General features: G+C 36.7%; 3 protein-coding genes and 1 long non-coding RNA gene across 8 annotated transcripts in view; 2 read left to right on the top strand and 2 right to left on the bottom strand.

Annotated features, from left to right (window-relative positions):
- The window catches only part of LOC116728851 (protein YIPF5-like), a gene marked incomplete at its 3' end in the record, with an annotated part of 30,026 nt that extends 14,759 nt beyond the window's left edge, over positions 1–15,267 (bottom strand). The window contains exons 1-3 of the mRNA XM_032577167.1: positions 15,156–15,267; positions 13,390–13,506; positions 12,998–13,170 (exon numbers count right to left, since the gene is read on the bottom strand). Of these exons, the coding sequence (XP_032433058.1) occupies positions 12,998–13,170; positions 13,390–13,499 (283 nt within the window). The remainder of the gene's footprint in view (positions 1–12,997; positions 13,171–13,389; positions 13,507–15,155) is intronic.
- On the top strand, positions 448–5,873 carry LOC116728270 (uncharacterized). 4 transcript variants are annotated; one of them, XM_032576220.1, is made up of 3 exons: positions 448–5,046; positions 5,163–5,245; positions 5,529–5,873. In XM_032576220.1, the coding sequence occupies exon 1, from the start codon at positions 483–485 to the stop codon at positions 4,020–4,022; it is 3,540 nt and encodes a 1,179-aa protein (XP_032432111.1). In that variant the 5' UTR covers positions 448–482; the 3' UTR covers positions 4,023–5,046; positions 5,163–5,245; positions 5,529–5,873. The 4 variants fall into 4 exon arrangements, with proteins under 4 accessions (XP_032432111.1, XP_032432109.1, XP_032432112.1 ...); XM_032576218.1 differs by having other exon boundaries at positions 5,509–5,873; XM_032576221.1 differs by having other exon boundaries at positions 448–5,071.
- Positions 15,268–29,735: 14,468 nt separating the features above from the next.
- Positions 29,736–114,130, top strand: kctd16b (potassium channel tetramerization domain containing 16b). 2 transcript variants are annotated; one of them, XR_004341020.1, is made up of 3 exons: positions 29,736–31,677; positions 56,974–57,088; positions 112,887–112,979. XR_004341020.1 is itself a non-coding variant. In XM_032577036.1 (2 exons), exons 1-2 carry the CDS (start codon positions 30,849–30,851, stop codon positions 113,348–113,350), a joined length of 1,293 nt encoding a protein of 430 aa, XP_032432927.1. In that variant the 5' UTR covers positions 29,741–30,848; the 3' UTR covers positions 113,351–114,130. The 2 variants fall into 2 exon arrangements, 1 of the variants encoding a protein (XP_032432927.1); XM_032577036.1 differs by lacking the exon at positions 56,974–57,088 and having other exon boundaries at positions 29,741–31,677; positions 112,887–114,130.
- On the bottom strand, positions 99,194–100,264 carry LOC116728744 (uncharacterized). Its single transcript, XR_004341021.1, has 3 exons — positions 100,093–100,264; positions 99,290–99,337; positions 99,194–99,223 (listed from the first exon to the last, which is right to left on the bottom strand). It is a non-coding gene; the product is annotated as an uncharacterized LOC116728744 (long non-coding RNA).
- Positions 114,131–144,179: the final 30,049 nt, after the last annotated feature.

The following is a 144,179-nucleotide window of genomic DNA, read 5'->3' as shown; positions in this document are numbered from 1 at the left end:
ATTGGGAGAAAGGGTTACGTGATTTGCACGCCATGGTGAGGCAACTTGGAAAGCCCACTTTCTTTTGCACGTTCTCTGCTGCTGAAATGAGATGGCCAGAAGTCATTGAGGCCATCAAAGGTCAACATGGCGAGCAGGTAGATTTTTCTGAGCTTGACTGGAATGCAAAATGTGACATTCTTAGAAGCAACCCTGTAACCGTCATGCGCATGTTTGAAAAGAGAGTGGATGCACTGTTTAGAGACCTGATTCTTTCCCCTGCACAGCCCCTTGGAGCAGTGGACGATTACTTTTATCGTGTAGAATTTCAGGCAAGGGGTTCACCACACATACATGCTGTGATATGGATTAAGGATGCACCTGAAATGGAAGACCCCTCATGTTGCGGTGAAGTCATAAAGTTCATCGATCATCACATATCCTGTCAGTTGCCTGATGAAACCAGAGATCCAGAGCTTCACTAAATAGTCACAGAGGTTCAAATGCACAGCAAAAAGCACTCAAAATCATGCAAAAAAGGTAATGTTGAATGCAGATTTGGATTCCCCAAACTAGCAATGGACCGCACCAGAATCACCGTCCCAGTAATTGACTTTGATTTGGAAATTGATGATGAAACACCAAAGCAAAGTAAGCCAAAAGGTAGGAGAAATTCCAAAAAATCGAGATCACCATTTGTCTCAAACCTACAAAGAGAGGCTAAGAAGAAACTGAAAACAATTAGAGATTTACTTAAAGATGAGAAATCATCTTTCAGGGATTTGTCAGAGTTACTCCAGGCTTGTAATATGACCAAAGTAGAGTACAATGGCCATGTTGATGCTCTCACTTCTGGAATGGTGGTAATGATGAAACGGGATCCTAAAGATAGCTGGGTCAATGGGTACAACCCCGATCTCCTTCGTGCATGGAATGCTAACATGGACATTCAGTATGTGCTTGATGAGTACACCTGCATTGAGTACATGATGTCCTACATAGCCAAGCCAGAGCATGAAATGGCGCAGTTCCTCAAGTCTGTTGTTGATGATTTAAAGACGGCCAATGTTAGCCAACGCGATGAGATGAAAAAGATCATGCAGGCTTATTCAAAACAGAGAGAGGTTAGTGCTCAAGAATCCGTTGCGCGCACTTGTAGCCTACCTCTCAAAAAGTCCTCTCGTAGTGTACTTTTTCTTCAAACAGATGAAGACGGTATAAAAATGAGTCTTCCGATGAGTAAACTCGTAAACATGTCCCCAGATGAAGAGAATGTGTGGATGAAAGGATTGCCGGAAAAATATCTCAACAGACCAGACACATTAGAATTCGAACACATGTGCCTGGCAGAATTTGCATCAGAATACCGGGTTCTATATGGTAGGCAAATTGAAGGGCCAAATGCAATTGCCCTCCTTAATGATGCAGGATACATCCAGAAAAGAACTATCGGCAAACCTGCAGTTATTAGATTTACTCGTTTCTCTGAGAAAAAAACACCCGAAAAGTTTTACAGACGGCTTCTGAAGTTGTATTTTCCTCACAGACGAGATGAGGACCTAAAAAATGAGGAATGCACAACCTACGAAGGCTTTTACAACAACGGTTTTCGTGGTAGATATCGGGTTAAACAGTATGTGGATTTCAATTGCAAAAGGTATGAAGGGCAAGGTAAGAAAATTGATAAGATTATGGAAGATCTGAATAAGCAAGGACCGGTTCGTAATGCGTGGAACACTTTTGCACCCGAGGTTGAGGTAGACAGTTTAGAATGCGCTGCTGAGCGACCACCATTGCAAGAAGATGAAGAGCAAGACCCTATTCCAGATTATGAAATTGATGTCAGCACTGTAGACATGCCAAAAATTGAAGCTCCTAAACTGAGCCCTGATTTCATCAGACAAATGTACAGGAGTTTAAATGAGACTCAAGCGTCCGTGTTTTACGCCATTCGCGATTGGTGTCTGAAGCGCGTCTGGGGTGAGAAACCAGAACCATTCTTTTATTTCTTGACGGGAGGAGCTGGCTGTGGTAAATCTCATGTCATCAAATGTGTTTACCAGGAGGCAACCAAGCTCTTGCGCCAGCTTCCGAGAATTCTCGATATTGGTGACATGTCCAAGCCTACTGTGCTCCTCACAGCTTTTACTGGTACTGCAGCGTACAACATATCAGGGAAGACTTTACATTCCATCTTGAAGCTACCCAAAAGTTTAAAACCACCATACAAGGGACTTGGAAATTCATTGGATGAAGTGAGGGCAGTTCTTTCTAATGTAGAAATCTTAATCATCGATGAAATCTCCATGGTCTCCAAAGACCTACTTGCATATGTTCACTGGAGATTTCAACAAATCAAGGGGAACAACAGGTTCATGGGTGGGGTCTCTGTTTTGGCTGTGGGGGACTTCTTCCAACTTCCTCCTCTTGGACGATCAAAACCGCTTTGTGTCGCCGAGGATGGCGTGCTTGATATCTGGAATGAGAATTTCCAGATGATCAGCCTGACAGAAATCATGCGGCAGAAAGATGACCGAGCGTTTGCAGAGCTCCTGAACAGGATTCGAGTTAAAGGTAAAGCCGATTCGCTTAGTAAGGATGACAAGACTCTTTTGATCCAAGCTGTTACTGACTCAAAAGAGTGTCCAATGGATGTTCTGCACATTTTTGCAACAAACAAACAGGTGGACACCCATAATGCAGCAGTTGTGACCTCTTTAGGTGCAGTAACAGTTGACATCGAGGCAGAGGACTACAAAAGGGTTACAAAGACAGGAAACATGATTAATCTGGGCTGTTGCATAGCGGGCAACAAACGAGACTTGTCTAACAAGATACAGGCTGGTTTGGGTTTTAGGGTAATGATTATAAGAAACTTGGATGTAGAGGATGGTCTTGTTAATGGAACATTTGGGACCATTGCGGATATTGTCACCAGTACGAAAGATGGAAAGAATAGTGTAAAGTTAATTGGACTCAAACTGGACAATCCCCTCGCTGGACACACAAAAAAGATTCAGGGTAAACCAGACAGCTTTGTTTACATTGAGAGATTTGAGGAACAGAGTAGCGTAAAGGGAGTGGTACGACGGCAATTTCCAATCAGGTTAGCCTTTGGGTGTACGGCACACAAAGTCCAAGGGATGACCATGAAGTCTGCGGTTATTTCTTTGAAGCGTATTTTTGAACCGGGAATGGCATATGTGGCACTCAGTCGCACAACTTCCCTGGAAGGACTTAAAATCATTGATTTTGATGAAAGTAAGATCTACGCTGACAAAAACATCAGAGCAGCTATGGAATCAATGAGATCAGCATCGTTTTTGCATATCAGACCACTCTTGCATTTTCAGTCTGGTCATCAAGGTGCAACATTAACAATTGTCCACCACAATGTCGAAGGTCTTGTCTGTCACTCTGAGGACATGAAACAACATCATGAACTTATGCTGGCAGATGTCTTATGCCTAACGGAGACTCATTTATTTGGATCTTCTGTTCCAGCTTCTTGCCAAATGGAGGGCTATTCTTTCTTTTCACGGAACAGACATGTCTCCTACTCAAACAGAGTCGACATTGCTACCAAAGAGGGTGGGGGAGTAGCGACTTACTGCCGGAGTCTTCTCCAACCGCAGGAACGTAGATTCTTCAACCAGGTTACAGATATTGAATTCAACGTTGTGAAAGTGGAAACCCCAATCAGAGCACTGATTGCGACAGTTTACAGGCCACCAAGTTATGATCTTGGAACATTTTTAAGAAATCTGCAGAACCTCTTGGATGGCCTGAATTCAATGGATATTCGGCCCGTTGTCATATTAGGAGACTTCAATGAGGACCTTATTCCTCCTGGGAAAAAAGCCATCAATGAGTTGTTTAGAGCAAAAGGCTTTATGCAACTCATCTCTGATGCAACCACAGAAAAACGTACCCTCCTTGATCACATTTACATCTCCAATCCAGAATACTGTATCCAATCAGGTGTCTTGCAGGCTTACTACAGCTACCACAATCCTATATACTGTGTGTTAGCTTCAGTATAAACTGCATCTACAGTGGCTTCCAAAAATAGTTATGTTCCTTGAAATTTTCCTAATCATAAGGGGTATTTTTCTTGATCTTTTATATTAAATTCCGATGAAATATATTTGTGGTTGTAATGTAACAATATGGAACAGTTCAAGGAGTATGATTACTTTGTAAGCACTGTAAATCTTAATCCTGAATTCATGACAGGATATTATTTTTGGAGAACATGTAAAGATCTTGCATCATTTTATGTGACTGTGGGTTTTTTTGTATATGCAGCAATCAGAAAGCAGTGTGGGTTGTTTTTCTCTATCATTGTTGCAGAGGGTTTGATATATATTTATTCATTGTACACATTTGTGAATTATAGTGTAGCTTGTGGATTTTGTTGTAGGAATAAAAATATTCTTGTACAGTTTGCAAATCTTTTCAATACTTATTTAGTTCCGTAGAAAGGAGGCTTCATAACCAGGGTTTGTATGTGCCCATGAAACTTTGTTTGAGGTTTGGGAATACGAAAGTGGCTGATCTTGAAACACTTATCGGTTCTCTGTCAGAGTAGTTGCTGGAAATATTGGACCAGGAAGCGGTAGATTAAACAATCAGTTACTAAACGTATATTCTGTTCTATTTTGAAATAAAAATTATTTCAAATTGGTCTTCAATCTGGCCCTGAGCATTTTCCTCATTTTTCTAATGCAGTTAGAGTAACTGTTACCCTTCGAATAACTTAATTTTTTGCAAAACTCTTTTTTTATTCTTCACAATTTGCGTCATTCAATTAAAGCTCTCCTTGTTTCATCTCTCCCCAATCATACTGCACTTTTTACTGCTGCAGCCCCCTAGGGGTTACTTCACTAGAAGGACAAAAGTTCAACTCACTTTTGTCCTGTTGGACTCCCTCCACATACTGAGAATTTGTGTTGTTTTGATGGAATTAACCTCTTTCCTCCCAGTTTTAGTCTGTTTTTGCAGGTTGTTCCACACAAACAATCCTTGGAGGCTGCCAAGAAGAGAGAGAGGAAACGAGACCTGGAGGTTTGGCGCATGAGAGTTAGCAAATGTATCTAAATTGTAGCAACCTTAAAAGCAGTTACATTTTTGTTGTTGTTGATAATAGATGTCTATTGATGGAATGACTTGTTTATTTTTAGTGCAGGACAACCCTTGCCTAGCTCATGGACTTGGTCCCACACCCAATCTGAGGAGAAGATGGAGTTCCTGTTTCTTTAGATAGGTAGATAACAAATTAAAGCTAATTTTGTTTATTTTAATTTGAAATTGATGATGTTGTATATGTAAGTTTGATAGGAGGAATCCAGTGGATATATGCCCTTTTTTCTTAGGTCACATTGGTGTTTATATCTATCTTAATCATTCTTAAACCTTAGTTTAAACAAAGTTTAATTTTTAGTTTATTCATTCATAAATCACATAAATGTTTAAAAATGTCATATATATTAATTTGGTTTTTGTCTGTTTTTTGTTTTTTTAATACAGTCTGTGATGTGTCACACCAGATTGGATGCCTAAGAAGAAGTTGGGAAAAATCAAAAAGCTTTGGAGAAGCGATTCTTTTTTGTTGTTGTTATTCTTTATAGTTGTAAATAGTTTTTGATGTATGTATATATTTAAGATGGTTTCATTTATTGTATAGAGACTGCAATATGTTACATTAGATTAATTTAAAATATGTTTTCATGTATGTATATAGTTATAAAGGTTTCACATTTATAACAAGTGGATCATCGTGGCAAAGCCATAATGTTTCACTTGTGACAGTAAATCTGTCGGGCCTCACCTTGACACTCAGGAAACAACCCTGAGTGCCACACGGCCGGACAGGACACATGTAAAATAAAAAAGATAGCAATTTCTTTTTATTGCAGAGACATTAGATTCTTAAATTTATGGTATTCTTTAAATGTTGTAATTTTGGTTCATTGTAAACTTTACCTGTAAAAAGTTTGTAGAAATCTTTAACATAAGGTCAATATATATTTTTAAACTGTAATATGTTGTGTGTGTGCGTTATTGAAATTTTTTATTTGTCACGATCAGTAGGTAAATGCTAATGAACTGCCTTCCTGCAGTTTATGAGCATTGAACTGTTAGTGAACAGTTCAATGCAAGGTTCATTAGCGTTACCATTTTAGCTTCAATAAGCTATTAGCTATTTATTTTACTTTTTAGCAATGTTTAGTATACTGAATGGAGTAAATCAATTATAGAAAATATCCTAGTGATTTCCCACATGCTGATGAAAGCAATGACGCTAACATTAGCGTTTCTGCTAATTTTACCTGATATACTTACTTTATAATACTGAATGGTGCACGTCCACCTTACTTAACGTTCTTGTGATTCTCCACATGCTACTGATTACGTTGCAGCGTTCTTTAGCATCGATGCTAATTTCTAGCATGACAACGCCGGGCCCAAACCGACGGCCACGCCTTGGCAGGCCCCGGCTAAATTTCTTCAGAAATTTTCTAGTTATACTTCTTTATTTTTCTTCCGTAACCGTTAATGCGGCTCATACCGCTGGGTGCACACCTACAAATGAGGTATCAAAACGTGCAGAAAATTCACGCCATTGGAGCTATTACTTGTGGTGGGATTTGGGGTAAACGTGGCGACATAATTCGCAAAAAACTACGAAAAAAACCCCATTATAACTCAATGGGAAAAATCCTAGAAATACCCTATTTTTGAGGATTTGCTGTGTCGTCACAAATTCACCTAGAAATGCCATTCAAATTTCATTTTGTAGATACGTCTGTGATCTCTTCGAAAGTGAAGACGGCTCGTCGATACCAGTTATGGTTTGTCCACAATTTGCCTCTAAGCGACCCAAAGTTTCTCATTTTTGCTCAAATTAGAGTGACAGCCGACCTCGGATCAGATCTGGGCACAACATTTCTTTCTCTCATCACTGTAAATGCTCTGAGTGAGGTACAGATATGAATCTCGGGACTATCGCAGAAGACACATTGAACTGTCATACGCTCGAAACGCTTTTCGAATATGTATTACGGTTCCCGAACAAGAAGGATTTGTTTCCAATGCTTTTTTGTCAGTAAAACGTGTTTGCTCAAACACACAATTGTGTGTTTGAGCATGTATGACTCACAGCTCACACCTGCTGAGACCATTATTTGCCATAGCAACGGATCTCAAGAGGCTATTGGCTGCTGATGTGGACTACAAATACGCATCATTGTAGTTCTATCTATCCTCAGTTGAAACAGATCAGGACTGAGAACTGGCCTTTAGAACTACCTGCTGCTATTGGCTGTATATAACTGATTTAACTCAGTAACTGTTACACATGGGATTAGTTTGGAACTTTAAAATTAAGCATATTGAAAATTTCAAAATAAAAGCCCTGAATATTTTTACATGACGTAATTGCTCTTTTTGGCTTTATTTGACTTTTGCATTCAAAGCACTGTTACACATGGGATTACTTTGGAACTTTAAAATGGAGCATAATAATAATTTCAAAATAAAAGCCTTGAATATTTTTACATCATGTAATTGCTCTTTTTGGCCGTATATGACTTTTTCATCCAAAGCAATGTTACACATGGGATTAGTTCGGAACTTTAAAATGGAGCATAATAATAATTTCAAAATAAAAGCCTTCAATGTTGTTACATCAGGTAATTGCTGTTTTTGGCTTTATGTGACTTTTTCATCCAAAGCACTGTTACACATGGTATTAGTTCGGAACTTTAAAATGGAGCATAATAATAATTTCAAAATAAAAGCCTTGAATATTTTTACATCATGCAATTGCTGTTTTTGGCTTTGTATGACTTTTTCATCCAAAGCAATGTTACACATGGGATTAGTTCGGGACTTTAAAATGGAGCATAATAATAATTTCAAAATAAAAGCCTTGTTTAGTTCGGAACTTTAAAATGGAGCATAATAATAATTTCAAAATAAAAGCCTTGAATATTTTTACATCATGCAATTGCTGTTTTTGGCTTTGTATGACTTTTTCATCCAAAGCAATGTTACACATGGGATTAGTTCGGAACTTTAAAATGGAGCATAATAATAATTTCAAAATAAAAGCCTTGAATGTTGTTACATCAGGTAATTGCTGTTTTTGGCTTTATGTGACTTTTTCATCCAAAGCACTGTTACACATGGTATTAGTTCGGAACTTTAAAATGGAGCATAATAATAATTTCAAAATAAAAGCCTTGAATATTTTTACATCATGCAATTGCTGTTTTTGGCTTTGTATGACTTTTTCATCCAAAGCACTGTTACACATGGGATTAGTTCGGAACTTTAAAATTAAGCATAATAATAATTTCAAAATAAAAGCCTTGAATATTTTTACATCAGGTAATTGCTCTTTTTGGCTTTGTATGACTTTTTCATCCAAAGCACTGTTACACATGGGATTCGTTCGGAACTTTAAAATGGAGCACAATAATAATTTCAAAATAAAAGCCTTGAATATTTTTACATCATGCAATTGCTGTTTTTGGCTTTGTGTGACTTTTTCATCCAAAGCACTGTTACACATGGGATTAGTTCGGAACTTTAAAATGGAGCATAATAATAATTTCAAAATAAAAGCCTTGAATATTTTTACATCATGTAATTGCTCTTTTTGGCCGTATATGACTTTTTCATCCAAAGCAATGTTACACATGGGATTCGTTCGGAACTTTAAAATGGAGCATAATAATAATTTCAAAATAAAAGCCTTCAATGTTGTTACATCAGGTAATTGCTGTTTTTGGCTTTATGTGACTTTTTCATCCAAAGCACTGTTACACATGGTATTAGTTCGGAACTTTAAAATGGAGCATAATAATAATTTCAAAATAAAAGCCTTGAATATTTTTACATCATGCAATTGCTGTTTTTGGCTTTGTATGACTTTTTCATCCAAAGCAATGTTACACATGGGATTAGTTCGGAACTTTAAAATGGAGCATAATAATAATTTCAAAATAAAAGCCTTGAATGTTGTTACATCAGGTAATTGCTGTTTTTGGCTTTATGTGACTTTTTTATCCAAAGCACTGTTACACAATGGAATAGTTTGGCCCTCTGAAATGAAGCATACTGAAAATTTCAAAATAAAAGCCTTGAATATTTTTACATCATGTAATTGCTCTTTTTGGCCGTATATGACTTTTTCATCCAAAGCACTGTTACACATGGGATTAGTTCGGAACTTTGAAATGGAGCATAATAATAATTTCAAAATAAAAGCCTTGAATATTTTTACATCAGGTAATTGCTCTTTTTGGCTTTATTTGACTTTTTCATCCAAAGCACTGTTACACGTGGTAATAGTTTGGCCCTTTTGAAATGAAGCATACTGAAAATTCCAAAATAAAAGCCTTGAATATTTTTACATCAGCTACTTGTGTTTTGAGCATTATATAACTATTTTAACCCAAGGACTATTACGCATGGGATTAGTTTGGCCCTTTGAAATGAAGCATACTGAAACTTCCAAAATAAAAGCCTTGACAACATTTTAAATCGTACCGAATGGTGCACGTCCGCCTCGCTTAACGTTCTTGCGGTTCTCCGCGTGCCACTGGTCACGTTGCGGCGTTCTTTGGCGTCGACGTCGATTTGTGGCGTGACGACGCCGGGCCCGAACCCCACGGGCGCGCCTCGGCAGGCCCCGTCTAAATTTCTTCCGAAATTTTCTAGTTCTTCTTTATTTTTCTTCCGTAACCGTTAATGCGGCTCATACCGCTTGGTGCACACCTACAAATGAGGTATCAAAACCTGCAGAAAATTCACGCCATTCCAGCTATTACTTCTGGTGGGATTTGGGCTTAACGTGGCGACATAATTCGCAAAAAACTACGAAAAAAACCCCATTATAAGTCAATGGGAAAAATCCTAGAAATACCCTATTTTTGAGGATTTTCTGTGTCGTCACAAATTCACCTAGAAATGCCATTCAAATTTCATTTTGTAGATACGTCTGTGATCTCTTCGAAAGTGAAGACGGCTCGTCGATACCAGTTACGGTTTGTCCACAATTTGCCTCTAAGTGACCCAAAGTTTCTCATTTTTCCTAAAGTTAGAGTGCGTCTCTGGCTGCTTAGAGTGAGAGATGAAGACAACTTTTTCCACCCAAATCATTTTTGAAATCGCCATCACGGCCACAAATATCGCACGATTAGTATCAAAATCGGTCCTGACATTGATACGCCTGTCTGCTCCGGTAAAATGTTTTCGAAATTTATCTAGACCGTACGGTTTTCTGTCACGGTGCTTCAGAGCAAAGTCATGCGACAGGATTTTCTGAGGCTGTCTCAGGCTCTCTCCCATGTATTTGAATAGAATTTCAGATCTGGGCACAACATTTCTTTCTCTCATCGCTGTAAATGTTCTGAGTGAGGTACAGATATGAATCTCGGGACTATCGCAGAAGACACATAGCCCTCTCATACGCTCGAAACGCTTTTCGAATATGTATTACGGTTCCCGAACAAGAAGGATTTGTTTCCAATGCTTTTTTGTCAGTAAAACGTGTTTGCTCAAACACACAATTGTGTGTTTGAGAGCTCAGAGCTCAGAGCTCACACCCTGCTGAGACCATTATTTGCCATAGCAACGGATCTCAAGAGGCTATTGGCTGCTGGTTTGGACTACGAATACGCATCGCTGTAGTTCTATCTATCCTCAGTTGAAACAGATCAGGACTGAACTGGCCTTTAGAACTACCTGCTGCTATGGGCTGTATATAACTGATTTAACTCAGTAACTGTTACACATGGGATTAGTTTTGAACTTTAAAATGAAGCTTAACAAAAATTTCACAATAAAAGCCTTGAATATTTTTACATCATGTAATTGCTCTTTTTGGCTTTATTTGACTTTTTCATCCAAAGCACTGTTACACATGGTATTAGTTTGGCCCTTTGAAATGAAGCTTAACAAAAATTTCAAAATAAAAGCCTTGAATATTTTTACATCAGGAAATTGCTCTTTTGAGCTTTATATAACTGATTTAACCCAGCAATTGTTACACATGTGATTAGTGTGGCAATTTAAAATTAAGCTTGATGAAAATTTCAAAATAAAAGCCTTGAATATTTTTACATCAGGTAATTGCTGTTTTTGGCTTTATGTGACTTTTTCATCCAAAGCACTGTTACACGTGGTATTAGTTTGGCCCTCTGAAATGAAGCATACTGAACATTTCAAAATAAAAGCCTTGAATATTTTTACATCAACTACTTGCTTTTTCAGCATTATATAACTGATTTAACCCAATGACTATTACACATGGGATTAAAATAGACTGTTTTGCATGAGCAGCAGATAGATCCTCTATTGCACATGTGTCAAACTCAAGGCCCGCGGGCCACATGTGGCCGGCTACGTCATTTTATGTCGCCCTCTCCCCCCTACCACCGTTTTACAGCCCCATTGATTGACTTAAAATAGGTTTTGAGCACGAATTGACTACAACCTACATATCCCATAATGCCTTCCGATTCTTACCAACCAACATTACGGCTTCTCGCCACTAGAGTGCAGCAGAGTCACCTCAAGCTGATTATTAATTTTCCCAGCGAATAAAACTGAAAGATCGACAAGCTAACAAGCTAAAGAGCGAAGTCCCGTGATGTTTCAATCGAGGACTTTTACCGTCTACTGCCCCCTGATTTGATGCCACAGCTTCGACTCCATGCAGCTCGTGTTTTGTCCACGTTTGGAAGCACCTATCTGTGCGAACAGATGTTTTCAATAATGACTTTAAACAAGACCAAGCACAGATCGCGCATTACTGACGAAAACCTAGACGCCGTTTTGCGGATTGCCACAGAATAGAACTAAAACCAGACATCGACGAACCGACCAGGGGAAAACGGTGCCAGACATCCGGCCAGAAAACATTGGTAAGCACGAACAAACTACATTTAAATAGAATGGATGTAAAACCAAAACGCAGTATACTGGAATATGCATATAGTTTATTGATTTTGCTTGTGTTTTGTTTATTTACAGAACACAACGCAATTTTTAAACTGAGCAGTAATTTTACATCCATGCAAACTCAAATGTAATATTTAAAACTTGAATACATAAAATCAGTTATTTAACAATATGAGGTGTTGTTTAAAAATAAAAAAGATAGCAATTTCTTTTTATTGCAGAGACATTAGATTCTTAAATTTATGGTATTCTTTAAATGTTGTAATTTTGGTTCATTGTAAACTTTACCTGTAAAAAGTTTGTAGAAATCTTTAACATAAGGTCAATATATATTTTTAAACTGTAATATGTTGTGTGTGTGCGTTATTGAAAATTTATATTTGTGACAATCATTAGGTAAATGCTAATGAACTGCCTTCCTGCAGTTTATGAGCATTGAACTGTTACTAAACAGTTCAATGCAAGGTTCATTAGCGTTAGCATTTTAGCTGCAATAAGCTATTAGGTATTTATTTTACTTTTTAGCAATGTTTAGTATACTGAATGGAGTAAATCAATTACAGAAAATATCCTAGTGATTTCCCACATACTGATGAAAGCAATGACGCTAACATTAGCGTTTCTGCTGATTTTAGCTGATATACTTACTTTATAATACTGAATGGTGCACGTCCGCCTCGCTTAACGTTCTTGCGGTTCTCCGCGTGCCACTGATTACGTTGCGGCGTCCTTTGGCGTCGACGCCAATTTGTGGCGTGACGACGCCGGGCCCAAGCCCGACGGGCGCGCCTTGGCAGGCCCCGGCTAAATTTCTTCAGAAATTTTGTTTTTCTAGTTCTGACTTTTTAATGCAACATATTTGGAAATAGCTCCTCAGTTGTGGTTTTTTGTTCTGAATAACAAAGCACACCAATCCTAGCAATTTTGGGCTTAGAATTCAATTGGTGCTTTTGTTCCAAGTTTTTAAAAATGAATCAAAAGGGAATTCCAAAAAATAATATTTTATTTTTTACTTTCAGCTATGGTCAGACTGTGGCCCACTTACCTTCTAACAGTGGCGGCTCATCATCAAAGCTGTTACTGTACATGGACTGTGATGCATTTGGGGTGTAGGTCTGTGTGGGCTGGAAGATCTGTCCTGTATACGGCTGCTGGGGTTGCATCATTCCTGGGGATGGGTAGCCCATCGGCTGCGAATAATCATACTGACCATACGGCCTGCGGACAATTTATTAACAATACATAGAAGCTTGTGAAGGAAATTATCAAAAAGGAGGAAGTTTGTGATCTTTAATTAGAGCTTAAAAACAAATAAAGGACTAAGTGAATGCCGTAGACATGAGTTAGACTGTTCAGGTAAGTTTCAACCTTAATGAGACTTCAGAAAGCCAGAAATATCACAACTGAAGAAAAAAGGAAGAAATTTGTTTCTCTTACTTGTTGTAAGGGTTTTCAGAGTTGCTGTAGCCATATCCGCCCTGGTTTTGGTCATCTACGCTGTAGCTCGACTGGTAGAAGTCAGTGTTGAAGTTATCAAATCCCGACATTCTTACTCTGCTAATACCAAAGAGATACAAATGGTTTTATTTACATTTAATATTGTGACACTATAATACTACACCTGTAATTGTTTGTTACAGGTCAACAATACATTATCCTGGGATTATTTGAGAGTGAGGTTTATTAAACCTGTCATTTTAAACACATTTCATGCAAAACACTATTATACATTCAACACAATCACACTAGTGGGTGAGCCAGCAAAATTAGTAGGGCAGCCAATGGCGCCTGTCCTTGGTGGACACCTGCATTTCACACCTTCACATTTTTGTAAATCTAAAATGAAGCTGTATCTGCCAGGAGGATGATTTGTACTCAGTTTCAAAATTTTGTTATAAGCTACTTATAGTCTACTACTGAGAAAAGGTGGTTATATGTATCCAATAAATTGTATTCACGCAGCAGGGAAGGTCAGAGTTATGTTGTTATTTTATCAGGTCTGTAACCTGTCAATTTATGTAAAAGTCAAAAGGATAAAAAAAAATTAATATGAACAAAATAAATAAAAATTTTGTTTAACAAGGAGGTATAAATAATGGGTGACAATGAGACATCTATATATCTATATTCAGTTCTCCCTAATACATGAAAATAATCAAATAAAACAGAGAAATGAAATACAGTGATATGGAATTGGTTGAGTATATAGGAATGAAATTATTTATGTGTGTTAAACAGCATAACAAATTAGGGAAGGGATTAATTGACCCAGGGACAAAAAAGATATGGGACAATATCATTAATAAAGTAAAAATAAAAAAGTACGCCATTCATTGGTAAACACCACACCTATAATTACGTTGGTTGTCTCTTCATTTTACAGGTCAGATTGTTATTTTCTGAGCTCCCTAATGTTTTACATAATCTAATGTTGCCATTAGTAACATAGTCACTGTCACTATATTAGTCTCTATTGAAATTATTTCATTTCTAAGATTTACAGTACCATTTTGGTCATGCAAGCTTAATGGTTTAATCTAATTTATTTTACTCCACAATCAAAGCTAAGCGTTAAAAACGCCTGTAAATTTTCAGCAGACTGAAAGGTTTATAAGCAGGTACCGAGATTAACTTTTGCTATTGTGTTCTAAAAATAGGAACTTGTACACGACTGAAATACTTAGCAACCTTTTAATTTTATATCAATAAAGACACAAGACAAAATACACACAAAAGTCTAAATAGGATTTGTTTTCAAAGTAAAGAAATAATGACAGCTTCTTTTAACAAAGAACGGATAAATGCATGTTTACGTGTATTTTGGTAACAACTACGTTGATTAGCTTAATTGAACAAACCGTTAGCACTCCCAAAATGCTAACGCTTCTTTAAGCAGAATGAAAAACACACCTAACACACGCTCTTTCACAACACAGTACACAACAATATTCAGTTAAGTACACAGAATATCAGACGACTTCAAAATGAAAGGAAAACATTAGAAAAACTGCAAATATAGCCTTTCATCTTTAGCAGCTAACCTTCCCGTTTACTCTGTGGCTAGTTTGTTAGCTTCTGCTAACTCTAACAGATGCTGAACCATTTGTTAGAATCCGTACACGTAAAGCCAAAGTCAGCTTACGTTTCCTATTTAATTAAACAGACGTATTGATGATATTAACAGTAATAAAGAAGATTATTACCTGTGATGTCAGCTGGACAACACTTAGTTGAGCCCTGCCAACTCCACTGTGGTTGCTACGTGTCAGGAGAAAGACGGAAAGCCGTTAGGGACATAGCATATAACTCGCTGAAGAAAAAGAGTTGCCTCCTGTTGGCATATTTTGGTATTTCGACTGTGTTAAAAGTCAGGATGAGACTAAAGTATACAGCCTTGGGTTTTGTTAGTATGTGAATGCATACTAACAGACACAATAAGGATTGTGGAATACGGCGAATGGATACATAGGCTAATATCCAGCAACAAACTATCCAACTGGGTTTATCATGAAACTAATGATAGATTTGTGAGAAAGCACCCCATGCCCACTATTAAGGATGATGGAAGATCTACGATGGTTTGAGATTGTTTGTTCTTCTAAGGCAGTGAGAGAATAGTTAGAGTGAATTTTGTCATTTTTGAAATGGCAGGAGGTTTTGTACGAAATTGATGTGAATTATATATAAAAAATAAATAAATAAAATGGATTACATTTAGCAAGATAATGAGCCAACACGTATACATAAATTATTCCAGACGCAATTTTTGCAAACAACAGTGGTCACTCTGTAACCTTGTGAAATGTCATAGAAGTCCTATCCTATTGTCAAAATTAGATTTTACACAAAGCATTGAAAACAACGCTGGTGATATTAGGGAAACAGTATTTTTTTTAAATGTGATTTTCCCTAATGCATATTAAAAGTTAGACTTTAAGTCTTTTTTTACAGCTGTATTAAGCTACTTTGAAAAAACATTAATTTATTAGGTGTCCTTTTTAACTGGGTCCAATAAATGTGGCCATCATTCTGCAGGATCTTGACTGAAGATGAAAGTTTGCTGCAACTGACTAAAAATATATTGCATTAAATTTTAGATTCAAACACCATCAATAACTAAAAGATCAGAGAAAAACCTTTCCTTTGAAAAAGGGTAATATTTTTTATAGTATAATGAAATACTCTAAAACAAGACTGTATAAATACATCCCATAAAATATGTGCTTTAATAAATAAATAAATAAATTAAAAAACAGCTTCTGCTTTGTCCCCTATGACACCACATCAGCTGATTGATATATAGCTAGAGAAACCACAGGTCTAACAACTGTAAATAAATACACAGGGTAGATGATAACAAAGATAACGCAAGAGGACATGTACTGGGCTCCTGGAAAGAACAAAGGTACTCTCTTTCAACAGGATGCAGGGGAGAAGATCAATCACCCGGCATGAGCAGGAGAACTGCACCACTTCCATAATGCAGGCGGATACTGGCTCTTTGATGATGTGCATTATGCAAAATAATGGGGCTCATGACCTATGCTGAGAGGAAGGTGGGACAGCAGGAAATGAGAATAACAGATGTCATTTTGAACTGTGAGTTAGGAAATAGGCAAACGTGAGCAAAAATAAGGACTCATTTCATTGCTTTTGAAGGGCAAGGGAATAAAGAGAGAGAAGTAAAAGAGAAAAAACAGATTAATTTAGGTGACAGTTCACATTAGCAGCAGACCTTCAAAATATCTGTAACACCCACTGACTGGATCTCTTACCCAGAACTTATTAAATTTAAATATTTCCTGTCTCAGAGGTGAAACAGCCACCCTCTCAGCCATCATGACAGAAAAATACATTAGACATAAATTAATTTCAACGGTGTGGAAGGGAAATAAATTATACAGCATTTGCTCTGTCCTGGCCTCAAGACACAGAGAATTTCTTTCAAAATGACGAGTGAAAAAATAACACATTCAGAAAGAGTACCCACTTTCCATCTGAGACATATTGAGTTTGTTCAAAATGAGTATTCATTTTCTGTTTAGGGGAAATGATACACAGCACTCAGCTTTTTTAAAAGTTGGACGATCAAAAACTATTTGGCTGGTTTCTGAATAGTCTTGGGAAAAAGAAATACGTTTATGCAATGATTAACAACCGTATTGCTTTAAAGAAAAAAGTATTTTTTTGCACATTTCTACTGTTATTAAAAAAGTTGTAAGTTGTTTTGGAAAAACAATCAAATTAAAAAAACCATCATTATGCCATGGTGAGGTTAACACATCAACATGTGCAAGTAAAACTGTAATACCAGCACTTTTTGAATGGTTTAATAATGGTTTCCGTTTCAGACTGTTTGGTTTTAACCTTGATGAATCTATTTTAGAGATTCTTCTACATAAGAACTGATTTAATTATATCAATTAGTTTTATAACAATGCTTCTGAAAATTCAATTGTTAAATTTATTTGAACTAATTCAATGTTTTATCTACAGCAAGATTAATTATGACTTTAACTGATTCTTCTCATTTCTACAGAGCATAACCAATCTATCTATGCACTTTCTGCTCTATTTCTCTATCACTCATAAAGACACCTGAAGTACCCAATTCATCTAGACAGTGAAAAACTCCAGTAACTCCTGAAAAATGAAGTTGTGGTCCATTTTTCCACAGCCAGGAAGAAAACCACACTCTTCATGACTCCAAAGTTTGATCATTGATCAGAACCATCATTTAAATGCCCTGCAGAAGGTACATCAGTACCAAAAAATGAAAGTCTTCTGTAAAACTCTCAGCTGGATCAACAAATGGATCCTTTAACAAAATTGCTTTGACACATGAAACAAAAATACTTAACTGAAAGAGTCTGTGACTTATCAGGAGTTAAAATGGGTCATTTTTCATTCATTGCTTTCCATCATATTTAGACTCTTAATCACTCTGGTTTATGAAGAACATGTATTTCTACCTAATCCCCTTAATTAAAGAAAATTAAAAAGTGCCAGAAAGGGTAATTGAATTTAGGGCAGTGTATTGCCATATACTGTCATAATTGCCTTCTTTAATATAGCCTCTGCTGTAATCCTGCTTTCGCTGTCTGGGTGAATGAGAGGATTAAAAGCAGTGAATTTCGTCTGATGAAGCAAACCCTCGTTGACAGCCACCTACTGTCTCCTCCATCAGGATTTCTCACACTGCCCCCACAAACATTAAGGAGACAGGAAAATCAAAATTCCTGCCCTGTTGTAAAATACAGAAAGTGACAGGTAACTTAATAAAATAAATAAGAGTGGACTTTATGTAAGTGATACTTGTAGGTTTGCTTATAGCTGAATTAATTGGGGACATATTTTTAAAACCTTTATCAGATTTACCTCTCTGATAAATTGTCATCGAATTCATTTTCCACCCTTCATACTGTACACATCACAAATTAGAAGATGTCTGATATGGATAAAACTTTTTAAATGATTTACTAATAAATTTGTGTGCACCCTTGTCTACATTGCAAGTATGGGAAGAATCTCTTTTTAAATTCTGATATTTCTTTGCTACTTTGTGTTTTTGTCTTTTTTATAATGTCTGAATGGTGACTTGGTAGGAATACTTTTGCTGTGTCTCCTGATATAAGTCTATTCTATTCTATTCTATTCTATTCTGTTGAAGTCTCATTTATCAAAAGCAGATTTGAATGGCTTACCAAAGCTCTGAAAATAACGCTAATTTTTTATGGCAACTTGAGATACCCATTCATTGAAGTAGTCAATAAGGTAATATGACTCCGATATCTATAAACTGATAGCATACAGTTTATATCTGACCAATACATAATCTTCTCCTTTCCACACATAGTGATCGATATGGTGACCAGCTTTTTAAAAGCCTTTTTCTTTTGTGTAAATGTTCCACATAAGCTATTTCAGTAAACCGCAATTGCAAATATATTGCAATGTTGTCTACTATGTATTGCTTCTGTAGTGACTCTTATTTGTCACTACAGAAGCACGTAGTGACAAATGTGTCACACGGATTAAAACAGCCACTCAGCTGTGTGAACTCAGAGAAGTGTTTTCTTCTATTAATTATCCAACGGTCTTCTCATTTGGAAGAGAATCCCATTTATTTTATCTTAAAATTATCTTAAGTTGAACTGATTGTCTTTGCACAAATGCTGATGTTGTGAGACATCTAAAAGATGATCAAAGGTCAAATCTTTCTGTCATGGTGTGGCAAACGATAAAAACCGTCCAGTCATCCACTTGCCATTACTATAAATAAAATGCAAACTATGAAAAATAATTATAACACAAAGAAATGGCTACTGCAGTTCTGAAGCTGTATTTAGTAGGTTTTTATTTTTCAAGGTTCATGTAGTTAGTCTCTGACATTAGTAATCATTTTAGAGCTGTTGGACAGTTGTGATAGAAATGAAGGAAAATAAGCAGTCGGCATCTTGATAATTCCTATAAGAGAAAAAATCTTAATACAAAAAAGCATACCACAAACAAAACATAGCACACTAATACATGAGACTAAATATTTTCTGGTGAGATGCTGATACACAATTTCTCAGTTTGTGACTCAGCTACACAGACAACACAGTTCAATTGCAATATTTGTCAGTTGATCTTAAACTGTCACTAAAAAAACAAAACAAACTCACTCAACTTCTTGCAGATGGACTGTTCTGGATTTTGTAATGCTTTGGTTCTGACTTGTTTCTGTTTGGCATCAGGGACAGCTGTAGCCAACCCACCAGTGTCCCACATGTCAAAACAGATTTAGAAACTTCTAAAATAAGTCTCTTATCACAAAAAGTTACACCACTCTCCTTTTCCCCATTCTTCCTGGGCTGCTGGCAGGTTTCATTGTATTGTTTCTTTAATTTTTTCACCAAGTGACTAAAGAGATTCCATTTTTTGTGTCACACGGATTAAAATTTCAGCAAAAGTTTGTCAAGCTTTGTCAAGTCCAACATTACTCAATTGAGGCAAAAATAGGCCTCAGTGATGAGACTCACAACATCAATTTATTTGACTGCTAACAGAGCACTGTCAGGATCTGCGGCTTCGGCAGTTCCTCGACTTTCCTTCTAGGTGGCGTTCGAGAGCTCGCTGGCGTATGAGCACACCCCCCACAGGTGTGTTTCGGCACACCTGCGGATCATCAGCGGGAGCATATTAGAAGCGGGTTCCCGGCACTTCGTCGCCAGAGTGTTGTCGCCATTGTGGTACATCTGGTTCTGTGATCTCTATAGATATCCAGTCTGTTTCGCCGCTTACCTGTCCTATTCTGTGATCCCCAGGCTCCCGTGGTCTGGACACCCCGCGCAAAGTAAGAGGTTTGCAGTTCCGTCCGCTGAGCTCCCTGGTGAGTTACGCCCACCAACCAGCCGTTCGACCGCACCTGCCCGCTCCTGATCTGACGCTCCTAAACTACACACCCGTTGCCCTTGTAAATAAACCTTTAACCTGATCTCCTGAGAGTGGTTTTGCATGTGGGTTCGGAGAGTCCAAAATAACATGACAAGCACAGTGCCTTAAAAAGGTATTTGTCTTTTTGAGATTTCTTCTTTACTTGTATTTGAATGTTTCAGACATTCAATCAAACTTTACTATCAGAAAAAGACAAGGAAAGTAAATAAAAAAAGAAGTTTTCAAATTATAATTTCAATTAATAAAGATAAAAAGCTCTCCAAACCAACCTGGCCTATGAAAAAAGTAATTGCCCCTTTGAATTATCTTTGACTAACCACATCTTTTAAATTCCTTTTTATTATCCTCACCCAAGTGTGATTACTGTGTAAATGTAGAATAAAGAAATCACATAAACAGTTCCTGACTGGCTAACTAAGGAGAAATACTTCAAAAGCAGCACATCATGCTCTGATCTTAAATAAATAAAGAACTAATTAGAAATAAATGTATTCATCTGCCAAGGTTACAAAATCATTTCTCATGCTTTGAGAGTTAATTCTCAGCAAAATAAATTATTCACAAATAAGTGGAACAGTGGTGAACCTTTCCCTGAGTAGCCAGGAAAGGTTAATGTAATGTGCTAAAGGCAGACTATAGGAAAGAGTAAAAGCTTCTTAAAGAGACAGAAGCCTGAAATTGTGAAGTCAAATTTCATTTAAGTTATGTTTGGTAATATATACTGTATACAGCATTTTTGTAGCAACTCAAGTAGCTCCTTGATTATGCTACAAAATGGCACTTTGTGTCTAGAAAATTCATAGCACCATCACTTTAAAATTTGAAATATCTTTTCAAATATTTTTACAATGCATAGTAATAAATGTGAAGGGTGATGCATATTTATAGAACATAAATGGAGGGTTCTACTTCTGACACGCACACACACACACACACACGCCCACCTAAAATCTAAACAGCGTCATGTTTGTTTTTGCATTCAGTTGCATCTGCCAACATCTGCAAAATGTGTACTTCCTGTCAACTGCCGTTCTTGGTGTGCAGTAATTTCCCAATGGATGCTCAGCTTTCCTGAGGAAATCAGTGATGGCAGGAGCGAACAGAGACCTACTGCATGTTCAGTTTTACATCGTCTACTCACCAACTGTCACATTCTCTTTCTCACACTGCTAGATGCCGCATACTCAGAGGGAGACAACTACAGTGAAAATTAAAAGTCATACCCTTTATAAAAGGTCAAGTTTCCGGGTTGTAAAACATCAAGCCAAGAAAAATACTTTCAAGACTGTTTCCACAATTAAGATGCAATTTGTCCTATTCAAATCCATTGTCTTTGTGGGATTTTCTTAATATTTGTATCTTTTAGCTATAGGATACAAATATAGGGTGCAACATGGTTGCAAAGGATAAAAACGCTCTCATTGTAACTATCAGCTGCTATTAGCTACAGAAAAAGCTATGGTGTAATATACAATTATATATACAAAGCAGATTGCTGGATGGCATTCTGATCAGAACAGAGATTAATTGAAGAACAGCTCTAGAAAAAAAAAGATGGAACAACAAGAGTGATGCAGCAGAGAGAGGACTTGGCAGCAGGTGGATCTGACAAGGAGTAACTACAATTGGCAAGCCCAGAAATGCTGGGGAGGTGATTAGTGAAACCAGTAGTAGGTCACTCTAATCAGCAGAATGCAATGAAGCTACAAGGGGAGCAAACTCTCAATGAAAGTGACTGATGACAGAAGTTTGGAGGCAATACAAGGAAACATAACTGATAAATGTGGAATAACAACTCCAACTTAACACAAATGACCAGACCTAACACAGAGGTAAATATCAAAACACATGCATAACTCAAAATAAATACCTGGCATATGGAACAGACAAAACCAAACTCAAAGTCAACTGAATCACGGTATACATACACAATAACATATTGTTACTGTCTTAAGAGTCTGACAGTAATGCCTTCGGAGCTGCAGATTCTGTTCTGAATGTGAGAACAATATGCTGAATTCTCTCATAATTCATGGGCAGATGGCAAAGATACAAGCCCTGTATTTGAAAGAATGGATTCAGGCCTGGCTAAACTCTCCCATGACCTTGTGGAAAAATGTGTTATGGTCTAAAGCAGCAAAACAGAGCATTTGGCATCAATTCCAAAGGGTGAATTTGGCACAAAAAGTACACTTCACATTACCAAAAGAACACCGTACCCACAGGGAAACATGGCGTCAATTCATCACAATCCAATGTATCTGGAGATCTTTGGAAAGAGAGAGCAGGCAAATAGTCAGACTTAGACTCCTACTGTGAATGCTGAGATTGAATCAAAAGGTAGTTTAACAGCACATTAGATTGAGGTTGTGCAAACTCATGCAACCAGCTCAGTTCTGTTTTTATTTTTCACATATTTCTCTCAAACAAATTTGTGTGTGTTGAGTTGAGGCAGAATAAAGTTTGGAAACTATTTATAATGGTTTCATTTCTTACATCACAAATACTTAATGTTTTAACAGGAATGTGTAAACCTTTAAACCTCTGTAGTTTTTCACCAGTTATTTTTTTCTTACTCTGCATTGTAAATATGCCTGGAAGTCTTAAAGCAGATAGATTAATGCAATATATTTAGTTACGCACAACCCTCAAAAATATAGTATACTGAACATCTTTTCAGAATTTGCCAAATAGATTTTACTGGTATTAGATGGAAAGTAAAATTGGATGCTATGCCTTTAAAATGGCTTTGCAGTTTAAAATACTTCTAGAGATTTGGTTCCATCAAGTGATTTGTCACACTGAGGACCTGCGAAACTATTCTTTAATCCCAAGAGTCTGTGAGAACTCCACAGGAAAACCTGGCAAGAAAGAGATATGTTGTGCTGTGACAAGGACACACTCCTACACACGGACAGAAACTACACACTGCAGGAAAGCTGACTGTGAAAGTAAACGAGCACGGCTATCTGCTCCTTTGCAGAGTTCCCTTGTGAACCGTAAGCCGAGGCCGAGGGGCCGAGGGAGAGTGGATGCTTAGCAACATCTAGTCTACATAGTTCTCCATGTCAACAGGGTGAGCATCCCTTTAGGCTCCATGATCTCTGCTTAGGGCTGCCCCACAGAGGAATGGCGCTACAAATGCAAATACTTTGAGAAATAGAAGTCCACTGACCACAAAGAAAGTTTATTTGTCAAGCTCTTGGAACAATAAGGGTTGGACATGGGGGATGAGGAGGAAGTTAAAAAAAACTTTAATAAATCAATGATATCTCTATTTAAATGAATAACATTTTAAAATGTAATTTTAGCATCGTAGCTAAAAATTGGTTTAAAGTATGTTTCTACCAGTTTTGCACCTTAGAGGCAATATTTTTGGTTTTACATGATATCTCAAATTAAGTCCAATTAGATGTTTTGTATCTGAATATCAGTCATCAGGTCTTGCCACATTGCTGTCTAGATGAGTTCTGGCCTTTGACTGGACCAGAACTCATCTTCAGAGTTACACTGACCTCTAGTCTGCTTCTCTGATAAGTCCCCTCTTTGCCTGGCTAGTCAGTTCGAGTTAATGGGCAGATTTAGGTTAAATTACCTAAAGTTGGACTATATTTGCTCATCTGGCATGCTTTTCTTAATGTAAAATATTTTTATTATCTTTCCACTTCACTTTTACTCAGTAGATTCTCTTGATTTGTCACATTAAATTCCAGTAAGTTACATGGAACTGTTGCTGTCGTGACAAAAAGGCACAGGATATATCATTCCTGAATCATTCAGAATCTGAGTATGTTGAACTTGGAATGGTTCCGGTTCCATTCTGGGTGTTATGTACATCTCATCGCAGCTCATCTGCGACTCTGCATAAAACAATGAATCAGGACTGGCACACAGTCTGAATCATTGGATGCTTCCTTTTTTTTACACGAAGAAATGAATAATAATTTCTTCCTTCTCTCCAGAGCTATCACATCCTGCCATCCTTTCACAACACCCACAACTTCATTGTGGCCAACTGCTCTCCGAGTGCCACATGGTGCAAACTGAATCAATCTCCCACTATTGTAAGGCTGAAGCAAGATGTTGCCTTTAAGTTTGACATCCACAATCATAATTTTGTTTTCTTTTGTATATAGCAGGCATAGATAATGCCTTCCATTAGAAACATTGATACTTGGTCAAAACCTGTTGTGCAAAAATTCTAAAGGTCAACACATTACTTCTCAGAACATTTTTAGGCAATGGGTATTTTGTCTTTTGGTCACATAGACTAATATTAATCAGTCAACCATTAATTGGTTAAATTCTCCTTAAGATCAAGGTAAAGTATAATTTTGTGCATTTATGGATCAACAATAAAGCATATTTGGCATTTTCTGTGTAAGTGAAAGTCACAATTTGCTGCAAAAAAACCCATGCATCTAGTAGATGGACCAACAGTCAGTATAAAACCTTCACAATAAAAGAGTACTTAAAGTTGGAATTGCTTAGATGTAAATATAATTAGAATTTCTTTGGAACACATACAAAATCATGTTTACATTCTTCATCCAGTCTGACTGAACCTGACCTATTAAAGCCAGGTGTAACAGCAACAAGACATGTTTTTTCAAGGTATGAAGTAATAAGGCTATACATACTTGCTAGACTTTTAAGATTTTTATTTGTGTCAATCTTTTATTTTAAAAAGGCCTGATATTGACTGCATTGGTTGTTTGACCACATTTTATTGGCTGGTGTAACAAATTATGTCACAGCATTATAATCAAGTATGCAAACATCTTTGCATTGCATTCATATGAACTACAACTATGAATCCAAAGTAGAATTGAAATCACTGTTTAGTCCCACGCTCGCCTGCAGATTGGGTCAGTTAGTGAGGTAACAGCTGCTGCAGCCAAGAAAAGAGTTCAGATTTTCAACTTTTCTGCTCCAAGTGTTGTGTTTGAGCAGAAAAGCTTTCCGCTTATCGTGCCTCTGGTCAACCTGCTCTGCTCTGGCTGCCAAAACTGCTGTAATGTTCAGTGGACCTACGGTTAAATAAACTTGTCTCCTGGGAGAACAGTGTAAAGAAAACTGCAGAGGCTTGTGTACAAACTGGATAAAGAGAGGTCTAAAGAGCAATGTGTAGTAGAGCCACAAGAAATCTAACTGAAATTTCTTCTTGAACAAATAAAAATACTGAGACAAGGTCACTTAATTGCTCTGTTGTAAACATTACACAGCTAAGAAAACAGAGGAATTTGTTTTAATTTGACAGCATCTTGGGCCAATTTAGGCTCTTCTCTCTGGAAGAACATGTTTGTCCTTTTAACTATTAAATCTTCATGTGGATATTTGTTGATTATTTTGTGCATCTAAAATTGTTTTATCGGTTCTCTTAGATGTGATCAGCTAAAAATAGTTTATTTGATGAAGAAAAAGAAATCTGGGGCACTTGGGTTTGTTACTGATTCCCACGACGACTTCATGGAGTTTACGTTTGAAGATCAATGCTGCATGGAGCAAACATGCCATAATGAGGTTTGTTCACGTATCGCTACCAGGCTGAAAAGCCTGGTGAATTTGAACAGCAGTCACCTCCCCTCACTGCTGCTTTATGATCCAAATAGATATATATATATATATATATATATTTTTTTTTTTTTTTGGCAGTAATAAATAAATAAATATAGAATCGTGGCTGAAAATAGTTTTCCTTTTTTAAAAGGAATGGCAATGTTTCATTTTTTAGCAGCACTCTGGTCATGGTTGCAGGTGCAGCAGGGAGGGAAGACATGTTTCCTCAGACGTAGGTTCCTCCTTTTCTTTTTTGTAATTCAAATTATTTATCCAGCTGCATTTTTTTCAACATAGTGCGTTTGTATCAGTATTCAAGCCATTTATCCCAAGTTACACGCATAAAGAATCAATCAAAGGAAAGCAAGACCTCTCAATGAACAATTAAAAAAAGATGGCTGATAAGAGAGAGAAAAATGTTTAAATATCACTAGTAGATAACAACAGCAAAGTCTGGGGCTGGGACATTAAAGTAATTTTTTTTTTTTAACAATAATTTTTTGTTTAATGTATCCGTACCCATCTTTAGCAGAAGAGCTAATAACTGTGAATTATGAGAGTGATATATCTTTCTACTTTCTTTTAGAAATTGTTCTAAATGACTTTTTCACAAATATTATGACATTTATTTTGTACAACTAAATAAAAATATCTTGACTTTGATCACTGCAGTTTGCAGAGGTTGTTTGGATCTTTGAACTTATGAAGACACCTCTTGACCTCTGCTCTCTTCAGGTGACCCCTCAGATTTGGACTTTAGCAAGGCTGTTCCAAAACTTTTGTATTATGTACTTATGCATACAACAGCTTTTATGTTTGTAAAAGTTTGCAGAATTGAACAACTCCAACTATAAATAGTTCTTTTTGTAATCAACATGTACTGCTCTTGGTTTCTTTAATAATGGCGTTCTTAGTGTTTCCCAATTACACTACCTAAAAAATTTGCATAATGCCTTTCTAATGGTTAATGCAGTGCCTCTTAGGCGACAAAGGAGAGCTGGTATAGTTTGTTTTGCACTTTTAGCTTTTCCTGAATGAGAGCAGACTTTCAGGAGCGGTATGGACAAACAACTTATCTACCATCAAGCTTTTAACTCATAGACTGTTTAAAACTAAAATCATTTCCATTCTCAGGCACTGCAAATGTTCGGACCTGAAAAATGAATGAATAAATAAATAATGATCCCTTTCTGAGAGCACAGGGAGTCACTGTAGTAAATACCCCCCCCCCTCTTCGAGTGAAGGGGATTTATGCATTGAATGTCCGCTTGCTGTACTTGTAGATTTCTCATCGCCTGGCATCATTCAGTGAGCGGCGGTAATGAGAGATGGAAGTGCGAGAAGTATGCTGTTTATTTCAACCATCTGTGACTGGACTGAAAATTCCCTTTAATAGATTTTTTTGTGCATTGCACAGAAAGAAAGCGACTGTGCTCGCAAGCAGATCTGTGTCAAGGAAGAGACACAGATCTGCTTGATTTAGTTGTAAGAGCAATAAGTCGATTTCTTTTTCAAGTGAAAAATTAAAAATATCTCTGAGCTGGTGGTGGCCCTCATGGAAAAATAATAAATTATGAATGTCACTGCTGTGCTTGGGGACTGAATATTTTATCATACATTTTGTAGGAGCGAATGCAAAACTGATTAAACGAATTTTGAGATGTAAAAAAAAATGTCAGAGGGAAACTATAGTGGGTGTGAAAGCCTGTGAATGAGGTTTTACCAAGAAGCTTTGAGATACAGCGCAATGAAAGAGGTTTTCATATCCTTTGGACTTTTCCACATTTCTTCCCATCACAATCACAAACGTCCATTATTTGTTTGGGACTTCATGAGATAGATCAACTCAAAGTAGAATATAACTGTAAAGTAAAAGAAAATCCATAATTGTTTTTATATATAAAAAAATAAACAATATAGAATTTCCTTTCATTTCTCAATGATGTGCTACTTTGTGTTGGTCTGTCACATAAAATGATTTTTTTTGTCATTCAAAAATGAGAAAAAGTTAAAGGGGTAGAAATACAAATACAGAAATACAAGGCAGTATTTTCAATATTTCACTATGTTTGTATGTTTGTATAATTTATCATGCATCAAACAGTAATGCTCTGGTTGTCTTTGTGGTTGTCATTTTATATTATAAGATATTTTGGAAGAGAGACAGAGGAAACAGGTTTAACTCCTAGCAGATGGTCAATCATCTGCTCTTTAAATAGTAGCACAGCAGGGAGCCTGTAATGTGCATATATATTTAAGATGAAGCTGCCAATGTGGCCTAATTCTGAGTGACTGCTCAGGTCCCACATGGCACACCTCTCCTGCCTCTGTGTGTCATTTTCATTTTAATGTGTTTTCTAATGTTTGATCTTGATCACTTGTTGCATTGTCTTCAAAACTTTTCCATTTTTCCCCATCTTATTAATTGATTTGGGGAGATAAATAGTAAATTATATCATATTTAATGATGAATGAGTATACATTCTTTTGGGTTTTGTTACCTGACAGCTATGCTGAAAATAGATTTAAAATATAATTAATTGACCATGCTGTGTTGATGGATGTAAGCTGACATCTTGTTTTTCTTGGTATATAATTGTACTTCCTGAACAAATGATTACAGATTGAACTTGTGTTAATGCTACTGTAAAAAAACACTCAAATTAGACTTTAAGAAATGCAGCAAAATAAATCATTTTAATGTTGCATGTCACACCATTAAAGTTGCAATATGCAAGAATATTAATAGGACTGATCTTAGAGTCCAATGAAATCTAATCTGATAATTCTACTGCACATCATTTAAATTCAGCATTTATTACCGTAGCATTTAATCTATTTTTGTCGAATCTACATAAACATGTTTTCATTAAATGATGAGTTAATATTGTTCAGAACAGTCAGTTAAAAGCCATTTTGAAAACCATGTATACTTTTCCTTCCAGTTCATAATTATATATCAGTGGTCACTGGTCTGTCTACTGTCTCACAAGATACCTTTAAAAATATTTTAAAGTTCATGGTTGTTACCTGAGAAAATGTGAAAAGATTTAAGGGTTGTTTTTATTTTTTTCTACACACTGATAAATAAATTCAAAACAGTACTTATATTTATATCTTGCTTTGCAGAGTGTCTGTAAATTCTGCAAGAATGTGTTTTGTTTTCACTTCAATGCCTGTTTGCGTATATATGTCTTTTGGTGTGAGGGTTATATGTGCAGATAAAGAAAAAAATACATATATAGAAACTTTTTTGAAAATTAATAGTTTGAATATCTGAACAGTTTAAGTGTTTATTTTATTTGAATTTCATCCAACCAGAAAAGGAACCTAGAATCTCTATTACAAGGGCACTCTGTCAATTACCGCTAAAATAGAGCAAGCCATTAGATTCACACACAATAAACATTGAAGGTCACCAAAAACATATTCACAAATACAAACAAAACTTAAATTAGTCCAATTACATATGACAATTACATATGACAACATATGTAATTGGACTAATCAAACAAAATTATCAGCCAAAGTATTGTTTATAATTTTGATGAAGTTTATCTTTCACGCATCAAGAACACTTTCTGTCAACTAAACAGCTGTAACGGTGTGGGGTCCCTCCACAGTCTGGGAAGGAGAAAACAGAAGAGGGCGCTGTTGGGCGTTTTTTGAACCGAGGAGAGAAACCCCACACGTTGTTCCCGCTCAGTTACACTGAGAATCGCTCATCTGGGCTGTAAATATTTTATCTCTAGGAAAATAAATATCCAAATACATTTCTGGAAAAGGCAAATCTGGTAATATTTAAATTGGGAAATCCATATTTGATTTATTGAAAGAAGCTTATAGCAAATCGAATCAAGCTGCAGACCATATTTATGTAGAAGTAAAGGCACAAAGATGGATGCAGTACTGGCTGTGAAATCCCGAAAACTTTAAATTTGACACATAAACAAGTTTGCTCATTTTATTGCAACGGCACGGCCTTCATGCATTATACATGTAGGAATACAAGTGTGATAAATATCGAAGAAAATGCACAATTGTGTTTTTTTTTTGTTGTTTTTTTTTTTTACAGAACGTGCATGTGTGTTAGTATGACTGTGTGAACTAGAGGAAGAGGAGGGGGGACAGCACAGCAGAGGAGAGAAAAGAAGACACCACCCAACTCTGTCGGGAAGGGGAGGTGGTGCGCGCAGAGGAGGCTGAGGAGGAGAGCAGCACCACGGACAGCTCCCTGTAGCAGCGGCAGCGGCGGCGGCGCGGACTTTCTGCTCTGAAAGAAAAAAAAAAGAACACTTGGATTTTGATTTTTATACAATTTAAGAAGAGCAAAGAACATCTATTTTTATGACTGTAAAGACTGAACACAGAATCAGCAGCGAAGTTTCTCATCACTCCAAGGCGTTTTCTCTCCCCCCTGTTTGGACTACATCCTAAAAATAAGTTGATCTACTTTCTTCGTATGGAAAGCTTTTTTCTTTGTTTGGAAATACTACCAGGAACAAAAAAAATACGCATGCAAGGCAAGTTTTCTTCACTCAATGCATTAAGGTTTCTTTCAGCGTACATATAATGCTGTTTTCCCCAGAGGCAGTCTACTGCCTACAGCCACTAATGTGAGCCTCTAATTCAGTTTTCCACTCTCGCAGCACTGATTCTTTTCTTCCTCCACCAAAGTCACCCACGAGGCGAGCTGCATGCCCAGCAACGGATAAATAAACATACACTAGTGGGTTCTAATGTTACCGAATTAATGTCGATGGAGGGAAAACGTAAAAGGGGATGGTTCTGAGATGAAGTTGGAGACTCTGTCACCAAATACAGGAGGACGCACCTTTTGACAGCCTTTATTTCTATTTTTTCATTATATTGAAAGCTCCTGCAGGGAGACGAGAAGAATGGCGCTGAGTGGAAACTGCAGAACTATTCCCAAAGACCTGCAGGCTTCAGTTCAGAACAGTTTCCCAGATGTTGTTGAGTTAAACGTAGGAGGGCAGGTTTATTACACCCGCCACTCAACTTTGGTGGGGACCCCGAATTCGTTGCTCGGTAAGCTGTTCTCCTCCAAAAAAGACGCATCTAACGATTTGGCGAGAGACCCCAAGGGCCGGTACTTCATCGATAGGGACGGGTTTTTATTCCGATATGTTCTGGACTACCTCCGGGACAAGCAAGTCGTCCTCCCGGACCACTTCCCCGAGAAAGGGAGGCTCCGGAAAGAGGCAGAATACTTCCAGCTGCCCGACCTGGTGAAGCTTTTGACCCCAGAGGACATCAAGCACAGTCCGGACGACTTCTTTCACAGCGACCACGAAGATGGCTCTCAGGGTAGCGACCACCGACAGTGCCCTCCGCCCTCTCTGGTCCCCGCGGACAGGAAGAGCGGTTTCATCACGGTGGGATACCGGGGGTCGTGCACAATGGGCCGGGAGAGCCAGAGCGACGCCAAGTTCAGGAGAGTACCTCGGATACTGATCTGCGGCAGGGTGGCTCTGGCTAAAGAGGTGTTCGGGGAGACTCTAAACGAGAGCCGGGATCCGGACAGGACCCCGGAGCGATACACCTCCCGGTTTTATCTCAAGTTCAAGCATCTGGAGAGAGCGTTTGATATGTTGTCGGAGTGCGGTTTCCAGATGGTGGCCTGCAACTCCTCAGTCACAGCCTCGTTTGTCAACCAGCACACAGAGGACAAGATTTGGTCCAGCTACACTGAATACGTCTTCTACCGTAAGTGTGAAAATCTTTGTTATCGTGTTCTGCAGAGGGCAGTGGCGGTGCACGGTTGGATGGTGTCCTGGGACTTTGTGGGGGTGGTACTCCCAGTTACGTCCAGAACCAGACCGCTCAAGTCTTAACTAAACTGCTTCTTAATCAACCGGTCAGACAGAAACTTGTGAAACTCACGGTTTCACTCAATGGCAAATACACAAATAGTTATTTTATAGTTTCTAGTATACCTTTATAGCATTTTATGAAACTTTTTTTAGGGTTTAAAATGAATAATGGATTCATCATTCAGGAAACATTCACAGTTTGATAGTGAATCAAACTGTTAAATGTATCTGATTAATAATTTCTTTTCCATGTACTGTCTGGGGTCCAACTTCATGTTCACTGTGACTGGGAATTATTCACTCCCAAAATGACAAAGTTCTAACTGGATGCTTCTCCCCTACCATACTTACCATACTGCCTTTATGACACAACTGCTATAACCAAAAGAGTCAGAAAAATAAATGTCAATTTGTTTTCTATAACCAGTTAATTTTTACAGTTTCACTATAGTTTGGTACTGATGCCAAAGAACTCAAAGAGAAACCTCGACTCGACAGGAAGACCATGAAAACCCCATACAGGAAGGTCTTGAGAAGGGTGAACCAAGACCCTCTTGCTGCAAAGCAAGAGTGCAAACTGTACCACTGTTCATCCAGTAGCAGTATTTGCTTACTGTAATAAAACACATTTAATGTTAGCTGTTGGGACTCAATTGGAAGTACGGACTTCATGTAACCCTTGGCCAGCTCGACAAAATGACCACTAGGAGGCGCACCTGATTTGCCTGGAGACTTTATAAAAACATCTAAAAAATCTGATTGGTAGAGAGCAGCTTTTTTGTATCAGAGTGCTAAAACTCATACATTCGGTCTAATTTCCTTTGACACAATGCAAAACATTTTTAATCAGAGCTTGCTGATTTTATGAGAGATTTGGGTAAATAAATGCCTCACGTTTATCTCTCTGGAACCGCAGGGTACGTCTTCTAGGCTGCAGGCATGCACAAAATATTTCCACGCTTGGTTGGAATCTGAAGGGTTTTTTTGAACCGTGTGGAACAAAACCAATTAGAGATCACCTCTCATAATTGGGGTTAAGTCAAGGCGTTGTTATCACTCAGTGGAAGCAACAAACACTTAACTGACAAGCTAATTTGTGTTTTAATCTCACTGTGCTCAAACCTATTACAGCATGTTGCAGCATTTGGCTGGATCTCCTGCAAGAGTTTATATTTCAGAAGATTTAACCAGATTTTAATCATTTCCCCTCAGCACTGAGGAAGCTGTCAGAGCAACGATCTGTCATGGGGTCTGCCATTTCTCATCACGGTGCAATTTGCTTCTCCACCTCCTCTCTCTTTCAACCAGCCAGCACTTTCTTTCAACTTCTTGCACTTCCTTCTGGCTTTGCTATTGCTATCCTTCCAATTCTCCATCTGTGCGGCTCGCTAGCTGCTATTTAGGATTCCTGAGGGGGAGGGTGTAGGAAAGAGCTCATCATGTGTTTTATAGTGGCTGTTGTAAGATTTTATGAAGCCACAAAATGATCCATATTCTTTCAGATAACAGTGCATGAGTTATCTCAAATCTGTGCCTGAATTCTTTGCACAATTACCAAAAACAAAGACAAAGTTTTCTCTTTAACCCAAAGAACTTTTAGCACTGAGCAGGCTTGAGAGGACACAAAAGAAAAAGAGAAAAGAATAAATAAAATAATGCTGCAGTGCTGAAAATGACATAAAAAAAATTGGATGGTGTCATGCAATGGGCAAGTGCGTGATTATTTTATCCTGAAGATAATTAAATGCTGAAAATATTTTCTCTCTTTTTCAAATCACTTAAAAAACACCTTGCACTGAACACGCATCCACGCATCCACAAGTGCAGCTTTTGGCATAGCCTGGCGGTATTACTCACATCTTGACACATTCAATAACATACTTTCATTTTTTATCAGTATTGTACGTAACAACACAACACACAGTTGTACATTAGTAAAGTAGAAGGAAATGAATACGAACATTGACATTTTCTTATCAAATGTCTTAATGCCCTCAATAACCTGCAGTGTTCCTGGATCTTCATGATGCTATTTGTGGACTCATGTTCTCAAATAAAGCTTTGAGGCCTTCATAGGAGCGTCGTATTTAAACAGAGTTCACATTACATGCCATGTGTCATTTTCATTCTATTTCTCAATTATGCACAACTTTGCATTGGTTGGTGGAATAAAATCCTAATAAAATATGTTAAAGTTTATTTTCTTAATGTGACAAATGCAATCTTTCACATCTCAGTCCTCAGTGTGTGGTGAATTTGTCCGGTGTCAAAATTAATAAATATATTTTTCTCATTTATTGTGATGTAGAATTTATTGCAAACAGTATTAATCCTTGATTTTTTTCTGAATTCAAGGAAGAAAAAAAGCTTTTGAAAATGTCTTCATATTTACATAATAGCATTAGGAATTGAAAGTAACACATCTCTTCAGGCATATTGTTATCCCTCATCTTCTTGTAACAGATTTCGGTCGTTTTCTTCTATAAAATTGATCCATGCATTCTGTATCAAGGATAAGTTAGAACAATAGTCTCATACTAAGCGAGTGAAGAATAGCCTTTTTGTTGTGCCGTGTATTTCTACTGTAAGATCTTATATTAGTGATTCTCCTGAGCTTAAAGTCCCTCCTTCCTGTGGGAGAAACCTCACTTGATTATCTTATCACACCCACTAATATGTAAATGTTGGTTACAATCTGGTAATAAATTAGTTCCTGCAATGGTTAAATAATTCAAAGAAAATTCATGAAACTCAGACTTAAGTGAACCGAGGATCTCAGAGTCTCAATTATATTGAGGGAGACAATTTTTCTGTCTGTTTCTGCCTCAGTCCATTTGCTTCCTTTGGGAAAGAGCCAGAGCAAACATTTTTCTGATTTGAGTGTGTACTCAAGGAAGAAAATGTTTCCTTTTTCGAGTCACAGGAGGTCACTCGCAGTTTCAGTTAAACAGTATCAGACAGCTTGCTAAGCTGCCATCATCAATACACAGAGTGAGAATCTGTTGGAAGTGGGAAATATAAATCCTAGAGTTTTTCAAGATCAATATTAAAAGTGCACCGAAGTTATTTTAGCTGTGGTTATCTAATGGCTTACATTAAAAATATCAAAAATATTTTTAAAGTATTTTTTGGGTTGACTTTAGCCTGGTAAAAACCAACAACTTGTTCTAAGCTTTGCTTCATGCAGAGGATCTGGACACTCAGCTAATGAGAAATGATTGCTTCCTGAAATGGTGGACTCTGTTGAAGTTTTCAATTTTACCCAATCACTAATGTTTGGTTGCAACTTATGTAATGCTTAATGAAGCTTACCGGAAATTGCGTGGACTGTAAACGACTCCAGGGGGAGTAGCGACATCTTTGCCAGCAGTAAAATGTCTCCTTGTCCTCTGACTTTAATTGCTCAATACTTGGAAGTGTGGCCAACACACACTGAATGGCTTTGTTTACTTTCTCAACTGCTATTGCTAAGCTTCATTTTAAAAATGGATGAATGCCTGAATGTAGTGAAGTGCTTTGTGGTCTGACAAGAAAGTCAGCCATAATGGTGAAAGTTCATTATGTTAGTTTTGAAAGCTGGGCAGTATAAGGTACACCTGTGCACTAATCATGATGTCAGATCAGCGTCTTGATGTGGCACACCTGTGAGGTGGGATGGATTATCTCAGCAAAGCAGAAGTGCTCACTATCAAACATTTAGACAGATTTGTGGACAACATTTGAAAGAAATGGTAATATTGTTTATCTGGAATGAATTTTAGATCTTTGAGTCCATCTCATGAAACATGGGAGCAAAAACAAAAGTGTTGCGTTTATATTTTTGTTGAGTGTAGTAGTTACCACTGGTTTGTAAATTCTCCTCATGCATCCGTAGGTTCTCTGTGGGCACTCAAGCTTTCTCCCACAGTAAAAGAAGACATGCATTATTCTGGCACGGTAAATTGCCTTTAGGTGCCCTTAGGTGGTAGGTGTATACCAGCCTTCTCTCACAACCCTGAAAGTATCCAGAAAGTATGGACAATGGTTGGATGGATAGTGCTTTGTAAAAACTTTTGACTTACAATATTCTAAAAAAAAAAAACAAGGAAAAAAAAACAAACATACAAACCCAGAGACGAGTATGGTAACCCACAGATGTGAGAAGGAAGCATTTTTCCTTTTTCTAATAAAAACCAGATTGCATTTAGCACTTGTGAAAACTGAAATTAAAGAATGTTTTGCATTCAGGTTTGAATATTCACAGCTTAAAAGTATTATCAAATCCTTCAGATGGCTGACAATAAAAACAAGTGAATAGGCAATTTTCTTGCAATGTCATGCGACAAAACTAAGAAAATGTGGTAGTTTATGAAACATTTCAAAACATGTTGCAAAGTGCCTCATAAAAATACAATTAGCTCATTTTTCATTTTCTTAATCGTAGGTTTAATGTCTACCTATTTTGATTTGATTTTCTTTCAGTTAATTGTAATGTGTATTTATTTATTTATCTATCTAGTAAAGAGAATGCTGACTGTCAAACTTCTAAGTCCCAGTTTTGATATTATCACATGTTGACACAGCTACCAGCTGCTAAGGAAGCACATGAGAATAATTTAGTGGGCTGGATTCAGGATAACTGAGCTCTGCATTAATGGCCTCCATGAAACACAATGACAATGACTCTTGGCTCTCGTAACTCCCAAACGTAGCTCTAACAAGGTAAATCAAGTAGTGGTGAGAGCTGCTAACAGGAGAAGCAAACACAGCTTGTTAATGCAATACCTGGCAGTATATCTGTGGGCTGCTGTTGCATCTTCTTGCTTACTGACAAAAGTAACAGCTTCTGGATTTTGCCAACAGTTGCTCATTAGGAGCAACTCACTTGGAGCTGAGGGTCTTTACTTCAATGCAAACTGTACACACAATAAGATGCACACTCATCAAGAATGCAGGGCACACAACAGCAACCAAGTAGTTATGTGAAAGCATACATGCTCCCTGAGAAGCATGCAGGGAGCTTGTTTAATGCTGTAGTCACCCAGTGAATTAAATGCATCATCTGACAGACTCTTGTTTATTTGACTAGCTCTTCTCTACCCCACCCCATCCTCTGTTTTCGTCCTCTTCCTTCTCTTTTCCCCTTGTCTTCTCCTTTCATGTATTGTCATTTTGCTCCAGTCAATCACAGCTGTCTTTTCTCTCTCCTCTTGGTTCCCACCTTCCCCTCTCTCCACTCTTCATTTCGCTGCGCTGCAGGGACAGCGAGCACAGTGGCGGCACCAGTTGCCTTTACATGCCTGACTGCACCGTCACGCCTCCTGTCTCACTTCTTATTCATATCTCTGTCTGTCTGCCCACCGCCACCAATTTTGCATCAACCGTCAAATTCGGCTGTCTCATTTCAGGTTTGTGTGATATCAGGTTTGATTTTTATATTTTGACCAGGCTTTACTCAACTGTGTGTTTTTAAAATTAAAATACAATTGTTGAGAGGTCTTCCAATTGACTTCTACACAATGAAGCAAATTTCTCAGCTCAGAGTAGAAGAATCTGACTACCCGGTACAGTTCTGCCCTTAACCTTATCGATCAGCTACGGGATAAATTGCGGCATCAGCTCCGATCTAGATCTTCCTAATTTCACCTCAGACATGCTGATGCTGCTGAATACCCTCACCGCTGGACTCTTTTCAGAACAGAGGAATCTAGTTTATATTATAATTGCTGTGTTTTTATTACATCTGTATCAAAAAAATGGTTTCTATGATCCATGTTCATATAGATGTGCTTATATTATTATCTATAAAGCCTCAACATGCCATCTACTGTTATTTTAAACAGTAACTGATTAGTACTGATACCCACTTGACAGCTGAGTAGCTTTAAGCAAATAAGATTAGACAATTAAGTCAGAAGTTTACATACATGTATAATGTTCATTAATTTTTATTTAATTCTGAGCTTTTTTAAACTGTATTGTGAACTTATTCACAATTTTTGTATTGTATTTTTTGTATTGTGAAAAACAATTTTGATTTGACTAATAATTGGTGGAAGGTCACTCAGTATGTTGGACATGAACCATAGCTATCAACAAGCGTCTGGGATAATTCTGACCGGACCAGTCTTCTGATCAGAAATAGAAGAGCTCATTTTAATTAGATGGTTTCCTGGCACTGACTCGGCTTTTAAGCCACGTCCATACATTTTCATTAGGGCTGAGGGCAGAGTCATTCCCGAAGCCTAATGTCAGCCTCCAATATCCATTCTAGTTTTGACTAGACTAGTTTTGATGTGGGTTTCACTGGAATACACAGTTGTGTCCAGGTTTCCCTCATCTTACTCAAAATACCAGATGAAAATAAATTGGTCACAATGATCAAAAGAACACTTCAACACCACTGGAATTACACACACACTTCACTGCAAGAAACCAGTTTAAGTGAGCTTCCCCAATTCTGAAATCATTGGACAAATACTCAGACAGCACAGTGTTGATGACTATAAAAAATGTTTGATTACTTTCCAGCTTAGCAAGAGACAATCATCCGAATGTTATTGTTTAACCAGCATGAATAATTCTGATCCCATGTGAAATAGACAGATAACCCACAATTCATTCATGTGTTTGAAATGTGTTTAGATTGTTTGTTGTAATGTCAGTTCACTGCTAAAAGCAAATGGTTTGAATACAACAATAAAAGCTCCAAATGTATATTTATATTCCTATAATGGATGGAACAGCTCTTAGAGAGAAGCAAGACCTCTGTGTTTGAAATAGCTTTGATTGACGACAATGTGATCTAAAGATAAACAATACATTCTTTAGCACTAAACACAAACTCATTTGTCTTTTGCTGACTAAATAGTGGAGATGCTAGTTCATCAAAGCAATAACACTTTTTGTTTTGATGCTGAAATTATTGTTGAATGAATAGGGCAAGCTGCCCAAGTAAAAACTGTTAAGACATGGACGCTGATCTCAGTCAATATGGTTACCGGCAGTTTATAACGTAGTTCTGCCCTTATAATAATTATGCAACACAAAGACAAAACTGTTTTGGTCATTTCTACAGCATGGATATTAAAAACAAACTTTTCTTCTCTAAACATTTTTATAAAAACTTTTTAAATTATATCAGATCAGATCTTAAACTTGATTTCCTGAGGCACCCTGGACTAATTACTTAAAAACTATGCAGCTTATCATTTCTTGCTAATGGTGATTAATTTGAAATATAAGAGATATTTTTGAATTACTCTCTAAAAGCATCCACAACACTTTGATGAGATTACTTACTTAACATGACAGATCTGTAAGGAAGATAAATGCAGAGTACGCTCTCTTTACGCTGTGAAAATGGGGTGTTTTTTCTAACTTTGTCTGCAAAAAACTATCAAGTGAAATCTGTGTCCTTGAATTTAGTGTTCAGTCTACTGCTGCTCAAAGCTAATCAAAGCTATAGTAAAAATAAATGTCTGGAGTTTTATTTGTAAAAAATGTTTAAAACTGTGTATCATCTGCCTTCCATTTCACAATTATGTTTATAAAATCTCAATAAAAGACCTTAAAGTTTGTGGTTGGAGCGTAATAAGATTCGGACAGATTCAAAAGTTACAAACACCTTTATATGACTCTGTATCTTTTATCCTGGTTGTTTGTGTTCAGTAACTGACATTTAATTTCCAGGTTCACCGAAAGAACTCTAAAATTGCCCACTTGAAAGATTCAATTTTTTCATGCCAAAAGCCTCTGCCTCTTAGGTCAGTTTCAACTTGTTATTCAATACCCAGATTCACTCCACTGACTGCAGATATCAGCCTCTTTCTTTCTTTCTATGTTTTTTTTTTTTTTTTTTTTTCTTATTCAAATTCTTGATCATGTCTGGGGGCGTAAAAGGCTAAATGTATTTACCAATTTGTTGCATGTCTGCAGTGAATGATAATTAATCATCTCTGTTGACAGCACTTTATTGAATCCACTTGAGGGTCTAACAGCGAAGCTCTCAACAGAATCATTTAAAGACAAACATGAAATAGTGGATATGGCATCATGGAAACATTCTTAAAATTTGGTATGTAAATGGAAAAATCTATTTTTCTGGCTTAGGATGTATTTTTCCCAGCTTTAGCTTTAACACAACAAAATGCCATCAGGTGAAATGAGTGTCATCACAAAGGGGGCTTTCATGTATGCCACTGTGCGCCACTCTGCACCATTAGCTTGTTACACACAGATGAGTAACTCCTCGTGGGGCAAATGCGTTTTGGCAGGTGGAAGCGGTTATGGGCTAGTGCTTACTTTAATGCATGACCCAACCTGCACTACTTGAAGCATTCGCACACCCGTTGAGCCATCAGCAAAACACACCTGGACTCCACCAGCTGCAGACATGCATTTATACTCGCACACAGCCGGCAAACCTCACTCATCAGCAACTTAAGCTGCATGGTGTTCATCCTTGCGAGATTCTCCCAGACCTGTCAGTGATGACATTAGGTGCAAGAGCTCCATTCTGCAAGCATGTGGAAAGCGATTAGTAGAGGCCAAGACAAGCCTTCACAGCGCAGTGGAGAGTCTTGATCGGAACAGCTGCTGAAACAGCCTCAGCAAGAGAGAGGATCAGCCTACACCTCAAATCTGCAATGGTTGGACTGGGAAAGAATAAAGACGGGAGGAAAACACGGTTTGATCTTTAGCAAAGATAGCCGTTATTATGTGGTTTGACTGCCCTGGAGCTTTGTCTAATACACTGAGCTGGCTCAAGATCATGCCAGGCCCAAAGCAGAATTTAATTTGGGGGCCCACTTCCAGTTAAGCTCATCCCCCTCCTGGCACCAACACCCCAAAGTCAGCAATTAAATTGACCATGTTTCACAGTCTTTCTTGGCTTCAAGATAAGCAATATTATGTCCTTCATGAAATTAATAGCCATAAATAAAATGTGAAAATGTGCTTATTTCTCTAACTTGCTCATTTGCTCTGGCAGTCATATTTCGTGTGCAGCTTTTCAATCCAAACTCAGCAGTTTGGAAGGAGGCGCAAAGTTTATTTGCATTTGCTTATAAAGAGATTGCATACAAGTTGGATGAGATGCGAGTCAAGCAGCAGAAATGAGTAACGTAGCAGAATTAAATTACATAGCTCATCTAGATTTTCAATTGAACAGAATTTTTATTTTATTTTGTCTTTAAAATATTTAGAAATCTTCAGAATAGGTTGTTATAATCTGAATCTGTTGTAGTCTGTGTGAGAAGTGGCTCTGCTGACATTAAGGACCCTAAGCAGTGATTTAGTTTGGTTTATGACTTGGGCTGGCTCTGCCAACACCATCATTGTTACACCTGTCTGATGACTTATTTTGTCTAGTGTAGTAAGACTGCATGTGTGAAGCAGATGGTAGCACCCTGGTTGTTAATGTCAGACTGTTAAATTTTACTTTATATCCCTTAAAAAACAGCTTGAGATTCTTTCAAGTTTCCCATTAGGCTCTTATTATTTTGTTGGCTTGAGGCATCCCAAATAGGCTTACAAATGTAAGGGTTGAAAAACAGCCTTTCATACTCCACACAGTCAAATCTGATATTATATTCTTATCATTAGTTTACAGAAACATAAAATGTCAGCATTTTATTATAATAACTGTGCTGCAGCAATAATGGGTAAGAGAAGAAGGTGAAAAGACAAATGATCTGTAAAAAATAGCAGAGGAAGCAAAGAAATATTGAGGATTAGAAGAAAAGTGAATTCAATATTTACTTTCCAAATCGAGTTTACTTGAACCTTAATGTTATAAAGAGTACCCAAGAGTTTAGAATGACGAATGTCACCTGATTGGAACAATGTTTTATACTTATTTCTTTGTGAGACACCACAGAGAGACATGGGACCCAGGTTGCAATAAAGAGACAACAGCTGAGACAAAAGAACAGAAAAAGTGGGTCAGACATGGAGAAATTACAGACTTTCTTGTTTGTCTCGCCTCCCCTTGACCTTCTCCTATGCAGGCTTACCGTAGCTACGTAACGTAGACTCCTATAATCCCATCCCCTGGAGACTCTGCAGGACTACAGAGCTCTGACAGAAAGAGACCGAGCCAGGAAGAAATGAAAAGGAAAACAAAGTGAGCAAAACACAAAAAAACAAGTTTCCCACAGTCCTGTAGGACAGCCTCCCCTCTCTGCCATCTATCAGTCCATTTTCTCCTCCTCTGTGACTCTTGACTTTCTGTTCTCTCCCAGTTGGTGCTCACAGCTGATACAATGCTGATGCTCTTCCCCTGTTGTGTTGGAATAAGTGTTCCACAGTGCGATGAGGTGTGGAGCGTTGCTATAATGACAGAAGCTGCGGCTGGAGAGACTCTTCACAGGCCCAGCTCAGCGGCTGGCTGCTGCAATGCATCAATGCTTTAATGGCCCTGTACTTTCGCATGTCCTGATTGGCTGGAAATGCAATAGACACAATTTGAATGGCTCACAGAAGTTCCGCTGGATTTGAAGTTGCCTTGCTTAATTACAGCAGCATCTGTTTTCTTTGTGGGATTGCAGTTCTCCTGCCATTTGCATCTGCGTCCACAGTGAGCAGATATAGATAACAAACAAGGTTCAATAAATTCTCTTTAATTTGTTATTATGTAACATGGCTCTGTGAGAGTGGGTTTAAGTTTAAAATGTGTCACTGAGAAGGTCACTTGAAAAATGTTATTGTTTAAAACTGGGAAATATGAGACAAATTGAAAGTTTTCTTACATGAATAGAAATGCTCTTCTTAGATCCTCGTTGGTGTTGATCAACTGTAGACCAAAATAATAGAAAAAACATCTATGTGAAATGGAAATCAGTAAAACTTGTCTGGTTCTAGTCTCTGGCTGATTGACCGTTGCATCTCTAGCAACAGTATTACTTTAAGGCTTTCTGGGCTTCCAGCTTGTGAATGGTGAAAGATATTATTGCATATTTGAGCTCTTTTCTTTTTCTTCTAAACTGTCTCTGTAAACCTAATTCATAGCAACCATGGCTCCTTATAATTACATGGCTCTCCTCATGCATATCTAACTCCCAAGCCTAAATCCCCAGTGTGCCTTAGACAGTGGAGTTTCACTGTCCTGCACGGAAAATTTCACCCAGGCTTTTTCCCCAAGCATGCTGAGTTCACTGGCTTAGACAAGCAAAGAGATACAGGATAAGAAGAAGAGGAGAATGAGCATGGGACTTCTGACTCAGTGGGTAACTGACCTGGCCAATTTAAAAACGCTCCAGATTTAGGAAAAATAAAGCAGGAATGAAGACGGAGGGGTGAATGATTATCAGAATGAGATGAGGTAAAAAATGGACGCAGAAGCAGACAAGAAGGAGGGGTATATAGAACTTTTCGTAGATGAATATGGTGGTATTAGATATGTTTTATGTTTAATTAGGTTACACATGATTATGTGGAAGTAAAAAAATGAGAATAAATTATATGGCCTGGAAGGAACATATCATATCAGTGAATAATTTTAAGCACTTTCTGAATGAAATGTAAAGGGATAGGAGGAGATGGTTGGGCATTACTAGGAGGAAGCATAGAAAAACAAATCCACAGTGACCAGGTTACAGTTCATGCAACATGCACATTTTCAAACAAAACAGTTAAGGTGCATTTGTCTCTTTTACAGAAACAAAACCTGTTATACTTCAAGTTTATTCTATTCTGTCATGAAACCGACTTTGCTAAAAGTGTGTGTCCTGGCAAAGACATTTAAGGAACTTTTTCTTATAAATTATCTATTGACTAAACATGATTATGTTCTCACTACAACTTAGGAAGAGTCTCACCAAGAATGGTGTAAAAAAGTCCATGCAAGAAGGCATTTATTCTACCTTTTTTACCCAGGCTTTATTCAAGCCTGGGTAAAACATAAATAAATAAAAATATAGAAAAATACTGCAGTTTGAGGTTTTTTTAAACCAAATCTGTTGTTTCACAAAAGCCTTTTCAAACTAAAAATGTTTTAAAGTTCAATCAAAAAAAAGAAGAAAAGTTTATTAAGGGTTTTAGTTTCCATGATGAATCGCCACTTAATGAATAAAATGTGATGTCAAATGAACATTTGAAGCTCAAAATAACTGTGGCAGTCGGTGGCAAGCTGATTTTTTAGTTACTGACCTTTTTTAAATTGAGTGTAATAATACATAGTAAAGGGGAGTAACAAAGATCATAACTGGACCCACGAGTTTTTTTAAATTAACACCCAAACCTGCTGATCTGATCACCTGCTGGATGGAAAATCTGGGGCAGCTCAGCCTTTTTTTTATTATTTCTGATACACTCTGCCCCTGGCATATTAATATATAGAACTATTCCCTGTACAGTGGTACCATTTTATTGGCCGGATATACTGAATCTTGAGATGTTTCTACCATGATTCTGCTTATCTTTGCTCTTTGATGTTGGGGAAATGCCAGCAGTAAGTCAAAATTTCTCTGCATCAAACTTTACCTGCAAAATTAATAACATTTAATTATGCAATTTTAATGTGGACTACAGTGATTTTGTTAACATTACATGTAAAGATTTGTCTGAAGGAGCCATCATCAACTTCTTGTTTTACCCTTTTCATTCAGGTCTCATGCTGTTTCACAATCTGCTGACAAACTTCTCTCCCCTCGAGCAAATTATTTCAGGGCATCGTGTTAAACAGCTTGGGGTGAGCAAAAGCTGTTTTCTGCTGCTAAGCTGGTTTTATTTTTTGAATAAATTAAGTTTTTGATCTTGTCCCCTTAACATTGGGATCAAAGACTAATTTCACATGATGGGGTGTTTATATCAGTGTGAAAGCTTTTAGCAAACATTTTCCTCACCATGACTTTGTGGGTGCTGTGGTGAAACTATCTCATCAATGACCTCTTATTTAAAGTCACTTTTCAGGTTGAGCCAATTGAATTTGAAAATCAATGCTAATGGCAGATTTTGGATTTTTTTTTTTTGCAAAACCCTTTGAAACCATATCCTTTTCCTTCCACGTGAGTGTCTGCTCTGCATTCTAATGTGACAAAGGTTCAACAGGTTTTCCTGATGCTTGCAAAGCCCTGCAGGTCCAACTTATCTTCTCATATACTTGCATTTTTTCCCCATAATTTCCAAAGATAAGTGTCTGATTAAACAGATACTAATTCCTCAGAGACAGGTCCTTAAAACATCAGAGCAAAACTTCACAGTTTGATTGTTTTCGGATCATTTCTTGCTTCTTTGTGCCTCATTAGAGTCACACGTTGTCACTTTCCCAGCAGAGGTCCACAGCTTGATGGAGCATATGGTCATACTGCTTTAATTCCATTCCACAGTGTCTTGTAGCTTCCTAGGGCAGAATGTCAGTGGCATTTCATTTGGAAGCGGCAGTGAAGTCTTAATGTCCATTAAGAAAGCCAGTGGCACTAATGCAGAAACTCCAGGGAAATTAACTCAGACAGAAATTACAATAGTAGCTTGTGATACATGCCCACTGCGTCCTTTTTGGTTCTGAAAGCAGAATATTGAGTCTGATGAAGGAAATAACATTTGTTTCAAATCTATTTCTATCATTACTGTGAGAAAACATGCAATATGTTCATACAAAAAGAGGAAAATGCTAACCTAATAAACAGTGGCAGTTTCCAACATGTGTTCTATAACTCTTTGTCCAGGGTGGCATTGTGTCACTGCTAAAAAAAGCTAAAATGTAATTTGAAGAAACTTTCTATTGCTTGTTAGCATGTCTAAGCTAAAAAAAGGGGCATGAAAGGTGGGGATATAGGTACTCTCTGGTGTTGCAAGTAGCAGAACTGATTGTAATTGGCTCAAAACATGAGTGACAAAAAACAGAAGGTGAACGTCTCCGCCACCCGGACTGAAACCCAACACACAGGATGCAATAGTGATGGTTGTAATGATGGTAAATTTGAAACATTTTTCAACTTTATTCTGTAACATTACAGGCTCACATGTGCAGGTGTGGGTGTATGAGCTCAAAAATTTCCCATGCACAAATTTTGGAGGTTGCTTGACTTAAGGAAGGCAAGGAATTGACACCTTAATGCACATGAGAAATTAATTAAGAGAGAGCGACGGCACCTCCAGTGTGTCTATTGGTTACATCCAAACTGGAAGTGAAAGTTGGTATCTGAGTCAAGTTTCTACATCAATTATTAATTGTTTAATTGTTAAATTGTTTAATTGTTTTTTAAAAGCCTCTGGACTGAATTTGAAAATGAATGTATAATTAGAACCGTATCACTGGAAAGTAACTATTCATAGCACCATTTTAGATTTATTTATATCTCTATTTTTCTTTTTGCTAAAAACAAAAGGAGAAATATTTTGGTGCTGTTTAGGGTTCAGGATAACTTAGACCGAGAGAAGCAGGAAAACCACATTATAAACATATGCTGAATGATTCTGCATTTATCACAGATTGTTCAAAAACACTGGTTGGTTTATGAAATGTACAAAAAAATTAGCAGTTTTCACAAAAAAAGTTAAACTGTCAATTATTACCACTTAAAAGTTTACTGCCTGTAAATTGCATAAATTAAGGATTAATATTAAGAGCTCTGCAGTATTAAAACAGCAATTCACTTATAAGGTGACAATACTTTAAAGTTATGAGACAGGAGAAGTCATAACTCTAAATTTTAATTCTGTGTCTCATTAGTAATCCCTCCGAGTCATCTTAGTCTACTCAGCTGCTTGCAAGAACATTCTATTATTGCTTCTTCAACCCTAAGTAACTGTGAAGCACACTGTTCATTAAAAATACTCTCATATATGATGGGCTTATGTTCACACCATGCATGCATAACCAAATGTACACATAGAGGTTGCCTTACACAAACAGCTCACAGATGAAAAATGGTTCTCATTAGAGGGATGATTATAATCCACACTGCTCACTTGAACACACTTCACTGTTCGGTTGTGTCCCCTCTGTTGATTTATGCGAAGCAAGGTTGATTTTGATTAATGCCCCAGGATTCATTACAAAAGACACAAAATGTTACCCACACAATGACCCATATTGAGCTGGGCCAGAAGCGCCCCTGATGGCCTACAATGTCGGCTTCAGTATGTTTCCTTGGCTTTCATCTCAAGCGGCTTTAAAGACAAAGCTGGATTTACAAATCAAAGCTCTCACCTGAACCAGTGAGTTCAGTTCTCTGGTCTCTAGAAAGCTTTGAATGCACCTGGCTGAAGTATACATGTTCCGTAGTCTAAGGCCCAACTTAGGAGTGCAGAGTGGAGTTTTAGTGGAATTTGATTATTAAATAAGTCGAGAGCAACCACACTCTATATAATTGCAAAAATTTCACAAAAATCCAAAGATAAATGAGACAGAAGACTTTCAAATAGATTTGAACACTTTTCATGCAGTTTGTAGTTTGACATATTAACTCACTTTAGACATGACATTAAACAAAATGTTGTGACAAAGATTATCTACACCCTAAGTGCAGTAACCTATAGATTAGTCAGTCAACCAATCAACTAATCACAGCCAAAGTTAAACAAAATGCTTTCATGTGAAGAAAGAGCCAATCTTTGTAAAATATACAGCCATACATGACAGGGTCAATCATTTTCAGGTACACAGAATTGATTGACCCCAAGTGGCAAAATCATTTGTAGCTGCATTTGTCAGAAAATAAAGCCACTTTTTCCAGTCCTGTAAGCCATTTTAAACATTTAACTTGGAAAACATCAAGTGGATGAGATGAAATCATTTTGGTAGAATCATTGCAATGTTGCCATGAATAGCGCTACATTACACTACTGGTTCGATCAAAGAAAGCTATTATTTAACTGTTTTTATTGGTTTCTTTTAATAAATGGGCCACTCCAAAGATAACTCATAAAAAACTCACTCACTTTAGTTGTGGCTTTGCTTGGTTAACGTTTGGTGGATTTTTAGAGTTTAAGATTTTCTTTATTTTAACAATACCAAAACAATCAAACAAAAGATTTCAGTATCACACCAAGCCTGTGCCGCTGTTTATTATTCACGCTGAAATAAATTATTGAGTGATGCTCACAGAGGACTGCATCATCTGTGGCAGCCCAAAAGATGCCATGGCTGTTGGCGAAAATAATGGGTTGCAAAGTTTGACCCAATGCATCCATACCACTTCTGCGATGATCCCCAAAGCATCCACAATATTATTTGCAGAGTGTGGATAATGATTCGCCAGCTGTGACCATGTGTGATTATGGTCTCCTGTTTGTAAATTTGTTTTGCAGGACAACAGCGAGTTTATCAGGGTGTAAACATCTGATAACACAAATGCACAAATGCACACAGGTACACACTCGCACACATTATACAGATAAGATCAGACTGCAGTCCAGCTTAGAGACACATTGTTTACTGCAAGATTAACCTGGCTGAAGCTTTAGAGGGATTAGTAAACAGCACGTGTCCTCCTAAATCAACACACCAGCACAGACCAACAGTCGATTCTGTAAACTCCAGCCATACCATAGATTGAAAGTCTAGATCTGATCTCTGGAGCGTGGTAATGCTCATTTGGCCGTGAACATACTCGGGTCTGCTGGGGTGGGAAACAGGCAAATGGAGCAAAGCATTTACGCACATCCATCGGATCAGAAACTTGTTTAGCGAATTAAAATCATTACTGGCTGACATTTAGATACAGTGATCCCCTGTAATCACTAAAAATCTCTCATCACTGGTAAAATGGTGGGATTAGAGCCGTAATGTAACTGTGACAGAGAATAATGACTCCTCCTCAATGAAGAGCAAATCTCATTCAACCTGGTTCACTCTTTGTGCTTTTTGTGTGCTCCTGTGAGCGCTGGATCGGTGGCCTTTTCAGATTTAATTCTGATGTTTTCATGCAACACCCAAGAAAAAACAGCCCTCTCAGAAATCGCTCTTCCCCCAGTTCCTCCTCGTAACTTCACCCAGCCTCGCCTCTCAGTCACGCTTGGTTACACTAATGGCCCAGCTTTGTTTTTATTTCTTCAGCAGACAATTTTACAATTGGAGAGATGTGCCAGATTGCACAAACAAACAATGTGAAAAAAATTGGTTTAAAATAGACAAAGCAAAAGCAAGTGGGGGTTAGTCAACCAAAGACTCAATAAATATTCAAGATGTTTCTCAGATGCAGATTCCTTCATAAATAAAATCAATTTAGAATACAAATCCTTTGGTCCTCTAGATGACTAAAGGTTATTTAATTTTTATTTTGTGTTTGTACTACTATTGTGTTGTTATTATTATTGTTAGCTACCTTAAAGAATCTTAATAATGAAGAGTCCAATATTAAGTAAGTTTAACATTATCTTACATATTTATGTAGCAGAAGAGGTCAAAGAACATTAGATCAGAAATAAAGGAGTAATGGTAAGAGTGAACAAGATAAACAATTTGCTTCCCTAAAATGTAATGCGTGAATATTCCTGTACAAAATTATTATTATTTTTTGCAGTCAGATATTCTGATATTACTTTAAATTAAGCTTTTATTTGTACCTTTGCTGCTTTTTAAAAACATTTCCATTTGATACCTGACCATATTCAGAGAATGGTTTCTGAGTCTGAACACTGAATGAACCATGTGCAGTTTGCTTTTACCATCCTTAAAGCCGACAAACAGCTCTACAAAAATATCACCATATACCCAGATTGAGTCATAGCACACTGATAGTTTTTTTGGGCTGAAATGTATAAGTGGGCGTTGAATAAAAAAATTGCCAAAAGCAATTTTTTGTTTCCATTTGTTTGTTTTTTTTTTCTTTCAGGGTCACGCCTTTCTGTTCTGTATCTGCTGCTTTAAGCATTTGATTCTCAGCCAGATGAGCCGATCAGATAGTTTCCTCTGGAGCGTTTGAAGCACAAAAGCATTATAATAAGAGCCCAAGCCTTTGTTTTCCATGAAAAATACCTGGCTGGTGGTTTACTGAGTCAGACATTACATTTCAAGGAGCAAAGCTTATAACATGCTAGATTTTTTATTGCCGTTTCTCTTACTGGGTTTACAGTGCTGAGATTTTCTGGTAATATAGTTAGATCTCTTAACAATCCTTTTCTACCTTCCCGTTTCCTGTCACTGTGTCCTTGACTGTCAGCTGAAATTAGTTTGTGTCTTTACTGCTCACTCTTTTATCTCTTCCTGACTTTCCTTCTCTCTCAATTTTTGCCTCACTTGACCATTCTTTGTCCTGCAAGAGTCTGGTTTAGCTGTTATTTGGCAATAGTTTTTTGTGAGGGCGTTTGATTTCGAAGCTTTGTATTCATCTAAGTTTCTCTTTTCTTTTCTTTCCAAATGCCCCAGGACTAAATCAGTCACAGTCAAAGTATTTTCATTCTTTTCTTTTGTTTTCCAGTCACCTTCTCGCTCACTGTCGAGGTACACTCTGGCACAAAGGAGGCATTTTTTGGCCATCTGCCACTTCGAAATTAAAGCTATTGGATCTAATCAACAAAATGTGGTCATCTAAGAACATTCTGGACAAAACATGTCAAATAATACAAACTAATAATAATGTTAAAGTCTAAAAATACTTAATTACAGCATAAATAGCTAAAACCTATAAGTTTTAGTTGGTTGTCAGCATTTTAAACTTATAATTAGAGATAAAAAGTAATTTCAGATCTTATAATGCTAAGTAAGTCTCCTTATAATAAGGTAAAAAATAAAAAAAGAGAAAAGATCCAAATTAATATTGCTCCCTTAATGGTAATTTCTTTAGAGCCTGTCTGACCTTCAGTTACTGCCTGCTGCTTCTCGCACAGCACCTCCAACAACTTCCTGATCACTACCAAGTTTCAAATAGTTTAGATTTTCTTGCAGGATTGAACAAGATAATCCAAGAAATTAATTAAATAAAAAAACTGATTTATCTATGTAGTCCAGCTAAAACAAACCTCTATTCTTGATGCCCTTTTGTCAAACTCAAATCCTCTAGCGATTTTCTGGCAGATTCTGTGGTGTTTCCAGGCCAGATGAAACATTTAATCCTTTCATCATGTTTGGAGTCCGCCTCGGGGTCTTCTATTAGGTTTACGTGCTCAGAATACCTTGATAGCTATGGCATTCTTGTAATGCAAAAGACCAGTAAATCTTCTTTGGGCTTCTTATCTTGGTCAGAAATCAATCTGTCTTAGAAAGGCAAAACTAGACACCCAGTAAAATATACAGGCTTGTCATTGCAATCATACCGGGTACTCTTCATGACTGAGTCCCTTTACAAAATCATGCAACACAGAAGGATGAATTACATCAATGACTTTAAGTTGTATGAGCAGGTTAATGTCAATGTTTTACAGGTAGATTGAAGAGCTTGAAGTTCACAATGTTCAAACCTGCCATAATGTACAAACTATCAAATTACAATGCAACACTCTCACAAGATGTAATTTAGAATTAACTTTATATAGTCTTCATCAAAACCACGATGTTAGTGCTAACAAGAAAGTTTGATGAATTTACAGACCAATGTCTATTAAGGTGATATTTTCACTTGAGTTTTTGTTGTGAATCTAATGTAAAAAATAAACTGAAATTTACAGTAGATGGGTTTTTGACTCCAGGGTGAAGCTTGGATATGGTGTCCAATTTTCTTGCACTGGCATGTAGTGTAGTAACTGACTATGTGCTTTTTGACGATGGGGTTGAATTTGTTTCATAGGAATGATGAAAAGTTTGTCTGAAAGAACACACTTTCAGACAAAGTCAGTACAAAGTTTCAAATAGTTTAGAAACTTATTTTAAATGTTTAAAATAACATTTCTCGTCTTATGTTTATTATTGGCTGAATTGACCTTTTAACTTACTATTGTGTATTGATAATAATAAGTTTCTGATTTCAGAAATATGTGAACAAAACACACATATAAAAAGGTGCAGTATAACTTTGCTTTGTCCTCCTCTGGATATGCTTGTATTGGCATAACAAGGGCAAAGACATGATTTATACAAGAAGATCTAACTCTCTACATTTCATTTTTATTCTTCTTTCCTTTAGTTTAAAATGTCAGTTGTTTTCAAGTATTTATATTTCTATGCATCCTTGTATGTAAATCGATAAAAGAATAAATATGTGACGGACTGAAATACTGTAAAAGCTGAAAACAGAAAACAGTCTTGATAAAAATGATTGTAAACCAAAGATACATTTTGTGTATAAGAAGCAATGTAGACACAACTTATCAATTCTCTCCTTTTCAATTTGCATTTCCAGTTCACTCTATCCATCTTCCTAATCTGATAAGCTTCCCACTAGTTGCCTAAAAAAAAAGATTTCTGCAGCATGATTCAACCAAACCCATGTTTCACAGCATAGACAGCATGTTCACAGTGATGTGCAACGTTATCTTTCCACAACACGAATTTGCACTCCCTTTAGGTAACAAAGGTTCAGTTTTGCTCCTATCTGACAAGAACAGCTTATTTCCTGGTTTAAGATTCCCCACAACTTTATTCTAAATCTGTCTGGTGTATCTGGTGTGTTTCTTGACTTTCATAATGCTATTTGTTCACTAATATTCTCCAACAAACTTATGAGGCTTTCACACATAGATGGTCTCTATATGATAATCAGGTGTCATTTATGGGAGCTCAAATTTATTTAGAATCAGTAGAATAACTTGGGATGAATGCAAATGCATGCCAAACGTTTCTTACTTATATTTGTAAATACATTAAAACCATATATCTATCTGTGCATCTATTTCACAGTTATGCAAAACGTTCTGTTAGTCTATCCATTAAAATTCTTCTATAATACATCCCGGCTTGTTTTATTTTTATTTTTGCGAGTCATTATGAAATGCATTTTTTGTTCATTTGGATTTTGAGCATCTGAATTGCTCCTCTTGCGTGACTGTCTCATTTGCGCTTTTCCAAATGCTATTTAAATGCTTTTAATGTATCTCTTCATTTTATGTCACATTAAGTGAAAGCAGACTGCTTCGGTCATGTTTTGCTCTTTCTACATTTGTTCCTTATGTAGTATTCTGAGCGCATCTGTTGATCATTGCAATCATGTGGGAGTTCATTTGTATTTGATGAAAATGTCATAAGTATCAATTAAAGGATGACTAATTCTAAATTTTAAAGTAATAAATTTGAATACACTTCCCTACTACACATGCACTCTAAGGAAAGTCAGGAATCCACTGGTGTAGTAAAAAAAGTGAGGGATGTCATATCAGTGGGTGGGATGCTAATATGAATGGATGCTTCTCATATATTTCATGCAGCTACCAGTCAGCTGAAGTGATGACTTTGTGCATTCACATTGAACGGAGGACTTCTTGTGATCAACTTTGTTAGGGTGTGATGAATGTGAGCCACAACGACTTCATTTTGGGGAGTCTAGGTGCGCCTAGACGTGATGAGTTGGTTTCTGAATTTAGTTGAGAGCAGCTCTCTGACTGATGGAGTGGCTGCAGGTTCTCATGTAGGTAGAGGATTGGTTTCAGCTCTCTGTATTCCAGACAGTTTCATAATGTTGGTGAACATTCCTTCTCAGATGTCTTGGAGTTTTTATGACCTTGATGATCCAAATATTAAAATCATAAAAAACTATCATGTCGGAATTGAATTATGCTGCTGTACCCGTCTGTAAATATGATAATTCATACTGAACAAAATTTTAGGAAGGGAAAGGTTTTTTTTTTTTTTCTTTTAGGTTTATGACTTGGGTTAGTTAAAAAACCATTACTTGGACACTGCTTGTACGAATGTGTGACACCTGACTTTTCTCACATTTTGCTTCTTCAGACAGGAAAGTCCAAACATCCTCCACAATAAGAGTGCAGTGCAGCACACAGTTGGTGCTGGTATAGCAGAACTGTCTGACTGAAAGATTAGGCTGAGGAGAGGCGACCTTTGTTTCCAAACCAGACTGTGGCACAGGAAGCGAGGTGGAGGGAGGGTGGAACCAAAATTTTGCAATCATTTCTCTTTTTAATTTGTTAATTTAAAAAGTACAGCACATGATTCCTTCATCAATACTTCATATTTGTCAGGAAGTAGTTCACTTTATTTTTACACAATAACCTGTTTATTCACATATGCTGTGACACATGCATTTAATCAGAACTTTTCCCACATTTTAGTTACAGTCATCTAATGTTTTATGTATGTTAGTATCATTCAGTTACCAAATTACATTGACCCCCAAGCTGTTGAAACTACGTGATAGGATAGATGATGTGACTGACATGTTTACCTAAAGTTGCTCAGAATGGCATTTGTTTAGATAATATAAATTCATGTGTTTGCTCCATGGTATCTTATCCTGTTTCTGCTGAGATAATGTTTTTTTCTGGATTGCTTCTCATATGGCCTCTTGGGAGTAAACAATCTTCTGCTGTTTGCATCTAAACAACTCCATTAGGACAATTACTATTTAGTTTCAGTATTTCTCAAAGGCACCTCAACTGTGGCAGGAAGAATTACACATCCACTCCTACCCCTTCATTTGCTTTTATAGCTGACAGCAAAGTAAGGCTATAATCTTTGTCTGACTAGGACGTTTCTCAGGTGCATCCCATGCATTTTCTGCACCATAAATTGTAAGGTCATGTCTGATAGAATAGGGGGTCTGATCCGTTATTATCAAGTGATATTTCTACTCAGTGGGCTGACTTTCAGCACTGCTTCACTTGCTCCTGGATCATCAGATAAAGCAGCGGTCTGACAGGGAAGATATTGGTTGGCAGAGCCTTCAGAGGCTCCCCTCAGTTCGTGATGGCAGCAGTAATGGTGTGCATGTTCTTAAAAATCCATCAAACAGCGCAACGCCACACTTAAAGATTGCTAAAACACAAATAGAATGAAATTCACATGAAACAGACACAAAATGCACAGTTTTTGACACACAGCACAACCTTTAAATCAATGTAGTACACCACTGGGAAGGTTCTTCATACTCTACACTTTGTATTTTTATCCAATACTGGTCACCTATGTCTCCAGTATGAGACATATAAGCTGCTGTGTTTCATGGAATAGTTTCAGGATGTTTATCTGACAACAGATGTAATTGGATTTGTTCAGGTAAACCTAAAAGGGGAACTAAGGATTATTTCCCTGTAAGCATAAAAAATGTGGATAGTCATCATTTAGAGAGTTCAGACTGTAATGTTTAAGAGTTAAACATTGATAAAGTTGATGTTTGAATCTTTTTGATAAGGCAAATTCAAAGAGCAAGTTTGTTCCTGATTGACTTTAACTTCAGTAAATATAAAGCAGTTAAATTATTAATTAATTAGATTTTTATTTTTAAATGCATTCACAACTTAATGATTTTGAAATTTAATTTTGAAATATGTAGATAGTAAATTGACACATTGGATAAAATTATATGTAGTTATTATTATCATTATTATGAAAAACTGTCTGGTTTGTAGCAGTGAAGGGAAACATGGACAATTTTTGGTAAATGGTAAGAAGGCTGGCATAACCTTTCTGAACTTTTTCTCCAATCTTTTTTGAAAGCATCAGGTTTATATAAGAAAGGGAAGCTCTTTAATGTTTAAACCGACTGCTTTATCTAACACACCATCCACTGCTCATGAAGGCATCTTTGAAATCTAAAGTTTATTTTGTGACACTTAGATGATGCACCACATGATTCAAAATCTGGCGGGCCATCATGGAAAGACAAGATGAAAGAGAAATCGTTTAATCTTACTGAAACAAGTCTTCAATTTATGGCTGTGCAAGAAAAATACAAAGAAAACGGTTTGGTGCTGAACCTTTCAGAGAGACGCTGCTTTGAGGTCTGCCTGAAAATGATTTTTCACAGTAATTTCCAGGGTTGAGGTCTTTGAGGTTTTGATTGTTTGGGCTGAAACGTACTTGGCGCCTTTTTGTATATTACAATTCTGGTGCTGGCGGCTTCAGGACATGTCTGATTCCAAATTTAATTCACTATTGAATTCCATTTCTATGTGTCTCAGTGTGCTCTGGGGACTTCTAGCTTCATAGCATGCAGTGAAAAATAAAATATTCACTGAGGTGCCATCCTTATTTCATAAATGTTCATCTTGGATCTCAGGAAATAAGGTCCAAGGTGGCTTAGACAGTTAGTTATCACACTGCAAAAGAAGGAGTTATGAGATTAGTTTTTCTAAATACCATGTATTTATCTCTGATGATAAACAGTGGCAGTTTCAGCATCTGCTTAGTGTTTTGTCTTTGCATCATGACAGCTTAATGCAATACTTCCATCTTTGCTGAGGGTGTGTTTTATTCACATTATCAGAAATACTGCCTTGTTTAAAATAAAACAGCATAAAACCAACTGCTCTACTTTAAACCCTCAAGTTTACAAATTGTCCAATAAAAACTGTGAAACTGTATTAAAATGTTTTAGACATACACTGAAAATAAACTGCAGGTGTTTACACCTTAAACCTTTGGTCATTTTGTCTCATTTCAGCCACAAACTTAATGCATTTAAACTTAATTTTATGTACCATCCCACTTTACTCTGTTGGACCTCATTTAAAAAATGGTCCAGTTCATAAACAATATTACTAAATCATAAAATTCATGCACAAATGAAACTTTAACTTGCTGGTTGGTCTGGTGAACACAGTACAGATGCTTGCCTGTGGTCCACCACTTCCCCAGCTGTTCTGTAAATCTTTTTTGTCGGTACATTTCACAGAAGAGACTTTTGAAGCTGACAAACACCAATAAAAACGGCTTCTTGACAGATGAGATAAGAATAGGCAACATCTGCTACAGACATCAAAGTGTTGCAAAATCAAAGTGGGTGCAGGTTCGTAGCTGTCCAATTCCTAGGCTTAGACTGATGTTAATGTGTTAAAAAAAATCTACTGCAGGAGTTTAACAGCTGGGTTTCCAGCTGGGAGTTTATAAATCATGTGTCGGTAGAGGTGCTGTTTTTTTAGACGATGACTTTAAACCATTTAAACAACAGCAGAGATAATGAGTAGTTCTCTCACAAACTGCACTTATTGTTGGCTAAATAATAATAATTTTTTTAAAGAAACAGAAAATATCAGTGTTAAGATTGACATAATGGTTGGTATTTTTCAGTTCCGCAAAACGTTTCAGCAAACAGTCTAAATGCACCGTTTATGTCATTCCAGGATGCTCATCATTTATTAGTTCAGGAAAGACTGCACTGTTTCCATTAATAAATTACAGTGTTTTGACCTGCAGTTTTGTTTGATCAAATCTCTGCAGGGAAGGTTGCTCTGTAAGGGAAGTTAGAAGAAAAGGAAGATATTGAACAAGGAGAGGATATTGAATTGAAGCATCCAATAGAAGAAGTGCAACTTTATCCAAGAAGGCTAAAGCAGTAAGTCTAAATAGATACATTTTATGACTGACTATGTATTTTCTATATTTCTTTAAAAGAGAATAAGTAAACAATTATTGTAGAAGATTTTCACAAATTTAAAAACTGTTCTTAACTTAACTGTATTAAAAACTAAATCAAAACAATGTATATCACCATCTGTTGTAAGCAGTAATAAAAATAAACAATCACATAATAAAACCAGTGTTGTATAGTAACGAAGTAAAAATACTTCACTACTTTACTTAAGTATATTGTGGAGTACTTCATACTTTCCTGGAGTATGAAAATGTTTGATGACTTTCACTTTTACTTCACTATTTTTCCGAACTTAATTGCGTACTTTTACTCCGATACATTTTCAATGTGTGGTTTAGTTACTCGTTACAAAAAAGCGAGAGAGAGAAACAAAGTGTTTTGACCCCACCTACTGATTAGCAAGTAGCAAGCAGGCTACCGAACAAAGTCGTAGCCTGCTTGCCTGGGCTTGTTCATCACCTCCAATAGGATACACCTGTTTCGCTTCTCCCATTGTTGGGGAAATTAGAAATCAGAACACGTTATGCCGGGTGGGTGGGAGGGAGGGTCGTACAGAGAACAGTGCTGCCCGCACTGACGCGGCTCAGGGATTACGTGACACGCAGCGCCGTGCCCTATAATGCACTGTAAGCTATGTAATGTGTTTTGAGGCAATTGACCAAAATCCCGGACAATTCTTAAATTCCCCCCGGACATCTTTTTAGGTCTGAAAAGTAGGACATGTCCGGGAAAAAGAGGACGTCTGGTCACCCTAGTTCAATGGGGGACAGAAGCCATAGCGATGGCAATTTAGACTAAATGTAACGAATATAGGAAAGGCATGCAAGTTCAAAACCACAAACCATTAACATGTGCTACTCTTTAAAACTGGAACAATTTATTAGCAGGTTTCATTCTGCCTGCACTTGGTTGGGTACATTATTTTATGTTTATTTGACAAGTTTACCAAAATATCAGACATGTCATTCAAATTTGCCTTGTTTTACTTTTTACTTGTACTTTTCATTACATTACTTGAGTACATCCATTTTTACAGTAATTTCCATACTTAAGTACAAGAAGTTTCAGATACTTTAAGACTTTTACTCAAGTAACATTTCAGTCAGTGACTTCGACTTTTACCAAAGTCGTATTTTGGAGAGGTACTTGTACTTTTACTTGACTCTGAGATTTCAGTACTTTATACAACACTGAATAAAACCATGTAGCACAAAAAAATTTAATTTCACTTTGGGACATCTATGCAAATGGGTTTGTATACATAAATCCAAAGACCACTGCCATTCAAATGCAAATTAACTTACACATAAGTTAACAACAAATCACAACTGCAGAAAAATGCAGCTCCACATTTTTTAGATTTTTAATAAAACCTTGACAATTCATGATTACTTTACAGTTGGTTCATCACAAAAAAGTCCATGGGATCACATGCAGGTTTTTCAACAATGTATACCAGGATTATAAAGAATGACCAACGTTTTCAGTGCTACTATAAAGCCATCTTTAGTGAAGTGAATCAAGATGTTTTAGCAACACCCAGAGAAGAAGGATTTAAGCTAAGGGCATCTCTCAAATTGCTGGCTGTCTAAGTGTCACTGTGATTCTGGAAAGAGTGGCAGCAGCCTCTCAAACTCTGACAAACATACACTCTGTCAGTTGGATTTTGAGTTTGTGCTTTATGTTGTTTTGTCCACTTTTCTCTCTTCCTTTCCTTTCACTTCCTTTCATTTAGTTTCCTATTCTTAACAATTAACATAAATCAGTTATTTTAACTGTCTTTAAGAAAAAACAAAAAGACTACCACTACCCGAGGAACCTTTTCAGGCACAAATCTTCCTCTCTAAAGTACTAAATATTTGTTTCCAAAAAATCTGCAGCTGGATCAGTGTATGAGCTGATTTCAAAGCTGAGCTCCTCTGGGAACAGATGCCCCACTAATAGAAAGAGGACAGACATGGAAAAAAAACAAAAACAAAAAAAAAATCCACACCTGAGCATAGCTGTGTAGTCAGTATTTGAACAACTAGTTGTTCTTTTTATGTCATATCTTTGTACAATCATATATATTTTTTTCATCCTTCCTATAAAAAAGAATAATCAAGACCTAATAAATAAAAAACCTACCCTGCCATAGTTCATTTTTTTATGCTACTTGTAGTAAAATGACAGTCGACCCCATTATGACTTTAGGGTTTTATTTCTTTTGTACTTGTGCACATGAAGAGTCTGCCACAAACTTGAAGAAACAAATAGTTATGTAATGGGATCTGCTTTGTGTGTTTTTCTCACATAAAGACATAATAAATTATTTGTAGAGTTTAGTAATATATTTGTGGAGTAAAGAGAAGACAGCACAAAATGGCATTAATAAAAATAATAACTTCTGGTACAGATCTTAGATTGCTATGGCCACTTTTTGTTTACCCTCAATGTTGACAGATGTGCAAAATCCTTCGATTAAGCAATCTGTTTTGGAAATATCTGGTGGCTGAGAGCCAAAGGTCACCTAGTTATGTTATCATAAGATTACAACCATCAGTCATAATTTATGGGCAATTCGTTGTAACAATGTCCTGAAATCATCTGTAAGACGTTTAATCAATAAGTGTCTCCTTATTTAGAGGCCAACCATCCATCCATCACTGTCTATTCAAGCTCATCCTTGCAGAGGGGCTGGTGTCTCTCTTCAGCGGCCATGGGGAGAGAGGCAGGTTACACAGTGGGCAGGTCGCCAGTCCATCCAAGGGCAACAGAGAGGCACACAGGACAAACAATCTTACACACACACACACTCATACCCAGGAGCTTATGTAGATACCTAATATACAAAAGTACTGCGTAAGAGAAGGGAGGATCCATCCAGCTATTAGCTATACCTGCTTATCTGTGCAGGGTCACGGGGGCCAGCCGGATGGAGTTTTGCCACAGTGATCAAACGGACGTTCTGATACAGAGAGCAAATGTTCATTTTCCAGACTGTCTTGCATTTTGGACGATAAAGAGATTTCACTTCAAAAATAGTTTCTGTACAGTGACATAAACAGAGACATATTAATACAGCCACAGTGCTTAGAATAAATGTGCTAACATGCAAGTCTGCCAATCAGAGAAGCCTGGCTCTTGTGCTCCACAACAGCAAATTCATACTGTAACTGTATGAACCTTTGCAGGAAAAAGCTTGTGTTTTTTTTTGTTCCCCAACAGCAAACTGAACAATCTGCTATTTTAGATTATTAATTTTTATTGAAGGCTTCAGTACTACTTTATATTTCAGCTCCACACAACTATGAGATGTTCAGAGCACAATGTTAATAAATAAAAAATGTGTGTTAGAGGAAAACCTTTTCGAAAGAATAAAGTCAATAGTGCATTCATTTACCTTCAAAAGGTTTTAAATTAACATTTTAATCAGCAGTGTCATTACTTTGTAACCTACCAACCTGTGAACAGACTGGCAACTATTCTGTCTTTGTTTATTTAAAATAATATGGTGTAACATGCTCTATGTTGTTTTGTTTTTTTTACCTAAAGTTTATCTTTACTAAAATTTAAGTACTGCTAAGAACTAAGTGATTTATTATCTCTGATTGGTAAAACAGAATAATCGAAAGAGGATGTACTCCTTTGTACTGTGACTATATCTTTCAGCTTGACAAAATGCTTTCCTGCTTACAGACAAACTACAGTATTTTGGTGCAGCTTTCTGCATCAATAAGTGATTTTAGCAGTCCCATACATTTCTAAGACCTGAGCATGTGGCAAGGTGAAACTGCAAGAGAGATGTTTTAGTTTATTTCTTAACAATAGTTGATCAATCAATTTAGGCATTTTTTTAATCAAGATGAAATCTTGATATGAAGCTTAAATACAGGCAGGTTGATTTCAGACACCAACAACAGCCTCCATATTGTAAACACTTAATGTAAAAAACGGTTGGAATTTGTATTACAGAAAGTGATAACTAAAAGAACTTTCTATAGTGCTTCTTTTTTTAAGGTTTTATTGGCTCTAGTGGCCTTTATTTGACAGTGAATTGACAGGAAAGAGGGTAATGAGAGAAGGGGGAAGACATGCGGCAAAGGTTGCCAGGCCGGGAATCGAACCTGCAACAGCCGTGTCGAGGACTAAGGCCTCCATATGTGGGTTGTGCTTAACCCCTGCGCTCAGCACCCCAGAACTTTCTACAGTGCTTGAAACAAATAACTTGTTCCAAGTTGATATTTTAAAACAAGATTTCTTGACGTACGACTCCCTGAATAAATCAGATTACTTTTTCTATCTTAAGAACTACAGTTGCTGGTGGGACATTCCAATACTTTATTTTTGCTGACCATTGTGTTATAAACTGATGCCTGAGGTTGGTGTTCTTCGTGTAAGACCGTCAATCTTTTGCTCAACTTCTTTCACCTGTTTTATATATTTTCTAACTTCGGACCTCAGAATGAATATAACCTTTGAGAGCCACTTGCCTGAACATAACTGCAAAGGAAAAGATAAATCATGATATGTGCACTTTATAAGAAAGTGGTTATGTAAACAGTGAAAATATTTGGCCTGTTAACGTTACCAAGCCCCACAGCTTCGGAAAACACAGATATTTAAATAAACAGCAAATCTTGTACAACAAAGCATCTAAAAAGAGCCAAAAATGTGTATTTTTTAAAAACTTGCCTACTGTAAAGAGAATGCAGACATCTGAAAGAGACTTACTTATGTCTTTGAAAACACTAGAATATTCCCTCAACTTTGTAGGTTTTATGGTTCTCTAAATTCAGGCAATTTTACAGCTGCATATTGTTAATTAATTAGAGTAAAAAATAAACACGTAGTGACAAAAGGTCTGTGAATCTTGTTTTTTAAAGGAAAATATTACTAATAGATTTGGTGCCTGGGGATAAATTCTCTCTCCAGAAGTGAGGTTGGAACCCTTCTACAATCAGTAGCCGGCATTTGTCCAGTTTATTTGTCCAATTTATCTTAATTTTCCTCCTCAAGCATGCTCTTTAAAGAAACACGATTTATATTCATGTCACCACCTGGGGGAGGTTTTCCGAACAACAAATCACTCCTGAGCAGCTCCAGCCGGAACAATCACAAGCTCTGGGTTGCACTCAAGAGCACAGCACTTATAGCCATCCATCTAACCTTTGAGATAAACCTACAGGTCAAGGAAATTGTTTTATAAATGCCACTTGGATGAGTGTCAGTGTGGTCATGGAGAAGGTTAAACAAAATTACAATATGTTAAGAAGGTAAGGGGGAATTTCACATAATAGATATTTTAATCAAAGAGTTTGCATCCTGCAGACTATGAGCAGTAACTTATATATTTTACAAGGATGACTCACAAATATTTTTAGTTCAACTTTACAACATCACAAACTCTGAACTATGAATCTTCAGAGACAGACATAAAAGACAGTCTGATGCTTTGAACTTTAATTTGATATATACTACAATTTTAAACTGTTTGCTCTGAACTTACAGTCTGATTTTTATATTAGACTGTAAATGAATGAACTTGTACAACATTTCTTTGCTGTCTTTTCTGAGAATTTCTTGTGTTAACAGAGAATGATGCTTTGAGAAACTTAACCTACAAAATGTGCTTCAATAAGTGGCGAGAGACGTACTTGTGAAAATATTATTTCCGCATCTTAAAAGTGTACTACACACAAAGTTCATTATACAAGGGTTTCTTCTCATTCCTTGACAAAAACTCAAACTGACAGCTTGTACCACAGTGGTGTTTGCTATATTAATTACCCCATGTTTTTTAGGGTAATTAACAGTAGAGTCACTCTATTTTCACATCAACAAAAGGAGTCTGATGAGGTGTTTTGGGAATTTGGTCAGGTTGCCAAATATTTGCCTCTGGTTGGAGGACAAGCATGTCCTCCCAATGGGACAAGGAGATCCAAGAGAAGATCCAGAACTCACTGGAGAAAATATATATCTTGTCTGACCTTGGAATGCCTTGAGATTCAAAAAATTGAGCTGGAGGATATTGCTGGGGAGAGAGCAATGTCTGGGATTCCCTTCTGGACCTGTTGCCCCTTTGACTCAAGCTCATATAAGCAGAATAAACGCAAAATATCGATGGGTAGTTTTTGGTTGAGGCTCTATATATTCACATGACAGAACGGACTGTTTTCTGGAACACCTCACCATGAGGACGTCCAGTAGACATTCTAATCCATTCTATCTGATTAGGGCTACTAATCAACAAAATTACTTCTTTTAAGTCTTCCTGAATATGAAAACCTGGAAAACTGAGATGTTTCGTTTGAAACAGTAAAATATTCCTTAAGCATTTTCTGAAAATGTGCATTTTTGTATTTTAAGCTTACAAAGTTAAGCACAGCAATTAATCATAAGCTCTAGAGTGTGATTAATCTGATTTAACATTTTAATCGATTGACAGTACTAATAACAACCCACTTTATGTAATTTGATGTTTTAATTTGCTCCACAACATCTTTGCTGTACCTTTTTGAGTGGTTTTCTTCACTGAACAACTAAACATTCCTTTGAAGGTTCTCTGTAATGCTCAGTGTGTTACGCCTATGGATCTTATGTCACTCTGATGTTGATAGATTTGAGTCTGTCTTAGGCCCAATTTAGTTTCTGGAGTAAGTTGCCATGGAGAGTTGCTGGGAGGGATTTTAGTGGCTATGAGTTTCAGAGGTTTAGAGCCTGATGTTGATCGACACGGATGCAAATTATGCAAAGCATTTCACTGTGATAGTTCAGTGCATTCTTGGATGCTGCCTCTAAGCAGAAGTCTGTAAATGAATAGAGGACTAGGCGATGACACATAAAGTACAGAGCTGACCCAAACAAGAAGGCAGTACATTCATTCCCCAAAGGGACAAAATAAGCACATGCACAGAGTGAAGGATAATTAAACACATGTATCATTCTAAGTAAATAAAGAAGACTGCTCAGCACTGATAAATTGGAAAGCGGATGTGGAGTCACTCCTTTGAAAGGAATGCACTCAGAGAGAGTGGCTTTACCATGACACATTCTGTACATTTATTTCTATTTTTAGTACCAAATAAGCACAGCAGTGTAAAAACTATATAGAGCTTCAGTAACTCACTGAATGACTAATAATGTTATGATTCATTTTGCTGAAGTAGAACAAAAGTCTGTGTTTTAACAATTCTAAGAACATCAATTATACGCCCATGTTTTGTTGACTTTCATTTTACTTGACTGATAGTATTCAGTCATTGTTTTTTTGAAGGTTTTGAAGTTATGATTATAATTATCTATAAAAGCTCATGTCATGCTCTGTTTAGTGGAGTATACATTGATGTGTATGTAAAATATCTGCAAGCTTAAAAAAAAATCTTTTTGTACAGGCATTTGTTTTTATTTGGTGGCATCACCATTTACCAGATTAAAGAGTCAAAACTGGCATGGCAAAGACAAACAAAAATAAGCTAATACTAATATGACTACAAAAATAATTATTCCACTTGCAGGTGTGCCTTTTTGATGACATAGAAATATGTTGGTTCCATCCCTCCATACCTCTACCCATCCATTCATCCATTATTTTGATGATCTGAATCAATGGTCTTTAAATCTGGTCATTGGGGCCCACTGAACATCTTAGGTAATTCCCTGCTGCCACATACCTCACTTAAATGATTAGGTGACTAATAAGTTTTTGCAGCACTTCATGGAATGCTGCAGAGGTGCTGCAATTTTTTTAACCTGGTGTACTTGGAGCAGGGACACAGTCAAAACATCTAGGACATTTAGCCCTGAGGACTAGCATTGGGGAAAACTGATCCAAATCGTATGAGTGTGATTTTCCGATAAACTAAAGTGAGCTATTTATTTTCTAACAAAAACCTAAGGGTTTGTTTCTTATTACTGTGACTTAAAGATTAATACATTTCACCTTTCATCTCACTGTTCTGATCATATCCTCACATGGTGTGGATGTTGTTGCTTGAAAGCTCATTGAATACATGAAGGAATAGATTTTCCTTGATGTTTTGGTGTTAGCCCTCATTATCCAATAACTAAGCAGGTAGTTCTCAGCCCTATTTTCACTCTAACCGGAGTTAAATTTGTAAAACTTCAATTAATTGATTTTGCAAAATCCATTCTCTATTTTCCCTTGTTCAGTTTCTGTGATTCTAAAATTATCTCGCTGTGACTCTGCTAGAAAGTGGGTTACGATCCGATGACGTAACATCCATGACTACATTGTTTTCCTTAGTGAACACAGATCCTAAAACTTCCTTTGAAATTACTCTGGAATTGGGACACAGCTCCTTCATCTCTGCTTATGCGTTTCTCTGCGGTGCTGAAATATTTAAGCACCTCGTCTCAGAGCCACTGAAACATTTAAATGCTGCCTCTTTTTCACATATGCAGATTACAAAGTGGTGAGTTATTTTCTGTTTTAGAAATTCAAAATATGCATGTGATTTAGACATACACAGATGTACTATATGTATGACATATATATAACATATAAAAACTTTTTGAAATGAGATGTATGATTTCATCACAGATTTTGAGGTGTTTATTTTATACAATAAAACTGTGCTTTCTGCCCACCCACACACAATTAGACTGTATTGAATTATATCTTCAAACATTTCCTTCTCTGTTTGAGGCCTTGGGAGGGAACATAAGTCTTTCTTCCTCAAAGTCTTATCCACATCAAAGTAGTCTGGTTACACAGAGATAGAACCAGACTAAGAGAAAGGGACCGAAGTGATGGAAAGAAAGTGAGGGCTCGCAAGTTTGCAGGCACATCGATTTCTGCTTTGACTTTCTCTCATATTCTGAGGCACGACACACCGCCTCGTCATTCCACACCATTCACTCCTCCGTGCACATGTTCATGCAGAATAGTACAATTGCATAGCAGAATGCCAGTTAAACAGCAGGGCTGTGTACAGATTGCAGAGTCTGTGAGTGGAGATGACTTCAGTGGCTTAAAGGATATTGGGCTAACAAGTCGATCCTGCAGACAAGACTCAGCAGAGCTATATGATCACTTGTGGATATGTTTACTTTCACTGTCTTCTCTCTCTTTTTGCTCTCTACCTCCTATATTTGATCCAACTCAGTTTTCTTATCTTTTGTCTACCTTCCTATATGTTTTATCCATCCATCTACTTCTGTCCGTCCCTCTGCATCCCCTTTCTCATTAAACTTTCCATGCTCCATCACCTATGATACTTGAGTTCTTCCCACTGCACCAATTTGACCGGACAGAAAATTGTGTCAAAAAGTTTTCCCTTTACCAAGCAACCTCTTCTAGACATTCAGGCTGATAGGACATGATGAGAAGGGTTTTAAGCCCAGAAATTGTGCAGTCATTGGAAGTCATAGAGGAGGTAGAAGAAGGTCCAGCAAATCAATTACAAATAGGGAGCTGACAGTGTTGTTTTGGAAGGCAAAAACACCTTGATTATTTTAGTTAAGAATAAAGTAAAGTAACAGAGTGGGAAAATGTTTTACCTGTTGATTACTTTAAAAGAAAACTCCGAGTCATGACCTGATATATTTGACTATTCTTCAAAACTTTAAGAATAACGTCTGACTGTAGGGTAACTCCAGTCTGACATGCTCCAATTGCCTTGTAGTTTACATGAATGTACATCATAATAAGGGGACGTTCCCCACACATGCTTAATATTGTAAAAATTATTTTGTGATGCTATATTAGGATTTCTTCCTTTTGGTCTCTGTTACAGAATTTGAAGGACACACAGCCTCAGGTGTGCACACATTTAGCACCTGTAAACAGTTTAATGAATTTTCTTGAAACTGGGATTTGCATTTTGAAGGTAAGAACACTCAACAGGTGGGTAATTAAGTTTAGTTGCAAGCCAAATGCTTCTTTGTTTGTTTTGAAAACAAAAATGCTCCACAGCTCTCAGTGTTTGGTAATGACGTTAATCAGCAGGAGGAATTGTGAGGCCCACATTCAGCCAAAAACAGCAGCGCAAATTAGAATACAGTAAAATGGACAATGACTCAGAACACATAACAAAAGGAGCTCAAGATTTTGCTCAGGAAACAGGAATGAGATTAGTCTGTAACAAGTTAATCAGCTTATTTCGAACCGATCAAGAAGCATTTGAAAGGGAAAGAAGATGGACCAGCAAAGAGAGATAAAAGACAGCTTCAAAGGCGGACACTCATCATTTGATGTTTGTCATGTCTTTCAGGTATCAGTCATCTTTAATAAAGATCTGGAAAATGTAAGTAAAAAGGAAGTTTTTTTATGCCTAACAAATTTACCCTAAAATAAATGTCATCAAATATACAAAACAAAATTTGACACTTTTTCAAAGGTTTCATTTTGTTAAACCTTCAAGGAGTTTCCAGTGAACCAGACTTTCTTGTAAATACTTTGGATAGTTTTCATCTCTAGTACTCTGAACTTTTAATTGTCTTTTCTTCAGGTTTTTTCTGGCTGCCTTTGCACTTTTGGTACCTGACTGTGACAACACGTGGGATATTGTGTGCTTCAGAAAATAAGATGAAGAAAATTAAAGCGAAAAGGAAGACGTGTCAGCGTGAATTAAATTCTATCTGAAAATGAGTCTTTAAAAAGTGATGAAGAGGTCTAAGAAAGACCTTACAGAACCTTAGAGTTGTATCATAATCTTTTTAAACTCTGCACTAAGTGCTAAAAGATTGTGGCTAACTATCTTGTTAAAGCTAATTGGTGTTTTATTTTTATTTTTAATTAACACAGTTATTCTTGGCCTGCTTACTGAAGTTCACTTATTAAAGTGAATAAAAATTGTATCTTTGTGAAAAAGCTAGATGCAACAAAGAGTCAAAGCATCCATTGCTAAACTGTTGCTTTATGATGCCTTTCATAAGTATTTATCATCCTTGAATTTTCCACGTTTTGTAACATTGCGACCACAAACATCAACATATTTTATTCTCTTATGATAAACTTAGAGAACATACTGCTTTATTATGAGATGAACAGAAAAAAACATTGTTTTTTTAATGAAAATAAAAATTAAACAATCTGCAAAGTGAAACTCTCTAGATCTATCTTTTGCAACAGTTCAGCTGATTTCCCTGAATGCTTTTCTCAGAAGGAATGCAATATTTATAGCATGAATTAAAACTGTAATACATTTGGTCCCATGATATAGTTTTTCACTGTATATTCATGAATGTTATAACCAACACACAACATCTTATATTTTTCCCAAACTCAGCTGTATATTCTAATTCACTTGTCTCCATAACAACTCAGTAATCTCATAACACAGAGCACAAAACATTAAGGGGATACACAGAAAAAAAAGATTTAAAATACTCTTCTGTTCTTTGTCAATGGCTTGTATAACTGACAAAGGTCCAACTGCCCTGGATGCTGTTGTTGCCCAGCCTGCTTTAGGGCCATAGTATAATTCCTTCACATTCAATAGCAATCTGATTAGAGCACGAAATTGCCTTTCCGCTGAACCTCTTAGTGCTTTAGCAGTTTCTCTCTCCTAGCACCATATTCTTGTTCCTTTCACCATCTTTCTTTTTCCCCTGTCTGCCTCATTCGTTTTCTATCTTTATAATTACTGCATGCCTTTCTATCTTCTTCACTTCCTCCGCTTATCCATCTTACTCCTAACTACAGCCGTAATTTCTTTAAAACTGCTCTACGTCTCTCTTTATTTTGTGCTTTCAATTCAGTGTCACTTCATCTGATTCTCACTGTCTCTTTCTTTCACATTTTCCCCATCCATTTCCTTTATTTTTTGTCATCGCCACTTGTGTCTTGTTATTTTCTTTATCCACAACTGCCAGAGTGAAAGCTGTTCTCCTGTACTTTTCCACGTTCACCCCATTAGCCCATTAGAAGCTGCAGCTAGATGTACATTATTCTGCTCCCAGGGGACATCCTATCACTTTCACACAGTCGGAGAGCCACAGAAGAAGGCGTGTACTGAAGGCGAGTGCTCCAGCACGCTTTGTTAGGTGTGTCTCAGGGTTGAACGATTAGCAATTACCCTGTCTGGCTAAACTTTAGGAGGAGTTGATGGAGTCAGCACTCTCTTCCAATCAGACAGAAGAATAAAGATGTTTTCCTCTCAGAATAAATAAATATTTGATGTCATTGTGTTATACAATTTAAATGGTATGAGATTAGATTTTGCAGTTGGCTGTTTATGAAAATTTTGAGTTTCTGAATAAGATTTAAAACTAGGGAAGAACAATCTGCTGGTAACAAAAAGTACAATGAAAATCATATACATTAGCCTATTAATTTTTTCTAATAATTAGGTCCAGCCAGTGGTACAAGAATATGGCTTGTATGTAGTAATATCTTGGAAAAATGTAAATATGAAACATGACACATTATCATTATTTACTAAGGTAAAGTTGTTTAACTGTGGCCAATGGAAGACAATGTATTTTTACAGAAAGATCAGTGTAAGATGTGATCTTGAATTGTTTGGCAGATTGGGGATCAGATGGAATTATGATCATATGGATTTGAGACTGAATCTCCCTCTTTTTTGACCCCCAGCTTTAATCATCACGAGCCCACTCCCATCTGTGACCAGCCAAGCATTGTTAAGAATAATCAATCCACAAGAGAAGCATAACTCCTGATGATTCCCATCCATCTTTCCATCTACCTCTTTGGCTCTGCTGTTACCCTGTCTCCTCCTCAGTTCTCTGGTCTGTTACCTGAGCAGCAAAATGATGGATTTGTTTTCATCAGACCTTGTGACCTCCCCTCTAGCCGTGAACTGCGTTGGCCAGACTGAAAATGACATTTAGCCCACAGCTCCCCACCCTGTCTCTGTGAGGTCCATGCTGGACCTTTAAACTCTGAGTCCAACTGGCATATTTACTCTGCTGATACAACATATAGAGAGACAAAGACAAAGGGGAGAGCAGAAATGAACAGAACATGTACTGGCAATGGTTTGTAACTGAGTGGAATAAAACACTGTGTGAACCTATTACTGATACTAGATTGCAATATGACAGAGAAATAGTCTTCTATGCATGAAGAAGAATACACCCAACCTGCATAAAAATATTTCTAGATAACTTTATTCATTGATGTTATAGTAAGATGTGTGCATGTATTCCGAATCTCATCTCTTATGGTTATCCATACTCTCAACTCTCCCACAACCTACCTTATCACCACCCTATAATAGTGGTTAAAATTCATCTTTGAGGTGAAGCGCTCCTTCAAGAAGCAGATACACCTCCCACTGACTCATTCTACATAAATATAGATGACTTAATATGCTTGTATGCTTCATGTAAATAGCTATCAGTCATGCAGCAGACATCAGTATACATTACTATTATGCTTTTCAGACAGGAATATGACATACTACGAAATAGTCATTTATATACCTGAACTACACTTTTTTATATTTATGTTCTACATTAAAAAGCTTATTTGTGATATTAAAATATGTTTATTTAGAAATGATTTCCATTTATGAGTGTATTTGAAAGCTCAGCCTTTATTCTCTTCTTAACTGAAAAGTAGGAGCTTTTATGGGCTAGCCAGCATTGTCCAATAGTCCACCCACTTAACTACTGGAGCAGCTGGAAAGCCAAGCCACTTAGAAATGAAAGCTTACGTGGAGAGAATACACAGCAAGGAGCAAAACAGGATTCAGAACAGTATTGATGACATTTCAATTAGGCATTTGCAGCTGTGTCATATTTCAACAAATCCTATACTGCATACTTACAAATCAATAACTCACCCAGAAGAAAACATTTCAATTTACAATTTGATTTATATTTTATCATTTACAAGCAATGTGTCTAAATCTGGGAACAATTTAATAAAACAGCTGTTACCTACCTATGTGAATTTACAGAATTTCATTATTTTTGTACCTCATATGTAGACAACTTTACATTTTATCTTTAATGTTATTACTAGTTGAATAAAAAAACACTGTGAACAAAAAAAAACAACTATCATATAAACTTGATTGATAAAGCCTTAATATCTCAAAAATGTAATTGAGAGAGGTCCAAAACATCTTCCAATGAAAATGTCCACAAATCAACATAAAAAATGCACAAACCACTCCATAGTTCATTTTGATGTGGGGATCCAGTGACACTACTTTGAGCTTTTACAAAGATGTATATTAAAAAATCCAAGTGCTTCACCCCTCCCGCTCACAGATAAAGCTCATCTCAGCTACTTGCATTCAAAATCTGATTCTTTCATCATTTCCTATATCTTTCTGACCAGAGGCAAGAGCTGGAGTTTAAATCAACTGGCAAAATTTTACCTTCATCCTGGCTGAGCTCCATGATCACCACAACAGCATCTGCAGAACTGCAGGAGTTCCAGTATCACAATCTAGTAATTATGATTCACACTGCAAATAATACAAAATAAAGCGCAAATCAAGCATTTTAAGAGATGTTCCATTCACTTGTCAAAAAGTTATAAACCTTTTTTTTTTTTATTCTGTATCAAGTGGGTTATTAAAGAGGGATTGATGTTTCTCAAAAGCCCTATTTAACACAGTGACAAACCACAAGACAACAAAAAGCAAGTGTACCATCACATTAAGCATGCTGTTTGTTTTCCAGTTGGGGCATGATCACATATTTGGTGTGTTTGGGTGTACAACTTGCAGTACAAGTACAAAGTTCGCAAAGAAACAGGCAATCTGCATTCTAAAAGCATAGAGGCACATCTCTGGCTCTTGTGTAAAAGCTCTAAGGGCTTGTAGCAGCATAATGTACTGTGATACTGCTTACCGATGTTAGATGCATATCTTTTAGCAGCTTCACAATGATACAAAAATGTCACTTTTTCTATCAAGTCCTTGGACCTTTGAAATTGTTCTCCCATCACTTGTTCTGTGTTTTACATTCTCTGTGGTTTTCCGAGTAACTTTATGACAAGTTTTCAACCCCTACAAGCTATATTGGTGCAGACAGTCAGTGCAAACATAATCCAAACAAATGTTAAAGAGCGATGGTATGCCTCCTCAATTCCACTCCCTCAAGGTCTCACACAGCAAAATACCAGCACTGGAAATGTCAGACACACTCGCAGCTCTCTTCCTCTATGTTTATCTCGTTCTCTGAGGAGGCAAATATCCAATTCTCCTTTTTTATGCATGTCCCACTGGCTGTGGATTTGATGTTTGCCCAGCTTGTTTAGGCCTTTGATAGGAAATTGTCAATCTGTCAATCTATTTGAAAGATTGTCACTCATGTGATCTCAAAGTGTACAAAATGGAGACATATGTGACTGAGCTTTTTCTTATTGTTTTATTCTAGGTGGACTTTTAAAGACTGGAAGAAAATAAGTTAGGGGATTTTGTGCTGATGGCACATTTTACAGTTTAGGTCAAAAGTGTACACTGCAACAACTACAGCTTCACAGTATATCAAACTATACATGCCACCGCAGTGTCAGTTTGTGCCATATTACAGTTACACAGAGCTGCTTTTATGCAATATTTTAAATTGCTTGTCAATGATATATTTGGCCACTTGGAATTCCTGATGATGGCAAAGGAATATGAAGATTATCATCGCCTTAATTCTTGGTTGATGAGGCAAAAATGCATTACCAAATGTTTCAGGTAAGGCTTTGGGTTTCAGTGTTAGTGTTTGTCAGAGGTTAGTTTTTCTAACTTTTTCAGTTGTTCGAACCTTTGCTTAAATCTGAATCATTTTGACTTTGTTTGCATTGTTTTGTTTTGTGTTATATGCAAAATCTCCACTAACAGCAGTTCTTTGATTGTGAATTCTTAGGCATAGTTGCATAATGAAAAATGCAGTGAAAAAACTCCAGAATGTGGGGGACAGTTTACTCCGTAAAGGTCAAAAAGTCAGCTGCTGATGAAGTGAACTGGCAGCAGGAAGAGGATGTCAATAGTGCCTCAGAAAAACGTTGTCACTCAAGAGTGTCACTTCATATGGAAATGTAACCTTAGGCTATGTTACACAACAAGGACCAATATCTGAGCAAAGTTTTCATAATCTCATCCTAACCAAACAAGAAAACAGTTGGATATGTTTGATGGATAAATGAGTATGTATTTAAGAAAAGCAGGAATACAATTCTACCTAGAAAAGACAACGATAAAGCACTGGTTAATATTTATGAAGGCTGTAAAAGTACGGCATTCATAGTAAAGGGGTGCATCAGTATTCATGAAATGGTGCTATCTATGAAGAAGTGCATATTGCTTCAAGAATTTCTTTACTTCCCATAGGGCAAAGTCTTTTTCTGTGAGATGTGAGGGAATGACCATAACAGAACACACTGTGAAGAACTTATATATATATAAATATATATATATATATGAGTGACGTGCGATTAGGTTCATAGCTGGTAAGTCACCAACTTAATCATAATCAGATTTAAAAATATATACCCCCTGCATGTTGTTGTTTACATAAGGAAATTTTGTGCATGCGAACAATGCTGGAGGGCAAAAAGACTATTTGTTCACATGCCATCCGTAGCCGCGTTGCCGCTGTAGAATAATTCAATTAACTCAATCAAACTTGAAAATGTAGACATTATTAATTTCGTGCTATGCTCCACAGCAAAGGGAAAACCCGTTAAAGTACAACTCAAAACCACTTCTTTCTCGCTCTCTGTATCAGCGCAGCTACGCGCAGACTTGTTGCCATAGCAACTGATAACGCCACAAAAAAAAAAAAACACTCAAATGTTTCGTACACAAAGAGCAGAACATTCAGTCTGTGGCAGTAGTATGGTTTTAAGTTTAATGTTTATTTTTCAAGTATTAAGTGATTGCTGTGGTAAGAGAAGAAAACTATAAATATATCGCTGCACTTGACTTTACTGTATGGTTAGCTCGCTGTTACTGTCTCTTACTCTGCAGTTGTGGTGTCACAATGCCATGAGGCAAGAAAACTGCTTGCCTCACCTCAAATCTGTTCTCTGCCGTTTATGATCGCTCCTCAGCACACGAATCACATTACACACATACATAAGCTAAATTATGGAAAATCAGTTCATATATTAAATGTTTTTTAACCATTTAATTAGCGACGTACAGAACCTAGAATCACAACTGACTGCATGAAGTCACAGACTTTGCAGCAATCCCTCCTCCTGAACAAGCATGTTGTCAGAGCGACCATTCAGTTGCATTGAGTCATTAAATTTGTAACAGTCTTGTAAACTCAGACTTGCTGCCCAGTAGACAGTGTATGGAGTGAAACTTTAAAGTCACATGGAAAACCTCATATACAAGTTATACTATTAACACTCAGACTTATACAGGAAAACAGTTTTTCACTTATGTGCCACTATGTGTGAAAGTGGTACATAACAGAATTACTGTCATAAAGATAATGAACTAGCTGAATATGTTCAGATACCAAACCAAGACAAAAAAAATGGTAGATCTCTCTTTTTAGTTCCTAAACTGTAAATTATCCACATTTTCCATTAATATAACACGTAGAGAAAAATCAATTTGTTTCTTAGAGCATAAAAATGGAAAAAATTATATAAATAATCTGCTCACTTTCTAATTATTTTGTGTCACATTTTTCCCATTACACATGAAAATTTTAGAAAAAGTAAGCCAATTACAAAGAAGTGCAACTCCAATTACATAAACCCTGGTATCTAGCTTGGCAGTGTCAACTAGCTGAATAGGACCCTTGCTGTGCTTAGACATGGCCTAATTTGTTTTCCCACTAATTGCATCTAAAGAAAGCTTAAAATTAAGGGTGGCAAGTGTCTCCTAAAATTAATCTTACGGTTCAGTCTTCCACACTGGTAATTTATTAGCAGGGAACTATGTTCATTCAAGACTAAGAGGAAAATAAAAATAAAAAAAAAGTTAATGATACCAAATAAAGAAATAACTGACGTAAACATAAGGAATGAAGAAAACAACAGTAAAAGCCATGGAATGGAAAAATGGAGAACAATAAAGGAAAAACAGAAGGAATCACAATGAGGCAGTATGCCTCACTGAATAGCCAGAAGAACGCCTGCAGGTGAGACATCTAAAGACTCGCTATTATCGCTGCAACTTTGCTTCCCTAAGCCCCGCTGATATCTTCTTGTGGCTAGCATATTGGGGTCAAGGCGAGTGTTGTGCTGGCAGTGGAGGTTGCATTTCTGGCAACACTCCAGATCCTCTGAGCTACAGATGAGCTCAGGGCCCAACGCCTGGCATGGAGAGAGGAGAGGTAAGGAAGAAAGACAAACTCACAGTGGCAGTCTTAAACAGTGGGCCTTGCTCTATCTCACACACACATACACCTAAATGCAGACAAAGAGAGAGGTGCTGAGTTTCTTTGGGTAAAGCGCTTTAAACAGGAGATACATAATTTTATAATGAGGAGTTAGAATAAATATTTCTCAGTGTTCTAAACATTTAAATAATGTATTCTTTACTTTTTGATAAATGGCCCAGAGATGACCTGCTAATGTTTGAATTATTTTGCAGCACAATATATTAAGAAGAAATATAATCATAAAATTGGGCTGCACAGTGGCGCAGTTGGTAGAGCTATTGCCTTGCAGCAAGAAGATCCTGGGTTCGATTCTTGGCCCGGGGTCTTTGCATGTATGTTCTCCCTGTGCATGCGTGAACAGTCCCACAGTCCTCCCACAGTCCAAAAACTGTTAGGTTAATTGGTCTCTCTAAATTCTCCGTAGGTGTGAGTGTGTGCATGGTTGTGTGTACAGAAAATAGATGGATGGATAATCATAAAATAGCAATGCTGTGTACAATGCCATAAAATCTTATGTTGTGCTTTTATCCTGAATCCTAACGAGCAAAGTTCATCCTCAACCAACTTTCAGCAAATTGAACTATCCTGCTGATAATAGCATCTAACTAGAAAGTTTGATGACTTGCTAAGTTCACCAACCAACCACTCAAAAATCATAGGTAAACTTAAGAGGTGTCTAGATAAAGAGGACTGAATGAGAGCTTATAATGACCACCTAGACACTGTGTCTAGATACAGTTAAGGTGTCTGTATCTCAGAGTACTCCATGGAGTACTGCTAGGAGTTTCCAGAAAGAGAACGGGTGAAACATTGGGACACTGTAATCTGCATTCAATGCAGTGTACAGTGTTTCCTAAATAAGCCGAGTGCTATGATTACAGAGACACTGGTCAGGGCTGGCACTAAGCTATAAAAGGCCTGAAGCAAATCCATGGCAGTTACACCGCATTTTTTCAAAAAGATTTGGAGCTTAGATCTGAGAATGATGTCACATTCAAGTTATTCTAGTTCTAATCTGAAAAAAACAGTAGATCTTTCTATTTGACGTCAAACTGTTATTTGCAAAATTACTAAATGATAATGGAATTTGTTCATTAATATAGAATAAACATCACTATGTGTGCCACTAGATTAATAAGAAACAAGACGTTAGTAGTGCTAATAAATAAAAATATCTATTGTAATGCATGTGACAGCTATGTTTTATTCATTTGTATTTTTGCTTGGGAACTAAGAAAATTAGATTTTCTTACTTCAAAAAAAGTGTAACTTTATTACAGATTCTGTGGTGTGAGAAACCAATTTTCATATAATATGTTTTTATTTTTAAGTCTACAACTTACTTGTTACTAAATATTTAATTTGTAATTTGGCCCCAAAAGCTAATGAACACAACATAATCATAAAACAACATCAGATTTTTTTTTTTAACAGCAGCATTTTGGCATATTCTGATTTATTAAGTGACTCTTAAGCAAGTTCCCTTTAAAGCTCCCTTTAGCAAGTTGATTTAAAAAAAATAACTAGAGACAATTCCAGCAGCTTTTTCTGGTGTTACTGGAAATACATGGAAGCAAGTATTGTTCTTACTCATTTTCTGTGAGTAGCAGTTGTTGCCATGGGCCCTTTGCCCATCCCAGCTGGAACCAGTTCAATTCCCCCCTCATCCCTTCTCCAAATAAATGGCGCAAGCACAAAACCACTTACTGATCCTCCCATGGCCAGGGTGGGAAATATAGAAATGCTTTTGTCTTAATCCTTAACTTCATATTCTGATTGTTGATGTAAATTATAAACAAAAATGTTTAGAATTTTTAAAGAATTATAAACAATCAGAGAATGGTTTAGTTTTACTTTACATAGGTTTAAAAATCAAACCAAGCTGGCTGAAGGCTGAATGTATGTTTTATGGTATTTGTTTTTCAACTGCAATAGATACATTGTATTCCAGACCCAATGAGTCATCCATCATTTTAAGCATTAATGATTTTACTATTTCAAATAACAGTCGGAACAAGGTAAAGACTATCCAACGTGGGGCCACTTGTGCATTTCTAAAAAGATGTCAAGTTGATCATGGAAACTTTTCCAAATTTCTCTAAACAAATTATTAGTAGATCAGTAATCTAGTACTGATCTGAAAGGGATTTCTAATAATTGTAGAACCCCACTCAAAAATAATAATAAAAACACTAAAAAGACAAATGCTACTTATCCAAGAGACAAAAATGCCTCATGTACACTAAATCAAGAGTTCCTTAACAAAAGGCAGCTGCTCTTTCATGCACTTGAATATAAAAGAAGTATGACATTTTTAAAATGTAAACACAAGGCAAATTCATGGACCTTTTAAGAATCCTATACTTTTCTCTTTACTTGCCATGTGTCATCAAAGATCTTTAATATTTCCCGTCACGTCAGTCACCCCCTGAGCATAAAGAGGACTGAGTGAGAGCTTAATGACTATAGCCCAGCACTACATCTCTCTCTGTTGTCATAAAGTGCGTTCAGCATAAAATCTTGGCCTACAATGCATCAACATTAACCACCACACTATTCCATTATAGCCAGGCTGCAGACCAGTCTCGCCCATTCTACTTTGGAAATAAATTACAAGGACTGAGAAATGCAAAGTGTACAACCATATAAGAAAATACTGTAGGGCACCAAGAGCACAGCAGTGTGTTCAGCGTTGAATTGGAACTTAAAGCAGTTGAAATTATTAAGTTGAATTGAGATCTTTACCTCCACCCGCAACAAAGATTAAAATACAATTCCCTCATTGGAATTGAATTAAAATCTTATTTATAATATTTAAAATTTGTATGCCACTTTGTTAAATGAAACTACCATGTACAGTTAAACATCACAGGCAACCAATTCAGATGATTTACTAAACAGCAGATGAACTGCAAGGTCAGCAAAAATGCCATACCTACTTATCCAAGAATCTGTTTGAAAAATAGCTTTCATCTTTTCTTTCCAGTCTTGAGTCAGCAGTTCAAATATATCTACATGTAAATCCATCAAATGCATCTCAGAGATTGATAGACCTTATTTAAAGCAAAGAAAGCAACAATATAACTGTGAAGTTGAATGCAGCACTCAGAAGTCCAGACAAGACAAAATAAGAAAGAAAGAAAAATTCCTTATTGTCAATAAAATGACAATGTCTTTTAGAATGCATGTCATAAATCTGGTAATCATGCTCTCAGAGTCATGTGAACACAGTATGAATTAAAGTAGATGCAACAGTTTATCTAATGAGTACTAGCCAGTTGCTGTCAGCATGACTTCATCCGATGATGCCCAGATAATTACTCTTAAATCATTGAACTACTCTTTAATCATCTGTTTGTCAGCATTTAGGTTTCTAGTAGTGATAAATGAGTGAAAGATGAGACATAAACAATATGTAAGAATGGAAGGGGTAGAAAGCTTTGCTCTAACACATGCTAGATATTTAGAGTTTTGTTGAACTACATCATAGTCGCAGCACACACTTTCAATGGAAATAGTAAATGTTGTACTTTGAACAATAAATAGTTGAAGTGAAGAGATAAAAAGAAATCACAAAGAGATATTCACTTGCGGAAAAGCCAATACAAATGGGGACCAAGGGCCTTTTGTAGCACAAATTTGAAATTTGAAGTTTCCTTGAAACTAATATTAAAATGTTTCAAGCATGAGGTAAGCAGCATCATGCTCAGACTGTGTTTCACTGCCTTTGGAAATGGTGCATTCAACACATATTTGATTTTTTTAACAAATACCATCCTAAAATAATCCCATTCAAATTCATCCTAAAAACCCCAAAATTAATATATCAGTGAGTGCATGTATTCTTCTGACTGACCCTGTCTGAACTACCGAAATTATTCTGCCGTCTTTGTGAATTACTGTGCTTTTGAGTCATGCAACAGTTTATTCATCGCCTTATAAAATAGAATGACTAGAATTACGTAACGTGGGCGTGCCGTGGTGGCGTAGGGGTTAGCGCGACCCACATTTGGAGGCCTCAAGTCCTCGACGCGGCTGTCGCGGGTTCGACTCCCGGACCCGGCGACATTTACCGCATGTCTTCCCCCCTCTCCCTCCCCCTTTCCTGTCAGCCTACTTCATGAAAAGGGACACTAGAGCCCACAAAAAGACCCCCTGGAGGGGTTACAAAAAAAAAAAAAAAAAAAAAAAAAAAAAAGAATTACGTAACGTATGTGAAGAGAATAAATTAGCAATATAACTAAAGAAATGAATCTTACATAAAAATTTCAGAGTGGGCAACTGTATTACAAAGTAATGAAAATACAATCTATATACAGTCAGTCTATAAGTTCAAATGTTATTGAAAAGTTAACTTCTTTTAGTAACTAGGCAAAGTATTGTGTAGATTAGCTTGTTTTCAAGACTTTATTTTTAAATGATGAATTTCCACACAAAAACATGGCATCTAAGATAACAAGATGAGAGTAGACCATTAAAAAACATTTTCATGCAGAAATGTGGGCTAAAAATATATTTAATACCTGCTTATGAATTGACATTCTAAAAAGTACTTTAATCTGAACAACAGGCATCAGCAGAATTCTAAATTATTCAAAATTACTGTAGAAATTATGACAGATAAAACAACTGTACTTTTACCTTCTGGCTAATTGTCTTTTTAGTAAACAGTAAAGTCTATTTACAATATCTAACTCTGAACATTTTCACTTCTACTCTGTGGTTCAATCTCTTGAAGCACAATATGTTCTGTTTGATGTCAGTAACAGAACTTCTCCTTCTTTCCTCACTCTGCTTTTAGGACTTGAATTCTGCCAGAATGAATCTAACAGCATTTTCATTCCTTATAAGTGCTCTTTAAAAGGCACTCTGTAGCTAGTGCAATTTCAGTTCATAAAAATATAGTCTAAACAAAAATATTCTTGGTCTGTTCTTTTTAAAAAATTAATTTGGAATGGCTTAGTGAGCTTTTGAAAAGAAAAGCGCCTTTAAGTTGCTTATTTTCAATTAATAATTCAAATCCTTTTTGAATATTTCCATCTAATTTAAGACAATTTTGTTTTTTATTTTTGTTTGTTTGCATAGCCTGTCAGAATTGCAGCAAATGTCTCACATAAAAACAAAATCTTTCTTTTGGAGCTATGAAAAAAGAAGTTATAAGATACAATTTGAAAAATATTCACTACCCTGAGGAAAACCCCCCGCAAAGACAACTGTGTGAGTCATATGCAACCACTGAGTGGTAAACAACATTCTGAAAGGTCAGTAGAGCTCATCTTAAAAATATCAATGAATGTGAATAAAGTCTTTAATGTACATTTTTATGTTTATCATATATATAAATATTAGAAAACAAAATGGTCATAACATCATTATATTAATTTAATGCCCAATTATAATGAATCTGCTGAGGCTAATGGATCCAAAATAAACAAACACCCCTTGGCATCTCCTATAAGCCCAGGTCAATGTATTTAGTGCCAGTTTTTAATGCATCAGCATATGTAGATATAGTTTATGGACGTATTATCATGTCATTATCTGATCACTTCATTAGTTGCATGGAAAATGGAAGCTTAGCAGCTGCACTTGTGATGTGATTTATATTTAAATAGACCGCTGATCCAGTCTGTTATAGCTCTCCAATTTTCTGAAGCCAACTAGACATGGAATGAAATAATACTTTATGTACAGCAGCAAAATGAACAAGCAGAAACAATTCCCAGGTCATTTCATGCAAATTCAATCTGATATAGATGAAAATTTGAGTATCTACTTGTACTATTGGAAATAGGCAGCTTAAATAGTCCCCTATACTTGAACTTGCCAACAGCAAGGTTGATGAACAGAGCCTATATGAGATTTTAATGTGAATAATAGAGGTTTCGTGTAGGCTAATGTTCAGAATAGACATTTTTGATTAGAAAAAAACTATAAAAGCTTTTGAGGTCCAGTAATACATCTGGAAATCAGTTTTTGGAACTGATCATATGCCTCACAGCCAAGGGCGGCACACGCAGAAGTAGCACATCAAAGGCAGTTTTACAGTTGGAAGGACAAGATCCAACTGAGTTTATTTGTTTGCATTTCCAGTCAATGATGATTGGGTTCCCCACTGCGTTTTGGAATTTATAAGCAAATGTGAGAAGAAAATGTTAGTGTAATAAATGAAAGTGATATTTGATTAGCTACTTCTAATTAAAAGTTGCATCCTGTTTTTCCCTCCATTCTGGCCCTTTGAGGATGCAAAAGGAGGGGATCACCCAAAGCCTCTCTGGTGTCTGAGAAAAAGTTGCCTTGTTTGCAGAACTAAGCAACTATTAAGAAGGAGCGCATATATTTCACAACACAAGCGGTCACTTAGCTATGGGAAATTACTTTTGATCATTTGGTTTCTGTGGTTGAAAGTTTCTTTAATGAGATGCCATGGAAAGTATGGGCTGAGAGATGCTTTGCACGGTAATAATGCAGCTCTGACCCTCCCCCACCTGTTGCCACACACCAATTAAATAATCAGTTAATATCAGGTTTTTATACTGTCAAGGTTTTTACATAAAGAACTAAAAGACAAAAGGAATTATATTTGTAAACATTTGTTGAAAGCTACTAAGAAATTTATTGTGTATTTACAACGACATATAAAAAAATCCCAGATAAATGTAAATGTCACAGTTGTCATTATTTTAACTGTTGTAATAAATCCTCCCAAGTATTTTAATCAAAATTACACATCTTTCACAAAAATAATATAAAAAAGAGCCTGTTGATGTCTTATTATCTCCACTTGAACTCCCTTTTTCCATTTTTTTCTTTTTCTATATTCCTCTGATAAGTCTGCCTAGCACATCTGTCCTTACAGGTTCTTTGTTATATCATCTCTGCTAAATGATGCATATCCACTTTAAGACTCTGACATCTCAGTTATGATCATCTCGTGACAGCTGGAGTTACTTTGACACAGCTCACCTCCTCACTGACTGATGGATTTTATCTACTAGTTCCAAACATAAAAGATACATCATGCAAATGCTCTAGATGTTCATGTTTTGAAATAAGAACTCTAGAAAAGTCTTGAAAAGTCTAATCCTTTTAAAGACTACAGTACACAATATATTAAAAATAGATCGTAAAAACAACCTAAGTTGAAATCTTGTGTGTTCACTGAATAAATTGTTTAGATTTTTTATTTAGATATGAGTGTTAGAGAACATTTTGTCCTGTGAGCTGTTGTTGCTCTGCTTTTACTGAAATCTTTTAATTATAAGATGCTTGCATCAGTGAACTCCAATTTATACTAAAACATTTCTCCCTAACTCAACCGGCGTAAAAATGTAAATTTTTCTCATCTTCTCGTTTTCCCTTTTCAATTGTTCTATTTATTACAGCAGAGATATCACATCTTTACACTTATATTAATCATCTCCACTCATTCCTGTTCATAAAAGTATTAATGTGCCTCATTTCAGACTAAATTCATTTCCATGTACTCTGCAGACAATAGATCTTTAATGTTGGTCTTCTCGTTTTATTCAGCATTTGAACACCTTAAAACTAAGCTAATATCTGATGTGTCAGAGTGTTCTAGAGAGGTGGATTTTCACATAGCTTGTACCCCTTTATTATTTATTTCATTAGGTGGCACAGAGTTGCTTGATTGAAGTTATTTACAATTTTTCAACTGAGTAACTAATAAGTTGATTCTTAGAGCGATGGGCAAGATAGAAATTATTTAGAAACAGAAAGTGGTCATCATAAAAACATATTTTCTAACAGTAATCAGGTTTTAATCTTATGGTGTTTATCAAGTTCTTCAACCAACACACCAACGATTCTGTAATATATTCATCCGCATAAACAAAAACAAAAACGGTTGTGAAAAACTAAAGAACACCCCAAGAAAAAAAGCAATGTACCAAAAACATCATAATGCAATTTAAAATGTATTTTTGAAACTTTGTCATTAATGTCCAGTAGACTATAAAATAAGGTTCTAGAGAATAGCAGTGGTATTCAGATTGGCAGCAGCAAGCAGCAATCTTAAAAATAGGCACTACCGTGCTTCTCTATGGATTTTTTTTTTTCATCCACATGCAAGACATACTGCCCTACACAGTTAAAATTAGTAGAACTAATGCTTTTAATCCTTAAGCTCAGATGGTTTAGGTTATGCCTGAAAAGTCTTCAGGATGCCTCCAGAGTGATCCATTTTTAACTCAGAAGAGAGATCAAGAGTAAAGAAGGGAAGATTCAGCATTTCAAGCAGAGATCAGTGAATAAAATCATTAGATGGATAGAGTAATGAATTAAAGAATTGTGAGAGAGCTTTAAAGTGTCTCTTTAAATATGCACACAATTAGTTCATGTTTTAATGCTCAAATTAAATTCTGAGCAATGAGGGCATATTTAGGGCACTAATCACAGTCGTAGTCGGTGAACAACTATAGAGCATACAGAAAAAAAAATCCAAGTTTCTGATTCTTCAGCTTTAACTTTGTGTTTAGAATTGCTGCACAGATGAGACACTATTTATTAGAAAACTCAAAGCACAGAAACTTATCTGAATCATAAAATTTTGTTTTGCTAATTTTTTCTCATTTTACAAAGCTAATGACTGACCAAAAACAGGGAAAAATAAAAACACTGGTTTAATAATAGTGGTACAAAACATTATGTGCCTATTTTGGGCCAAAAATTGAAAAAAATAATCACAATAAAATAAAACATGTATTACAATAATCTTTCACATGAATGCCAGACTTTGTTTTGTAGGGAAAACAGAATATATTCTGTATAGGGAATAGGGAATATATTCCCTATTCTGTGATGGAAGAATAGGGAATATAAGCTACACTAAGATAAGGATATTTGTTATTCCTGATGCTAACTGTTTAGTTAATAGATATTACAGAGTTGCGTAGTGCTCATTCATCTTGCTCCGAAGTGATTTGCCTTTGATGTCAGATTTAGCTCTTGAACTTTGAAGTAATCTGCATTGCAAATAAATGCAACATTATGAAAAAAAGAAGAAAGCATTTTACATTATAATGAGTCCAAGATTGAACAGAATATTGCAGTGTGATGTTAAGTGGTTGTGCAAATTAAACAATAATAATGACTTTGTTCAAAATGCAATATTAATTAAAAAAAAACAATTCTAACAAAACATGTTAAAATAAGGGTAAAAACAATGTTTTGAAATGAAACATAATTATGAAATACTACAAATAAATATTGACATGCCCATCTCCCATGTTAAATTTTGACTTAACTTATTATCTGAACATTTTCTTGTCTTGTATACAATTAATTCCAAAAGTATTCATACCCCTTATAATGTTAAATGTAAAATTATTCAATAAGAAGCTTATTTCAGATAGGGGGTAAGTGTCCTAATAAAGACAATTAAGCATTGAAAAGGAGTATTAATTTTTTTTAAATGAATAATTTATCAGTGTATCAACATTTTATTTAAAACAAATGTCTGTCTTAGTTCTCTTCACAAGTTTTCTCTCAGATTCAAGTCAGGACTCAACAGTTGGGACACTTCAAATTGTTAATATTCGCTCCAGTTTAAAAAAAAAACCTTTTTAAAAATATGTTCAAAATATTTGAAAATGACGAGGTTATTAAACATCTTGGGCTTAACTGTACTGTTTAGTGGTAGATTGAGGGTCAATGGAAAAGAAAGAAAAAATGAAACCTTGCCAACAGTTCTTTTGACAAACTGCCCTGGGAACTCTGTGCACATGTATGGGGCATCACCAGCTTTGAAAAATACAGTGGCGGATTTAATATTTGTAAAGGGTTGTTCAACTCCAGTCCTTGAAGATCATTTTGTCATGTTGATTAGGCAATTCATCCATTTGATTCAGGTGTTCCTCCCCATTTAAAGAACAAAAAGCCTTAAACCTGACCTGAGTAGCTAAACTATTCAGAGGTCTGTCCAGTCTGGTCTTCTGTGTCTAAAACTTTGCTCAGAATCAGCAGCAATAAAACAGTAGCTGACACAGAGTCTACTACCAAGAATAAATCATTCAACATCTATCTGAACATTGCTCCTGTAGAATGATTTACTCAAAAGAAAGACTGTAATATGACTGCTGAGTTGTAAACTTCTGGCCTTAGTGCTTGAAACTTCTTTATGATAGAAAATGTTTTGTTACAAGCCAACCTTTGACTCTAGGGCAATTTTCTTAAAAGCACTAGACATGAGCGAGGAAACTGAATTGTTCTTTTTTAAATTATCTGCTTCTGATCATTTTAGTATTTGCATTAAGTCTGAACTTTTAGTATTAGGAGCTGTTGAGTTGTCTTTTAAAGGTCACCTTAGTGATTTATTACAGACTGAATATGTTGTTGTCAGTCCAAGTGTTTGACTTCAAAACCTAATCTCTTCCCTTGCCAGCAACTATATCGCTCTCAGAAGACGTACAGAATTCATGCCAGCGCTTGACTGTCAAGTCACAACATGCACCAGAGCTTCAAAACTCTGAATGTTTCTGTGTTGCCTCCCAGTGCTTTAGGGAGACCAGACAGAAAATTGAGTCTGATAAACTCAAGCTACAGTAATGAAAGTGTGGAGACATCTGTCTGTCTCTGAGTCTTTGGGTTTCTATGGCTTTTTTAAAATTGACTTGCAAAAAACTCGAATTGCATCATTACACTCCTCAAAGTCATTCGGTTGAATGAGAGCATTTAAAACGGGATCAGTAGTCTTACTTCCATATGATTCAACAGACATCAGAGGATAAGTTTCTAAATAGTTTTGTGTAATATTCAAGATGAAATGTGACCCATTAACTGGACTTTGCAACTCAGGGTGTTATATAATGTTATAATGTTGTCTGAAATTTTATTCTGAGACCATACAAAGCATGACTGTTAAAAAAAAAAAAAAGACTGAATTGCTTCATCCCTCAAATAATGTGTCATAGTGGTCCATAGCCCTGACCCATGCGCCACATCTTATTGGAGTAGGGCAGTAATGCATTACAGGTAACCATACATATGTCAACAGAGAGCAGAGAGCTATGAATGTCAAATCAAATCTTCCTACTGACTGACCTGTGGAAAGCATACACTGCAAAAAGTCTGGGGAAAAGATAGGGGCTTTTGCTGGAATCTGATGCATTGTTGTTTTCTTTACTTCATATAAGTACAAGAGAAAGGTGGAGTGTGTTGAAGAGTCTTCTGAGGTTGTCTATTTTGCTTAGTCACAATAGCCTCCTGTCAACACATGGACGCACGCACTCCCTCCTCCTCTCTTTATCTCTCGATTGATTGCTCTAATCAGTGGGATGCAGTCAAGCTCTATGAGAGTGCCACGCTATTTTCCACTTTACTAACCCATGAAGGGTAGGAATACTCTCAATTTCAGCTCAACCAGGTCAGATGGAAAACAAGTCAGGTAAAAAAAAAGAAAGAGGAAAAAAGGCAGCATCTTCATTGAAAAAAAACAACTTCTCTTTAAAGAAACAGTGAGATGAATACTTTGAGTTTATGTGGGTTGCAGACAAAATTGACAATTATTTCATCTCAGTAGATTCAATTGAGTGTTACATATTTTCAGAAAGAATAAAATTATTTTTATTTTCTTGCATAAGAGGAGTTATGCTGAAGAGCAAACAGGTTCATCTGCTGGCAGAGAGAAAAGCTGGCAGGTAAGAAGTCAGGGTGAACAAGCTGCTTTACACAAATGCTCCATGTAGACCAGAAACCTTCAAGATCATTCAAATTTAGGCTTACGCCTGATGATGTTGGAACATACTAAAGACTCAAAATATGATCTTACTGGTGTGCCAGCAAAGGAATATAAAAAAACTAGAAAATGTGCATACAATGTGAACATTGTGTCCAACAGTTCCTTGCAGAGGTCTACAATCACTAAGTATGAAAATCATGGGGCAGACAATTTTACTAATGTATTTTTTTTTTCTATCAAAAACAACATTTCACCCTCACTGTTTTTGTAGCTATCACCGAACATATCTGATCATTCTGTTTAGCAAAAATGGTAGAGCTTATTTAACATTTGTTTTGTTTCCTGGCATGAACCCTGCTTTTAAGCAATATCCATGCATATTAATGGAGTTCAGATAGTTTAATATTAAGCTTTCCAATTCTTCCCAAAACCAGTGACAATGTGTTTTTGGGAGGTTTTTTCACTGGAACACGCAACTGTAAATAAATATCAGACCTAAGTGTTGAGGTGAAGACAAAAATTTGTCACCTCAAAGTACTCATTCTTCATCATTCAGTTCATATTGTGCAATCCGCACACACAAGTGGCAATGAAGGAATCTTACCGCATGATGGTCAAGTTCTCCTTTACTTTGCGCAGTTTCCCCACTTGAAAAGGCTTCAACACAGATTTTTTATCAACAGGATTCCACTCAAAGGACCAAGTATTTGTCTTCGTTTATCCTCCATCTATATATCAATGTCAGGGCACTGCTCTTACAGATGGTCCAGAAGCAGGTAAAAACCTTTAAGCAATTTCAAAAAAAGAAAAAATAAACATTACAGACCCGTATTTTTTGGGTGTACATAAATTAATTTTACACAGCCTGCAAAGAAAATACTGGGCAAACTACAAAAATAAACCACTGCGCATGAACCCACAAAGTGCTAAGTGAAGTGAACAAATTAACTAACTTAAGTTCTTTAACTTTAGACATTTCAAATTAATATTTACAAATGTTTACTTTTTGATATTAATCATGAATGTTTATCTATAAATATTGTCAAGTTATTTTACCCAGTTAAATTACCCATATGTTTAACAAATTAGTAGTCAAATCGAAATCCAGCAGTTAAAAAACAAAACCCAACAATCTTTCCAACCACCCAAATCAGCCATTAATATCCTAGATTTCACAACTACAATATAATTAAGATCTGATATGACAACACAGGTGTTAACGAGTCGGTGGCTAGGCTAAAGCTAAAGCAGAATGTAAGCAGTCAAGCTTAGTGATCCCACAATAATAATACAGTTTCTGCCTTACCGACTGACTCTCTGCTTGTTTGTAGGTGAATCACACCAGCAGATCAATGTTGAAAGGTGACACCAAACTCCCGTTTTTTTTTTTTTTTGCTTTGTGTTGCCTTGCCTGCCGCTTCTAATTTTTCCGTCATTGTCCGTCCCTCTTTATGGTCCGAGTATAACAACGACTGTTCCGCCATGTTTTCTTATGGCTGTCAATTCTTCAGCTACCGCAAGTCTTTTCTTTATTTCTTGTTCCTTTTTTCTTTTCACTTTTCTTCTCTTCCTCTTCTTCTGATTTGACTTCACAATGATTCTGTTTGATATTTGGTTGTTTTTAAAGTGTTTTCAGGTTTTGCATTTTGATGCCTTCAAAGATTTTTTTGTTCAGTCTTTGGCATATTTAGCAAATATGTATCCAAATTGCATCTGGCTTATCTATGTGGATAGCTCCAGATTACAGGTTTTTCTTTCTAGATTGGCACAATCACAGTTCAAGTTGACATTGACCTTGCTTGACAGAAATAGTGATATTTCAACAGTTCCCAGATTATGATCAACTTGATCACTTGATTTGATGACTTCCAGGACAATGATCCCCAAATCACACCTAATTATTTTTTTAAAATGGATAAAACAGGCTAACATTGCAATGATCCAGGAAATTATGAGGACTGTGCTTAAAACCAGACAGTTTAAATTAACTCTACTAATTATGCCAAGAAGACAGGTGAAACGTTCTGCTGGAATTATTAAGCAAGAATATGATGGACTGTCATCATAGCTTAAGGGAAGCTCTTAAATTTTCTTACATATTCAGTGGCTAAATTTACTTGACAAAGGAAAGGCTTAAATGAAATACAGTGAAATGAGAAATAAGATTCTGCAGAAAATGAAACACCTGTCTTCAGATTGTGTGTTGCTGGAGACAATGAAGGAGAGTCAGACAACTATGTTTTATTCATGTTCATCTGACTGTTGCTGAATGCCTGTTTTTACCTTGTGCTCTCCACACGAAGTAGTGGTTGCAGTTTTTGTGCATTCGTGTCGACAGAAAGGACAGGGAGTGGAACAACAGTGTGACAGGGACAGACAGAGCAGGAGAGGGTGATGGAGATGCAATCAGAAAAAAACTCCAGTGAGATGACATAAAAGGCCAAAGGGACAAGAGGAAATAAGAGATAAACAATTGAGAGAAAGAGTACCAAGAGAAGAAAAGAGAAATGAAAAAAAGAAGCTCAGACAAAAAGTGTGAGTCACATAGTGAGAGTAAAAAACTTTAAGGAAAGAGTGAAGAATGAAAGTGAAAGAAAAATCAGTGTGGGGATGTGGGTGTGTGTGTGTGTGTGTGTGTGTGGGTGTGGGTGTGTGTGTGTGTGTGTGTGTGTGTGTGTGTGTGTGTGTGTGTGTGTGTGTGTGTGTGAGAGAGAGGAGTGGGGGCAAGATTATGGAGGTGATATCAGACTGTCCATCAGTGTCACAGAGCTTGTGTCCTCTGTAAGTCATTTCATTCATCAGCCTGGAAGCTCAGATTGTGTCTGGATGTCCTGTTTACTTATTCTACATCATAGCAGCGTGTTATATGTGTGTGTGTTATATCTGCTTTCAGAATAGACCTCTGTTGAATCAACTCTGAATATTGATGTAAAAATACCGGCACACAATTTTACATCCTGGACCACATGGTAAAACATCAGCAACAAATGGATGTAATATCACTTCAAAACACACTGGCTTACAGAAAACTATAGTACATTTACTCTGTAATATTCAAATTTGAGTAATTTACTATCATTTCATCATTAACTTACTTCCTACTGTTTTAAACTTTAGTTTTTGTAAAAGCTCAATATTGAAAACATACATCTAGTCATTACTTTGTAAAAACAATTGTATTCATGTATACTAATGTAATACATGATCCTAAAGAGCTTTGGGCACTAACGTTATCATTTTTGTATGCAGCAGAGGAAAACGCTTCACTGAATTATGTTTAATCAGCGCATTCCTTTCTCCTTCACTGCTGAGCATATACTTGAGACCAAAAAGAACCACTTAGCAAAAACTCATCTGTGTTTAAATGAGGGTTGTCATCCATCAAGCAACCCTGTGCTCTTATACTGTCAGTGTGGACAATGTGTGGTGGCTGATTGACAGGAAACAGTGCATTATGTTTAAAAGTGACACTAATGTACTGGTGTTGGTTAACTGACTGACTAATACTATAAATAAATAATAAATCTACAGCAGATCAAGAAAATAATAGTATAAGCGTTAACTGGCAATGTGCAGAAAATAAATTAAATATGCAAAATTTTTTAAAAATTGGTAAAAATGCTTTATTTTCATATATGATCATAAATATACTACTTCATTGAGCTTTATTGATTTCTGTTATATGCGCTCAGAGGTTTGTCCACCTTTATTGTAGTGCTACTCCTGACATGTTATTGGCTTGTTTTCCAGATTAAATTTGAAGCATCGCCCATCAAACAGCAAATCAAAGGATTTTATGTATTACGCATCAGAAGCTTTAGATCCCACAGTGTTTTCTTGTGGACAGATGGCATCGACTGATATAGCTCATGTGATAAAGCTATATCAGTTAATAAAGCTCTGAGAAGCGATAAAGCTCGCTTCTCGAGAACTCAAATTCCTATTCTGTATTATTTTCTTTTTTCTTTTTCTTGAACTTCTTTGACTGTTTGCTTTTTGTGTCATGGGAAAGAACATCCATCCTCTCCTCTCCCCACTCTCCTGTTTTTTTTTTTTTCTTTTTTTGTTTTAACTGGCATTTGGTCAGTTGTGACACAGTGATATAAAACTCTGCACTGTGCTAGAAATCAGTGATTGCTACAATTTTCTAGCCCTGCTTTGGGAGATAATCTGGTGCAACCACTAGCTGCAAGCTTCAAATTAGGTTTTCAACTCTACATAATTCTCCCAGGGGAATGTACTCATTTGCTGTTTTGCATGAGTGTATGCATATATTCTTGGAGCTCAGAAGTAAAAGGTGCATTTCATTTAAACACTTCGAATGAACATGCATTTATCAAAACGCTGTGTGGGTTGTCAGAGAACTGCTCACCAACAGTGAAGGCCTACTGTAAGAGGGTTTTTCATATGCTTCCAAATGCATGCCACTCAAGCATGTGATTATGACAACTGGTGCTCATGACAATGCTCATTTGTTTATGCTAAAACAAGAGCAAAGGCAAGGAAGTAGAAGTAGGCACTACTGGAGACATTTAGATTATCTTCCATTTCTTTATTTCTAGTGAGGAAAACAATTAATCCAACTGGCCTCATTTTGCCAAATAGTCAAGATGTGTCTGATGCGCCTCTCATACATTTTCTCATCTATGCCTTTCTCAAGTATAATGTTCCCAGCATTTCCATCAGTCATCAAGGTCCATTAAAGAGCCGTTCATCTGAGAGGCCACTCTATGACATTAGGCGAATAATGCATCATTTCGGCCTGATGGGAGCTGGTGGGGGTAAATTAGTGGCACTGATTGAGAACCCTGGTTTACATTGATTACCTCTAAGCCGTTGGAGCGTGGAAAGACATTTTGTAAACCTTGCCTGCTATTTCATATTGAGCATGTGCAAAATATTGTGAAAGAGAGAGAGAAAAAAAGACCAACCAAGCAGTAATAAAGACAAATTAAAGCAGCGTTCATTTCACTACTGCTTGAGATTGAAAAACTGTTGCCTAGGATACTGTGAATTTAAACAGAGGAGGGGGGGAGAAGCAAAATGGGCTGAGAATGAGAAGGAGTCAAAGAGAGATAGACAGAAACGGCAGGACGTGTCGTTTAGCTTTGTGCCTCTTATCGATTCCACCCTGTCATCACTGAGGAGACCACTTAGCCATTAGAAGATTAGGCTTGTAGTAGGCCTATATCTCACAAGGACAGCCAAGTTGATGATGATGAAGTAGTTCATGGAGAGCCTTCAAAATGTAGCGATATATTACAAATTCATACAACAGAAAGAGCAGCAAAACAGAGATATGTTTTCTTGCTACAGGGATGTAAATCTCACACAATATAACTCTTTAAGGACATGCAAATAAGTTCACTAATAACTTCAACATTCATGCTATATTTTCGTTTTCTTACAAAATGTTTGTAAAAACGGAAAAAGACTGTGGAAGGTGTTTTTTTTATTGCAGTGGTAATCCCGTTTCCTTATTTAAGATCCTTCTGTCCATACACTTGCCGAGCCTTGCAAAAGTGTTCATACACTTTTACTTGTTTCATCTATTGTCACATTACAACCTTTAGCTTTTTGCTATGTGATACACCAGGATGAATGGTACACACTGTGAAAGAGGAAACAACTGAAGAAGAAATTGACATTTATCTAAAAAAAGACATTTTTAATGTTATGTAAAAGTTCACTTTTAAACAACATTAGCCAGTGTGTGATGACTGGAGGTGGCAGCAATACTGAGATAAAGTGGTAGATTTACAAGAAATGTTACAGAAACATAATCAAGAAAAAAATAGAGGATGAATATGTGTGCATTTCCAATCTAAATTTAGATCTGTATGTTTTAGTTTTAAGTTTATTTATGTTTTGGTTATTTTTTAACTTTTTCATACACTCTCATTTGACCAGGGCACCTTCCCCTGCATGACTGTCCCTACATGGGTTGCGGTAAACTTTAAACAGGAAGCCTTATGACTGTCTTTCAACAATGGCTTTTCTCTTACCACTCTTCCATGAAAGTCAGATCCTATGAATGATACTGTAGTTGTCCTATCGACAGATCCTCACATCTGAGCTGTTCATCTTTGTAGCTCCTCCAGAGTTGCAGTGGCGTTTTGGCTGCATCCCAGGTTAATGTTCTCCTTGTCATTTTTATTATTATTCCCAAATTGCTGAGGGCTTTACAGTTATTATTAGTGTGCCAGTAAATTTCAAGGTTGTAAAAGTAAAGGGGCTTAATACAGATACAGGTCACCTTTCTTAGACCTTTGATGTATGAATTCAGAAAATCGTGTGTGACTTACCATTAATACATCTATTACATTCATTGGATTGCTTTATCAGAATGTATGACAACTTGCAGTGAGTCATTTCTAAATCTTTTTAAAACTGCTTCAAATTGTTCCCAGGAAGACATTTCTTTTAATTTTAAAGCAGGATGTAGGTTTCCTGTCGGCGTGTACATGTGTCTGCAAGTCCAAAAGAATAAACTGCACATTGTCATGGTTGTTTTGTATAGAAAATAAAAAAAAAAACATTTGGATATGCATATGCACACGGGGCAATGTCAGAAGGCTGTGGAAGAGGTAAATGTAAGGTGTCAGAAGACAGCCTGCCTCAAGTATATTCAAGTAGATACATGTGTGTTTATGCATGAATAACTAAAAGCACATCAAATAGAGACCTACATGCACTCTAGAACTTTGAAAAAAGGCAAGTGTCTTAATGACACTTAGCCTTACACCGACTCTTCAGACCAAGTGAAAGTCTGACTATGCCAAAAGCTGTTAAAAGTTAATGACCCAGCAAACATTGAAATTCATTCACATGATGCAAGCCCATGAATCAACTAACTTCAAAAACAGCAGCAAAACTCTCTGAACACTTTGGCTGAGATTCACTCCTCTAGCTTTTACGGCACAGAAATTTAAAGTGACATTCTCTTATTTTTTTTACTTATAATCTGCCCAAGGTTTCTTTTGCCAAACGGATGGTCTTTAGTGGACACATTAGCAATGACACATCACTTTACTGCCACTTAGACATTTGTACTCTGTGATAGGGTTCTCTTGCTACTCCTGTCTTTATGTATGAATGTGTATGGAGAGAGATAAACATGCGATATTCCTGTCTCTCTGTGTTTGGTTGCTGTGTCCTACTTCCTCCACCTACCAGTCATACAGAGTCCCTAATGAGGCCCCTGGGAAGCTGTCAAGAGCTTGTGCTTCTCCCAAACAGCTCTGCTTCCAAGTCGATTTCAAAGCTTTTGCCTTTAAGGCTGCACAGCCTATGAACTGCCAGGTTTGGTAACCAGCCGTCCAATTTTGTCACCATTCTTACAAATGCTAACAGCAGCAGATTTGGCATGGCTGCCAGGATATTTGAAATAACGCTGTAGATCCATTTGTTCACACGTGTTTGCACAAACTGACAAACTTCCCTGACAAACAAGCCGACACGCACCCATCTGGTTACAAGCCTTTGCTTTATGTGAGCTGATTTAATTTAGTCTCTCCTCTCACCAGTTTCTCTGTCTCATCATGAGTGCTCTTGGAGAGATTCAGTGATTACTTAAAACAAAGCGGTCCCATAAAAAGTGAAGATATTGCTTCACACTCAACAAATACATGCAATTCAGCAATACAATGAGCGCCTAGATGGAGAGAGCACAAACATGCAGAGATTTACAGCAATGAAGAATGCCACCTTCCCTGAAGGAAAAGTCAGATTCTTTCCAGTTCACCGACCATGCTTTTCTTCCATATCCCACTTTGAGCTGTTTTCCTGAAATCTTCCCTACTGAGAATACTTCAGGTGAAATGGGACAATAGCAATGAAACATTCTTCACCGCTAATATTCAGACTCATGCTTGTAACATAGAGAAAATACTTAAAGTGAACTGTAAAGAGGAAAAATAACTCTCAGCTTCTTTTGTTTCAAGAGAAAGCTCATGGACATGAGATCCCATAAATTGTGATTTTATTTGCAGAATAGCATCAATGAAATTTGTTACCTTGGTCATACAGGTTCTTCTTTTCTTTCCGTCTTTATATTACCATGAGAATGCTTCTCTTGTAAATTATTACAGCCTTAAAGCCCATTTTTCATTGTCCAGTCTTACTCTAAACAATAATGTCTGGTTTGGTACCATCCAAGTAGGGAACATCTAAATTGCAGTATGTTCTTTACTATTATGGGGTGAATATGGGCAGGAATGTGGGCAGCCATGAGCTGTGGTCGACAATCCAATGATGCTGTTTGCGACACTCAGTAGCGACAACCTCGAGGTTGTGGTTTTGATGGACTCATATAAACTCAGAAATGTGTTTCTGCCTTAATGACAAACAGCCAGAAATGTCACATAGTTCAGATTAAAGGCTAAAATGATGTTACATCTCATCCTCCATTTAGGTGTTATTATGGTTTATTTAATTTTGTCTTATGAAAAGTCATTGCTGGCCCAAATAAAATTAAAACAATTTAGATTAGCTGATTTGTTTGCTATACGTAAAATAAATTTATATTGTGACACTTTATTTCTTAAACATGTTCAACCTTTGAATTTTGGTAAATCAGTGAAATGATGTAAACCATTTGAAACACAAACTTTATTGAAAAGAAAAATCAAAACAAAGAATAAAATGCACATCACAGCAAACTGATGTTATGCAATTCTGGTGTTTCCCTCTGGCTGGTGAAAAATCTGTAACAGAACATTGACTAAAGCAACATCTTTTCTCACTTCTTCATTCTTCGGAGAGACGTTTTGCATGCAGGACTGCAAAATCACAATCATTCCAAAACTTGAAGCATGTGCTCCTGCTCACAATTATTCTTCTTGACACTGAGCACTTCTCTCATAGCAGACCTATCAAACCTTTAAGTCCTCTAAAAACCTGTAATGCAGAAGAGTTCATATTTGTTATGCTTGCTTCGTCATTGATGGATGTGTTGCAACTGACATCAAAATCTGCCAACTGAATCAATTATGTATTGTATCTGGAATATGTCAGTAATGATTGTTTATGATAATTTAACTCTCCAAACAGTCACTTCATCCACATACACACCAACCACAAGATGGACAACACAACTGCTGCATAATCACTTGATAACTTTGTTTGCACAGTCCACAGACTGAATTATTTAAATACAATTGTTCTTGCATGAAAGAGATTGACCATTTTCTTACTCCAGTATGTAAAAAATATATCTTGAAAATATTTTAGGGAAATAAGATGAAAGACTCTTATACAAGTTTAAATCTTTCATTTTAGATATTTCCACAAAGTTAAATAAATTTATTCACTAAGATTTTCTGTAGCATCTTGGCACACAAGTTGTGCGATTTAATTGACTCAACACTGTGGTGTCATTGCTGATAAAAAACAGCCAGTGTTCTGGGATGTTCCTCTAGCAGAGTGCCTAACCTCCTGGGATTCATAGTAAACAGAGACAGCTGCAATCAGTGGCACGCCTGCACAGTCTGGTACCATCAGCATGTTTCATTATGTTTGCAAGAGTGCTCAGTCCTGAGCAGCCACATTTTTAAACTTATGTTTCTCATTTATTTGTATTTTTTAGGGTCAGGCCCCAGTGAAATATGCAAAAAAAAAAAAAAATGTATTCAAAAACTTAAAATCCATTCAACATTTACAATGATGTTTTTCAATCTGTGAAGGCCAGGTAGCAATGTTTTGCAAAATTCCACATACATTTGCAATAGGCCTTTAAACCTAATGAAACCTTGTTTACTATTCACAATATGTATTGCATGCAAACATTTAGTCCTATATTTTGTGTGTGAAACCAAACCACTTCATTTGTACTTTTGTATTGACTAGGCAGTTTCTCTGAAGATGCAGTTTTAAATATAGACCTTCATGTTTTGGAAGCAAAATAGCACCATCAAATTTTGGACCTCATCACTTCTGTCCAGAATTAATTGCAGCTGAATATACTTGTATGCAAAGTCAATTAGTGACCACTTTTTTATTTCCAAGGTCATTTGGCCCAGTTCTGAAACAGTTTAATCAAAATTGGTCATGTGACACTGATGTAGCACCAGACTGAGTTTTAAACTGAAGCAATGCAGGTGGCATGGTAGTTTTGCATGGTGTTGAAAATATAGGAAAAATACAATATTGGCTAGATACTGATTATAAATGTCATGCCCAATTTTTCCTGCAGTTTGGAATATAAACTGGAGGTGGACAAAAAAAAGTCAAACTATATAGAAGTTAAGTAATCCACAGTTTAATATTACCAATGTAGCATGATTTAATGTGGCACAGGATAAAGCTTAATGGTCTACAAATCCATTTAGAAGAATTTGCACCCATAGAAAATCTCATCAGTTTTTGGCGGCGTCGCTAGACACGTTGTGGGCGGCGTCGCTAGACACGTTGTGGGCGGCGTCGCTAGACACGTTGTGGGCGGCGTCGCTAGACACGTTGTGGGCGGCGTCGCTAGACACGTTGTGGGCGGCGTCGCTAGACACGTTGTGGGCGGCGTCGCTAGACACGTTGTGGGCGGCGTCGCTAGACACGTTGTGGGCGGCGTCGCTAGACACGTTGTGGGCGGCGTCGCTAGACACGTTGTGGGCGGCGTCGCTAGACACGTTGTGGGCGGCGTCGCTTGACACGTTGTGGGCGGCGTCGCTTGACACGTTGTGGGCGGCGTCGCTTGACACGTTGTGGGCGGCGTCGCTTGACACGTTGTGGGCGGCGTCGCTTGACACGTTGTGGGCGGCGTCGCTTGACACGTTGTGGGCGGCGTCGCTTGACACGTTGTGGGCGGCGTCGCTTGACACGTTGTGGGCTGGGCGGCGTCGCTTGACACGTTGTGGGCGGCGTCGCTTGACACGTTGTGGGCGGCGTCGCTTGACACGTTGTGGGCGGCGTCGCTTGACACGTTGTGGGCGGCGTCGCTTGACACGTTGTGGGCGGCGTCGCTTGACACGTTGTGGGCGGCGTCGCTTGACACGTTGTGGGCGGCGTCGCTTGACACGTTGTGGGCGGCGTCGCTTGACACGTTGTGGGCGGCGTCGCTTGACACGTTGTGGGCGGCGTCGCTTGACACGTTGTGGGCGGCGTCGCTTGACACGTTGTGGGCGGCGTCGCTTGACACGTTGTGGGCGGCGTCGCTTGACACGTTGTGGGCGGCGTCGCTTGACACGTTGTGGGCGGCGTCGCTTGACACGTTGTGGGCGGCGTCGCTTGACACGTTGTGGGCGGCGTCGCTTGACACGTTGTGGGCGGCGTCGCTTGACACGTTGTGGGCGGCGTCGCTTGACACGTTGTGGGCGGCGTCGCTTGACACGTTGTGGGCGGCGTCGCTTGACACGTTGTGGGCGGCGTCGCTTGACACGTTGTGGGCGGCGTCGCTTGACACGTTGTGGGCGGCGTCGCTTGACACGTTGTGGGCGGCGTCGCTTGACACGTTGTGGGCGGCGTCGCTTGACACGTTGTGGGCGGCGTCGCTTGACACGTTGTGGGCGGCGTCGCTTGACACGTTGTGGGCGGCGTCGCTTGACACGTTGTGGGCGGCGTCGCTTGACACGTTGTGGGCGGCGTCGCTTGACACGTTGTGGGCGGCGTCGCTTGACACGTTGTGGGCGGCGTCGCTTGACACGTTGTGGGCGGCGTCGCTTGACACGTTGTGGGCGGCGTCGCTTGACACGTTGTGGGCGGCGTCGCTTGACACGTTGTGGGCGGCGTCGCTTGACACGTTGTGGGCGGCGTCGCTTGACACGTTGTGGGCGGCGTCGCTTGACACGTTGTGGGCGGCGTCGCTTGACACGTTGTGGGCGGCGTCGCTTGACACGTTTGTGGCGGCGTCGCTTGACACGTTGTGGGCGGGTCGCTTGAACACGTTGTGGGCGGCATCTAATCAAAGCCACTGCATCAATTTCCATTTGCACTGATTGATTTAATTTGCATACATGCAGTACTCTCTCTCCCCCTTTTCTTTACTTTAGTAGCCTAGGTTGCCACTCTCCCACCATAACCTTTAGGTCCATTTAAAAAAACATTTCAGACCTTACCTTCTTTAGCTTGATGCTTCAACATAAAAGTCATTGTTAGTTGAATGACAGTGCTCCTCTTCAGAGAAATAGAATTTTCTGACAATTCTGCAAATAAGAGCACATTGTTATTTTCCTGACACTTTTAAAAGATGGCTTCACTTGTCAACTTACCGTCTTGAATCTTTTGCACACCATCTCTAGCGAGCAGCCAACTTGATCCTATGGACAAGATTTAGTTATGTTGTACATTTGAAATGGTTGTTCAGATCTCATTAAGGTGGACATATCATGCTTTTAAATCCTTTTATACATCATTCACTTTGCTATAAAATGTAGAACTCAGATACTTTGGTCTCAATTCCTTTGTTTTTCTTAACTCCTAATTTACCCATTCTGAGCAGAAACCGAAGGCCATGGTGTATATTATTCATGTCTCAACACAGCTTTGCTGTCAGTTTAGCTTCATTTAGAGCCAACGGCGTTGCTGTGTCCCCCCCAGTCTCAGAAACAAAGAGGAACTGACCTCTTCATAGAAAGTATTTTTGAAAATTCCTCAATACAGAGGCAGTGGTTCGCAAGTGTGCCAAAACAAATTCAACCTATGTGGCTACACTCCCTGGGGGCAGAGAGTACAGCAGAATGAGCCTTTTGACTTGTCTGCATGCAACTTCAGCACAACTGAAGTTGGATTTAGTCATTTACCATTCAACCTTTTAGAAGTTGCACAGCAAATGCAGTGGCATCATAGAAACGTCACAGTGAACAGAGAGATATTGACTGAAATCTTACCCAAAATAAGATGCTACACAATGCCAGGAGATAAGTTAAAAAACAAAAAAAGGCTAAAAAGGTGGATTTAGCATGATATGTGTTCTTAAAAAATGGTCTGGATGTTTTTTAAAGCACCAGTAAGCCACATTGCACTACAACAATTACATACAAACCTTGAAAAGAGAAACAGAGAGCATACAAACCTTTGTGAAGGCACACAGCCACCACACAAGTGAACAGGATTCCAACACAACCCATGGCTCCTGTTGCTACCTGAAAATGCAATCACTATCTGATGCTTAAAAACCTTTTCATGTGTAGGTGGCACAGCTGAAGTTGATCAACTGTAATTGGGTTTCTCTCCTGAAAATTCTTTGTTCTCAATGAGAGCAAGGATTTCCTGTCACAGTCATGTTATGTAACTTGAGCTCACATGAGAACATTTGCATAAACAAGCACAAATTCAACTACATTTTAAAAAATGGGTTTAGGGTCTGAAGCTACTTGTATTTTACATAACTGTCTACATATAATAAACTGAGATGAAGATTAATGATACACTTAATCTAGAACAATTTTTATTTATTATTTCTTAAAAAAAACATTTTTCCTATTATTTTTCCAGGCCTTGAAATTAGATCACTCTGAATGTTTTTTACACCATGGACAGAAACATCTCATTTAGTTTTCTTAAAATTATTTTTTTAAGCTTCTTATTTCATCCTGCATTTTTGAAATTTTCACTTCAATGAGACAAATTGAGTCGTCATTTTGAATAATTTGTCAAACAGCAAATTTATGTAATGTGTTCCAAACCTTAAGTATAAGAAATTACCTTTTCTGTTGTCATTCATATCACCAGATTTTGCAAACTATTCGCATTATCAAGCTTGAGGCACCAAAGTGAAAAAGGTTGCAGTGTTTGTGAACCTTGTTGACCAATAAGATATTTTCTTCTGGGTGCTGTGGTGGCGCAGGGATAGTGCACAACTCACCTAAGGAACATGTTGCAGGTTCGATTACCAGCCTGATGACCTTTGCTACATGTCTTCCCGCTCTTTCATTACCCACTTTTCTGTCTAACTATTCTCAAATAATAAAAAAAACCCTTTAAAAAGATATTTTCTCCTCTGGAATCCTAACTGTGTTTTTGGGGTTTAAATTTTAGTAATTCTGTTTATTTTATATTCTTTTGTTAAAAGATGTTCATCACTGGATTGGATGTTTAACAGAGCTTGCGTTGATAAATTCTGGAATGTGTTTATAATTTTTATTTAGATTCTGACAAAATTTAAAACATAGATTTTTGAATCCTGAATATACTGCAACAAATATGTACATGCTGATTTTTGCTGATTTTAACTATAAATAGATTGAAGAGCATGGCTTGACAATCTGAGTGGCATTTTGCCAGAATTGATTGTTTGATCTCAAAGAAAACCTTTTACCAAGTGTTTATGTTTCTGTGACAGTTGGTGAATTTGCATAGTAAATGTGCAATTAATGATTGTACATATGCAGAAACATAAAGCTTTAACTGATGAAGGAGTTTGCTGATGTCCTAAAGCACAAACTGACAGGAGGAAGTGATATTCAGAGGGAAGGATAGAAATAAAAAAAGGAAAAATATATCTACGTAAGGTACTTTTCTCATGTAGTGTTGCTCTGAAACAATGTGCAACACTTGTACTTGAGGATGAAAAAAAATGTCATTCAACCAAATAAACAATACAAAACAATGTGATGCAGCCATGAAAAACACTACAAAACATACAGAAGAGAGAAAATGCTGGCAGATAAAAACAAATTGTTTTATGAAGCTCAACACACAAATGCATCATTTTACACCGCTGTGCAAGAGACTAATAATTTAGCAATGCAAGAAAGACAGGCGAGAAGAAAAATGAGTGGGAAGGAGGCGATGTAGTTCTTCATTCTTGTTATCTATTATGCCAAGCTTGCAAATATTGTTTCAACCAAAAAGATGCTTATAGGAAGAAACAGCCCATTGCATCCTGAAAAGGAACATTATTATTTGAAAACTGACATCTTTGCCCAGATCTCCATTTCAGGAACACAGACAGTTTAATCAATAGCTGACCAACCAAGCTAATCTTCTCAAAGCTAAATAGTAGACAGGAGAGATGTAAAGCAGACACATGATTTGACCAGCATTTGTCATGGTGAAGTGTCCTTGGATAAGATACTGAGTCACTGCCAAATTTAATTAATATTGTCCTGACCTCTTCTGGAAGCAAATAAATGTAGACAAAAATCACTTCATTGATGTGATTCAACCAGTTTTCAAGCATAGACGCGTAGTTTGAGAGTAAAGTTTAGTCAAAAACTTTGTACAAATTATGTGACTTAGTAGCAGGGAAATGTGAGAGGAAATCAAACGTAGATGAGATTCCTCTTTTGTTTCTCCGTGAAAAACTAGAGCTGACACGTACCTTAGATCTTCTCTGTGCCCTTAGTCTGTATTTGAGTTTCTGAACTAAAATAGAATCCATTTTGTTATGCTCATACAGATCCTGACCCAGAAAGTAGATTTTTTTTCCTATTTTACCAATGATTTTATGGCAGAATGATGTGACACAGGGAGGACCATGTCATCTTAAAGATTACAACATATACATTTCAAATAAAAAATAGTTAATTTAACACTGTATAGCTGCGCAAAGTAACTACAGATTGAGCATGCTGATCACCTTATTGTAAAAAACTGACAGGAAAACCCAAAATGTTTAGCCCCTGTCAGATTTTAGCTACCATAAACCATAAACCAAGCTTTATGGATCCAATTTTTTCTTAAATATCATAGATTTTAATTCAGCAAGCTCACAGGCGTATGTGTGCTTTCAAAATGTGCAGCCGTTGTTACAAAAGCAAAGGTGCATGGCATACAGTTGAGCTGATTTGGCATGAGCGCATTCATAAAATCTGTTGAAAAATTCCCCAATATTATCTTGCTGAAACTTATTCAGTACAAGTACATTTGTTGTGAAACAGCAATGTTGTCACCTTGTAGCTGATTGTCGAGTCATGTTTGTAAAACATGTGTAGATCTTAAAGGAGCGTTCTGTTCATACAGCACCAGTCTAATTTATGGTGTTTATATAAAAACTGGAAAAATTAATTCATTTATTTATAGTTATGTTTAGTCGTAGTCCAATTAGATTTATTTTTAATTCATTCCACTTTGTCATATAATTGTTAAATAGATTTATAGTAAAATTAAAAATCCACACAGTCTGATTAAGTATTGTAGAATACATATAGAGTCAAACATATTTGCATAAGAACAGAACAGATTGAAAAGACTAGCAGTTAACCGAATCCTACATCTGATGTCAAAAGTACAGATGAATTGAAATTGTTTAGTGCTTTGTAAATTTTTTATATGATAGAATAAAAACATTAATTTCCAGCTTATGCTGTTCTCACAAACTAAAGGTATTCAAAAAGAACTCATTGAAACTTGTATATGTATCTTTATGGGATTGTAGTTCTTATACATTTTACACTTTTTATGATCACAGAGTAGTCTGTATGGGGTGATGGTGTGGGAAGCATTGTTAGGCATCTGACAGTCATGATGTTTACCCATTCATAGTGATTGCTGGTCATTTGCCTGAGATTTTATTTTTAATAACCAACCTGCTTTTAAAATCCTCAGTAGACATTACATTCTAACTTTGGATAACCATTGGAACCAGAAAAGGTCCTCTGAGGCTACAGAAACATTTAAAATAGAAATCTCTTGGAAGAAAAGATAAAACAGAAAAAAAGATGTAGGAAACTGAGCAGGGACACAGACCCAGATGGCGGAGTTGAGATTTTGTTGTGCCAAGATCATTTATCTCCACTGAACAGCCTCCGAGTGCAGAAAGGCTGTATGACAGAAATCAATCAGAGGGCAATCGTCCATACAGAGGCACTAATGTTCCAACCTATCAATACAGGCAGAGCAGAGAGGAGAAGCACTGCAGGAGGAAGAGAAAGGTGAAAAAAAGCAGATGAGGTTTTCTGGGCTTTTCCTTAAGTAAGAAAACATTTCCAGTGGAAACCTTATTTTTCCTGCAGCTCAATGTAAGAAGGAAACAAAAATATTTTTCTCAGAACAAACCAACATAATAAAGTTAATATCTGAGTCTGTTTTGTTTACCATTCAACATTCTGGGTCAAGCAAAGTTGAATGATTCCACTTGAGTTAGTGAAGGCATTTTAAAGTAGCCTTTATCCTCAATTATGTGCTCCATCAGCTCATGCATTGTTGATATCTGACATTTAAATTTTCATGTTTCCCACAGCTTCAATGAGTAACTTCATAGTTCCCAGTTTGGTCAACTCTCCATTCAACTGCGCTTGAGGGTCCTTCAGAACCTCTTGCAGAATATAAGCAGCCTAGATTTATCATTTGATTTCGCCTTGGTGTCCATAGGCCGAACAATGCAGGGCTGATAATAAAAGCAGTGCCAAGCACAAATCAGATAAACAGGTTTGTGAGTCAAGCCACAAATTGTGGAAGAAAAGTAGCTGATTCAAAAATAGCATAAATTCTTGTAGTTCTTGTTGCTGACATCTAAACAGAGGCCATACACAGACAGGGAGAAGCATGTCAAATCCTTTAGCTACTGTCAGCTTCTGTATCTATTGCATTAATTTGTCAAACTGTCTGCCATTTACGAATGGAAATGAGAAAATCTTCTCCAGATGTTTACTGTGTCTGACAAAATGATGAAACAAGGTGGAATGATGTTGCTCAATACTTTAAAAATATGTATCATGATTTCATTTTTATAGCTAACAATTTAACAGATTTAGGAAATCCAGCTAATGCACAATGTAGTGTAGAATAAACAAACAGTTATTCTGACATAAACAATTCTATCAAACACAAAGTAAAAAGAGAAAAGGACAAAGAAGGGATTGGTTTTGGTAAATTATGTACGTTTACATAAATACTCATTGAACTTGTCCACATTTTGTCATGTTAAAACCAAAACCTTTGTGCTATAACTTTCTTCCAAATCACTTATTTAGTAGATAGAGTCCGTCTATTTTATCTCAGTATAAATACAATTGTTCTGTCAAGGTTTCAGAGGTTTTTCAGTGAACCTTATTGAAAAACCAGCTTGACAGACCAAAGGATACATTAGACAGGTCAGAGACAAAGTTGTACAACCTGTTTAATGTTTGTCCCAAGTCATATAGGAGGAGACACAGCTAGCATGGACAAAAGTGCTCTGATGACTTTAGGCCAAATTTGACTTCTTGACAAAACATTAAATCTTTTAGGGACAAAAAAAGAACTTCAGGCTGTGGCACAGGTTCACCTTCAAACATGCAACCTGAACTAAAATACCCTTTAGATAAAAGCATAGTTTTATAATATTTTGTAAAAGTTCAAACCAAAATCAATTTTAATGGCAGTGATGGAACTGACAATTGTTCATAAATACTTTCTATCTAGTCTGACTTTGCTTGAGCAATTTTGCAAAAAACAATGAGCAAAAATGTTTTGTCTCTAGGTGTGCAAAGACGACTTCTAACTGTTATTGCAGCTAAAGGTGCTTCTTTATCTCATCACTCCCCGAAGAGTCAAAAGCAAATGCATGTCAGTTTATTTCAGATTTTTAAGTGTAAGAAATATTATGCCTCCTTTTTCTTCCACTTTCCCATCATACAAGACTTTGTGTTGATGTTACATATTGCTGTTTGTGGGTTTTACAGTGACAAAATGCAAGAAAGATGTGGATACTTTTTTATTGTACTGCAAACATTATTTTTGATTATGCAGTGTTTGTATAATTGCTGCATTGCTTTCATTCAGCTTGATCCCCAAAATAAATAAGCTGTTCAAAGGATATATTTTATGCCCTGCAGCTGCTCCTTTTAGAAAACAAGCAGACCAACTAATTCCTAATGAGAGAGCATGATAAATTCATTACAGTACATACCATTAGCTTTGACTTTGTGTGTTGTTGAGTTTATTTATTTCATTATCTTGAGAGTGTGGTGTGAATTAGCTTTGCTGTCCAGAGCTGACAAGAGTAGTAGAGGTTCCTGCTGAGATCAATACATCAGTGCCTGTAGCTGTTGTCGGGAGCTGTGGTGGGTTTATGTGTGTGTCTAATAGCATGTGACACTCATTAGACTTCAATCAGACCTTCTGCCCACCTGCCTGAAAAAGACAAGTCAGTGACCACACAACTCCACTTCTGCATGTCACACGTCTCACATAGACATGCACCGAGGAAGAATGTGCACGCTGAATGATGCATACCAGAGGCATGGCTGACAGTCTGGCACCTCTGATGACACGAATGGAGACGCCACCTGACACCAGAATTCCTCTTTCTGCACAACATAACAGATAATAGTTCCAGACCTTGTTGTCACTTGCTCTGGGACGCAGAACAAAAGGCGTGCAGAATCTGCTTTCAAACACATCTGCACACAGACACACTGATAATGCACAAAATATGTGGAAAAAGGCAGACTTACAGAAAAGCACAAACTGACCCATAACACTCTATCATTTGGCATGTTTCTGCATGCACATACAAATATTATCATCCATGATTAAACAAACACTCCCACATGCATGTATTCAAGCCTGAAGTCAAGCTTGAGCATGTCCTCACATTAGCGCATGCCAACAACACATTGACATGACCTGTGGCAGATCTATAAGTAGAAATCCACAAACCCAAAGGCTCTAATGATGTAAGCTGCATAATTCACCTTCTTGTTTTAGAAAAATATTCTATTACCAAATGCGTAGCAACAATTGTTTAGAAATGACCCATTTTTATCCAAGCCACCATTCAGTTTGACGGGCAAAAGGGACATTTTCTCCACTTTCAGTATTGTTCAAACAAACCCAAAGCAAGCCCCTTCTGTACAGTAAAAGGTTTACTTTCCTATTATTTTTATTGGTCCCTTCTGCACATTGGATGATTAAGCACTCTGTTAAAGGCTCCTAACAAATATCTTTGATTCACTTCCATTCTAACTTTTATCCAGAGGGTTCTACTTTAAATTGAATAAAAACTAGAGATTCTCCTTTTAGATCCTTTTTTGCCCTTATTGACAGAAAAAACTAGAAACATCTAGTTAAACGCTGCACATAGGTGCAGTTGTTAGAATAAAATTCCCACTCTGGAACCAAATGCTCACACTATTCAAAACAGGAGAACATCAAAAGTCACATGCACACTTCAAAGACTTCATGTTCTATAAAGTACATAATATTTCCTCAGGTTTCTGACCTGCATAATCTATTTTTTTTTTAATTCTTCAGTATGACAAATTAAACAATAGGGAGGCACTTTATATGGTCATTGCAAACTGTATAAATAGTGTGAATAACAAGGTATGGACATGCTGCAATTTAAATGACTAAGTTTAGCAAAACAACTGACAATTTATACAAATACCTCCAACTTGGATGAGAAATGCACTAGTTTTCTCTGGGATAATTAAATTTGAACAGTTTATGTTGCACTTTAAAATATGAAACATTGACCTTTGAAGCAGGAACCTCTAACAAGGTAAATGTTGACACTTCCAAAAGGTGTTTGTATTTCAAAATTCTAGACTGAGGATGTGTGAGCTTTCAAATCTTAAGGTGATGGTGAAAATAATACCTACTGAAAATGTTTACTTTAAAGTCATATTAGTGCTATCTATGATATATTTTTTGCTTCATATATGATTCCAGTATCATTTCACACGCGAGTCCGTTTCCTTTGTACCTAATTTACATAGATAGTCATTTAACTTAGTTATGCAAGATAATGATAATGTCTTTAAGTAATATGAACATTAAAGAAAGCCACAGGAACAAACTTTATAGTTTCATCCTCCCTTCCCATTAGCATGACCACAAAACCATTCAGTGTTAATCCCAATGAGAAAATGCTCATCTGCATATTTACAGTTTCATTCTTCACTTCATTTAGCAAAGAAAAAAATCATCACTACCATTACTTGGTGTGCTTTGCTTTGACTCACTCATCAACACCGCATATTTAACTCTCCTTTTTGGTGAACGTAATTAGGGTATTACTGTGAAATTACAGAGACACCACTCACTTATTTCACAGATCTCAATTATCAGTGCTTAACTTCTCCATTTGCTGTAAAATGTTTTTTTCCCTCCTTTTTTTTTACATATAAGATAGTCAAGGAGTTTAGGATTTCATAGGAATAAAAAGTGGTCAAAATTACAAATCTAACTCCTTGCTAGCAGTCTTTAACACTGGAAACCTGTGAATTAAATTGGATTTGAAATGAAGAACTAGAAGGAGGTAGATATAATTACCAAATGCCAGAGTATAATCACAAAATCATATATCAACTGTACAGACACAAGGCTCCACAGACTCATGCTCAGAACAAGGCTCTTTGAGACATTTGTTATAACAGTGTTTGCCACAAGGTTCATTTTATGTGGACAAGCTGATTGTCTTGAAGCTGACTCTCCAGAGACTGGGCCCATTTTTCAAACCACTGGTTATGTGCCTGCATCTCATCGATCAGCGGACTCACTGTCCCCTCAGAGCAACATGAATTAACTCGTGTTCCTAAACACGGCCTTGAAGGAGATTCTCATTGCCATAATTCTGTTTCTTGGACCTGGATGATTGTGTTGTTTCATACAGGTCATGCATTTTTAGAAGAGCTGCAAATTTTACACTAACCGATTGCATTATTGATCTCAGTGGCTTCCAGGGCTCTAAATCCTCTTGTATCCACTTGTTGGTCTCATGATAAAGGGTGAATGTTTGCTGGGGAGGCAGTTTTTGTCCTGAGCATGCTATTTAGCTGTTCTACATTGTGCTACTTTGATTAGTTATGCTAGTTATTTACTTGCAGTTCCATGGAATACATGTGACAGTTTTTCTTTGACCAATATTAAGATATTGAAATTGTTGTGCACAGCACAGTATTATTGCACTTTTGTAAAAATGTCTTGAAAATATTTCAAAAATATGATTGGGAGATTAAATTATTGCACCAAGGTTGCACCAAAGAACTGGGATAATTGTGCAGAAACAGGAAATTAGTAGTAGCAGTAGCAGTCATCATAGTTGTGGTATTAGTGTTAATATTTGCATTAATTTCAGTCATTCACATAATACTTCTAACATATTCACACCAAAGACCTTTTGCATCAAACTCTATATGTTGTTAAGAAATGTTTGGTCTTGATAAATGAACTACTGCCAAAGTGAGATTGTGTCTTTAACAGTGATAAATGTAATACATAATTAAACATACATTAAAATAATATTTAACATATACAAACATATGGAAAAGTAATCCCAGGAAAATGAGAGTATGACCTCTACAAAAACTAGTTTGTGCAAAGATTTTTACAGGTTAAAGTATTGTTAATTTGACAACTGCTGTCCATATACTTTCATATGTGTAACTGTGTAATTGCTGCTTGTCAAAAAATCCCTCATGTCATTACAAGGGTTTAAGTTGTTTTTTGAGTTTCAAACAGTCATTATAGCTCTCCTCACATTCTGTAGTTCTAACACATAGTTGCAGGCAACTATTCACACTGTTGTATTTCACCAGCAGAACCCGAGGTTTTTATTTGCTTTATAGTTTGCCGTTTGAAGTACAGAAGACAGAAAATGTTCCTTCAGGCTTTAAATGAATAATGTTTTAATGGCAGTTGTGCAAAAAATAACCAAACTGGTTACTGGTGAAGCCACACAAAAGTCTTGTGCCACACAAAAGACAAGATACCAAATGATAAGAGATTCACATTGAACAAAAATATTTACAAAATCATTATTTGCTGAGATTAAGCAGCTGCTCAAAACTGACAAGTAGTTTATGAGCAGCTCAACATCTTTATTTGATATGTTTTGCACAGTCTACTTGTGAAGTTGGTTTTATATATCAACTTCTGTTTAGACTGTTTAAAGAGTGTGATCAGAAAGTGATGGCTGGTTCTGTTGTCTTTAATGTTTTTAGGCATTTTATGAATAATTACAGAAATACTTGAAATGGATAACTTCTGCTTCTGCTTATATTAAAATTTGAATGGGTCAAACTTAAGCTAAATATCTCTGGAAAAGATTTTCTCATTTGGAGCAAAATGTATCTTAGCAAATTGAGGTGGTGAGAAAAAAGCTTGCAAATCACACAAGAAGAGTGAAAGTTGTTAACCATGAATTGAACTTAGCAATTAGACAGATTTCTAAAGTCTTTCCAAACTAGATTTAACACTATCTGGTTTCTTACTAACTTCATTTTCTCTCTATTCCACTTGTATTTGCAGAGAAGAGTCTGTGACAGAGTCTTTGAAACTTGTTTTCTCAATTATAATTATAAATTATAATACTTTATTGGGTTTATTGGGTAGTCATTATCAGTCTCTACTTTGCTAAAATTAGCTTTTTATCCTTATAAAAATTCATATTAAATCACCAAATATTTTATAAGAGGTTTTAATTATAATATTGAAATTTCACTGTGACGTTTTAACTTCAGCATTATCAAAGCTTCATGCACCCCCTGTGATCATCGATGCCCCCCTAAGGGGAGGGCATGGACCCCAGACTGGGAAGCACCACTCTCTCTGTATGAAGGCGTGCACACTAATGTGTGTTTGTGTCTGCAGGAGCTGAGATGTGTAAATGCCAGCAGTAATTAAGGAGATCCAGAGCTGGTATGGTTGAAAAAGGGGATTGTGTTCTATTTCTGTCAGTAGCTTTGATGGGTGAGGTTTACTTTGAACACAGAAGGCACAGTGTGTAAGAAGGGGTGTGTGTGTGTGTGTGTGTGCATATGGGATCTGGACCCAGTGTTAAGCTGTCCACAAAGTCCACCTATTTATACTCATAAATGTAGTTATAGTGGCTGTTTATGAGTAAGACTCTGAGGAGCAAATATTTGTCTATTATGCAGGCGCCACAGCTATTAACAATCCAAATATGCTTCAGAGAATAAAGAAAATTAAAAGCAGGCAGAGTTTTATTTTACATAAAGTTATTTAAATGCTTAGCAATACAGGGAAAACAAAAAATGAGCCAATATTGTACCTAATGAGTAGAAGATGCATGACAGCCAGAATCTGTCATGATTCTGGCTGTCATGGTCTGACATTTATGTCAGACCATGTGGAAATAAATATGAAGTAAAGCAGCTCCTACAATCATTGGTTAGGGTGGGGCATGGAGGGTGTTTGCCTCCAGGGTTTTGATCTACCCTCACTAAACAACGAAGAGTCCATCAGCAACAGATACACTCTCAATTATTCAGGAGGTTAGCATGAAAAATGAATGGCTGCTTCCTGTAGTGAGAGGTGTGGTGCTGCACTGGTGCCTGAATGTTTCAGGCAGACCAGTGCGTTTACAGCAGATCTTAGTAAAGGCGACGGTTTCCTCTTGGTGATATGTGGATGGGTGCTTTTGTTTCATTACTGACTGAGACCACAGCTGCTGGACAGATGCCTCGATCTCATCGACACAGAGGAACTCAAATGTTTTCTTGTTTGGCACTCTGACTTGCTGTTAGGATGTTCTCTGGGGTCATTGGGTGCTTTAGGTCTCTAAAAAGATCAGAAATGTTTGGATGACCCAGCCAGGGCTGTGAAGACCCCATCTTATTTCTGATTAACACTATTCCAGTGAAAAATTCCCCTAACTGCAGCCAATGTAGCGCTTGGCTGTTGCCTCCCTCATATGATCTTATACCTTTACTAAAGACCTGTGCTGGTCACAAGATAGTAATCTGTGTACAAATCCTATGAAATGACATCACTAATAAAGAATTATTGATATTATGTTGTTTAGTTTATTTACAGATTAAATGTTTTCTGTTTCAGTTCTTTATTTCAGTTGCATTGTGACATTTGGTTGAACATTCTTTCAGGTAGGGAGACTTGCAATCTTTCCTGTTCAGGGAGAACGTGGGAGAAAATGTCAGTTTGTTTCTTATAATTTCTATGGGTTTAATTTGAGTTTGGTAATTGAGTGTTTACCTTTTCTGGTGCGTCTCCTCAGCAGGGTGGAGCGGCAAAGAGAGACAAATGCTTCAGGTGCTGCTGAAAAGCTCTTGGAGCATGACCATGTCAATTAAGAGGAGTAATGCTCTGAGGATTTATATTAAGTTAAATTTCTTCTTTGTTTGACCTTAGATTAGTTTAGTTCTAATGATTTGCATGCATGTACTGTAAATATTTATGGTACCATTTATTGTTTTGTATTAGGTTTGTGTAAATAATGTTTTCTTGTTTTGTTTTTGACAACCCTGTTACTTGGTATGAGTGGTGAAATTGCCCAAGGTATTAAAACCAGCTTCTTTGTCTCACTGTGTAATGGGTGTCGGTGCAAATGTAACATGCAGCTCTGAATAAATCCACCTTGACTGCATTTTGCTGAGCCATCGCCGGTCAAAGTAGCATTATCTATCTGAAAACAAATTTTTGCATTTATTCTGGTTATATGTGTCTCACATTAAATTGATGAGATTATCTTAAACATCTATGTGAAACAAGCAAGCAAAAACAGAAGATGTATTTAAGGGAGCAGATACTTTTTCACAGTACTCTACATGTACATATATCAATTTTGAACTTCTGCTTTCAATTTTAAAAAGGTTTTTAGCTCTTTGTTGATGTAAGTGGGTCGTGCAATGCAGGATTAACAATGCAGGAATGTCACACGTTTGCCCTCTTCTCTTTTAGGATTAGAGCGGTGGAAAGCCAGTTATTCCTGATGCCATGTCACTTTGTTCTAGGTGATAACTATTTGGCACTGGCTGACTGCTCATCTTTGTCTTCCCTATGGCTCCTTACTTTGTCTTTCTTTTCCTTTCTGAATAATTTGTGTCTTCCTTTGTCCTATTGTCAAGTTTTTTGTCTTCAAGCAGATTGATCTACAAAGAAAGGAAAAAGTGGGGGGGAAAAAGAAGTTCCCCATGGAATCTAATATTAGCTCCTGTTCTGCTTGTCTTGTTTCCACAGGTGGTCCATCACGCTGGTCTTCTCCTCCATGTGACTGCTGCTGCAAGAACCACAAGGGTGATGGCGAAGGCGAGAGTGGCACTTCGTTCAACGAGCTTTCAACCTCCAGCTCGGAGAGCCAATCGGAGACCAGCTCTCCCCAGGGAACAGTCATCAGAGGTCCAGTCACCCGTCAGTCGCACCCTCATGCCAAGGTCCAGACCCTCGACAGGCCACCTAAGAAAGGCCCAGTTAGCATGATTCAGCAGTCTGACCAGCGACGAAAGAGTGACTTGCTGCGCACTCTTACAGCCAGCTCGCGAGACACCAGTGGCTGCAAGAAACGACCCGTAAAAGAAAAGCCAACGGTTCAGGAGGAGCTGCAAAAATGCATTCAAGACTTCCACAAGATCAAGATCCCAGAGAGGTTTCCTGGAAGGCAGTACGTGTGGCAGACCGACCTGCTGAGAAAGTACCGCCTTTGAGCCTGAATTTTGGAGGGAAGCATGGAGGGAGCAAGCAAGCACATGGCCAAGGATCAGTTTACGTGTTTTTCCATCATGGATTTTTTCAAACAAAATCAACTTTGAGGAGGACACTTCATGACAGGATGTTGAAAGTCAAAAGAAAGAAATAATCATCAAAAAAGGCAGTTGCAAAGGCTCTTGGTAAATGTAGTATGTACAGTATGTGTTTATATGTAGTTTAGACCAAGTAAATACTCTATGTATGTGCAGTAACTTGCAGACTGCATCAGCATTGGACCAAAACAGCAGAGCTAACTGATCAAACAACTGAAATCATTACTGGCTGCACCTGGTGTTACTGATGGCTAATGGATTGCACGGACTGTAATCAGCCATCCTTTTGACAGAAAAAATTACAAAGCAACATTTCTGATCCAACAAAGACAAACACTGATTTACTGCGTGATGGTGTGAGTGCGGTGGTGTGTACGTGTGTGTTTGTGCCCAGGTGGCCTGGAGGTCAAAGATAAATCTGCATCGGGACTCATCAATAATTCATGCAGTTCCAACAGAGCTCTCACCATAAATACTCCCTGAGATCTCTGCTGCCACAGTGGCACAAACAGCTGGGCTGATTACTTTACTTTTAGGTAACATTTGGAGAGTCTTGAGCCAGAAGGAGGCACAATTTCATCAGCATATAAATTAATTCCCCTTCTTAGAGGCAGGTTATGTTGCAAATGTGCCCCAAGAGCACCAAGCAGCAGCACATTGCTCTAATTTTTACGAAGCTGCCTGAATGTAGATCAACAGTCAGTTGTGAGGGATGAGGGAAAGAGAAAAAGCAAAGGTTTGGTAGAGCTGAGTAAAACTCCTACACTTGGATCACAGTCATCATATTCACATAAACAAAACAAAAAAAAATCCTCCTTACTCACACTGCACAATAAATCATGGTATAATTAAAGCCTCACTTCGTTTGACAGTGCCATACAGACAGAAAAGGCTGTACTAGTGGTGTTTTCTAACTCTGCCAACACGGTTCAAGGCTTTCCACACTTACTGTTGACAAGCTAATCAATAGTTATTGATGATCGGTCTGATGAAAGAGCTGATATATGTAGTTCTTGTTTACAGTTACTAATGAAGTCTTTGGGTTTTTAACAAAAAGATGCAACTCGTGATTCATTTACTCTTTTAGTCATTACTCTTGTATTTAAGTTAGTAGAAGCAAGGGAATGTATTGCAAAGCAGCAACAGAAATTAGTATAGCAGTGATCTTTAATAAAAAAACTGCTACCATACTACATAAATAAAGTTACTTCACCTTTTTATTGCAATTATAATGGAAAACACTAAAGTCCAATTTAAATTATGTGGTTTAAAATTGATGACAATCAGTTGGTAAAAGTTTTTGTATTTATTTTTTAAAAAAAAGTCTTTGTCAAACTAATTATTTTCTTTTTGCCAGAGTACATTTCACTTGCTGGGTCATCTGAAGAGACGTTTCATCAAAAATAAAAATAAAAATAGAGAATATGCCCCAATATTGAGAATTTTGAATGATTGCATTAAAGTAGTTGGCTGCAGTTAACTCTTGATATGTTATATTCTCAAAAGTATTTTGTTGTCCCCTTTCAAACATGAACTTAAGTTACATTCCACTCTTAATGATATTTAGAAACATCTTGCACAGCATAACATAGTAACAGAAGCTACTGAGAAGAGGATAGTTGGTCCTTTAAAAGATTTCAAACAGCTGTAGGACTCCAGAGGAATTGGTCAATAAGATGACATCAACATTAAGCATTACTACACTGAGAGTAAGTGTGGAAATGTATGCTTTGTAGAAAATGCAGAAATCTGCAAATACTTAACGTTAAATAAATAGAATCAAAATCTGTGACCAAAAAATGTCAATCAAGAAATCCCCAGACAACGGCAATACACTTAATATTAAACAGTGAGAACAACAATGAAACGAAATACTGTTGGTCCCCAGCTAACTGTGTATGAAAAAAAAATGAAGCACTCAGAGAAAGGCTCCTAAAATGACATATAAATGGAATAAATGTAGTGTCTGTTGGAGGATATTTTGGGTGTCCTTAAGGTATCTGTCTTGTGTGTAAGTAAAAAAAAAAATCTTCAAAGAACAGCAATATATTTGGAAAAGAACCAATAGCAATCTGACATAAATTATTTTATTGCTTTTGAACTTTAATATTCTTAAAGTTGAAATAATTTGGGTTTTGAAATGATTAAAAATGTTTGTTATTCTTTTATTATTTTAAAGCACGCATTATTAAAACACATATAACAAACTTACTAAATACTTATCTAGATATAGGTTTATTTAAAAAATGCCCCTACAAATGCTTTATTACTATAGTTATTTTTATATTCAAAGGACTTTTATTTCAATATAATTACTTCTCATGCTGGCCACAAAATAAATTTAATGTGAAAGTTTACAGAGAGCTATTATTCACAGATGCCCATTTATCAGCTCAGATTTATAGTAATTTATAGTAGGGCTCAGGAAACGTGTTGCAGTAGGTTCCAAAAAAGAAACAGCCACTCTCCTCATGTTAAATGCGAGGTATAATAAGGCTTATTTTTCTATGTTTTCAGAATATTTCAGTTTTACTTTAATGTGTTTTATAATTTTTGTTTAAAGACCAATTCTTTTCATCTGGGCTACATGTCATGTAAATAAGCACAATAAATCATATTCAAGTAGAACAATGTAATATACTATGTATATAAAACATCTCGATCCGCGGGGCGCTGCTGCTCTGTTATCTCAGTGATCCAGTAGTCCGCTTAAAATGTGTATGACTCTCTTTGTTTTGGCATGTAATGCTTGGCCATCACAGGTGAAAGAAAATGAATTACATATCTGTATATTACAACAAATTTTCTGTCATTTCATTTAGGACAACAGTATTAAAGGGAACAGTCAGCATTTTTGTCTCCGAATGCTGCAGAAAAAGTCAAATATCAGTAAGATATTTCAATAATCAGATTTTATGTAAGCTGAATTGTTCAAAAAGGATAATTGGCTATAAGTAAGTTTAAATTTGAAACGTGAAAGTAAATGCAAGCTGAACAGGAAGAAATTGTATGGTGCTGAACGTGTTTTACAGTGATTTATCAGTAGGTCTTCTATATTTTAGTCCAAAGCATCAGTCATGGATTATGCAGCCATAACTGCGTGGAAAAACCTTTTCAGTAAAGTTGGAATGCAATAAAATTGCATTGTCAGGGAAAAATAATAGTGAAAAACCATCGGCACAAAAGAATAACAGCAACCAAGTGTACTCAAAACCAACAAGGATAAAATGAGTAATTTTGTTGAGTTCTTGTGACTACTCAATACATTCAATAGTCTGTTCTACTTTCTGCATGAAATGCAACAGTAATGTAAAGCTAAAATTCAATAAGTTTAACCTATTTCATGTTGCTAGCATCCAGTTTTTTTTCCACAGTAGAGTACATATTATGTAGGGCCTTTAGAGAAAACATCTTAATTTTTTTGATCAATATACATGTACAAGACAGAAGAGAAGGAAAAAGGATCAAATTTCTTCTCCTAAGGCCCAGAATTGTCAGCAATATTGAATACAGTGTCAAGGAACAGTTTTTTTGACATTGTTCCTGTCAATACCTTTGAAACTCTCTGTAAGCTCATAGAACTATAATATAAAACATGTGATCAATATGACTCATTTTATGTCACATGCCAGCTGACATTAAACATGTTTTCAATAATTCAACGGGTGAACATACATATTAGTTCGTTTGTTCTGAAGCACAACTGAAAAATTATTCAGGATCAATTATTTGATCACTGGATTAAAAACCACTTAATTTTAGTTCAATCTTCTGTTACCTGAACTTCCATCAATATTGTTTAATGCTTGAATTTACATATCTGACAAGCATAAAGGTTCAAACACATTACATTACAGGGAGAGATTTCTGATTGTCTCAGAGAGAAAGGTTGCATAGCTTTTAGCTCATATGGAGTTTAGAAAATATTAATACCCCTTATATTTTTTCTCAGATTTCACATAAACACACACTTATCTGTACTTATTTATTTATATTTGCTTGTACAGAATAGTGTATCATTGTAAAATAATACACTATGACAAATAAAAATCTGAAAAGTGTGGTGTGAATATGTATTCAGTACAATACTCCAACATCCCTAGATAAAACTCCTTCATAAGTTATTTAATTAGAGATTAAAGTTTGATATGTTATTTCATCTCAGTATAAATGGAGCTTTTTTTAAGGCCTCAAAGGTTTTTTTGTAGAACCTTAGTGCACAAACAAATGACACATCAGATAGGTCAGGGATAAGCTATAGAGAATTTTAAAGCAATGTTAGGTTATACAATTATAACCCAGCCTTTCAACATGGAGCCAAGTTTGGAAACTAACATCACCAAATGGAGAGCATGACAAATCTGCAAACCTATCAAGGCATAGCCATCCATTTAAACTCAGAGGCCTTGCAAAGAGAGCATGAATCACAGAAACAGCAAAGAGGCTCGTAGTAACTCTGAAGGAGGAGCAGGAACTCACAACCCAGGTGATGCAGACTACCTGCAAGACTTTGGGAAACATTATGTGTGGTGGAAAAAGAATTCTCTGAACACACCATGCTTAACATAATTGGTGGTGTAATTTTGGGATAAATCTAAATGAGAATTGTTTGGTAAAACTTTAAAAGCAATGCTCACAAACACTCTCCATCCAATGTGACTAAGCTTTAGTTATACTGTCAAGAAAACGGATAATTATTTCAGTTTCTAAATGCTTAAAGCTGACTATACAAGTGTTTAATAAGGAAGGAGTTGGCAGAAATCAGGTGCACACCACACTGTTCAGAGTTAATTTTTTTTAAGTTTTGAAAGCCATGTACTATTTTCCTTTCCATTCAAAGTTAAACGCTACTTGTCTACATAAAAATGTATTAAATTTTGCAGTTGTCTCCTGCTGGAATGTGGAAAAACATCAGGGTGTATTGATAGTTTTGCAAGGCTCTGTAAAACTGCAAAGCTGCATTTGGCTTTCTTGCACAGTTCATTTTCAGTCCATGTTTAACAGGAAAAAATAAGCTGCTACCAGGATCTGTGTTTGCTTGACTCTGTCTGCTGCTTCTTCTTCTTTTGTTTTGCTTTGATACATTCTAGAAACAAGGTCATCCATGCAGCTGAAAGTAAAAGTCATTTGTAAACATACGAATGATTGAAAATTTAAACGAACGTTTGACACCTGGTGGCCTTCTAGAGTTGTCTATAGCTGTTTTTGCACAATGTATAGAATAATCTACAACACACAAACAGGGAAGTATTTGAAAGCAAAGAGTTGCATCCATGTCCAGCACATCAGCACAGACCCAACTCATATCTATCTTCAAACATTTTGAGTGCATGAGATTATATGAGGTTCTTTCTGCTTGAAATTATACTGATTAATGTAAATTAGTAAATCACGTGTGCAATTTATGTCTTATGACAAATGTGATGTTTGAAAATGAGGAGAGCCTGAACCAATGTAAAGTTTGCCAGTTTATGTTATTTTGCAGTACTTTTTTATGTCTCAAACTGATTTCCTCCCCTAACGTTTTGGCCATGGCCTTTAAATGAAACCCAAGCACATGACTGAAGCCCTTGCTTTGTTTATGCTGCCTTTGACGACCCTGCCAGGCAAGAAAAGCAAGTCATAATATTCCAACATCACAATGGCAGACCTGGAGTCGTGTGTTTGAAGCAAAAGGGCGTGTTTTGATGTATGTTGATGTGACACACATTACAAAAAGAAAAAAAGCAACAAAACATTGTGAGCATGTTGGTATAAACTTATGACAGATTTAAATTAGTCTGTTCTTGTGAAATGAGTATGTGACAAATGAATATTTGACAGAAAAGAGAACATTTAAAAAAGATAAGCACAAATGTGTCGATTGTTGCTGTTCCTCCACTGGTGTATAAAGTTCTTAATAAAACAACTCTGCAACATGACTAAACTCCTGCAAAACAAAGCAACTCTCATGGCAAGCTTGATGTTAATAGAAACTTGTTACACTACAAATCATCATAGAACTTTTAAATATTATTTGCTAACTGTAGCATTTCATAACCCTGTCTTTAAAAATATTTATTTTTTTCCTTTGAACTGTGGATACAAGTAATTCACCACAGTAAAACTGAATTTCAAAGAGTCTGACATCTGTGCTGAGAGTTGCTCTGTATTTAAGGTGTTATGTTCTGTTTCTATGTCTGCCTTTATAGACAGTACAATTCATTTGAAAGTCTTTAGATAAAAAGCTGTCATTTTGAAATGTATGAGTACAACCAATAAACAAGATGAACTATACAGCTACTAATAAGTAAAGCTTGTTTTTTTTAATCATGAATATATATGTACTGATTAAAACCCTGTTTACTGTAGTGGAGCAATCATGCAAAGGACATTTTAGAAAAATTAATTAGAGTTTATTTGGAAACTTTTTTTTTTTTTAGCAAAGTTACTAGTGCTATAATGTCAACACTAACATTTCAGGTTAAAATATTCAATTCAAGGATTGTTTCATATTTAAATATTTTTAGGTAACAATTAGTAAACCAAGACATCCTGTCTCCTTAGAATATTGATATAGAGTAGCACAGTTTCTCATTTCTCTTGGCCAATCTTAAAAATGTCATATTCCTTTATTTAATCAGGTAAACCCCGTTGAGATCTAGATCTCATTTTCAAGAGGGACCTGAGCAAAAAATTTGCAATCCCCTGTTACAAAACTGGGGAGGAAGAGGAGGAATGTTTCATTCAAAAGTGGCACATGTATTTTGATCCTCAAGAAATGGCAACAAGAAAACAAGCACTTGTCCAACCTCCTTATATCTGTAATCAGAACAATAAAAAAACCCTACTATAACTATAACTAGGGCAAAAAAAAGCTGGATGAAAACCATCTTGTTGGGGCATCAGGTGGTGCAGTGATTAGAGCGGATGCCCAGCATACAGAGCCTACAGACCTCAACGCCGCCATCCCCAGTTCAACTCCCATGCTCGATTCCTTTGTTGCACGTCTTTCTCCCCTTCTCTCTCTGCCCACTTTCTGTCAGATTACTGTTAAATAAAGGCCACAAAAAATATTTTGAAAAAAAAAAAAACATCTTACCAACATGCAGACAATACAGGAAGCTGTAAGATGTAAGAAAACCATAAATAAGCCTGAAACATACTCTGCCATGTAAAAAAAAAAAATTATGTAGCTTGAACAAATCACACTGAGCAAGTTCAATATGACAATAACTCTTGTCAGAATGCATGATTAACTGCTGCCACACTGTCATGTCAGAAAGGTACGACAGACTCATTAGTCCAACGACAAATAGATAGCAATTTACGAGACCTAATGTGTTTATTTTTAAGATCACATGTTGGAAAAATGGAGAGGAGAAAAAAAATACAGCGATAGATGTCCTCATTGTTGGGTGAAATAAGTCAAAAATAAGACTACTGTTACACTGCACAATTTTCTGAGAAAGTTTTGGACACGATGTGATATTTGTCAGGTCATCCTTGGTTGAGATAAATTCTTCTATCAAACTGAATGACCATGCACCAATTAAATTTTACGACCAGAAATTTTTTTTCATGACAAAATTTGTGTTTTGATGGCTGATATTTGCACAGTGTGACTCCAGCTATAGAAAAGTGCAGTAAGGAGGATATCCTGCAGGTCACGAAGTCTTCATAACAAACTAGATCTGATCAAGCTGCGGAGGTTCATATGATCAGATGTCATGGATAACCTACAACTGCTGCTAACAGAAATTGCCCCTTATGCGCTGCTCAATTCACAGATGTGCCATCACCACAATAATGAAGCACCAAGATTTTGCCAAAAAAGATTAGGCATGCCCACAACAGTCAAGTGAGGAAATATTTTGATTATCATGCAAAACAAGATGCACAATGATGCTTTTGCTAAGACAGAAAGCCTCTCCAAGACACTAAAAAGACTACGTGATTGCATCATCACTAAAGGTTAGACTATGTATAATCCCCTCTCCTAGAGAATACATGTAATTATGTCTATATGTACAACATAGAGTGAAAACATGTACACTTTTATTATGCTTAAATATGTTTACTGTTAAAGTACGGTAATCTATATACTTTTTTAGTATTTGCAATAACGGCAGAATTTTCTCAATGGTATTTACTGTATTTACTGTCTCATGTTTTATTGTACTGGTCTGCCATTTAGGGTTCAGTAAATTTAGCAACTAATCAGCAGAAGGCCCAGTTTCACGTTGTAGACTAAATTTCAGTGCTGTGAAAAGAGGAAATGTTTCATTTCTTTACAGGGATTGAACATTTTATGATTTTCAACCTGACAAGAGATAAACTGCTTTTTCAAAATCAAAGGTCAAATTCTACCTGAAGCAGAGGAATTTAGGTGAGTTGGTGTCTTCTTTGTGAGTGACAGTTGGATGAAAGGGCAGCTGGATAGGCAGACTGGGACCATCTACAAGTGGACTGAGTCCTAGAAATAGAGTGAGCTGCTTCAACAAATGGTGAAAACTTGGAATAGATATGTTGCCCCTCCTTATTAAAAGAAATAAGCTGAAGGAGTTGCACCACCTGATCAAGACGCTTCAAGACGCTGAATCAAGACTCAGGAGTTTCCTGGGTTTGTGACAATGGAAAGAGATCTGAAGACACACTCAGAACTCGCTTATGATTACATGCACCTTCTGTCTTCAGAGTGCCTGGGAGTTCTCCAGAATGAGTCTGGGTCTCCCCCCTAGAATAAGTAACTAAGACTTGACCCAAACTCAGATAATTGTAAGACCACAGATGAATTTTCTAACTTGTTTTTCCTATCATCAAAAATCAGTTTTTCTCCAAACTATCTTAAAAACTGGCCTTGAACAACTTCAGTTATTTCAAAATGTCACCCTGCCAAAATTGTCATATAAAAAAACAACAACAAATTACCCATTGTTAATGCAGATGATGCCTTACATCTGTACTTTTTTTATTTTTTATTTTTCAAACATTGGGATTTGAAACAATAATCTGGAAATGAGAATAGATCAGAAATTAGGTTGACCTTTTCCAAACAATGAATGACATGAGATACAATCTTAATAAATGCAGGCCTTTTACCTTTTCCAAGCCCTCAGACCAAATCTTCAAGGCCATTAAATTATCTATTTAGTATCAGCATATGGAGAGCAATCTGCTGCCAGGCTAGCTTATCCCTAGACAATATGGTTAATTATACAGATTTCAAAGTCTCAATCGGGAGGAGAAGAGCTGGTTGTGAGGGAAGAATGTGCGTTTCATGTCTCTCTTTGTGGCTGCCAGCTTTCCATGGTAGGGAAGAGGAGGATGAGTATGCATGACAGGCTTAAAATAGCATCAGTGGGATCAGCTATCTTCTCAAGATCAGGGAATGAGGGAGTGCATGTGGCTCTCAAAGCTGGCTGGATGAAGAAACTGATAATGTAAGAAAAAGATGGACGAGGGGATAAAAGTGTAAGGAAGATGGCGATAAAGGGTGTAAAAAGAGTAAAAGGTATTGAATTAGGATGAAAGGTGAGAAAGGAGAGAAAATGAAGCCAAAGTGAAGTGAAGGAAGGAGTGGAAGATAAGTGGTTGGAAAGGATGACAAGAAGGCTGGTGGAAGGATTTACAGAAAAGAGAAGGAAAATATAAAACAAAAAAGACTGCAGGAATGAAGTGTGGGGTATCAAGACAGTTGGAGGAAGAAAAGGGGAAAACAAAGAGCCAAAGAAACAACAACAGCAGCGAGAGCAAGGTGTGTTCGAAAGCATGCAGAGCTTATGTTGGCTGTCAGGATCCATCTCCAGGATAACAACTCCAGTTACATGATTTTTTTCCACATTACAGATGAAAGTGTGCGCTCCTGCACTACAGTCAGATCAGCCATGAGTATTGCCGTTGTTACCACAAGTCAGGCAGATTTTTCTCAGCAACACTGCTGAAAGTTAGACGCACTGCCAGGCATTGTGGAGCAAACAATGGTACAAAGCTTTGTGCATAAATGGCTGATCCAGCTTCAGCTGCGTCCTGGAGCCATAATCACAGTGACAAGATTAGTAAAAGCACATTAAAGCCCTTATCTCCTTTTCTCAGTGAATTGAAATGAGCCAAAGATTACTTGAGGTCTTGGTATGCAATAAAACTCACAACTGCTTGTGAACTTAGTCGAACAGGGACATTAATAACGGGGCTAAAATCTATTGAGAGCTAAACGTGCTAAAGATATTATGTAAATATTCTTATCTAAAATTTGAAATGCATAGACACATGACTTGTTAAATATATTGTTACTTATCCATTCAATTAGTTCATATTCCCATGCAGAGGTAAATTATTAATTATTCTATTTACCTTACTAATCTAGGTTTGTAGTTGGGACAAATATTATTCAAGCTGACATGAATGATCCGAACTAAACTGGTAGTGCAGGTTAACCATTCAGATATTGGGGTCTCTTTGAAAAGAGACATTTCATTTATGTTGCACTAATAAAGAGCACCATTAAATATCTCAGTGCATTTTCAGTCTTTTTAATACATATTAATAATCATGTAACATTTCATTTAGTTATAGAAATTTGCCATTGTGGCATTCCACAATAACAGCAGTAATTTATATATTCACAATTTTTGTCTATGCATTGTAGTCGTGTCTAGTCTTTAAGGTGATTACTCATAGTGCAGTTAAACAGATTTTCCTGAAAAAATATAAAAATACCTCATGCTGACCTACATCTTTATGTTCGGCTGTAAAAATTGCTTTTGAGAACTGCATGGAGATGTTGCTAGTAACAAATCTTGGCAGTGACCTTTTGTGAGGAGAAGCATGACCTCCCCATGCATGGCCAGATTTCTTTGGATCCTAATGTTTCATCTGTTTTGGAATTTTCAAAATTGTTTTGGTTTGAGTCTATTGTGTGCATTTTATTTATCCTTGTGAAGGGCTGGTAACTTGATATTTAACGCAGAAAAAAAACTATGTTATTGGGCAATGTTTCAAATATTTCTTACAGAATTTTGATAATTTTCTTTATTAGGTAAATGTAGGAAATTAATTAAAATTTGTTTACAAGTCCAGAGGGAGGTAATATTATGCCCTCTTGACACATTCAGTCATTCCGAATTTCTGTCTTCAGAACAACTTTGAATTGACTTCCATTCATTGTCATTTATTTCTAGAGTCTACCTGATCCGTAACCTACACCTAACCATTATCTGGAACACACCTAACCCTCAACCTAACCTAAACTCCTTTTACACTTATACCATGACCTGAAAACTTCTTATAGGGCCTTGGCTTTGAGCCCCATAAAGAGCAGTTAGTCCCCACAAAGTAGTATGTGTTACACACATGCACACATACACATCTCCACCCCTACATGCTCCAAACAATTTAGATTTGTACAATTTCAATGCAGATAGACCATGGAGATGAAAAATGAGTCTCTTAAGGCAAGAATCCTTTGATGGAGCATATAAGCAACACAGTACATGACAGGCTGCCAAATCGAGCCCTACAGAGCTCCCCTGCTGATCGCTGATTGCGTCACTATCTAGACATTTTCCAGCTGGAAAGTTACTCTTTCTTCAAAAAGCATAAAAATGAGGGAACTGAATGATTCACAAAAGTAGATTTTCAAAACAGTAAATAAGGCAATAAAAATAGTGTTTCATGTTAATCAAATATCCGTTTTAATTAAAGTGTTAAATAATACCTTAACTAAACAAAAACACAGTATTACAGTCATAATCAAATGTTTTTAAATTGCTGAGTTTTGTACAAAAAATAAAGGAGGATTTAAGTATTTATGAACCAAACAACATATATCACATCTCCTGCTCTTATGCTCAGACAGCACCCCTCTGCTTCCAGTGTTAATTATGGTTGTAGGTCAGAGATGCACCACAAATCTATATTACAAAGATAAATATGATGTGAGCAGACCTCCAGGCATAAACATTGTTATCATTGTTATCTACCTCTTACCCTTTGAACAAACATCAAATAGAAAGGACAGTTTTCTGGAAGTTTTTCTCTTTATGTTATGTTATTCCATTTTATTATTTATCTAATAAGTAGTTATGGGCAATAATTAAGCAAGAATCATGTTTTGCTTGATTTGTAAGCCTAAATCACAAAGCTTCAGAGCATTCTCTAAATACCACCACAGTGGCAGCTTCTCTAGGCAGTTTGTTTGCACAACTATGCTGCAATTGTAAATTATCAATTAAAATTATAACGAAGTCTTAAAACATAAAGCAAGCACATAGAACACATATATGCTCAATGCTTTGAAAATGATCCTTTCTTAAATATTCCCCACATAACGTAGAACGGCTTACAACACCAGGGCTGCACAGTGGGGCAGTTGGTAGCACTGTTGCCTTGCAGTAAGAAGGTTCTGGGTTCAATTCCCGGCTCGGGGTCTTTCTGCATGGAGTTTGCATGTTCTCCCTGTGCATGCGTGGGTTCTCTCCTGGTACTCCGGCTTCCACCCACACTCCAAAAACATGACTGTCAGGTTAATTGGTCTCTCTAAACTCTCCTTGTGTGTGAGTGTGTGTGCATGGTTGTGTGTCCTGTCTGTCTCTGTGTTTCCCTTCGACAGACTGGTGACCTGCCCAGGGTGACCCCACCTCTCGCCTGAAAAGTTCGCTGGAGATAGGCACCAGCACCCCTCCCAACCCCTCCAGGGTCAAGGGTGTTAGAAAATGGATAGGTGGACTTACAACATAAAAAATTGGGTCTTGTGACTGATCATCTTATATGACCTGACAATATTAAGTTATCTTTATACTTCTCTGTCTCTCATCCTGATGGTATTATAAATTACTGGGACCATAAAACTTCTCCTTGCCATCTTTCTTGTAGGCAGACATTATGCTACATGCTGCTTCGGTGAGTGTTATTTCTTTGTTATTTGGTATATATATATATATTTTTTTTACAACACAGCTTATGTTTGGAAAACTGTGGCTACATTCAGTGACAGATTTATAACCAAAAATCACTTTCATCATAATATGACACAAATTGTAAAGTTTTGAGTCCATAATGCTTAATTCTCTTTGAAAGCTAATTTTTAGTTAAACTGTTATTTAGGAAAGTTTTTGAGTTGCGACAAATCAAAATTGTTTGTTTAAAAGATCAATGTAGCTCATCAAGGAGGATACTTGCCTTATATCAATTTGTTATTCACCACTGAATAAGAAAAAAAGCACAAGAGGGCTTTAAAGTGAATTTCTAAATTTCCTGATTTGATTCCCAATACAAGCTAAACACAAGTAGCTATGTTTTTTCTAAAACTCTGCATGCCTCTAATTCATTGATTTTAAAATAAGTTTTGTAGTTTTTTTTATTAAGTAACAATGCAGATCATTTTTATTTAATTAAATAGTGCTTTTTTTGGAAGTGCAAGAATGAATCAGTGCATCAGTTCTTACATAAAAATGAAAAAAGAAATGCTTGCTGGATAGTATATATGTATATATATATATATATATATATATTCACACACTCCAAATTCCCTCAATCTGAACTGGCTCCTATTTTCATCTCTTTGTTGCCCTGATAATATTTTTAGATATGTTGACTCACATTATGTGGACGCCTGTGCTGTCGACAGCTTGTGTATCTTTGCAGCTGATCCCAGAACAAGGAAGCCAATCAGCTCATGGCAGCTCAATCAGGAAAACGTGTCATTAGTGATGTTTGAAGGTGTTGGATAGTGGACCGAAATTATATTCCACAAAATTTGTTCCGGAAAGCTCTGTTGTTCAGTCCCAAGACAAAATGCCAAAATTCATAGGTGCCAAGGCTGAATTAAAGAGATATGTAAAAAAAACGAAGCTGCCACTACATATGTAGCACTTTTAGCAATTTTCTGCAAGTATAATTCCAGCTTCTAATATGTTTCTAACATCTAAAAAAAGGATATAAACCTAAATAGATGCTATGCATACCGAAAATCAATCATAGAATGAGTCCTTGGGGTTAATTTGTAAGTCTCTTAGTCTGTGTATGAAACATCATTATTATTGAAGCATCTTGTAATATATAATGTGTTCATTATAAAGCCCCGGGGGAGAATAATCAAACATATTTCATAAGCTTGGAATGAAATCTTCGTCACTTTTCTCATCAATGTTATGTATTCTTAAGTTCCTACAGATCATTAATCAGAATGTTTGTGAAATATTGTATGTATCAAATTTGTGAAAAAATTAATTTAAGGCTTTATGAGTTGGGATCACATTGTGTAAGCTCCACTGGAAGCGCAGCACTATGTACCCATGTTGCTGTACAGATAAAGTACTTAACTGTGTCAGGCTAATCATTCTGGCTAATAAACTGTCAGATAAGTTGAGTACGTTTTTTTTGCAGTTTTTGTTTTTTTACATTTGACCACAGTATGTCCTCTTTATAATATAATATAATATAATATAATATAATATAATATAATGTAATATAATATAATATAAGAAAGTCCAAAACAGGTTCAGGTTATCTTCATCTTATGTTTAACTCATCATCTGGAAATGAAAAGTGTATCACAAAACTGCTTCTACATTTCGCCAAAAATACGGAGTCACATCAACTCTTAAGACGACTTGCTAGATCCTTGAAGCTGCCACAATAACTTGAATGAACAAGTCATACTGCAGTTAGGATTAATATATTGTAGGAGCATTGACAAATGCCTAAAGTGTGTCTGCATCTTTTTCTTTTCAGTTTTGATTTTAAGATGTCAATTGTATAAAAATAGTTACCATGCACCATCATAAAATGTGTTTTGCCACCTGACGTAATTTTGCATTCACACTGTGTAGCTCCCATAGGAGGATGCAAAATGTGGCAAAAGCCTCTAAAATAGCCAATTTTTCTCTCTTCTGGGCAGAATGACAACAACATTATATTTAGGTTTAGGCTACGATTATGAAGTGTGAAACGTAAGAGCCAGCAGGCAACCAAAAAAGCAGTGAAGAGAGTCTGGAAAGAGGCTAGTCTTTATGTGGATGCCTGATAACCGCTGCCAAAGAGGCCACCAGTGATTTTAATTGTGGAGAACAATGGGACTAGTCAATATGGCAGCTGAGTTATTATAGTTTATGGAACATGAAGGCTGAGTTTGGCTCTGCGGACAGTCGGAAGGGGCCTGTGTTAGGCTGGCAAGGTGAAGCTGTGGAGAATAAGAGGCACTCGACTCCATATGCATCAAACTGGAGTCAGCAGCTGAGGGCAGACAGGTGCAAAGAGACAAATTAGATACTTTTTCATGCATGGAGCTCATTAGTCAAGTCAGTTCCCTTCCCTGTACTACAGTGATATAAAATCTAAAATAATGTCAGCTCAGAGTTTTACAAATTATTTTCACAGCACTTCATTGTTCATATTGATTTAAACAAAAGTATTTCAAGGCAGAAAAGAAAATGATGTTGGAAATTTTACAATGCATCACAAAAGTATTCACACCCCTTAAAGTTTTCTACATTTTCTCTCTTCCAGCTTCATTAGCAATTTGTGGTGCCTATACAAAGTACTCACCCCTTTAGATATTTTACTGTTTTATTAATCAATCATGAACAAAACTGAGCTTTTTTGACAATAAAAATAAACAAATCCTTTAATGTCAAAGATGAAATTGATTTTTACTAAATAATGACAATTAAATAAAAATATGTATGTTTTGCCTAACAGGAACATGATATTTAAATTATATATTTTCTAAAGAAGGTGTCCTTTACTTTTTGGTTTTGCTCTAATTAGGAACAATAACATTTTCTTTTGCATCTACGTTACAGATATATACTACTTTGTGTTGGTCTAAAGCATAAAATCTTGGAAGAATCTATTGAAGTTTGAGGTTGTAGCATGTCATAATGTAAAAACCAAAGAACAGAAGATACATGAACACTTTTTGAAGGCACCTTTAAAATGTTTCACTGGATTGTTTAGCAGTGAGGTATCATCTTTTTAATATTTATCACTAGAAAGACTTATGTCATATTTCTCATTTTTAGTTCCTCCACTGTTAAACGAAGTGGATACAGCTCCCTTTTGACTCAAATAAACACAAGTTTGTTTCCTCATATTTTGAATGTCTACTTGCTGCTTTGCAGCCAGTTAACTACTATGTTTTATTCCAATAACATTCAGCCTCACAAGATATTTCAGCCAGGCATCTACTTTTTTCTTCTGTTCTGTAAGCCTCAGAAAACATTGAGAAGCAAACACTGAATGTGGAGATCTGGGTCAACTTCCACCTCTCATTTTATGGCCAAGCTTTTATGTGCTTGGAAAGATAAAAGACAAATTATTTCTTTTTATTATTCAGTGGTCTAATTTTTATGATTTTGCAACAAAAACAAGGAAACGTCTCTATATGTAGAAAATTTTACTCCTTTTGTTCAGCATGTGGAAAATATGCAACAAATGGAAAGAGATCATAGAAAAATAGATATTTTCTACAATATTCTTCCTCTGTAAAATTTCAGTGGCTTCTGAGGAAACAGAACAGAAAAAGACATTATTTAAATTAATTATTATTATTATTCCAAATTGTGATTTTGGTGAGAGTTTTATTCTTTGGAAAGAATAAAACTAAAGTGCTTTTTCTTTGGGAAGTAAATGTGTTCATATTTGAATGTTGATGGGAACAGAATACTACAGCTCCCTTAAGTAAACCTTCAGATGCACCAATTAGACTTATTTTAGTCTGTCATTATGCTGCCCTAAGTGTGATGGTAGAAGAAAAAAAAATTACAGTAAAACCTGTTCAACATGTGAAACTTTATTGCATCCAGTGGGTGACAAATCAGACAAAATGCCCTCAACTGTTAGGAAACTGCAGCAGAACTTTCACTTTCATCCCTCCAATTAAATTGGCTCAGTCTGGAGCAAGAAGTTGGACTCACCCACAGAAAAAAAAGAAGAAAATTAGGCAATCATGTTTAATATTCAGTTATTAGGTCTGTACCCTAAAGAGACAGTAACAAACAGGAAAGGCATTTGTTAACTTGACCTCATTTTTAAAGCGTACAAACTAACAAGGCTGGACCCCATGTTCTCTGAATGCATGGGCCACTTTTGCTTTGACACTGTGGTTGCAGTTCCCATTTGGAGTCATCATAGAAAAACTCACAATCTTTATTCCCCAACAAATAAATTTCTTCTACTGTGAAAGAGCACAGCACCATGTCGAACAGAATAGCTCCCACTAATGCAGAATTCTACAGTCCTGGCCTAATCTATAAAAAACTCCACTTAAAAAAGTTCCTTTCATCACATCAGTTGTGGGAACAGCTATGTAAGGTGCAGAGTTGGAGTGTGGAACGTTTTGACAACAGCTGCTTGATAATTAAGAAAAATAGCAAATGCAAGGATTAGAAGACCTAAATTCAAATGAAAAGCATATGTGGTGAATTAATATATGAAATATTGTACTTATAAGTTTGAGGATGTTAGTAGCTGTAGCACTGCTATAGAGTGTAAAAGCAGTATTTCTTTTTCAAAATTATGTAAATGGTCTCTGGCCAAAACATACCATACAATGTTTTTGGGACAAAATTAAGATTAAATTAAATGTATCACCAAAGAACAACAGCTTTGTAAATTCTAAGTTAAATCTATTCATCCATTGTCCGTATTAGTTATATAACTGCTTTTACTTGCAGGGTTTTAGGGGAGTTGGTACATTTCTCCAATGTTCATCTCCCCAGGTAAGGGTGGATGTGACGGAGGAGCCGTCACGAGCTAACACTTAATTATAGAGTCCGTGTCACCATGCGCGCACACCCGCACACACATGCACACAATCACGTACACAATCACTAACTTACTTTTTGTTGCAGTTTAACCTGATGCGGTTCATCGTGGGTGCACACGCGGTGTTCCTGCTTCAGTTAAACATTCATTCTAACCTGTTTTCAGCATTAAACGTTTTCCCGGTTCTGATTTCAAGTCGGGTGTTTCCGGATTGTGGCGTGCCGGGAGGGAGTCACATGAGGTGGTGATGTCATCAGAGCGCACTGGGTGTTGTTTATTAAATTGAGTATGGACCTTACCAAGCTCCGCCCACAACCGACCCACGTGACGGCAAGTCTCACAAGCAAAGCCTCGCGGCGCGTTGTTTCTATGTAAACATGACTGGATTAGTGCATCATTTCTACCGGATTTTCACAATATATCAGCTACTACAATGGACAGAGGAACTAACAAGTTCATGTCATCATCTGGGAGGAGGTTACTGGTTTCTCAGTCACAAGCTGGTTGCAAACCTGAGGCCAGCAGGTGTCAGTCAGTTATGGTAGATCTGACATTTGGTTTGATGACGTTAATATGAGAATCTACAGACTGATAGGAGGAACCAAAGAGCTCTGTAAAGGTAAAGGCAAATCTTCTGAAGCTGGGATATAATTCATTTAATTTCACATAATTACCGCGGTAGAAGCCATTTGTTGTGTATGAAATATATTTGTTCTATTTGATGTTTGTTGTGAATGACGTAAACTCACAAACGAACGAGGTAATTAGTCCAACTTAGAAACTACAGCGGCTGTAATGAGCCACAGCAAAGGTAAACAAAGTTAAAATAACCCGAACAGGTGATCAATTCAAAACCACTCATACCTTTTTACTCACTCTCTCTCTCTCTCTCTCTGTAGTTTAAGCACACCTGTTACCGTGGCAACCGCCTGCGCCCCGCAAGACGAGCAAAGATTAAAAACATAACATTCAGTCCGTTACGATATCAAGTTTCCAGGCTTGATATTTATTTCTCGATTATTAATCAGCGCTTCCCTGAACACAGCGATGGTTGATTGACTAGCTGTACTTGGTGCTAGAGAGGCTAACACGAGTAACAGTTTAGTCCAAAGCCTTTTCTGCTAAAATAAAATCTTTAGTGTATGTCAGATACAGACACATTGCATATTGATCTGTTTAGCTATCGTAAGACTGTGTAGCAGACAGGCTTCAAGGTGTAGAAGTTGTATCAGTTCTGCCATTATGCTGTACTTAGCTAACGGGAAGCTAAGTGTGTTTGTGAGACGGCCACGCACGTGACCACGTAGAATGGGCATCAGCCAATGAAACGCGGCTCCTCTGGTAAGGTCCATTGTATTTTGTTTACAAGTTTATTTTATGTATTTATTTTTCTCTTATTATTATTATTATTATTATTATTATTATTATTATGTATACTTTAAGAGTTGATTTGAGTTAGAAGTAATTGCTTAGTATTTTTGCTTGTTTGGATTGTCTGTGGGCGGAGCCTGTGGCTTTCAAGCATTGCTCTACTCCACAGGAAGTCAGTCTGTGGTTAGACTCCTGAAGAAATCACGCTTGAGGTGATGGACTGTTGCAGTGAAGGTACTGATGATTGTTTGATTTCTAACCTGCTCTGGATATCCTTCGTGTGTGGTCTGCACCTGCCATCTTTGTGCGAGCTTAATAAATTCCTCTAAAACGATCTCCGACCTGGACCAGTCATTATGTTTGACTAAATTATAACAGAACCCTGTCACAGTGGACAATCATACATAAGGACAATTTAGAGACCAGTTAACCTCGCAGTCATGTTTTTGGACTGTACCTGCAGAGAACCCAAGCATGCGGGGGAGAACATGCAAACTCCATGCAAAAACACATTTGGCAGGATTCAAACCCAGGAAACCTTTTGCTGTAAGGCAGCAGTGCCACCACCTGTGCCACTGTGCAGCTGTAAGTTGATTTATTATTTTTATTTTTGGTTCATATTTAAATGATCTAACTAATACAGGTTAGCTGTACATGGACTTATGAGTCAGTTAATTTTTAATATTGAACTAAATGGATCCATTTCAAAGGATGAGATTAAAGAGCCATACCTTTTACATTAAAACTACTGCATAATGTTCAGTGTTGATGCTTAGATCAATAAGTTTTACTTGTCTAACTCTATTGAGTAGCAATATCAAAATGTCAAGGTTAGCTTGAGAAAGTAGCACAAAAGATTTGGTTCCAGTATTATACTTGAGTTCAGATCGGGGGGCGTTCCTCCCAACCACGCCCCTCCAGGTCTCAATGGATGGCATGTTTGTGGGATTGAGGGTTAGTTGTGAGATTGATGGATCTCACATTTATAATTTAGCAATTCATTTGCATTTGAACATTATTTCTAACAGCTGCACACTTTGTGGCATTTTTCTGTCCTCAGTGGTTGCTTTTCATTTTAATGCTGCTTTATTTCTTGAAATAAATTTGCAAGAATTTTTATTTAAATGTTGAGTGCTATCTCAACTGACCTGCCTGCTAAAAAACAGCGCATGTAGTTTTTCTTAACTGAGTCTTGCTCAGGGTCGCCACCCTTGGCTGCTCATTTTGCTATAGTAAGTAGACCAAGCAAGCCTGAGAATATAAAACACATTACAGTGATTGACTTTGTAGCCTTTGTATTAAATGACCCGTTGAGTCATGAGACTCTTTGTTTGGGTTAATTGGTTAGGTCATGTTCATTTTGAATGGAAGATAGTTGCAGGTAACACACTTCTGGTTCTTTGTGCTGCAGCTATGGATGTTTCTTTATCGTTGCAAAAACACAAAATCTTACAAAATATTTTTGGTCTGGTTTCTAGAGTAAATATCTTAGTTCACTTGAAATAAGACAAAACTTGCATGCAAGAACTTCAGCAAGAAATAGGAGCTTATTTTAAGTCAGTAATTCTTAATATGATTGAAAAAGTACTTGTTCCATTAGAAGATTATTTCACATATAGCATGGGACAAATGTCTTGCTATAAGGGAATTAATCTGCCAGTGAAACACGTATTTGATTATGGCATTTGACAAAATGTAATGTTCATTGCTTGTTTCATAACTGGCTTCTGTATTGTGTTTTTATGGTGTAAAACACTTTGAACTGCCTTGTGGCCGAAATGTGCTACACAAATAAAGTGGACTTAATCATCTTGCTCCTTCATACCTCTCTGAATTGCTACAGCCTTATGTTCAACCACAGACCCACAGATAAGCTGACTAATTGGCTGAAGCTCTGAGGAGATCTGGCCTTTTCTATTATCACTTCCAAAGTAGTGGAACATGTTGCCCTTACATATTAAACAAACTTATTCTGTTACTGTTAAAGCCACACCTATTTTCAATGGTTTTTGATCAAATGTGAGTTGGTCTGCTGTTTTCCTTTTTAGATTTCTATGGTGTTTATAGAATGTCTTACTCTGCTTTAAATGATTTTATTTTTATAAATAAAAATGGTCTTATCTAATGCTTATTACTGTTCAGCCCTGTGGGTGACTCTATACATACGGAATATATATATATATATATATATTTTTTTTTTAATAAAAATGGAAAATGATTATAGAACCTGCGATGGACTGGCGACCTGTCCAGGGTGAACCCCACCTCTCGCCCTTTGACCACTGGAGATGGGCACCAGCACCCCTCACCACCCCACTGGGGATTAGAGTGTATGATAATGGACACGGCATATAACAAGAAGAACTGAGTTTGCTAAAACATTAGAACATCATATGAAACAAATAAATTCTGGACTTTGCTATACAGACTTGTTTTGCTTTGGCCACAGCCTATAAAATCTTGGGGAAGACAGGTAACTCGATAGCACTTCATCAAATTAATTGAAATAATAGCTGAAAATATTTGGTTTTATATGTTATGAGTCCATAATAGTTGAGTTTTACCATCTAAATAGTTGTATAAAAACTAACTAAGAAAGAATGTTAAAACCAAGTTAACATGAAGAGTAATGTAAGACAAAAGAGAGATGGGTGTAAAAATAAGTTCATACTTCTACCCACTCCTTTGAACGTGCAAGTATATTGTTCTACTGTTCTCCTTTCGTTTGCTTTTGTTTTAAATGCATTTTCTTTGTTCATAAGTTTGTTTATTCTTTTATGGCACTACATTGCATAGAGCCAAACTCGACTTAAAATTAATTAGTGCAAAATATCTGTTTTTTAATTATTGAGGTGCACTTGTGGGCACAAACAACAAAAAGTTGCTGTGGTATACTTTGAGGCACATGATAGAAAACAACAATCCAGCTTGCCCTGAGTTAATGAACTGCACTTTTTACACACATTTGTCATTTTAGATACCAATACTTTTTGTACCTGCTGTCGGAAAGCAGGGCGTATTTTGGTTTTATTGTTTAAAAATGCAACACGAAAAGATGAACGGTGGAGTGTATAGCTGTTGGCAGCAGGTGACAAATACATTATTGCTTTCCACGCAGCAGCAAACAATCCGAATGCTGCTTTAGAGAGAAAGCTGTCACAGCCCTCATACCCAGTCAACACCACACAATAAATATCAATAAAAGAGAGGAAGAGAGATGTCCACAGGGACAACTGCAGCGGAGTACATGAATTAAAAATGTCAACGATAAGTTTTGGAAAAGAGAAGCAGGTTGCAGCATTCTTCTCACTTCATTTTGGTAAAAAATATATTCTGACATGAGGGAGTCAATATTGACTGTAGGTGCCTGTCAGCTGTAATGGGAGCAATTGGATAACAATCTATCAGCAGCAGAAAATAAAATGATTAATACATTATTAAAGCAATGCCAGTGATGGGAAAACCAAGACAATGGTTCAAGAAAGGAAAAATAATCATGAAAAAACAGTGTCCTATGTTCTGTTAACTATTTGATGTCTATTTCCATAGTTTATTTTTTAAATAATTTTTTAAAACACAGGAGAAAAGAATACTTGTTGGACAGAATTAAAGCAAAAAAAAATACTTCTATGGTGCAATTACTTTGCTTAATGACATTCTGTTTTGTCCCAGAATAAGGGGACTCACAGGAGGTAGAGGCACCTTGAGGATCTCCTTTAACCACTTGCCATATCCCAGATAGAGATAAGACTCAGGAGAAGGTAATCCCTTTGCCAGAGGTTGCTTCAGCAGTTAAACATGTTACTGGTAGCAGGCCACAAAGACAGGACAATATTTGTCCTCAGATGCTAAAAACAAAATAAATTTGTGGGTCATTGTGGTTAACAAACGTATATCTTCAAGGATGCTTGGAGAACATGGTGGTTCCAGCTTTCAAGAATTGGGACCACTGTATGTATTCTACGTATTGAGCGATATGACTTCTCAGTCATATCCTAGTAGCATTTACTCAATGTTAAAGTTTAATAATCTGATTATTAAGCAGAGGACCACTGCTTTTTCACATCATAAGAAATCGGTTGAGGTAGTTTGGACATCTGATCAAGAAGCCTCTTACACTCCTTTATAATCCCATGGGATGATAGAGGAATAGAGACAATGTGACCAGGAGTAGGGACAATACGGACGTTTTGACCTGAGAATGCCTTAGATCAGCGTTTCCCAATTCCGGTCCTCAGGCCCCCCTGCTCTGCATGTTTTAGATGTGCCTCTATTCCAGAGCAGCTGATTCAAATGATTGCATGACCATCAAGTGCTGCAGAAACCTGTTGATCACCCATATATTCAATCCAGGTGTGTAGCAGAAGGGAAACACCTAAAACATGCAGGGCAGGGGGGCCTGAGGACCGGAATTGGGAAACGCTGCCTTAGATCTTTCAAGAATGTGCTTGAGGTTATAACTGAAGACAGGGATATCTGGGTTTCCTTTCTAGAGCTAATACTTTTGAGATCCTATCTTGGCAGGCAGAATACAATAGATAGACGGTTTGATGGAATTTTTGAAACGTTAATTTGTTGCTTTGTTCTGTGGTTAATTGTGCTTTTTATTATTCTTCTGATCCCTAAAATGCACTTATAGTCACACAAAATTCTCAGTGAGATTTAGGGAGGTGCTTAAGCTTAAATAACATCAATTAACTGTGTAATTTTGCTGCAGGCTCCAAATTAAAAAGCATTAGGAGTCACACCTGGTTAGACAGATGTGCGGATGAGGAGTTTCTGGCAGCCTTTGATGCCCCTCTGGTGACTCCACCTCTGTGACAAATTGATAGCTGACACAGAGCGGTGGGTCCACTAGTGATTTGTCAGAAGCTGTTTTCACTGAGGGAGAAAAATAACCCTGAATTTCCTGTACTGTTGAGCCGAGCACTGGTGTGGTCTGCCTGAAGCTTATTTTAGTAAAGTTTTCTCTACATTGCTTAAAATTAATTGTCTGAAACTAATTTCTGCAAACTGATAATATTTTTTATTATTTGGCCATTGACATGTATTGATTTATTTATTTATTTTTTTTACCAATCAACATTTTTTTAATCTGGCATCAGGAAATCAGTAAAATTGATGCATTTTATTTTTTCCTTTACTTTTTTATGCAAACTGTTTTTTTTTTTATTAATTTGAAAAACGCCTGACCTTTGCAATTTTATTGTGATAAACTCCCTGGATTTTTTTTGTCCCATGTTGCTGCTTGTTCACTCGAATCCTCAAATGTTTAGTAAAAAAGCAATTTAATAAAGTCTGAGCAATCTCTCACAGGAAAAAAGATGCATCAAGCACTTCCTTAAGAAAGGCCATCACCCCATACAGCCAAGCAGAGTTTTTGGCCAAAGATCAGTGGACATTTATCAGACAGTGTATTGAAGGTTTGAACAAAAATCTCTATAACCTGTAGCCTGGTTCAGCATTGTATATTCTATTATACAAAATATTTGGGAACAGTTCTGCTTTTGCTCTTGCATGGTTGTTTATATTATGAAAGTAGCCTAAGACTTCAGTTGTAGAAAGCTATTCTTCAAAGACCCTTCAGTTTTTTTTAGAAGAGTTGCCACAGTTGCATAGTGTGTGCTTCTTTTCTGCCAGAAGCAATGAGCCATTTTTAATTTGAACCTTTAATCATTCACTTGAAATATTGTCTGACTTGGAACATTCATTTGTGTTCACAGCTGGCTTTCAGCAGGGGGCCTTATCCAGCAACTTCTGTTATTATTGGCGCCCTATGAAAGGATTTGTAGGAAATGCTTAAAGGAAAATGTTGTTGTAAAAGCTTGGTGGTCCCACGATGACACTTTGTGTCCTACTGATGTTACATTGAGGGCAGGAGATGTTTTAGCTTCATGGATCCTCAGCTAGTTTTTCTTGAGTTCAGTTGTTCCTTCTTCTGACTATGGATGAGGACATGTTTGAACAAGAGCAGGTCATTTCTTGACCTGTGAATTTCTGCCTCACTTAATTGGCATGTTGTCTGATCTTTGATATATTTAACAGAAACCAAAGACATTAACTTCCTCGAAAAGATAAGCACTAATTACAAAAATCCTTTGCCTGTGTTTATTTTCTAGAAACTACTAGCAGTACCATCATCACGTGGGTGACAATAGTTGTGAAGGTTACAGCATGCTATGTTTACTTCTGCCTCGTAATCATAATGGGTTGGTTTTATGCATGTTATTTAGAATCAGTTCATTTCTATTGACTTTACTGACTATACTTTTCTATCTTTAATTGAATATTATAAATGAGACATAAGCAAAAAAGTTAGTTAGAGTTGCACTGAATTATTGGTGCTTGTCCAGCATTGACAGTTGACTCATTGGAAAGAAACATTGCATTTTACTGACAACAGCAGTCTTGAATAGATGCAGTCATTTCTAGTATTAGATGTTAGATTAGATGATTCTGGTATCTAGATGTCTGGATATAAGAAGATATTTAGTTGAGAGAGGAAAATATTAGATGAAAATCTAATATTTCATCTAGTGGTTTAATACTATTAATTAATTTTACTAATTAATAGTAAAATCAGTACCAACGTATTAAAAACTTTACAAAGACTGGAAAATTTTGATTGATACATCTTTAGTTGAATGTTTTGTGAGAATGGCCAAATTGATGTTGTAGGTCACACAAACTGTTTTTGAATCAGAGGCAAAATTTTTTGGAAAATGTTTACATTTAAAATCCCCACAACTCAGCATATGCAATTACTGTTTTCATTCATTCATTCATTTACTGACATGTAGGAGTCACCACCCACTTGAAAAAAATATGAGGTACAAGCCTCTGGCACAAAGGTATGTAATTATCTGTCTCAGCTGCCTCAGATAGACAAATCAAGACAGCACCAGCACAAGCCATCTGGCTTTGTGGAACACCAAGTCCCTGCTGGCAACAACACAATCGTGTTTCCTCCCTGCCTCTTCAAACACCTACTGTAAAAACTTCCTTTCCTCTTGTTTTACAGATTGTACATTTGTCACAGTCACTTGGACTCTGTGCCAGTAATTTTAGGTGCTTATTCATTCCAGCTGCCAGTCAAATGGCCAGCAAGATTTATTTTACACCCCCTAGGTTGAAAAGCATTTATAGACTGTGGCTGTAATTTTCTGATAATAGGTGATATTTTTTCCTCAAATATTTGCACTGTTCACTGTAAAACCAGGTTATTCAAATGACAGATGAGATATTACATATTTCCTGTGTGCACAGGATTACTCTAAATCTCAGAAGTTTAATTTAGGATTCTGAAAGAGCCACATCTTGAATCTGACATTTATTACACATTGCATTGCTACAGTTACTGCTTTTTTGCTCATAAGCTTGATAGAAATCCTATTATCATACACAGCTGCCTTACCCACTTATTTTGACCTTCGAACAAAGCTCAGTCCATCGTATTAGTGCATGTAAACAGTCCATTACCAAAATAAAAAAAATATTGTTGTGTGTGAGGGGAATAAAACTACATCTTAGGGACATATGGAGATAGACGATTTCTTTCATTAGCTTATTCTAAATGCTTATTACAATAGTCAGAGTGATTCAGTTCAGATGGGGTTTAGCCTTGGTTAATGTCCCAGTCGACATTTATTTTAGCTTAATTGGCTGTTTCAAGAACCAGCTTTGCTACTTTACCTTGAGTATAGAAACGTTGTTTTTTTTGAGCCAACATTATATTTACAATAACAACATTTTTTAGTTATAAATAAACCAATTCTGTGGGACCAAACCTCTTACACAAGGCAAGTAAGATTACACCTAGAGGAATTTTAATAAGAGTGATTTATAAATCAGTGACTGAACTAGGTTAAAACAAGAAAACCATCCATGACAGGAATACAACTTGACAAGGCAACAAAAAAGATTCAACAATTACAATAAAAATTGTACACATGGAGAGAGTGATTACTGGTACAAGGAGCAAGTGAGAGTAATTGACTGATTATGAAGCAGCTGGGGTTGAGCAAGGACTGAGGTACTGAGGGAGAATGGCTAGAAATGACTGAATGACTATGATAGACAACACAAGAACAGAAAACCATAGTTAAAACCGAGCAAAAAATATTTTAATAAGTGTACAAAACATAAGGGAAACAAAAAAGCACCAAAGCAACCGGAATTAAAAAAAATACAAGAGTACCCCAAAATAAACAAAAAAAAAAAAAAGCAGTGAATGACAAAAGAAATGCATTATATTTTGTAAAAATCATACAAATTGAAGCTTAATTCTGTGAGGATTTGTTTTTTCTGTGTATTAATTTAGGTTTCTGTGTTCAGTTGAATCTCTGTGTTGTCCTGTCTAGCCCTTGATTGTCCCCAGCTGTCCCTCATTTCCACTGATTACCTTCTTTTTGTATTTAATCCCACCTGTGTTCCCTGCTCCTTGTCTGGTCCTGGTTGTGTCATAGTTATGTCATTGTCTTTGCCTCTTTGCCAGTGCTACCAGAGTTGAGTTCCTTGCCTCTTAGTTCACCTGTGCTGCCTGGATTTCTGTTATTTCTTTTTAAACCATTATTTGCATCTTTACCTGGGTCTGACCGTGTCTACCTCGCCACCTACAACCACAAATCATGACAAATTCAATCCATTTATGCATAAAAATGTCAATACACACATTAAGCAATTAGAAATAATTTTTTTTGCATCACATTCTTTATTTGTAAAGTGCATTGAGATGTCTTGTGTTGTGAACTGGACCCAAATAAATAAACTTATTGAATTAATAAAAAAAAATCACTCACTACATAATTTTTGAGCTGTGTGTATTTAAGTGAAGATGACTCATTCTAAAACTGTACATTTGAAAAACTAATGTTAAGTGCTCTTTTTGAACTTAAATAGCATAAGTGGAAACTCACAGATTTGCACTGATTTTTAAAATCCAACATGGCTTTTTAAGTTGTCCAGACCCACTAGATCTGCCTGACTAAACCACAAACTCTTTTAATTAGGAAATATTGATTGCCATTCTACACCTGATAATAAATGAAAGATCTACTAGATTTTAGCCCTCAGACAGGCAATGCAAGGTAGTCTGTTAGTGTGGAGAAATCCATACAAGCATTGAATCGAACACCTGTCTCCTCCTCTTTCGCTCTCTCAATCAATCATCGCTCTTGCCTTTGTGTTACTTCTACTCCATTTCCCCCCTGTTCTTTTTGGTTCTGTTTTTCTTTTGCTAATTATTCCTCTTTCATTACCTTGCTCTTTAGCTATATTTTCCTTTTATCCACATCTTTCTTTTTCTTTCTTCAGTTTATTACCATCTTCAGTAATAGACCAAAGATGATAATATGTGGTAGGTGTTTTGTATGAAACACGTACCACCACAGAAATATGGAGCTAATGGGCTCCACCTCTAGCCTAATGTCACATGTCATTATGTGGGAGTTTAAGTAACAGTGTTATTTATAATGCTCCGCCTACAATAATACCAGTTTATGAGAGCACTCTTGATTTATGATGGTGGTTTATATAGAAGGTTACAAAAGCATCAGATGCAAATATGCATGGTTCCTCAAACTTTAAAACATTTTTTCAAAAGCATTAAAATAAAGTTCTTTTTAGCAGTAATTATAGCATCCTACAGATTTTGTATAATTATTTCTAATAAATTTATTTGGAAAACTTTAGTTTTAAGAATACCATTTCAAAACTTAGTTTTCTGGTCTAACATTCAACGATACTTTTAGCATAAAGAGAGAAGGATCTATTACCATTCTTCTTTGCATAATCTGTATAGGTCATCAAGAGTCCTGCATCTTCCTTAGTACTCGCTTTAGCTCACCCCACAGGGGTTTCTTAATATTTAGGTCTGAGGCCATCAAAAAAATTTGAAATTGTGTCTGGTGAATCCTTTCTATGTTGATTTGGCAATATTTTTGGAGTGTTATCATGCTAAAACAGCCCATGAAGACTTATTAAATGACTCAGCATTTCAAATAGTTCATAAAGTTATGCACCACGTTCCTTTGAAGAGAAACACTAATCCTCCGCCGCCGTACTGGGGACATGAGTTTCCATTGCCTGTTTTCTCCAATCCAATGCTACTGTCACATTCTCTATTTCTATGTATGGCGTCGTGATGACTTACATGAGCACTTTGTACTGCCTTGTTGCTGAAAATGTGCCATATAAATAAAATTACCTTACATCCGTTTAAACATGGTGTCATAAAGAAGAATTTTAGATTTTTTTTTCATATTAAAGGATCAACTGATTGAATGAAACTTCAATCCTCTACAAAGTTTCACCAAATAGTCAGAATGTTATTAAGTAAATGTGCTGGAGACGTTTCTCATACCTTATACCTTTAAAATAAAAGCCAGATTCGCAATAGCTTGGAGAGGGTATTAATCTCATTGGACTGAAGAACATGGTACCAGTTAAAGTCACTGTAGATTTAACAAATTACACACGTTTACATGAGTGGAAGACAGTGGAAGACATGTTCTGAAACATTCCTAAAAACCAGTTAGCATGTAGATTGCATCTGGATGTTATAGAAATTTGGTGATGCTAAATGACAATCTTGGACTTTTTTTAACTTCCTTTACCATCTTTCATCAGGGATTGGTGGCTTTTTGGCCAAGTAATGGGTTGTGTAATGTCATATTTACACACACACACACACACACACACACACACACGCACACACACAACAAGGAAAAAAAAAACAACAGAAAATTATTTATTAGACATGATTGATTTAAAACACTTGTATTCATTCAGAATAGCGATTATTTTATTAGAATTTTTGATGGTGTCCACTGAGTGTTTTTCAAGTAGTCTTGTAAAGAAAACCAAAATTATTTTGGTTTTATTTAAAATGTAGAATTATGCTGCTGCAGTAAAAGATGAAGTTCTTTTAGAGTTTTACATGTTTCTGCTATACTGGGGTTGAAGTGATTGTTGAGTATGGTATAATTACAATATAATCATAGATAAAATCTGAAAAGATTATCTTGGCAAAATAGGCAGAAAATCTAGAAAAATGTGGGAAGAGAAATTTACTTTTGCAGGATTCCATAGGAACTTCAACACTCATTTTATTTATAAACTCAGCTCATGAAGTAGAGTTCAAATAAAGCAGAAGATTATTTTTCTTTTATGTATAATTGATTCATAACCAATTATAAAATTTAATGTAGATAACTAAAGAAACTGTTTATCCAGGTCACTACTATAAGACAGTCTGATCCATATAATAAATAAATGACTCAACTTGTAAACTTAAAAAAGCAACAAATTTTACATTTCAACCTTTTCTTATTTGTTTTAAATGATATCCACATAACAGCTTCCAAGAAACTAACAGAATATTCATATGAAATCTGCCGCTGTACATAAAGAGCAGCCCACTTCAGACACATCAATTCATTTGACTCATTGGAGGTTGTCTTTGTGTTATTTTGCAGCGTGAAATGGCACAGTGAGTTGTGTCAGTATGAAAGCCAAATTAGAAAGGAAAAGGTCACCAACAACACTTTCACAGCCCTTTACTGTCAACACAGACTGTATTGTGAGTTTATGTTTTCTGGCTTAAAATAAGAAAAATGAT

The sequence above is a fragment of the Xiphophorus hellerii genome, chromosome 11, assembly GCF_003331165.1.
Source record: "Xiphophorus hellerii strain 12219 chromosome 11, Xiphophorus_hellerii-4.1, whole genome shotgun sequence".
Lineage (NCBI taxonomy): Eukaryota > Metazoa > Chordata > Actinopteri > Cyprinodontiformes > Poeciliidae > Xiphophorus > Xiphophorus hellerii.
Note: the sequence above shows the minus strand (reverse complement) of the source record. Positions and strands in the feature narration are given on the sequence as shown.

What these genes read in the sequence shown, in the direction of transcription:
- LOC116728270 (XM_032576220.1), top strand. Translation starts at nt 483, where the DNA reads ATGCACAGCAAAAAGCACTCAAAATCATGCAAAAAAGGTAATGTTGAA.
- kctd16b (XM_032577036.1), top strand. Translation starts at nt 30,849, where the DNA reads ATGGCGCTGAGTGGAAACTGCAGAACTATTCCCAAAGACCTGCAGGCT. An exon ending in CACTGAATACGTCTTCTACC is followed by an intron (nt 31,678 to 112,886) that starts GTAAGTGTGAAA and finishes TTGTTTCCACAG; the next exon opens with GTGGTCCATCACGCTGGTCT.